Raw genomic sequence first — 143309 nt, 5'->3', positions numbered from 1 at the left:
CCACGGGCCGGGGGTCTAGAAAGGCGAGAAAGTCCTTCGTAAATTACACAGATTATACAAAACGGTATAAAATCCTTCTGCTGGATGTCAGCACCGGAGCAGGCAGGAGTCTCTCTCCTGCCCTCGCTACAGTTCCTGGGGAGCCGGGGTGGGCGTGGGGGGGGGGGGCTAAGGGGTGACTGCGAGGCCTCTGTCGTCCTTCCCCGAGGAGGACGGAGACATGCGCAAGTCCTCGTCGTCTTCTGAGCACTTGGTGGTGGAAAGGGACGAGCATTTGCAGCTGTGGCCGGCCCCCCCGCCGCGGTGGGAGCTGCTTTTGCCTTCTTTCTTGTGCTTGACCCGTCGGTTCTGGAACCAGATCTTCACCTGCTTCTCGGAGAGGTTCAGGTAGGTGGCGATCTCGATTCGTCGCAGCCGGGAGAGGTACATGTTGGCGGCGAACTCCCTCTCCAGCTCCAGGAGCTGCGTGCTGGTGAAGGCGGTGCGCATCCGCTTGCTGCTGGGCAGCTGGCTGGACGTGCTGTCTGCGGAGCGGAGCGCACCGTCAGGACCTGCCGGACCCGCCGCCGCCCGCCCCGCAGGGCCGAGCGCCCGCCAGTCCCCGCTGAGCGCCCCCCGCCCCCGAAGCCCCGCCACCCGCTCTGCGGGGCCGCAGCCCTCCCTCCTCCGGGGGCCGGCGACTCGGCAGGCGGCTGCCGGCCTGGAGCCCGAGCTGACGGGGTGCCGGGGCCGCCTCCCCCCGTTCCCACCGCCTGGGTCGGAGGCTCGGCGGGCAGCAGCGGGGCTTCCCCTGCGCGTCCTCTGGGGACGCCGGCAGAGAGAGGTGCCGGGACTTCCCGTCCAGCCTGCGGGCGCTGGGCAGTGACCCACCTCCCCATGTGCCGTCGGCAGGGTCCTGCCTCCCTTGGGATCCCCATCACCTCCCAGCAGCGAGCGCCGTTAGCATGCAGGCGTGCCCCCCCTGTCCCCCCTTCGTGGTGCCCCCTTACCCACGGAGATGCAGTGGAATTGCCGGGGGTCGGGCAGCGGGTAGGCTCCCTGGTAGAGCGCCGGTGCGTGCCCGACGCTGACGGCGGAGACGGAGTGCTGCTGGCGGGCCAGGGGCGAGTGGCAGTACTGGGAGCCGAAGGGGGGGAAGGAGGCCTTGATGAGGGGGATGGCGGGCGGCGGCGGGTGCAGCTGGGAGGCGGTGACACAGAGCGGGCAGACGCAGAGCAGCCCGGCCTTGCGAGCGTGGCAGGCGCCGGCCGGCAGCCCGGGCAGCGGGTGCGAGGGGTGCACGGCGTAGGGGAAGAGCGGCGGCGGCGGGCTGCCCTCCCCCTTCTTCTCGCCCGCCTCCCGCAGCACCAGCGAGTCCACGAGGAAGGAGCGCGGCATGGCCCCGCGCAGCGCCCGCGCAGCGCCCGCGCAGCACCCGCGCAGCACCCGCGCAGCGCCGCTGGCCAGCCCGAGTGGTGCTGAACGGCGCCCTCCCGCCCGCTTTAAATAGCGCCCGCGCCATGTGATGGCGGCGCCGGGGCGCTCAATAGGCTTTCTGTGCCTCTTCTCTTGGCATTCACGCCGCACGCTCCCTCATTATTTCCCTTGTTAACTAAATGAACTGCATAATGTACTCTATTCTTGTCGACCCCACCCACGCCGTAGCAGGCGGCCTCTCCCCTCCTCTCCCTTTGGCGGGGTTATTTTCTCATTCTCTCGCGATTTAATATTCTTTTCTTTCTCTTTATCGCTCTCCTTCGCTTTCAGACCAGCTTTCAGCCCGCTCCCCCTTGTTTATTTTGTCGGTGCAGCCGCGGTCTCCGCCGGCGCCAGCTTCCCCTGCCAGCCCCCCCGTGCCTTTCCCACCTGTGGCAGCAGGTCGGGCCCCCAGCCCCGCCGGCCCCTCTCTCGCCCGTCGCCGCTGGGCTGCTTCGTCCCCGTTACAGCGCCCGCCGCCGTCCGCAGCCCCGCGCCTTTGTTCCCAGCCCGGTGCTGGGACCCATCGCTTCTCGCCGTCGCCGCCGTCGGGCGAAACCCCCGGCCACTTGAGATGTGCCCGCCGGTGGCTCCACGGGCAGCCACGTCCGCCCGGCCCCTGCGTGGGCGTGGGCGCCCGGGCACGGATAACGGCCACGGAGCGCCCCGAGCAGCGCGATGTGCCGGTGCGGGCACAGAGACCCCGACGCGCAGATACCACTCCGTGCCGGAGGCACCCGCGGCGAGCGCTTGAGCGGAGGGACAAGAGACTCTCGGCAAGCTCCGCACCTCTTCATACCTGGTCCCCCTGCCCGCTTTTACCGGTAACACCGGCCACCGCACCGCCGTGCTCCACGCGTGGCCGCCCCGGTCCCGGCCCCGGTCCCGGCCCCGGCCCCGGCGCGCTGCGCAAAAGCGCGCCGGGGAGTCCCTGGGGCTGCGGGGACCGGCAGGGGACCCGTTTATTTCTCTCCTAGGATGAGATTTAGCTTAAACACAGCGGTGGCGTCTGAATTTTTTAGCACTGGCTGCTGAAACTTCCAACGCGAATTTCTGCGCGTTGGTCTGAGCTAATGCGCACCGGGCGCTCCCCCGCGCAACCGTGCGCGGACCGCGCAGGAGCTCCCGGAGCTGGGCTCCCCGGAGCGAGATGAGTTTGTAAGTGAATAAGGAATGCTAACAAATAGAGAAAAAAAATTTCCTTGGGATATGTCTTGTTCTCCGATCTTCCCGTTTAACATATGGGAAAACAAGGCAAAACACGCACCCGCCGAGTCCCGTCAAAACGGGGGGCGATTTCTGCCTGCAGTAACCTGCCCGCCTCAAAAACAAATGGATTTTTTTTAAAGGGAAGGGGAAAAGGGAGGAAGCGAAAGAAAAGCCTTGAAAGCAGTGTAACCCCGTGTCTCCGGCTTGCGCAGAGGCTGTTATTGCCTGCAGTCGCTTTTCTCACTGAAATCTATGGGAGTTTTGCCGTGATACTGTTGATACCCGAACCTAGAAATGTACGTATGTGCACAAATAAACGGCGAAAAATACAGAGCGAACAAAACGAATGCTGGTAAAAATTCCGTCCCGCAATGATTTAGAAAGGATTGCCAAGTGTCCTTCCCCTGAAAGCGTTAACGGGGTTTGGACTTTTTTTGTTTTGCTTTGCTTTTAAGGAACTGGCAATTTAAAACATTTTCCGCCGGAGCTGGCGCCCGGGAAGGGGCATCTCTCCCCGCTGAGAAGTGGCCAGCCACCGAGGGGGGGGGGGGGTTCAGCCTCAGCCCGAGGGATTCCCGCTGCCCAGGGGCTGAACCCCAGGGCTCCGAGCCGCAGGGAGGCAAAGGGTTAACAGCTCCTGAATGCACACCAAGCCCAAAGCTACTGGGAAAGAATATCCAAAAAAATAACCAGTTTTTTTTCCAGCCGCTGGACCTTATTGAATGTCATTGAAGAAAGTTTTGAATGCCAGATAAAGAGAGGCGAATTAAAGTGTGTGACAGCAGAGGATAAGCAAACACAAAGAGAACTCTGTCACACTTTGGGCAAAATCCGTGGGCTTTTTACCAAGCCTCTTCGCTATGATTGAATTAAGTAATAGGAAAACATTTTCTTTCAGTTTAGAGCCATTAGACAAAAACTTCAAAGCGAATAACACTTTTTAATGTGCAGTCCAACAATGGAATCTGTTTTGTGCTGAAATGTTTAAATGGTTTGTTGTGCAACTGTGGGCTGAAATAACCCAGACTGCAGCAAAATAGCATCCTCAGGCCGTTTTATGAGCGCTTGAAACTAGCACAGACCTTTAATCCCAGCGCTTTAAACTAGCCTCCCCAGCCTTTTTCGCCCCCTCCTTTTTTTTTTTTTTTTTTTTTTTTTTTTTTTTTTTTTTTAATAGGGGAAATTCGCCTCGTATGTTTGCTATCTCGCAACGATCGCCGCTAAACGAAAACGGCTCCGGGAGCGGGGGGAAGCGAGCGGCCGGCGGGGTGCGCGCTGCGGGCGGCGCGGGGGGCGCCCCTCCCTGGGCTGCGGGGCGGCCCCGCCGCGACCTGCCTCCGCCAGCGGCCGCACGCTGCCGGGCCACCCCGGCCTCGCGGGGGGTCGTGCCGGGACAGGGGTGCCCGGTGCTTGGGCTCCGGAAGGAGAGAAGTGCCGGGCCCCCGCGCTCCCCCCGCACTGGCTGTCACACCCCCCGGAGAAGGGGATGGGGAGGTGGTAGGGCGAGCATCACTTGGGGGGGACCCTCAGTGAAGGTGGGGTCCGGTGTCATTGCGGGGAAGGAAGGAGAGAGGGAGTAAAAGCGTTGGCACTGACTGAGGCGTGTCTTCCCCCTTGGGGGTTGGGGGGGTGTGTGTTCTGCCACCCTGCCTGTGAGGGGAGAAGGTGTCACACTGCCACTGCCTGGGGACAGCTGTATGGACATTGGCTTCAAAGAGGTCCCTCATCATTTTGAGGGGCACGCCGTTGCCTTTTCTGACGAGGCCCTCACTCTCCGGGTGGTTCCTGTTAATATCTGGGGGTGGGGGGTGACGTACGCCATCAGTTCCTGAGGAAAGCATGGAGAGGTGCGTTGGTCTGGGGGCAGGGGAGGTGAGGATGAGATCCTAATGGGGTGGAATGGAACGACTATTTCCAAGGAGACCATGTCCTTGGTAGCTGAGGAGGGCTGACAATTTGTGAGTGACTGTAATATTTCCCAGCCTAGCCTGAGAAACGATTTTCTAATGACAAATAAACCAATGTAAACCAAAGCCAAATCACAAGCCACACACCACAAGCCACACAGCGTGTGGTGGATTGTCCAAAGAATGTGCCTTTATACATTGGACAAACACACCCAGGAGCAAGCCTGTAAAGTACCTGTGCACCCTTTTAATTAACTTGACCACAGAATAAACTTAGGTTTACTGGAGTAACCAGAAATATATTTTTCTAAAAAATCACTGCTTTATCAGCAAAATTGATTTTTGTGGCTGCTGTACTTTCCTTGTTGGTCTCTTGCTTCATTGAACAGGTCTAACTGCATGAACAGATACCCAAAATACATTATTTTTGGCTCCTGATTAGAATTGTACTCTGTGTGGAATGAATGTTTCCTCATGGGCTTCTCCTTCACGTTGACACAACAGTGCCTCTTTATTTCCACAGCATCTCAGAGGAGAGGTGGAGCAAGCTCTGTTCTGCTGATAGACAACCAAGGTGAAATGATGAGGGCTAGTACCTATCCGGGACCAGCAGAAGATGATGCTCATGGAGTGTTTGTGTCACTATGTTTATGTGAAGCCCAGGGTCTGAAAAATGCAGCATATATTTTGTGCACTGACTTCAGTCAGGTGCTGGAAGTGTTTGGCACCCTCAGAGCCAGCGTTCGGGGAAGGGAAGCAGACTACAAGACAGTGAGAAGAACACAGGTATTGAGTATCTGCAGGGCAAAACCCTCCACTTTTCACCATGTGCTCAGTGATCTACTTTGCACTGTCTGTGAATACCATCAGAGAAGCAGAAATAACCCGCAGTCTGAACACAGGCTGCATTGCATCAGACCAGCAGCCCATCTACTGCTGTAACTTCTCTGCAGCAGTGGCTGTAGTGGAAATCTAAGGAAGCTGATGGGAAAAGCGCAAGTGTAAGAGTGATCTTTCTGTGGTTTACTCCTGACCTCCAGTGATCCACAATGCAAGGGATTCCAGAAACATAAGTTACATGTTTGTGTTTAATTCCAGTTCTTTAAAAAAGTAAAACCACAGCTTGCCTTGTCATGAAGTTTCCCTATGTTTTCCTTCAGCTCTTGTCTTACCTATCAATTTCTTCCAAATTTATCATTGTATACATTTGGTAGCCTGCCAGCAATAGCCTTCACCGTGCAGCCCTGCTACATTTCCATCATGGTTCATCCAGTTTCATCTAGTTTCCATCACAAGCTATCAAGACAATAATTAATCTATGTCAGTAAAACCTGTGCCACAGGAGGACCAAATCAAAGCTGCTTGTTTCCAAAGCTGCTTGTTTTTTTGTATTTTTTTCCTTTATTCTCTTTCAACAGCAGATATCTTGGGTAGAGGTTTGCCATTTAGCTTTTCTTCAAGCTCACTGCCTGCTAACAGGGTGGGTCTGCAAAAGAATCCTGTAATCTTCTTCTAAGATGACAGTTTGCTGCTCTGTTTCTCCTCTTTGATTTGACCTTTCACTCAGGAGGAGATGTCAAAAATGTAGTTGGAAAGAAATGGTGAAAAAGTAACAGGAAAAGTAAGAACAGGTAAAATATACAATTTAAAGCAGCCTTTTGCTTTTACAGAGAAAACACATTGCAAATTGCTGGTGACCTTGTAAGACAAAAGGACACACAGGATGGAGAAGCTCTTGAGGGTAATGAAAACAAGGAATTGCAAAAAGGAGCTGGGTATGAGTTCTGCAAATCTGGTTAAATTATTAAATCATTAGAGATACAGCCCTTCAGCTGCAGAATTCACCCTGTTTCCCAGCCATTTTTTATTGTCATCTTCTATTTTCTCCAAATTTCTCACCTGTACATATGTCAAGTCCTTTAAAAACTCTAAGTTTTTGACATTGTTAGCCTGCTCTTTGATAACATCCACAGGGAAATTTTTATGTCATATGGTAAGGGACGATGTCGTATCTGTTACTTGTATGAGCATTTGAACAGTCTTCTGCAGCCTGATGAACTTCTTTGCAGGTTTTAATTACATTCATGTGGCAAGTACTCAACAAACCATATTGATCTGTAGCTTGTGTACTTGGGACTGTGGATACACTGGTTTCAGTGTGGCTTATCATCCTCAGCCTGGCAGATAAGGAGGGTTCTGCAGTGACTGTGGTTATTGCTGAATGAGACATCTGGCTAGTGCATTCTGTGATGGAAGAGAGACAAATAAAGGTCTGTTAGAGTCACTGTTGAAGATCTTTCTTCAGCTTCTCCTAAGTGAAGTTGCACAGGAAACTGAAAGGAAAAAGCAGGATTTCCCCATATTTAAAAAAGAATACCAAAGAGCTGAAGATATTGGAGTCAATAGAGGCACTCAAGATCAAACTCTGCTAGGAAGACTATCAGGACTTAAACTTCCCAGACTTAGTTGCCCAACACAAAGAAGACATTTCCTAGATAGTTTTGCAATGCTGCATCCAGCTACATGCAGAAACACACCGTGAGTGTTGTCAAAGGATTAGGGCAGGGGTCCTCAAACTATGGCCCGTGGGCTGGATACGGCCCCCCAGGGTCCTCAATCCGCCCCCCCCGGTATCTACAGAACCCCCCTGCCCCCCCCCGGGGGTTGGGGGGGGAAACCAAGCAGCCGCAGATGGCTGCCTGCCACTGCATCCACATGCCAGCCCCCTGGTTAAAAAGTTTGAGGACCCCTGGATTAGGGCAAATGGGGCAGGGTGTTTCACTGTGGATCCATGGCTGGTAGGGTGTGCATGGGGAAAGGCAAGGGTTGGGAGTGAAGAAGGAGTCTTGCTTGCCTGCAGCAGGGTTTCCTGGCCACTGCCACTGGTGTAGTGACAGAGCCAGAAGGTTGCAGATCAGAACTGTGTAGCTCGGTTCTTTCTTTGATGTTGGCAAATGCATGTTCCTCAAGTGTTTATCACACATGAATGTGAAATTGTTATCTTAGATGCTTATTCAGCTTGTGTAAAGCAGACCTCACCAAGGTATGTTAATTCCTTTAACTTCCCAGTTCTGGCAGTATACTGAGAAAAAGAACACTCTGAACTGACAAAATAATTTTCTTCTTTTCATTACATTTTGAAGGCTTAAAACTCCCTTTTGAATACAGTAGAGTATCCAGAACAAATTAGGTTACACGTGTTTGTGTCTGCATATCTGGATATGAACTTGTGTATTATATTATTAAATATATCAATTGACATATCAAGTGTATAGGATGGGATTGTACAGCCATACACAACCATATTGTAGCAATGTAATAGAAATAATTTCCTGGAAGCTGAGCACAGTCATTTGTTGACTTCCTTACATTTGCATGGAAATCTTCCAGTACAAAGCAGAACATTTTTAGAGGAGCAAACAAGCATTAGTTAACAAAAACACCAACATGGATATCCAAGTCAGTACATGACAAACATATATGATGGCCCTGCATTTTTTGTGTATTTCAAATTCAGGTAAAGTCTGCCAACCTCATTCTTCCACTTCCTTGTTTTTTGTAAGTATAATGACCCAACACATAGAAAGTTTGGAGCTATTGCCAGGGATGTACATGAGCAAGGAGGCTCAAAGTTTATCTTGAAGGAGTTCACTGCTTGGCTTTAGTCTAATGGCCCAGTCTTTCCCGTCACAGGCTAGAGTGGTTGCACCCATTGTGCTTCAGCAATACTGTCCATCACACGATCCCAAGGAGAGCTGTTTTATGCTTTGGGAAGATAGCCCAAAGCTGTGCGTTTTGGTAGCTGTTTGAAAGAGATTATCTCAAGATATGGGCCTTATGTCAGTGAAGTTCAGTGGGAAGACGGCATAGTCCAAAATACAAGTTGGATGTCATGGAATTCTGGAATCCCACAGAGCTTGTGAGATCCTTGAACTTCAACTTTGGCAGTTTGTGTTAAACATTTACTTATGAAAGGCTAAATGTGCGGTACTATAAATGCTTACTGGCAGTCATTAAAAATATTCATTATCCTCTGTAAGAAACAAAATAATCTTAATCAAACTTTATTCTCCATGTAGTGCTACTGTGGGTACATAAACTCTTCTCAGTGTGTTACTTTGCACTGTACCTACTACAGACGTAAGGAAAGTGCTGTTTTAAGAGGAGGGAGGCTATGTAAGAGCTGGTCACCTTTGGCTGCCTTTGTAGTCAGTGGGGAGAAACAGATATCTGCAGGGAGGGATTCACTTATTTAAAAAATCCTTAGAATTAAAAAAATCCCACTAGAAATGCCTATCTGGTGCTACAAAGAATGCCTAAATGCCTAACCCAGGTGTACTTGTCCAGGCGAAGCTCACTCACGCTGTCTCTCTGTACTGCTCTGCCTCAGCTGTTGCTTTTTCTCATGGATGGATGCTGCAATTCTTTGGAGCATGAACTTTCCAGAAGCCATGGGGTGCACTGTGTGGTAGCCAGGAGCAGGCTGTGTAGAACCCCTCTACTCCATGGCTTCTCCCACTTTCGACTTCTATGTTTGAACCACTGCTCTTCTGATGCCTTTGGCAACTTGTATAGGTGAGGTCAGAGCCCTTCAACTCCACTCCTGTCCCCAATTATGGAAACTAAGTAGAACCCTGTGTGTTAAAAATGTGTCCCAGGAGACCAAAGTGATCCATTAGATTTCAGTCAGCCATTCCTCTTTACTCTGTATTTTCTAACTTTTCCCTCCAGTTTTCCAACTTTGTTCCTTCTTTGGAGGATGCTCTCCTTACTTTTCTTCCTCTTCTTCAGAGTGTCCGTAATTTTCTCCATCACCACCTTCACTCACTGTCTTTGTGTTCTTCTCTTCAGCCAGATCACTATCTGAGTAAATAGAGCAATTCTTCTAAAAGCTTTTAATTCAGAAGTGTGAGAGAAAAGGTCTGAGTCAGATGAATGAAGTCTTCCAGTTATCCTCACAAGAAGATCAAGGATCCTTGTCAAGGGAGGACAAGCAGGATCGATAGTATCTTCTGCAAATCTTTCACATTTCCCAGGCACAGGGCTAGGAAAAAAACCAAAAAGGATGCACCATAAAGGGACAGCATTTTTTCTGCCCCAGATTAGGAGACTACTGTCCTGGTGATGGGCACATATAATTAAGTGATATATTAATCTCACCATAAAGAACAGGCTGGTGGAAAAGCAATGCTGCAATTAAGCAAGATGAGGAGAGAAATTTCAGAATTATCTACAGCTGTCAGAAGACTAATTGTGCCCAGAGCAAATAAATACTTAGACCCAATCTTCAGCACTAATTGGAAAAACTCAGCAATTGCACAAACCATACCTTTTTCTTCCTAAGGAATGTTAGGTAAACTTTCACCTTTTTTTTTTTTTTTCCCCATGACCAAGCTTAGATCAAATATTGAAATTATTTCCTTCATGGTTAAAAACAGGTGGAAAAGGACTGGAAGTTGGGAGGATGTCAGAACCCTCCAGATCCAGGCTGGCTTTTGGTATGTTCATTGATATGCTTAATGTACACACAAGACCAGGGGTCCTCAAACTTTTTAACCAGGGGGCCGGCGCACGGATGCAGTGGCAGGCAGTCATCTGCGGCTGCTTGGTTTCCCCCCCAACCCCCGGGGGGGGGCGGGGCAGGGGGTTCTGTAAATACCAGGGGCTGGATTGAGGACCCTGGGGGGCCGTATCCGGCCCACAGGCTGTAGTTTGAGGACCCCTGCACAAGAGTAACTAGGAGATCTTCTTTGCTAAGTCGTATCCTGGCCACGTTGCTTAAGGAAAGGACAAGAGACTCTCTGCAAGTGGAAATCATTATTATGTCAATGTACGAAGGGTAAAACTATGGCCAATGCATGTCCTCCAGCTCTTTTGCCATTAAAACAGCTACAGATTTGGCTCGACCAAACAGAGAAGTCAGGGTCACATAAAGGAGCTTAAATATTCTGGCAATCCTGGTAGATTTAGATTAGATATTAGGAAGAAATTCCTCACAGTGAGGGTGAGGCACTGGTACAGGTTGCCCAGAGCAGCTGTGGCTGCCCCATCCCTGGCAGTGCTCAAGGCCAGGCTGGATGGGGCTGTGAGCAGCCTGGTCTAGTGGGAGGTGTCTCTGCCCATGGCAGGGTGAGTGGAACTAGATGATCTTTAAGGACCCTTCCAACTCAAACCATTCCATGATCTTCTGAAATGCTCACCAGTATTGTCATCACGTAGACATCTTTCCCCTGGCCACCTCTGGGCCTGGCAGGAGGCGGGCAGCACAGAGTCCTTTCTGTAGCCTTTCTGCTACCCGCAAAGACTCTTCAGTACTGGCAAAGGCAGAACAAGGAAAAGTGGCACAAAACCTCCTACTTGCATTTGCAGTTTTACCCGCTTTTACAGATGAGCTGTTCTACAGCAAGAAAAAACAGACTGGAGCATGTCTGCAACGAGTGTCCACCTCATTTGTCCTGTGGACATGCTCTGTGTTTTGTTTCACTAAATCCCTTCCTTTCCAGCAGCATAATCAACCTCACGTCAGGAAAGATCCTCCTTCCTTCAGAAGGGATGGGAGTATTTTTACCACTGATAGCCTCAAAACTACATCTTCCTTGTGGGAGCTGAGACCGTGAAAGAAGGATCCTGAGTCCAATTTGCTTTGCTGTTCCAAGCAGGACACTGCAGCATCTCTTGGTATAGTAAGCATCCTGCTCTTAAGTAAAAGCAGCAGCACTTTGTAGGAGGCTGTGACCGGCCTGGATATTGATGGGCTTCTCTCTCCAGTCCTGCAATCATTTTGGTAGCTGTAGCTCACAAGTCTTGGCCTTACCATCACCGTCTTCATGAAGCTGCAACACCCTCTCTTCCCTTTGCCTAGGGTATTTGCCTAGGCTGATCTGTTTTCAGGTACCACTTCTTCCATCAGCTGGTCCATCCATGCTTTGCAGTGCTGTTTTTGGCCTAGAGAAGCTCGCCTTCTCTCAGCAAAGTTAATAAGCAAATAATTTGCAACACGGAGTGCTTCCACAGGAAGAAAGTAATCCTACAGCTCTCCCTTATTTTACACATTTTGGGGCAGTTATTTGTAGGCTTGATTACTAATCATCCATTTGCACGTACATTTTGTCTTTACTATGGTACTTCATGTGCAAAATTACTTTAATATACAGGATTAGCAGAACTTCCATGAAGCACAACTGTTCATCATCCCATTAGATACAGTTCACAGCATTTATTGTTTTTTATACACACACATATGTACAGAGGCAGACAGCAAGTGCAAATACTCATCTCTCCCAGGGCAGCAAAGCTGCAGGATTTATATCTCACAGCCTTCAGGGTGTAGGCTCTGTTCCCCGGGTGCATCAGGACTAGAGAGGTACCTGCAGGTGAATCCAGCTGCAGCTGCAGGCTGTTACTGCCCTGGCCTGAAGACATGGCCTCCTGGGGCCCTGAACCCAGTGTTGTCCCTGCCCCAGGGCCACCAGACATGCTCCTGCATCGCCTGGGGTGGCTGCATTAACTACCTATTTGCAGGCTCATCAAAGTTGGATTTTGAAAGTATGAGGAAGTATATGACACGTTTACACAGATGTGTTTCTTGAAGGAAATGACACGAGTTAGGAAGGAGAAGAAAACATTATCATAAGGAGGTACAAGTGCAGGACTTCTGTTGTCTCATGCCATGCTGTTGTGTGTGGGGGTGTGTGTCTGTGTGTTGGCTGTTTGTTCCCCTGGTGTGGTGTCTGGCTCAGCAGAAACACATTTTTCTGAGGGATCTGACTGTCCCATTTTTGGAAACATGAGATTTCTTTAAGGGGCTCTGGCTGTGGCTGTGGGGGGAGCAGGCCCATGGCAGGGGCTGATTGTGGTCAGCAGGCAGCAGAAGGGCCCCGTCCCAGCCTGGGGTCCCCCGAGTGGAGCAGCCTCACAACCAGCCCTGCCTCCATTGGTCACCCTCCCGCATGGACAGCCAGGACTCCGCGCCCACGGTGGCTGGAGAGGCTCCCAGGAGTCCCTGCCGTGCTTTCCCAAGCCATCCCTGGGGAGATCAGCAGTCCCGGAGCCAAGGCTGGGGTCAGAGTAATTTGTTTCTCCCCAGCAAGTTTGCAAAGAACGAGCAGTGCCCAGGGCTCCCCCAGCCCCGCGCTTGGCCAGGGGGTGCAGCCCTCTCATTGCCCCCTGGCCTCTCCTGCTGACCTTTTCTCTGCTGCCACTTTGTCTCACACAGGGCATGTTTATGTGTGGCTGTGGAAGGAGGTCTCCTGTTCTGTGGCCGTGGTGGCCGTGCAGCACACACCACCAGGAGCTGCAGCAGGGTGAGGGCATTGCTCGGCGCTGGGGCACCCGGTGCCTTTGCAGTGCCAGCCGGCTGGGTGTCAGCAGCACCCCGGCCATCGCTGGGAGCCCTCAGGCTCAGTGTCCATGGTGGCAACAGCTCCACAACTTCTGTGCCTCTCTGCCTCTTCCTAAAGTAACATCATTTAGATCAACAGTAAAATCTCCCTTGGAAGGGATGAGACCTTCTGAGTGAATTATTGTATTGGTTGCATGTGATCAGAAAAAAGAGCACAAGAACGTGTGTGTTGTGCCTGTCTATTCGGGACTGTCCCAAGCTTGTCTGCAAATGGGACACTCCTTTGGGGCAGGTGTTTGGGATCTAAATTAGATGCCAAAAGTACTTTGCAGACAAGACAGCTAATTCAATGTAAAGCAAGCTCAGAAGTAGACTGAACGTCTGGCGAAGGCTGCTACAACAGAGTCAAAGTCATGACAAATGTTTCCCTCTCCCTGAAAAACAAAGACAAAGAAATATCAAAGATGCCAGTAAAACATTAAAAAAAAAAATCCAAAGCACAAACACACATACAAAGATGCAATACTTGAAGCTGAAAATCACCATTTTGAGCCCCATGAAGCCTACCAGCATGCAGAATATAATTCAGCTGTTTGTTATACTATCTCAGAGTGTTTGTCAGGGATGAATACAACACTAGTGCTTTTCTGAGACCAACTCATTCCACAGACCCCCTGGTCACTCCAGAAGCTGCTGTCAGTGGGCTCTTTGCCTGGCAAGCATCACAGGTCCTGTCCCATCTCTGTCACAGCTTGTCATTTATCACTCCTGGCTCCTTATATGTTACTGGGATCAGATGAAATGAATCTTCTGTGGTCTGCATCTGGGAACTGATCCTTATGTCCTGTGATTTGAATTTTTCAGATTTTTATTAGCACTGATGCATATTTAACAGGAGAGGTGCAGTGTTTTAGAAAGATGCTCAAATAGTAGCTGATACCTGTAGCAGCTGGCAAAGCTATTTTTTCAGAAAAATTAGTATGGAAAATTTGCTTAGGATTTTAAAAGTAGTTTCTTGTTTTCTGTGTTTCTTCTACATTTGGATCTTATTTCTCCTGGTTATATGGGCTTGTTCAACACAGGCAATGTGGGCAAAGCAGCATTATTTCAACAGCCCTTGCACATGTCCCTTTGCTGCCTTTCCAGCTATGCCCACAAGGGAGAAACAAGGGAGTGTTACCTTTGCTGCAGCTCCCCTAACAGGGGGGAAGGCAGCTAAGATGTAAATGTGCGTAAAGGGAAGAGCTCACCTCTGCCACTGCCATATCAAAGCATGTGTGGCACTGGATGGGGGAGGCAAAATAAGGAAGGACAAAGAATAATTACCTTCATCCCCTCAGTGCCCAAGTAAAGTTGTGCCTGCATAAGCTCCCACTAAACTGTGTGGGTGCGCACAGCTGTTGCCCCATCTGTCTCCCCTACACACACATTTCCCCCCACTGCCAGCTGCTTTCTACCAATTTCCTCAGCTCTGCATTTTCAGCAAGTAATTTTTGCAGGGCAATGCCCATCTCTGCTGAAAGGCGTCTCAGAATTGTGTTGAGTATCATGAGAAATAGTGGGGGGTACTCAAGTGGAGCAACTCCCTAGTTTAAAAGTGTAAAAATCTCAGCTGTCTGTTCCTTAACTAACATGTACCAGAAGGCTGAAGTGTCGAGCATTGCAGTGCTGGAGGAACCTGGTCCAGGGCAGCACAGCACAGTGGGGTTCAGACACGTACCAGCAGCAATAGCACACGGCAGACTATTTCTGTGCTGGTTTCACTTGGCCAAGTCACATACAGTCCTGCTTGGAATTAAAGGCCATGGAATAAACCCTCCTCAGGAAATGGTGGCGTTGAGTGCGTGGGTTTGAACAGATGTTTCTGATGTTTCACTGTTGACTTGGCCTTCTGGGAAGCCGTGTCTGCGTGCATGTCTGCACTTCCCTCCTGCACAACCAGAGCTCACTTGCTGTCGTTGCTGCAGCAGTAAACGAAAAGGAAGTGAAAGTCACCTTTGTGGTATTGCTGACTGGCTGGTGAGAAACATGTACATATAATTTCACCCAAATTACATGTGAAAACTGTTTACCAGTCCTTACTTGAAGCTTCACCTCTGCTCACACGGACAGAGCTTGCACACAGAAAAAGGTCAAAAAAACCACCAGCAAATGAGTGCTTGTGAGAAGGGCTTGGGACAGCTGAATGTGCATGTGTGTACCATCTGTGTGTGTTGCAGGTGTTTTGGTACTGTGACAATGTCAATTTACACTTTGTCATGAAGTCATGGAGTTATGAAAAATGGGTGTGAGATGTAAATGAAGCCCTCAGTATAAATCTTCTCTATTATTTCCTACTGTTTAAGTCCCTGAACCATGTGAACACAAAAGGTGCTAATAAAGTTTTGACTTTTCTCATACCACTGTGTTCTTTATGTGTTATTTCACTACCAGTAGCAGTCCAGTTTTGGCCAAAACAGAGAAAAGTGTAATGTCACAACATTTTTAAATGCAACCTGCCTGCATGCACACTGCCCTTGTGTCTGTCTTTCAACATCTCTCCTCTGGCTTTGCCCCAGGCTCCTTGGGGCAGAAACCTTCTGACTGGGTATTTGCACAGCACCAGGCTCCATCAAGGTCAGCCCTGAAAGCCTTCTATTTCCACAAGCTGACCCTGAACCAAGGGTGTGGGAGCACAGGCTGGCAGCGTGACACTTCATTACAGCATTTTGCAGCTCTTCTCTCAGGTTGGGTGATCCTGGAGCAGCTCAGACATCAAATGTAAATCAAACTAGAGACAATTTTACTCTTCTCCAGCCCAGAGGAGGGGAGGAATTACATCCTTTCTGAAATGGTGGTCAAAACCAGCAAGCAAGCATCCTTCTTCTGTGCAGATTGGAGAGGTGAGTCCAAGAAGAGGAGAAGGCAAAAACCTTGTGACATGTTTGCATTATTTTGTGTTCTTTCTCTTAATTCAGCATGCAGGTTGACATGAGGAGTTTTTAACACTGAATGCCCGTGGCAGCGTTTTAGATACTGAAGCAGATGATTTCTGCCACATGGGGAGCTTGTTTGGGGCAGCTTATCTGGTATGTTGTGATCTCTCACATATTTTAATACACACTTGCTTGGAAATATGGTAGAGATATAAAATCAGTAAATTAGGAAAAAGTGAAAGCCACAGAAAGGTGTTCTGGTTAGCACAGCATTAAAAAAATTGGTAAAATAATGAATAATTAAGAGGATGAAGAACTGTAAAACAGATAGGGTATTTCTTTTACCATGAGTATTTATGTGTGTTAAAAGACAAGGGAAAAATCAGGAGCTCAGTGGGTTAGAAGAGAAACCTGACTCCCTTTGGTTGCATTAGTCCCAAATCGACGAGTATACTCATGTAATCTGCCCCTGGGAGGATGGCAATGCAGCTTGCTCATCACAGCATCTCACTAAAAGCACAACAGCGTAAGAGTTAGAAGAACACGGTCCAAGCAAAGCATTAGGAAATTAGTCTAAATTACTGAGTTTTCACCTCAGCAAGGAGGATCTTCACCTCAGTGTCCCTCCAGACCAACACTGAAGCCAGTCTGCAGTGGAGGAGACCTAGGTGGGGCAGTCCCCTGTACATGTAATATTTCTGGTGGAAAGATACTTGAAATCATAGTAAACCTGTTGGAAGACTAGAAAGATAGCTGCAATAAAAGATACCAACTTTTAGTGTTTGCCAACATATCAGTGAACGTGTCCTTGCTAATGGGGACTGGACAGAAATGGTTGGTGGCTAAATGATTTGTGTATCAACAAGTATCTCACTGTTCTTCCTCTCCTGGCCAGAAAAGAGAAGGAAAAAGCAGCTCCACTGCCCCCCTGAGCGGGACAGGCACAGACACTGTCCAAAGGAGGGCGAGGGGAAGGGGTGAGCAGTTGTGGTGGGTTGACCCTGGCCGGACACCAGGCGCCCACCACAGCCGCTCTGCCACCCCCCTCCTCAGCCGGGCAGGGGAGGGAAAATACAGCAAAAGGCTCCTGGGCTGAGATGGGGGCAGGGAGATGGCTCAGCAGGTGCCGTCATGGGCAGAACAGGCTCGACTCGGGGAAATTAGTTTAATTTCTCGCCGATCAAATCTGAGTAACGAGAAATAAACCCGAATCTTAAACCACCTTCCCCCAGCCCTCCCTCCTTCCCAGGCTGAACTTCGCCCCTGACGCCTCTCCCTCCCCCCTGCCAGCGGCGCAGGGGAGCAGGGCCTGGGGGTTACGGTCGGTGCCGCCCCCGCCGTCCCGGCCGCTCCTGCCCCTCGGGGGAGGGTCCTCGCCCCCTGCCCGGCCCCGGCGCGGGGTCCCCCCCACGGGAGGCGGCTCCCCCCCACGGGAGGCGGCTCCCCCCCACGGGAGGCGGCTCCCCCCCACGGGAGGCGGCTCCCCACGGGCTGCTCCAGCGGGAGCCCTGCCCAGGGGCTGCAGTTCCTCACCCCCGGCCCCAGCCCCTCAGGCCCGGCCGGCCCCGGCGCGGCCCCCGCGGGGTCCCCGGCCCTGCCCGCAGCCCGGCCCCGGCCCGGGCTCCTCCCCGCGGGGCCACGGGCCCTGCCCGGAGCCGGCCCCGGCGCGGCCCCCGCGGGTCCCGGCCCCCTGCGGGCACCCCCTGCCCGGGCTGCGGGGGGGAGCTGCTCCCCCGCGGGCTCCGTGGGCTGGGGGCACAGCCTGCCCCGCCGGGGGCTGCCCCGCGGGCTGGGGGAGCCGCTGCTGCGGCGCCCGGAGCCCCCCGGCCCCTCCGCACCGCCCGGGGCTGCGGGGCTGCTGCGCTCGCTCTCTCGCTGCCGCAGGGGGGTTTTACCCCCTGCTCAATACGCAGCCCCTGAGGCGCTGCCGCTGTCGCTGGTGGGCTCGGCCTTGGCCAGCGGCGGGTCCCTCTGGGAGCCGGCTGGCACTGTGGGGGAAGCTTCTGGCAGCAACTCGCTGAAGCCGCCCCTGTGCCCCCCCCTACCAAAACCTGCCATGCAGACCCGTACAGCAATGCCACACTAACGGGTGTGTGGCCTGCCTACGCGTGTCTCCCTGCGGAGCTGCCTGCATGGTGAGCTGAGGTCCCAGGCAGTGGCTTTCTTTGCACTCTTCAGTAACAAAGAGCTTGAGGCTCCACCAAGTCACTTCACGGCAACATTCTGTGGAGTCAGTAGGTGAACCTGTAAAGGTTAAGGTCTTAACTCATAAAGATTTAGGTCTAGCAAAATCAAGGGATGAGTACTATTAATGAAAATGTAGCATGGAAGCCAAATACCATGTATTTCTGAGGCTTCCCTCATGATTTCTCAGTGCCTCAGGCTGGCAATGTTAGACAGCTTCACAACTAGATGGGAAAAGTGTCAAAGGTTATTTTCTAGTGTTTTCATGTCTTGTTAAAGTTTTGGGTTTTTTTCAGTATAGCTATACCTTTGCAAATACCCACCACAAAAAAGCTATACCCACCACAAAAAAATCTGAACTAACGCAAACCTCCCTTCTCAAGGCTGGCCATTGCTCACCACTGTTCTCCATGTGCCCATCATTACTGACAATTGACAACTGGCACTTCTGTAAATGGGACAAAGTGAGAGAAGAGCAGCGGTCAGTTTTCTTCAATTGGAATTTATGGATTATGCTTTCTTGCAGAATAAACCCGACCTTCTGAAGAGTTTAGTGGCATCTGAAAACACTAGATATTTAAATTATAATGCTCCCCAACAAAGTTTCAACAAATACTATTTTTACTATTTAAAATTTTATAGTAACAGTGGGGTATAATCAAGAGAAATTCTCTCTTAGTCATGGAAAAATGTCCCCAGTAGAGCCTCACAGAATAGTTCAGCAGAGAGAATCTTTCATTAGAATAAAAACTAACAAAGACCACAGTGAACACCCAAACATGAGAAACATCAAACCAAAAAATAACCCGTTCATTTGACTTTTTTAAAAAATGGTGAACCTGGGAAAAAAATATAGTAGAAGTGTTGCTGTTCACAATGAATATCTCATTTCCATTTATTTTCTCAGACCAGCATATCATACCTGCTGTGTCACTGCTCCTTTCTGTTGCTTCACATCAGTCTCTGGGAAGTTAGGTGTGGTGGATGGCTCCTGGCATGTGTCCCGCTCTCAGCCTCCAAACAGGACCAGTGCTGAGAGACTGTGGGTCCTTACAAGGGGAAAAACTACTACATCTGTGCTTCCTTGCCTCAAATTAAACTTCATTTCTTAAATATTATCACATCTTCAGATTCCAGGTCAAATGTGCTTTGAACCCAGTGGAAGAGCTGCCATTGCTTTCAACAGCTTTTGAATACCTACCACCTTGCAATGCTTTCCAGTGTTTAGTTGTTCAGTCTTCAATTGTTTTGTTTTGCATTGTTCTCTACACCAGCACAAGGAATAAGGTTCAGAAGTCTCTGATCCTACTTCCCCTTCACGGTTTATCTTCATAAAGCTTCATTTCCCATTCTGACATCAGGTGGTTCCCTGGAGCACAGCCCAGGCATCCTTCCCATGTCTTGAAAGTGCCAAGAGCAACAGCAGCAGCTGCTGAGCCCTTTAGGGAGACTCCAGACAAGGGGAAGTCTTGTGTGACTAAACGCAAGGAGCTCATGTCAGGTGATACATCTTGCTTAGGATGTGTTTACATCAGCATTTTTGTAGGAGCAATAGCATTATGTTGAAGCAACCCCCCAACTATCTCCTCATATCACCCTTGGTCTTGGTTGACAGAACAGTTTGAGTGTGTGCAAGCCAGGTGCCTTCTGGAGAACAGCAAAATGGGAAGCTGTGCCCAAGAGACACATCAAGTGGGCTACAACCCATACATGTGGACGCAAGGATCTGAACCAGTTACTGGCCCCTCACGAAGCAACAAAGCAAAGGTGCAGTGGAAACATTTGATCCAGGGGACCACCCCCAAACTCATTCAGAAGATAGACCCTCATTTGAAAATGAATGTAGAAGAAGGGGTTCACAGCACCAGAGGCTTCAGGCCTCCTGTCCCTACTATGCTGCATTACTTCTGGGGTGGGTGCAGCCCCGGAAGGTGAAGGGCACCCATCTATGGGGAAAAAAAGCTCATTGTCTCCATAACCAGGCCATGCAAATTCACCCTGCTGAGTCTGTGACTGTTTCCAAGTTATCGAATGGATGGAAACTGAGCTGCAATGGAAAACCAATACATCTAAAACCTAAATACTGTTTTTCCTACTCCTAATCAGTGTCCAGATTTTGATCATTTTGCTGAATAAGCAACATTCAGCAACCTTCATTCAACCTCTAAACAGATTTCTCTGTTAGGAAATCACTGACAATCATGAGTGTGACCTGCACAACACACACATCGGTCCTGGAGCAGAGGAAGCCACCATCAGCGCATAGCCTGACCCCCTCTACCTGCACAATTCCTGGAAGGTCACTCTTCTGAAGGTTCACATCCAATAGAAGAGCATAAAGCTGACTACGCTCACTGCTATGTGCCATGGCCTCTCCCAGAGGATAATTGCCCCACAAGCTGTGCACAATGCAGAGTGCCTTCCAACATAGGAGGCTAAATCCTGAAGAAAGAATTATGAGGTGCCTGAGTCATGTTTGCAACCTCCTCATCCATGAGAGAGCAGTGCACCCAGAAGTAGGAAAGCACTGAAGAACAAGGGTGTTAAAGCACAGAAACAACTGAAGTCCCATTTCCATGTTCAGTCCAGTGCAATGCATCCACCTTTACTACACAGACTTGGTAAAATCATGGTATTTTTACCTTTGATGACAGTAGGAGTAGGAGAAGGCTCTGAATTTACAGATTTTACATTGGTTGACATTTTACAGGTTTTGCTTATTAGTTCTATCATTAGAATAGAATGAACAGCTTTGTGAGAGATGACGACAGAAGTGCAATGCAATTAATGCAATTAATAAAAGGAAGGGCACTTGTCTTTCTACAGCACAAGAAGTAAAACAGACAGACACAAGCATATTCTTGAGATTTTTCCTGCATATGAAACTATTGCAAAGGTTCCTTTGTCCACTTTCTAGATTGCTCATAGAAATGCCTTTCACAAGTGGTGATTATTCATGGTTTCACAATGCACATGGGAGGTCACTATTAGAATCAAAAAATTAAAACCTCCAAATTTTTCTTTTACCATTAACTTCAAATATGGAACAAAAAAAGTCTTTATTTCCATCAATAATACATAAGGGTGAAAGGCCACACATTAAAATCCCCTCCATTAGGCACAGTCAATTGAATTTTTAAGTTTGGTTTTGTATACTGGAGTCTTGGTTGGGAACTAAATGTAAGAAGAAGTCACATTTCCTGGAAAAAAAAAAGTGCCTGAGGACAAAGGGACCTGCTGATGGGTGTTCACACGACTCTGGGCTATGGCAGCAATACGGACCAGGTTCTGACTCTTAGCTCTAAGGAGGCAGTGATGGATGATGTCCCAGTGTGAAGGCTGAACAGTGATAAATGAGGCAGCCACACTGAGCACACTCAGGGCAGCATGGTAGTTTTACAACACATCATAAAACAACACTGGCTGCTGCCTTGGTAGACAAAACTCATGGAGACTGGAGAGGAAATATCAGCCGTCTGTGCTAAGGCGTTGGGAAGGTCTGGCTGGCAACTGAGCGCAAACAAGAGCGCCTTTGCTGGTGCCTCTGCTGAGAAAGAAAGAAGAGCCATTCGGTAGGTGAGGATGGCTCATGTCTTTGCTCTGTGGATGGCCATTGAGGGACTGTGGATGAAGAATGCTGAGCAACACAGGAGAGAAAGCCTCTGAGGTATTTTGAGCCTTGGTCTTTGGAAAGAGACAGGTGCCAAAACTGGGTGGTAAAAAATTCAGAGAGTTTAAGTGAGTGTGGATTCGTGTTTGCATTGGTCCTTTGAATGGATTTTCCATGCTGAAGATACGGGCCCTCAAGCCTGGGTGAGAGGGCAGTGGCAAACAGGTACATGTCCAGTCACAGGGGACCCATCTCTGCAACCATGGCCAGAGCTGGGTCTGGCTGGGACAGGGAGGTGGTGCGGGCAGTGGGAGGTGGGAAGGAAAGAGGTGTTGGAGAGGACTGAGATGAAATCAAAGTAACATCCCTTTGCTAATGCCCATTCCGTTGTCTGGGCTGTTGGCTGTGGATGGCACAGAGTGGCGTGGTAAGTAAGGAGCCCTGATGAGGTGAAAGCACTTCGGTGAGTGGATGTTCAAGGCACTGAAGCATGGGCTTAGCAGAACAAACACTGACTAGGTTTGTGGTGGAATATAACAGCAAATGTACAATCTCCAACAGACAGAGGTTGAAAAGGAGAAGCGGGAGGAAGGGGAAGGCTAGCTGACCCTCACTGCCAAGTGGGAACCAGCAGTAGATATCCCCTGAAGTGGCCCCAGCCATTCCCTGGAAGTACAGTAGCGTCCCCCTCTGCCTGGCAGTTACCTGAACATACTAAACTAAAGGTACTAACCCCCCTTCACAGACCTCCAGAAACACCTGGAACACTCATTGACTATGTAAGGGTGGGAGTCATCACATCCACCCTTGGCTTCCCAGAATGTTGAAGTCAAGAGGAAGCGAGTCAGCTGGGCTCCTGCTGTAGCTCATGGCGGGAGGTGAGCATCTCCAGCTGGCAACTAATCCTCCAGCAGAGCAACCTCATTTCCCTTGGACTCCACTGCAAAGCTCAACCACATGTATCATCTGTCAGTTGCACTGGCTGTAACCGCACTGCAGTTACGTTGCCCAAGGCTGTAACCCTCCTGTGTATGCCCAGCTTTCCACATGTAAGTATGCGGTAACTGCCACGTGAAGTTAAGAACATGCATCAGTCATTGCATTATCGATGACTAAATTAGTGATCCTGAATCATTAATATGGGTCCTATAGAAAAACTACGAAAATAAATAGGTTCATACAATACTGAGGTCATATGCTGAGCACCGTAATGATCTTGAACTGATTACTTTTCATATTAACTTAAATTTTTTGTTAATTCTAATACACGTGACTATTTGCATACATTGCACAATCCAACAGGTATGCCATATACTGTCTTCAGATTGTGGTTGAATGTGTGGATCAGTGAAACCAACAAAATGAGCCAAGTTTGGGGGAGGAAAGAAAAATTTTTATTTGTTTAGAAATGTTTTTTTTTTTTGTTTTATTTGATCCAGAATTTTCAATTCAGCAGCAGTTCTCAAAGGGACTACTGAAGACAGAAAACCTTTAAGACAGCTTTCAGTTCCTTTTGCCCTCCACAAAGTCCTTTAAAAAGGACTCATCCTTTATTCAATTGAATGATTCAATTCTTATTTGATTAAATTTATCCTGTGTAATGGGCTAGATAGATGACCTAGAGTATCTTTAGAATATTGGCCTTTTTTTAAATCCCTAACTTCCTTGATTCTGTAAATGTATGTATCATTGGGGTCCAGGCCCAGACTGAAAACGGTATATAGCACAAAAAAAAAAAAAAAAAGGAAATCTTCACCAGAAGAAAAATGGAGATGAGGAGCAATGCAGCAGTGAACAGTGATCCAAGAGGATCAAATATGAGTGCTGAATTTAGGAACTGGGTTGTCCTCCAAGCTCCACAGGCTGTACTGAGTACATCTCCACTCACACTGAGCTCAGTGTGAGACCCCTGCACAGAAGTATCTGACCCTCCTGCCCAGTCCTACCCAGCCACCTACAGCAGTGTAGTCCTATGAAATATATGCAAAGATTCAAAAGTTAGATCTCAAAGGGGAAAAAACAGAGTGGTGGAATGTATAACAGAACCAACAAATTAAAAGAAGGTGCTGTCCTGTATGCAGCCTGCTGTGCCTGCTAACAGGGAAGTTCACCGACAGGCATGTCTGCATCGCAGGTTGCTTGGCACCTCTCCTTTGAAGAACCCTTGGTCCCGCCTCTTGTCAACCTGCTGTACTGTAACCCTGAAGTTTGGACTACCCAAACTTATGCGACGTGTGACTACACATCGTCAAATAATAGCAAGTTGGACATTCCTGAGAAAAATACGTTCTTCTGCCCGTGTCTGATGTGACATTTTTATGCACTGTAAAGCTGTACCATGTGATCTGGAGAAAGGACTGGGAATTTTCACCAGAGGAAGGCAAAGAAGGGGTGTTATGCCTTTGCTCTTTCTATTAGCTGTCACCTCATTTTGCCCCAGGGTCTTAAGGAACACATTTTGGACATACTCAGTAGACTTTGCAGGGTTGAACAACTCTTACTTACTGAACTTAAAACTCCATGTCAGGGCCAGACAGGGCCATCCTGGTGTGCAAGCTCAAAGGTACTTAGTCATGTCCATGGGCTCACTCTGCTGCATCCAGGGAGGACCAGGAATGGGTTGGGTAAGAGCTGGGCAGGAGGGCACGGCTGGGAGGAGTACACAGCCATCGGTGCTGCGGAGGCAGGACTGGATGCACAGTGGAGACGTGAGGATTGTAAGCTGGTACAAGGGATAGCCTGGGCAGCTACAGAGTCTGGATCAGAGAGTCCAGGACCTAGCCAGCAAGGCTGGAGAGGAGCCTGTGACAGAAACATTGTTACTGGCCCAATGACTGACAAGAGGCTTGAAAAGAGACAAAATGGGGGAAAATGGATGAAATATGAATTGGGGTTGTAAGGAGGAATGAGATGAGGAGGATCATCAGAAGGGGTCAGACAAGGGCAGAAGAGCCTTAACATCCTACCATAGAAGGGAATTTCTGCTCCTTCATTGTGCCTAAGGCGCACGTTGAAGGGTGAAACTGCCATGAACTCTTGAGCATGGCTTGGTACCCTGGGCTCTCATGTGTGGTACTGCAGAGCACTCTGTGCAAAGCAAGGGAAAAAGAAGCATGCTTCAGAGCCATGAATTGCTAAATGGCAGTTCATTGCAAACATTGCCCTATGGCTGCCAAAGTTGAATGCAGAGGAGTAAAAAACCTGGATCCAGTCCCAGGCAGGGTATGTTTGGTCTGATTTCAAACATGTTTGCATTGATCTGAATCTCAAAAACACAGCAAGAAATAAAACCAGTCCCCAAGCATGAGGGCATTAGCTCTCCTGATTCAAGACCAAGATTTAAGAAATGCCAACAGGGTGTTTGTAGCAGCAGCTTTGCAAGGGCCCAGGACCTCAGAGCTACTGCTGTTGGCTGTTGCCTGCACGCTGTTCTGCACCTGTCCTGCTGCAGATTTCCACCAAGTTGGGTATATTTCCCCAGAATACTCAACGACTGTCTTTGTAGATTTCCTTTCTTTTTCCCTTGTATTTTGAGAAGCATTAAGGTCTTCTGTGGTGTATTTCCTGTTGATCAGTGCCACTGCAATGAGGTGTACTTCCGCAAACTTCCTTTCTCGTATTCTGGGGAGTTAGTTCAAGTTTCCTGACAAGACAGTGTCTTTGCTGGTTCAAGACACTCTTTAGGTTCAGAATCAGGGTAGACATCACTGCTGCATCTCATCTCCAAGATAAGCAATATAGAGAGCTCCAGACATTAGTTAATAATAATATCAAGCTCCCAGAAATTACATCTGTAATAATAAATCTGAGTTTGGTTATTTTTTTTTTTTTGTTTCTGCTGTGTTTTAGCCAATAGTGGTCACCTTTTCAAACTCTTCTCTACGATTTGGATACCATGCAACATGTTACGGTTGTTTCTTAGCCCAAGCTGAGAACAACATAGAACTCAGAACTAGAGGAACTGGGACTGGGAAAAATAGAAATCACGAGACATTCATCAGGTTTGCCAAACCTGGCAAATGGTGAAGTTCGCTGTTTTTTTGCTGTTGCCATCAGATCAGCCTGTCCCATTTGCTATGCTGATCTGGCAGAAAGCAACCCAGATGAGGACATTCTCTCCCTTTGCAGACTCTTCACACAGGGCTCTTCCCCTGTCCCTATGTCCCCAGGTCTTTTTCCTCTCTGCTTCTTTTCACATGCCCCCTCCTTTCTGTTACCTTGGCCTCAAGGCTTGTGGGTGTAGCAGCTGTGCTCCTCCTGTGCAGGACAAGTCCAGCTCCAACCATCATTCAGCCCCTGAGTGAAGTTTACTTTTTTCTCCACTTTTCTTTCTTCACTCTACTTTTTTTTTTTTCCCTGCAGTGCTCTATAAAATAATAATTTGCTTTTGTTCCATAAAGAAATAAACTGACACATAACAGAAAAAATATCACTGCTTTCACTTTCCAAAGTGAAACAAGCCCCAACTCCCATATTCTGTCAAACGGATAACAGTGATAACTGAACCTGGATGAAACCTCCTAATGACAATTTTCTATCATAAAGACAGCTTTGTCAACATCAAAATGTGCCCAAGGAAGATACCAAGATTTAAAAATTTTCAGTTAGAAGGAGTGGCTGTGATTTATTATTCCATACTAATAATATTGTAAGATATTCCATTTTCATAAAGTCAAAATTCAATTGTTTGACACTTTTATTCCAGTACTGGTGTTATTGTAGGACATATATTTTATCATTACCTAACATTTTATTATAATGCTTTCACTTTATCAAAGTTGAATGAATTGTAAGATGAAAATTTGCTGAATTAACAAAGCAAAATCCTTCAAGGTTCCTAAATCACACTTTTAAAAATTCAAATGTGCATTTGGCAGGGAATTTAAAGTGCTGGCTTTGCATCTGTTTATAGTTCAATATGAAATGTCAACCAGTGAGGTATATCCACAGCATTTCTCCCCCTTCCTCCAGCCTCCTTGGAACACAGCAGTCAGCTCCTTGCTGCTCCGAGCGTGCTCCCACTTGTCATGGGACTCCTTATACAGGTAGCAGTTATCATAACTTGCTATTTAAAAGCACACTTCATAAGCTGCCGGTGATGTTATAGGCTGGCTTTAAAGCTGACATGGCTGACGACAAAATGCATCAAGCACAAACCACATTACAGCTAGTGACTGAAAAGTCACCCATTTGTTCTCAGGAGATTTTAACTGCTGAGAAAGCATATCAGTTCAAATGAAAATGCAGAAGCAAATAAAGTTCACATCAGTGCAGAGTGGATAAAAAGGTAGTTCTCTGCCTCTTTTCCAAATTCTTTCTACTTCTGAAAAGCAGAACTTCATTAAACTTGCCTAATAGAACACCAAAGTGTTTGGATCCATCTACTTGCACCAAGGCAGGGTGCACTCAAGACTCTCACTACAGTGGAAGCTTTTTTGGTTTCGATTTAATGACATTAATTCCTCATTAATTTTAGTTAAAATGGGATATACATTTAAATCAAACAAGGATGTTCACAAGGCCTTTCCACTTTTTTGACTAAACGAGCTTAAACTCCTGATTTCAGGCAAACCTTAGCCACGTTCTGTCAGCAGTGGGGCTGCACCAGTATATAGCAGGGAGATGTCTCTGAGAGCCTGCAAATCTGAAGGATGAGTGGTCAAAACACGTCATGCTCCCACTGCTCTGCCACATGTCCACCTTCTTGACTTTCAAGTAGAAGCCTTTATAGTCAAACCCTTGTTTACATGCCCCTAAACAAAGAAGCTGCTTGAACAACACAGTGAGAGTGACGATATATTTGAGTGGTTTTCATCTATTCTGCAAACACTAACCTGGAGAAACAGGAAAGCCAGGCGTTGAGATGTTTGATCAGTTGGTGTCTACCATGTCATGTGGAGTTGTGGCAACAATTAACTAAGCCAGACTAGCAAAGAATAGAATCAAACCCCTGTGGAAATGAACAGAACATCTCTGACTTTGGTAGGATTATGAGAAATGATCCAAGTGTTGTTTTAAAGTTCTTAATAGCTTGTGGCTCAGTGGGAAGACATTAGTGTACCATGAACTTTAAAAACTGCATTTTCCTGCCCAAGCACTGTGTGTTGCTTCTCAGATCAAGATAGCATTTGTCCAAGCCTGTCTGTATCAAGCGAAGTGGACTCATTAGTTGATGAGATGGAAAGTCTAGGGAGGAGCCATGGGCAAATTACTGTTGAATTTCTTCTTCATGGGATAACCAGAGATCACCTTCAATATTCTCTGCTCCATGTGACCTTTGAATGGAGTAGAGGTGATGCAATATTTTTCCTTTTCTCTTCTCACAGCCTGTGATGCCAGTCTGTGTTATGCACTGACTTCACCTTTTAGTCCTGCACAGGTACAAATCACTTTGATGAGATGCTTGCAGCCCTGTAGCCACTTGTGACCTCACCGAAAGAGTCATTCTCTGACTGACTCCCCTACATTTGCTCACCTATCTGCCTTGGCACAGTGGAAATGGAAAAAGCTGTTTTCCATAACAAAAGCCCCACATCCTTTCCTTCCCAATGACATAATAAAATATCTTGTGAGAGCCTTGGCAGTGGTCCAGTGAAAATTCTCCTGTCTTCTTTTTCCAGTCTAGCTACCATGAGCAGAAATAATTAAAACTGAGGCTTTGACTCCAGGGGTGCATTGGCATTGGGCTTGAACCCTCCCCGACTCTTCTTTGCAGTCTGGGATCCCCATAAGAGCGTGGTTGGTCTTTACTGTGTAGACCCAAATAGTAGGGAGAGCATGAGCATTTGGCTATTCCTTTCCAAAAACTGTGGTAGCTGCTATTCCTTTCCATGCCCGTCTGTTCCCACTTGGCCCTCAGACATTACAACAGAGAAAATACACGAGACCTGTCCACCCTAGAGCTTTAGCAGCAGTGTCTTAGCTACACAACTGCTGTCATCCAGCTAGGATGCTAGTTATGGTGCTCAAGAGAAAGGTGAAAGGATCATAGTCATTATTATGCCCATTTCCACCAGACTTTGGTTCCACAGTATTCCCCTTTCTTTAATGTTAAGTTGTGTCAAGACATGAAATACTGAGCAGCTGGAAGGTGTATTTCTCTCCATTGTCCAGCTGTGACTCTCAGAGCACTATAAATTGCTGAAGATGTTGCCTTCTTAAATCTTATATCCTTCTCCTTGCTGATGGATGCGAGGATAAATATAATGCCCCGTTGTCTGCCGTCGTACATGATACAGGCACTCACTCACTACTGTACTTTGGCTGGATTGTCTCCTCCTGTGTGAGTTTAATATACACACTGCCATCATCAGAATGAAACTTCTTTATACTCCTAACATTATAAACAACAAAGTTAAAATGTTTGAGTTTTAAGTTTTTTTTAAATGGCCCTTAAACTTGTGAATCTAACATTTTTGGAGAAAGCTCAGATTGTTAAGGAATCAGCAGGACACATCACCGAGCTACAATAGGTTCACTTTCATGTGGATGCTGTAGCAGGCAAGCCTTCATGGAAAAACTCTGAATGTGAATTTAGCTAGTTTTGGATAAAGACGCCTTTCAGCGTCAATAAACACCATGAATGCAGCCACGGTAGAGTTACAACTTAATGAGATGAGGGGAAGTGCACAGGGTCAGGCCTCATCTCCCGGCCTCTGTCATGCTAATCAGCTGGGCAGCCTGCAGCTGAAAAACTGCTGGAATTTTTATTTGCATTTCATTTAGTTGGAAGGAAATTGACCCAGATGGTCCACAAAGGCAATAGAAGGCTGGCAAGCAGTCTAGTGCTGCACACTTTTCCGAGGGGCTGCACTTGTCCGCCCGTCCCTCTTGGAGCCCAAAACATAAAAGATTAAAACAGCGTAAGGGAATTGATTTCATGATTTTTAGATAATTTCCCTAAGATTTCAGAAAAGACCTAAAAACCCTAATTTAATCAGCCAGGAGCTCAATAGTAATTAAAGGGAAGAAAAGCTGAGATAATGAAAGAGGTGGTGGGGATTTTTGCTGTTGCTGGTGGGAACCTTTCTTAATTAGAAAAAGTCTAAAATCTAAATGATGTTAATGATGACAAGCATGAACATTTATTGCAAAGACACTGTATCCTTGGTCAACTTAGATGATTGATTGCCAAATCTGATAAACTTCCTTAGAAAAAGCTAAAATGATTTGCTATGCATTTGTGCAAGCCAAATATTTCCATGTGTTTGCTCAGTTGAACAATATTGGTGTCACTGTTACTTGTTTGGCCAAAGGTTAGGTATTTGCACAAGTGAAGTATGATTCCACACCATCTGCTCATGGTTTCACCTATTTTGCTTTGAAAGCTTAGTTAAAACTCTAATAAAAATAAGGGCACTTCAGATTCCACCTACTTTTGCATCACAATCTTAGAGATGATAACATTTCAGAGCAAGTGCAGCAACCTCATGGAGGGCCAGCTGATGGCATATCTACTTAATTGGAAGATATAAACCATAACTGTAATCACATTATAAAAAGTATTTTGTGAGGCAAATTTTCAGCCATAAATTGTCATGACACCCCAGAAGTGCATGGAGCTGCAGTAAATGGGTGGGGATCCCTTATCTTCCAGCTGCACCAGTGAAGGTGCTGCCCTTTACCTCCACCCTGCCCTGAAAGCATGGAACCAACTGGTCTTTCGTTTCTACCAGCATTACTCTAGCCAGGGTGAAGTTTCATCTCCTTGTACAAGCTGTCTTTCTAGACAGCTGTGTTGCCTCAGACAGCAGTGTGTTAACCCCTCTGGTCTGCATAGCTGTTGAACATGTGCAAACAGGTCTTCCCAGTGCAAGTCCTGGGGAACTGAACCCAGCAACTTCAACTGAATTGCTTCCCATTTCCAGTTGTGTGGAAGTGTGTGTAAATCTGGACTAACCCCCTTGGATTACTGGGCTCACACAGGCTTTTGCTTTCATCACAGGAATTCTGTCTTTGAGGAAAAGTGATAGAAAGAGCCTGAGGTAGCCACAAAACCACATAACGGTGTGGGCACCCTGGCAGCTCGTGTAGGAACAGAAAGATCTGGGATTTTTCAGCTCCTTCTGATTCTCTGAGAACTTGCAGTTGGCTCAACTTGTGGCAGCTCAACTGCTAAGCAGCTGTGTGAGTACACCACTAAGGTATCAAAATACACCCCTCGGTTCCTGCTACAAGCCAGACAGAGACCTGGTCTTTGTCTTCCAAGGCATCAGTGACTCAGCCATGAGTTATCTCCAGGACTGTTTCTTCTGATGGATACGACAGTCACACTTGAGCTTTGTTTTTATAAAGCTTACATAAAGCATTTGCCCACAGTCCTCTATGCAAGCCAGATTGGGATAATTCTCATTTCCAGCACAGTCAGATGTCCCAAACCGCTCCTAATGTCCCTGTTAGCATTTCAGCAGCTAAGAAAGAAGAACGATAGGAGGTCATTAACTCCATTTCTTGATCTGGCAGTGGCCTCTAGGGCAATTTAGAGGACAAATATTTATGAGAGAGGCAAGATTTATGTGGTTCTGAAGACCAAATACTCAAGATATAATACCTAACAATCATACATGAGAACCATAAGGCAGCGTGCGTAGCCACTGTGTGCACTGGAGGTGGCTGAAGGAGCTTTTGGCGCTGCAAGTCCTTGAGTTATTGACTCGGAAAGGCAGGAAGAGATCAATACTTTCAATGTGCTTCCAGTACCCCTGCTTGCCCTCCACTGTAGAAGGGAAGGAATCTGACATAGGGTTATGTTTGTCTCACAGGAGCTGAGCACACTGTGTAGGAGCGGGCTTGGCTTGCTTGAATGAACAAGCTGGTTAAGAAATGCTTTTATTTGCATTCATCCTCCTATCCACTTCGGAGCCTCGAGGTGTGAGGGCTTGATAGAAAAAATGGAGGGCTGAAGCATTCAGGTGATGCACTGATTACATTAAACCCTAAAGCACATGAGAAGCCTGTAAGGAAGTTTAGAAGAGTTTTGCCCAGTGAGGGCAGCGATGGCTTCACTGCAGGATGCTCCCCTGGAAATAGCAGTGGGCTCAGCAATGGAGCAGAGTGAAGGACTTAAAAAATCTGGGTGGACATTCAATATCACTTGGATAAATGCAGATATAGGTGTTTCTGTCTCCTGTGGGGTCTTCCAAGTGTGGATACAATCCAGCTTGGCAGCAGAACAGGGGCTCCATGCTAGAACTGAATGTGGCAGGTCCTGGCACCAAGGCAGCGTTTAAGCTACATTTTGACTGGTGCCTGAAGTCCAGATGTAAAACCAAAATTGCCTCCTCTTCATAATGTCAAGGCAGAAAAAAAAATAGTCTGAGGTAAACTTGGAGCTTTTTAATTGTATCTGTACCATTGCTGATCCATTGCTGTTCCATCTGCAGCGTGGGCAAGATGCTTACCATCAAGTTGCCCGCTTCACATTTCAATGCTGCATGGAATCACCTTGTTGTCACTCTCTGTCTGGGGTAGCTGTGGTGTGTAGATGGACTGAATTCAATGTACCATATAGGAGGGCAGCAGCAGGCTGGGCCTCGTGAGTCCCGTTCATAAGTTCTGCAGGATGTCCACAGCCACATCAGAGCAGATGACAGAAAGAGCTTCTTTCTGGCCCATCACGCTCATGAAGTTCATGCTGGAGGAGTTTGGAAGAGCAGAATAGAAATGGAAGTTAAAATCTGAAAAAAATGAAAACACCTGTGAAAACCAGCAATTTCTTTAGAAATCACTCAGTATGTTTAAAGAGGCTTGCTATCCCCTCTGCACGCATTTCAGCAGCTATTACTAACAACGGTTACTACAGCACAAGCCATAGCTGCTGGAAGAAATGGGAAGACTCAGTTCAAAGTATGAAGTGTAGCCCTCAGAAGAACAGTTAGGACTAAAACTAAAAGCTGTCAGATAAACTAAATGCGGTTCTGGGACTGATGAGTCCAGTCAGCTCTTGCTGCAGGACCCTGAGCACTGCTGGTTTCTCAGATTTGTTTGTTTCAAAGCATTTTAGTGTCCTTACCACATTTTTCCTGAAGACTGCAAAAGCCAAAATTTGTTGTTCTTGCTGAAATCCCAAGAAGGTCTCAGGCGAAACAGGAAATGTTTATTCAAGCATTTGGCAAGGAGAACTACAGGCTGAACTGGACCCTGCTAACTCTCCCTCTCTGCTTAGCACTGGTCCACGCTGCTCTGGGGCTCAGCCTGGGACCTGCACATCTGGGTAGCTGCAGGGAAAATAGAGAGCGCAGAGGCAGACAAGGAGAATGACAGTAAGTCCAGAAAGTGAAATGAAAGAAATGGGGTTGCTCTAGTGTATGCCAGAGATTTCCTGATTGTATTTTTCAAATACTCAAAGAGCTGGTGCAAAGGAGCAAAATGCTCTTCGTGCCCATATAGGACAAGAAATAACATACTTAGGTGCAGCGTGTATGTTCCAGTAAGACACTTGAAACAATTAGCAATGGTGTAGACAGCGAAGGAGTGGAGCTGTTCTAAAGAGGTGTGTGCTGTCCATCATGGGAAATCTTTAAGAACAGCTTGGAGAACTCTCTGTCTGACAGGTAGGGGTGATCGTGTCTTGTGGCAATGGTCTCGACTAAAACACCTCTTGAAAACCCCTCCAGCCTTATTCTGACGCTTTGCTGTTTTGTAACCTTTCAGAGTGGATCTGCTTTGATGACTTTAGCTCCCTGAGTACTTTTGGTTTGATGACGTAGTCACCTTACACTACTTCTAGGGATATCTGCACTGTTTCATCCTTCTAAAAAACAAAATAGTGTCAAATATAGGGCTATAGTACATGGATACAACTCAGCTAAATAAAATAGATTTGCAAATTATTGTCCTAAGTCTAAATTAAATCTCTGTGAACCTGATAGAAAAAGTGTCATAGAATTAGCAGATTAAAGGGAAATAATTCCAAAAATGCTCAATGATTTTAACAGAAGAAAAATCCTGCTGCAGAACTCTGTAGTTAGATTAAAATTCAACAGAAAGTTAATTCATTAGTAAAGTCACTCAAGCTTGACTAATAACAGCCTGAGCCAGAAAATCTAGCAATTTAAAGTAAACCCTTAGTTGCAAGCATAACTTGATGCATATGATGCCAGCTGCAGAAACTGCCATTTCAAACCTCACTCTGGTTGGCACAATGGGAACAAATAGCTCTCAGCTGCAGGTGAAGCCTACCAGACCTTTCTCCTCAATCTTTGTATAGTGTCAGTTCTTCTTAAAAAACAGCCATTAAATTATCGCCATTGTCTTGGGGGAATGGTGATTGATGCCTCTTCTTTTATGCTAACTCAGCTTGTCTCTCTGCTCTAAATGGCCTTGTCTTTGGTGTGGATGTTGGTAGTACATCATTAGGTTTTGGTACGCTCCGTGCTGCTCGCTTGCTCGCAGCTTGGCAAACAAGGCAGTCAGGCAACGTGACCATTCAGCAGATTAATACAACTCTCCTGAACTCCTTAATACAAAAAGCTGTGGGCTCCCACCTGTTGGGGCTTGAGCAGGGCACTTTGTAGGGAGCGCCTTCCCCTTGTGAATGCTAAGGTGACAAGGTAAAATAAGGGCTTTGAGCTCCTGCAGTATCTGTTGGGCTTCATCCCAGCTGCTGCAGGCAGCCCGGGAGGATGCGCATGGGGCAGAGAGAGCTACAGGAACTCCCGTGATGGCAGCAGAGCCTGAAACAACCATTTCAGGGGTTTATGTTGGGATTCAAGCACTGTTGCTTTGCTGTTGCACTGAAAATGTGAGCTACTCCCTCATGAGTGTGTACGCTGCAGAGGATGGTCCTCTTCTGTACACAGCTGACTGGTGTTTGTAAAAGTACAAGCATACACTTTTGGAGAGGGACCAAAAAAGAAGCAAAATGAAAGAGAAAGATGTAAGAGCCTGTAAAGAGCTAAAAGTTTGTTCTGCTAACACCGGTACAAGCCCACGGCAAACCTAGGGACACTGGTGGTGCGGTTACCCCTGTGACCATGGCCACTATGGTCCCATGCACTGTTTGCCATGCCGGGTCCCCTGGGAAGTGCTGGCTGGTTTCAAAGGTGATGCTTGCCTTCACATCGGCAGAGCAGAGGGGCAGCTGCTGAGGCCAAGAGCTGCTTCCCAGCTGCACCATCACGCTGGCCTGCGCTGGGAAAGCGACTGACCCTGGGGAGCTGGGAACCAGGCAGGACAGTGCTGTGTTCTGCGATGAAGGGGGTTAGCAGTCTGAGCTACGGTTCCACTCGGAGTGAGTCGTTTCACTTGGTGTTTCTGCAAAGCAAGAATAACTGTGGGATACTCACCGGGTGACTCCTGAGAGCAAATGAGCATTTCTAAAGAGCTGTGAGATTCTTTGACAAGGAGATTGGGGGGGTCAGGGAGGAAAAAGGTAGGAATGTTTGAAGATACTTTTCTTATGTGAAAAATCTTTGTTCTTGGGACTACAAACCTGGAAAGAAAAGAGCCAGGTTTTACATCTCTCTGGTCCCCCATGTAAGCATCACCCTTCACCTCGATGGTCCTGTTCCCCTTCTTCCTCCCTTGCCCATTTTGGTTGCAAGTTCTTCAAGCAGGGAAAGTTTCCGGCCACATATTTCAATTAACATAACGTGCACCTAGTGCTAACTGTGGTTTGTCGGAGTAAAATGAGCCTTAAATGCTTTATTTTTTCCTTTCTGCCCCTCGAACAGCCATAGTTTGAATTAGCTGTAATCTTCACAGCTTGTAGACTTGAAACTTCCGAGTAAAGCCAGCAAGCACTAAAATAAATAGACACATCAAAACTGTTATCCTAAATGGATAAAAAAGCTTAGCCTATCAGCTGTACATCCTACCAGGGGAGTGCTTGAGACTTACTGTGTGTCTGTACTTCAGAGATGGGTGACCTGAGCTCAGACGTTGTTACTCAGCCTCATATTTTTAAGCAGCTTTTGCCTCAGGAGGCAGCCTGTGTGTGCTGTAACCTCCAGAGCACCTGGCAGGCTTCACACGGACAAATTCTCTCCCACTGGGAGCCTTGTTTGAACCGGGGCTACTCATAGGATTACTAAGGTGTTCGTGGTATAACATAACCCTCTATGGTGTTCATGGTATAACATAACCCTCTTTATTTAGTGCATAATGTGGCTTACATTTAACTGATTTTGTATTCTTTTTCATCTTGTTTTTAGAATTAAGAGAGGCCGAAATCCTTATTTCTCCCATACATTGACTACTGGGTGCAGTTTGGGTCTGTGCATCGCAAGAAGGATATAGTGAAGTCAGAAGTTATAGAAAAAAGCAGTGAAAATGACTGTGGGGTGAAGAAGCCACTTTATGTGGAAAGATTAAGACAACTCCTCAGTTTAGAGGAGAGAAGGCTGAGGGAATGTATACAGAGTTCATAAAACCATGAAGGTGATGGATAAGGCAAACGTGGAACTGCTGCTCACTACATCCCTTAATGCAAGCACCAGAAAGCACCCACTCAGGGAAATTCAGGGAGACAGCGTGGCTGGTAGCAAGCATCTGGAAATCACATCCATGGGAGGCTGCAAAGGTGAATGGTATCAGCAGGTTCACAAGGGGATTAGACACATCTGTGGCCATCAGGCTCATGAGGTGGTACTCAGGAGCCTACGGAGGTACTTCCTACTAACATCCCATGACCTCTGGGGCTGGGGGACCCCAGCAGTGTGAATGGACCACAAGCAGTAAAACTCCTGTGCTCTACCTCATAGCACCTCCTACCGCCACCGACGGAGACAGAGTAGAGCGATAGAGGTCTACTGCTCTGACCCACCAGGGTGTTTCTCAAGCTCACCTTCTGCAGTTTCTCCCCTAACAGCTTCCTGCTCTCCCCAGAGCCCAAAGAAAGCTCTTGCTGCAAAGGGACCACCATGGGCTGGCAGGAAGGGGGAGCATGCCGTGGAGTAGATGTTTACCACATCTCTGAATGTGGTCCTGGAGTTACTTTTATTCTGCTTTGGTGGCCGGGAACAATACCCCTTTAACAGAGACACTGTTTTAGAATGACTGTTTACAGCTAACTCCAAAGAGATTTTTGCGAATGTTTTCCAAAATACAAAATAATCAGTCTGCTTTGGTGGCATTCAACTCCTCCTTCATCTCATTCCTTTCCAGAGATGTAAGAGGAATATGGTTTGCTAGGATGCTCATGGATATAGAGCCTCTGGCAAACATGCTCCTCCATGAAGAGTCACAGTAGGAAAGGATCATCTGGTAAATCTTCAAAGCTCCAGGAATTGCCCAACTGGACATCAGAAAAAAAGTGTCTCAAAGTTACCAATTATGTCCCAGTCACAAAACATAAAAAGAAGAAAACATTTTAGGAATGCACAAAGCAATAGACAAGGAGTCTGCAGACAATTCCGAGACTGCCCAACTGCTGAGCAAATCGCTACAGGTGAGTAATAAATAAGACAAACAAAATCCTTTTACAAATAATTTTGCAAACAAGAAAATGTCAAGTAAAATAGCCTTGGTTAGGAGTCCTGTTCTGGCTTTTAGAATCTTGATTTTGTACAAAATCAGAATCATAGAAAATAACGGCTCAAAGGGCTGTTTTACTTCTGGGTTGGTTTTGGTGTTTTGTTTTTTTTTTTTTTTTTCCTTAAGTTTGCAATTGCTTCTTTTGAATGAACACTACACCCTTGGAAGATGTCAGACTGACCTTTCTGGGAACCACAGAATTCATCCAAAAGCTAAAGAAACCTTTATTCCTCCATTTTTCCAGCCAGCCTTTACAGAAAGGCTGGCTGGACATCCTGCCGCTACCCAACACCAAAGGCACCATGTGTTGTTTCTGCTGCTTCCTTTCCTCGACATCTTTTAGGTGGTGAGATTTGTAAAATCATAATTATGTGAACCTAGAAATAGAAGAAACTATTCTTTTACTAGAAATAGAAGAAACTATTCTTTTAGAGACCTACTGCTAGATGAAGAAGATTTTACTGCTAGATGAAGAGGATTTTACCTGTTCCTGGACTTTCTTTTGAACATTTAAACTCATCAGTGATCCCCGTGTGAGCTGCCAGGGTTACTGAGTTCATTTGTTTTATGGATTAAAGCACTTGGTTCACCCTGGTTGTGCATCAGCTCAGAGCTGGATGCAGTCTGCTGGCAGCACCTGAAAAAGCATTTTAACCACTTCAAAGCTCCTGAGAGCGTTGCTGCTCTGAGGGGGCCAAGAGCAGATAGCTGTGTTTGGGGAGGAAGAGGAGGAAGTGTGGGATGGCCAAACTTTTGCTGAGACGGAATCCAAGCAGAGCACTGACCCACATTTCTCTCCTCCGCTCATTCCCTCTGCTGTCTTCCCACCACGGTGTCTCTGGACTCTGCGCTGCCTTCACATCTCTTAGCCTCCTAGTTGCTCACGCCTGTAAACAGCTCTCAGGATTCGAGTGGGTGAGATGTGGAAAACGAATGGTCAGGTCTCTGCAACTGAAAATCAGTTTCTGCAGATCCTGTGGAGATACACTCCAAGAGCCATCCCTCCTCAGGCTCCAGCACATTTCTTCAGCAGTAAGGATCCCCCCTATTTCTGAAACGCTTTCAGCCCATACCCGTCCTGCCTGTAAGTCACTCCATGTGCAGGCTGATGTGCAAGCTGGAGGTGTGAGCCACCCCAGCTCCCGGGAGCAGAAATGTCAGTGAGCCACTTGACTGGCTGCAAGGAGGAGATTTGCATCCAGCATTTGGCTCAACGCTCGGACAGCTAAAAGCCTTTAACCAGGTGCCTGACTCGGGTATCTAGGGCTATCTGAGAGGCCACGATGGTTGCTGCCATATGGACATGTGTGGCTCACAGTCTGCTCTGGTTTCTGGTGCTCACACCTCCATGCACACCCAGGCACAGAGACCCCGTGTCCAGGGAAGCAGCTAGATAAGGAGTTTCATGAGAAGATGGGACAGGGTGCAGTGATCAGGCACACGGTCAGACCGGTGCCTTCGTTATACGCAGCCAGCCCTTTTCATTCTCTTTCCCTGTTTCCCCACGCGTATTTCCCTGAAGCACCTCCACTCCTCTCTGTCCCCACCTTTAGTCCTTTCTTACAGCAAGTTTTGTACAATCCTCAAATGTTTTTCCCCCTCTCCCCATACTGAGTCCCACACCCCTGTAGGCAATAACCCCTTCAGTCTGTAAGGTGAGCAGGGAGCCTCTCGGTTGGGGGCTGTTACCCCCAGACCATGAGGCTGATGCCTTCTCCATGACAGCCCTGGGAACGGCAGGTTTTCCCAGGTTTCTTGGTTTTCTCCAATCAGGTTATGGGGGTTCCTGCCCTGTCATCACTGTTCTTCCGTGCTTCTTCATGTTGACAGGGATGAGCCTTCGGTGGCATGACCTAACACCTCTAGGCAGCTGGCGCTCCTAATGCCAGTCATAAAAATAAGAATTTCTGGAAATCTGTGCCAAATACTTGGACCATGCATGATCTTTTTTATAGTGAAATTATAAACTTGCAGATCTTCTCAAGGCAAGCTGTTGTTTTTGAAGATCTGTGTGGCCTGTCATTTGGCTAAAGTGTACTTTCATATGGGTAATTTATTTTTTCTTTCACTTCACTCTTCATGTGTAAATAAGCCATGAACTCCAACCAGGCAAGACAAGGTGACCAGCCTGTTCCTGCCTTGCACAAGGGCATCGCAGAGGCAAGCCAGGGTCCTTGGCATCTGCTCTTGCTCACATCCCCACAGGGCAGGACCTGCCTCCCTGGTCAACCTGGACTGGTTTGCCAGTTTACAAGCAGCCTCTTCCTTCTCAGACCCACACCATCAGCTGGGTCAGCCACATGCAGAAACATCTCTCGGTCCAAGACCGTACCCTTTACTAGGGATAAATGAAACCCCCAGGTTTCAAGCTTTTTGATGTCTGAGTCCTAGTTGAAAACTAAATTAAGGCTTAAACTTATGCTTTTTCTCTAAAGGCTTTGGGTTTGGGTTTTATGCTCTATTCCAGAACATTAGTTCTGAAATTTGGTCTCCAAAAGCAGAAGAGGGTTTATTTCTTGACCTTTAAAAGCTGATTGCTTCTTTTTCCCCAATAGTGCAGTTGACCAGGAGCACATCAAGAGTCTAATGTAAAGCAACAAACCTCATCCCTGTCTGTTGTGTGCTAAAGAGGTTTAAATAATATTTATCTACCACTGAACTTTGCTATGCCCTGTTGAACAGATGACTCAGAGCAAGAAAAAATGGTCAGTGGGACTGTCTGCAAGCTTCAACTTTTTTGTCCTCATTTAAGAGAGGGAAAGCTCTGATGAATCCCTTCAATGGTCTTGAAAAAAATGGACAAAACTGCCACTCCAGCTATAGCCCACACTTCAAATGGCCGTGAGATGGCCTTTTCTGAATGTTACATAGTTCAAGGAGGCAGTGAAGTGCTCAGTGGAAGATTTTGTATGGGAACTTTAACTTCCCATTCCATTTGACTTTTGGTCTTTAAAATACAGGTCAAATCAATGAATTTAATGAAGGCCGTGGAACACAAAGGCTTTGCCTTGCATTTTGACCCAGATAAAGGAGAGTCAGTCCAGGTCAAAAGGCTTTAGCAGCACTTTAAGTGGTTAGTACACAAATGTGACAGAGTGTTTAGACTCTTGGAGACTTGCAAGACCCAGTGACAAGCCGTTAAAAGTATTTGAAATAGCTGCTTGAATGAACTTTGATAAGGTACCGCTATTGTCTTCTATTGTCTCTTTCTTTTCATACCAAAACACCCCCAAAAGAACAAGAGTCAATGAATGTATAATGCAGTCCCACTTTTACTGGATTTGGGGCTTCTTTTGGCCCTTTGGACTTTTTTTGTGAACTGTTTATGCCATTTTCATTCATTTCCCCACATTAAGGCTTTCTCAGACGCTAGTGATTAATGTGACTTGTCAGTAAGAGCTTTTAAAGTGCAATAATACTTTCAGAAGCTATAATGTGTCAATCGAACCTAGGATTAAGAACAAATTAAGAGTAAATTTACTCTTACTGAACCTTCTTGCGAGACGGAGCTACCATACATGGAGACGGTGGTGGCACTTTCCAGCTCCCACACCACAGATCCAGACATCTGAGACAAAAATTAGCTCAGAGCAGCAGACCTACGCATTAAATCCTGGATTCATACCTTTCCCCCGACTGGGATTAAATAGCTCAGTGAGACCATCAGGCTCTTAACATGCATTCACATACTCTACGCAGGCATCTAAATCAGGTGGTTGAAATCAGCTTGTTGGTAAAGATGAGTTTCTATTAACAATAAATATATTTTAATGGTGGAAAGCATACTGTCAGAAAGTGCACGATCGTAAGATCTGCCAGAAAGCGAGTCTCCATTTAAATACATAATTATTCTCCATTACCAGAAAGCATTTGTACAAGGAAAACTGGTAAAATCTGTAACAGTTCATTATGCAGGACCAAATTTGTCTAGAAAGACCAAAATCCTAGTTAATTTGTGCAAGGCAGAAACGTTCAGTTTTGTTTTGCTTTTCAATTTTGTTGTAAAAAGTCTGCTTCTTGAAAGCTTTCCAGGCCAGAGATCAGGTTCCCTCTTTATAATAGGAGCTATTAATGCCTGAAATGGGCCGCTCTAAAGAACCACATGTCTGTTTCACATGGTTTGATAGCTCCAAGATTTTGCTCACTGTGCTTTTGGGACTTTTCTCAGTATTCTCTATAGTGAGATTTTTATTGTATTTTACTCTTTTGTTTGGTTTTTGTGTTTGAAATTTTTCCCTTATTCATTGACCAGCAACTTTCTGTCACCCATCTTTGACTTTCCTTCTTACATCTGCATTAAAGCTGTCATTTACTTCTGCTTTTTCCCCTCTCTCCATATTTGACAGCAAAAGCCTTCATCAGCTTTTATCCCTTTTTGTTCACATTATGACATAACCTGCGCAAAGTGGCACAGCTCCCCAATTCTTGTATATAAAATTTGCAACATTTTTTGAGACGGGTCAATGCCCATTTTTGGGATCCTTTTCTTTATCTGAGTACCGTGTTAAAACTTTTTGCAGATGTGAGCTATTCAGGAGCAGCCTGCGGCTGCATGCAGAGATGGGGAAAAGAAGAAAAGGCCTTCCTATTTTGTGATTGCCATAGTAACTCAAACATTGCCAGGGTGTTTGTCGGTTTGGTAGGGCACAGCCAGGGAATTTTATTTCCTGTGCAATCAAGCCCTCTACTGGAGATCATGGCTTGTATGACACAGGGTTACAGAGAGGACAGTGGGCTTGTTAGGCCTGGGATTAGGCATTTCGCTTTAAAATAATACCCATTTGTACCCATTTTGTTCAACATAACAACAGCTGCTGGCCTTGGGATGACAGGCTTGCCTTTTTAACCGAAGTCTTGTATGACATTTATGAATGAGGCAGACTCCATTCATTTTCACTTTGAATTCACACTGGTTATTTTTGGTTGTTTTATTTTTATTTAAACACATGGTGATAGTCAATGTTGTTCCTGCAATTGTATTCACCGTTTATGACGGGGGAAAATCTAGCTTTATTTTCGGTGTCAAATTATCACTTTCATTTGGGGGCAAACAGGTTAAAAAAGAAAGGAGAAGGAAGCAAAGAAAGCATCTTACATTGGTGCAATGGAAACTTTTTATTAGACTAACAGAGATGGAGAATAAAACTTTCAGGCATAGGAGCTTTTCTTCAGACTTCAAACAGGAGCCACAGACTTCAGATTAAGAAGGTTTCTGTCTCCTTTCTGGGTCAGAAGAAGGAATTATTTCTCCAAGAGCTTCTTGTATTTCCAGGCTGTGGTAGGCACCCCTGCTCCTTGAAAACTGTTCTTTGCAGGCACCCACCCCAGGCCATTCTTTCACCACAGCTGCTGCTACTCCAAAGCACCCTAGCTTTCACCTGACTGTGGCTTAACTGGGTGGCAGTAGCCCCTGCAGACCTCAGCTCCTGGCCACCTTCTGTGATGGGTCCCAGCAGAGGGCTGGAGACAGATGCACTGATGCAGGCATGAGGAGGAAAATAGCAGCTTATGGGGAGGCTCTTTCAATCTGTCCATTTCAAAGGAAGGTCAATTTTCTGTTGCTTCATGGTGATGCTTTCTGCTAACTCAGGGGAGCAGTGAAAGGGCTGATCCCACCTGAGCAATGGTGATGAGGCTGCAAAACACCCTTCATTCCTCATTCTTCCATCCCCCCCGGAAAAGAGCTGGTTGTATCGATTTGCATTTTTAACCTGAAGTCAGTAAAAAAGTGAGGACCTTGTTGACCCTGGCAGCAAGTTTTCCACCTGGAGGATGCAGGGGAGCTCAGCAGCTGTGAGTCTTATGGTCTTTGGTCCTGGTGAGCCTTCACACTTGTGTCAGGTAAGCACAGGACATTCCCATCTGAGCCAGGCAGCAATTGCACTTCTGTCTGAGGTAAGGCAATGGAGCAAGGCCAGTGTGAATCATGCCCAGGCCTGCAGTTTGCTACCATAGCTTTGGATAAAGGAGAGTGTTAGCCGTCCTTCCCCATCTCCACCCTCACTACCAGCCCCAAGGCCAGGGCTGCCCTGTAGTCTCTGAGGAACTCAGGACACAGGCACAACTCCCATATTCCCACCAGCTTCTCTCCTGGCTTTCCTGGTCCTGCAGCAGGGCTCTGAGACTCCCAGACCTATCTTGATGCAGCTGTCCAACCTAGGACTCCGTATTTGCTGAAGACTTCCAGCCCCATTTAAATACCAGCCAAAGTACTTAAAAACTGGCATGTTGGGAAAGCTGTAAGGGAAGCCTCCCTTGTATAAAGCCAGAGGTGAAATTTGGCTTTTCTTATCCCTGAAATATTTGCGAGAAGAGGAGGTAGCCACCCTGGTCTTTCTCCCCCACTGAAGCTCATATTTATGAGCTTTCCTGACCCAGGACAACAGCATGAAGCAGTTTGGTGCAGGTGACCTTCAGCCTTGAAGCTGCCTGTGGGAAGATGGGGCGGGAAGAAGGAGAGTGCTCCTGGCAACAATGGCACAGCAAAGACCCGGAGCTCAGGACTGAATCCTGCTCAAAGAAGAGAAGCTGCTTCACACAATTCCAGATCATTGAAAAAGTTCCCTCCTTCCTCCTCATGAGGTCCAAACTTTTCATTCCTACATCATAAGAGAGGTTTCAAGTCAGAGAGGACCTGAAGGCTTCCCTCAGTGCTGGTGACTGAGGGAACAGAGAGGAGAACCGCTTTGATGACACCAGGAGGGCTCCAGTCTGACACGTGAACTACCGGGAAGTGTCTAATTCATCGTGCACCCACCGTGTAAACCTGCCGTTTGTGTAAACCAAACCTCCCTCAACCCTGGTGTCCTAATATTCTCAGGGTCCAATTCCGGGCTTGCCAGTGAGATGTAGGAAAAGCCGATGAAGACTGCCGCTATCTTTCTACCAACTTTGGAAACGAAATACAATTATTTACTTTCATATAGAGACTGAAGCAATGATGTAATACTCAAAACCATCACTAACCAAATCTGGTGGTTCAAAGAGGGATTTTTCCTGCAAGCGTATGTTGTTAATTGATTTGGAATCTGATTTGTTTTGCTTTTCCGTTTCAGAGCAGAATCACAGCTGGGAGACTGGTGGGCACGTCCCATATTGCCACATGGATTCAGCCTTAACCAGGATAGAGCGCAGCCACAGCCAGGACCCATTTGAGCTGTTTGAGCGTAGAAATGCCTGGACTGGGCTGTCAGCTCAGCTTCTGCAGTTACTTACCCAGCCAAGACGCAGGAAGGCAGCACCCCGTGCCAGGGGAGCTCACCAGCTCACACCATGCCCTGCCCTTCTCCTTGCAGGCACTTACAAGTCACACCACTAAGAACTGGAATGGGGAATGGGATCACTGGCCATGTAGAGTTCATAGATAAGACACTGGGAAAGTCTCCTTGGTTGCATTGTAGGATAGACCTTTTTCCCTTTCAGAAATAAATGAATTAAGCTGATGTAGAATGAAGAGAAAAGAAAATCATGTACATTAGGATGCTGGAGCGGCTGATCTTCTTAAGTCTCTATTTTCCACAAAGCACCTGCTTTCAGATTGAAAAGGCTAAAATTAATATTCAGCTATCTCCTGAAGTAAACAGGATTGTAGTCCGTGACTTCTTCTTTAAATATGCTTAAGGACCTGGATCCAGATGTCTCAGGCCACAATATCTTAGCAGAAGTGTGAATACATACGTGACATTAATCCCTGGGAGATCTTCCTCAAGGCCAGTTTTCCTCTGTACTGCCCCCTCACTTTGTGCACAGAGGTGGAAAAGCTAATGTGGGGACTTCTGAAGTGGTTGCCCAACACGGGCACCTCTTTTGTACGTGCTAGCCACGTGGTGGGTGGTGCTGCACAAAGCTGCCTTTGGGCTGGATTGCAGAAGCCCTGTATCCCTTGCCTGTCACACGGGCCTGCTTGCTGGAGACTCACATCATGCAAATGGATGTAGAAACTAAACACAATACAGAATATGCTTTGGATATGAATGACATCCTCCTGCTCCATGCAAGAGCAACTCTGCCGTGCATGGGAGCTGGCTTGGAGCAGGTATGCCTGGTCACTCTGCTCTGGGACTGGATGAGGCTGCAGTCCATGACCTGCCACCTTAGTGTTCAGAGCTGCGCAAACCACTTGTACCTAAGAGTATCATGCACAGTAAGGCAGGACCATCTGGAAATACCACTAAGTTCACCACTCTGACTGAGGGCAGGACCTGTCTATCCTAAAATCCCAATTCTGCCCTGAGATAAATCCAGTGATCTCAAAAAGTCTGATATGCAACCCAGAAGAAGACTTTCCTCATTAACACAAAGCTGTCTACGTTTTGCGTTCTTGTGACCTCTCTACTTTGCCAAGAAATCCATTTTCCCTTTTCATCTCTCCCTTCCCTTGCCCCAAACATACAACCCCACTGGGAGAGCCACCATTTAGAAAATAAACTTCATCGTTGCCATTACTTAAATATTTCCCTGTTTCTACTACCAGGAATCTTTCCTCTCCCCTTGCAGCAGGTAAAAAACTTTAGAGGGTTGGCATGCTTTTGTGGGGTCCATTGTCTACGTACAGTGAAATAGGTCCTATTGTTATCAATAGAAGTTGCACCTATAATAACTCATCACAATATGGTAATGTAACACCAGGATACTTGGAGATACTCGTAACTCCTTGGAGATATTCAGAAGCTGTGTGGACACGGCCCTGGGCAACCAGCTCTACATGGCCCTGCTTGAGCAGGAAGGTTGGACCAGGTGACCTGTGGAGGTGCCTTCCAACATCAACCCCTCTGTGATGCTAAGTTGAAAGCTGGATGTTATATTGCTAAAAACTCATTATGACATTGGTACACTACTGTAAGCAGTCTTCAGAAAGTACAGATAGCAAGAATCGACAAAGAATGCTGAACTTTAAGGGTAAGAGAGACTACAAAACAGCTTCATTTCTAATTTTCACCAGCATGAATTCACAATAACTCTTCTGATGTTTATGGATTTGCACAGCTGTGAGATGGGAATCCTGCTCAGGTCCCATGTTTCTGAAATAAGATGATGTTTTAAAGATCAGTCTAATACAGCGATGCATGAAAACCCATTGTTGCAGAGGACTTCACTTGCAAACCATAGCATATCTTGCCTACTTGTATTATTTACAGAAGAATTTAAGTTTTCCTTTTTCCATATGGCACTTAATTTGTAAGTTTTACAAGCCCAAGCAATTCAAAATGTTCTATCTGAATGCAGCTGTTTTCATCATGGTCACAGCTATAAACACAGCCCAGGTTTGGTAGGATCATCGCCTTTTCTGTGAGTCGTGATTCCCCAGGAAGCAATGGATGCTGAGCCCTGGCCTCACCCCTCTTACAGCATAGGAATTAGGGTGGTAGGGGTATACGATTGCCTTTAGGTTAGAAATACTCAAATCCAGAGAGTGGTGACCTTTGAAACAGGGAGGTAATATGTCTTTTATATAAATTCCAAAATCCACTGTGGAATTTTATAAAAATTCCTAAATTTACTCTCCCAAATAAACTCCAAAATTCACTTATACTGAATAGCTACTTAGTTGCCAGAACCAATCAATAGGAAAAACTTACTAAAGTAGTGCACCACATGCTGTAATATGCTTCTAGGGAGAGCACTTGGCTTAGAGCTTGTCTTTGGGGTGGGCATCTCTGAAATGCTGGTGGAATCGTCATCTTCTTCACTACAGTTGTCATGTGAAGGTTATTATGTGACAGGTAAAACACACAGCTGTACAGGGAAAATCAGTAGATTGCTACTTCATTTCATAGATTTTGAGCTTAGCAGAGCTTAAAAGCTACTTCAATCATTTTATTGCAGAGAGAAGGCTACAGTGGGACTTACATAAACCTCAGTAAAATTCTTCACTGTGTTATTGATTCACCAGGTACTTATAACGTGATATAAGCACGAGGAAAGCCAAATAAAACCTGCAGCCAGCTCCTCCTCAGTAAGGTACGTAGCGTACATCTTCGTTGCCACTGCTGATGAAGAAAGATGCTCAGACCAGATGCCTAACGGTACAGAAGAGAGGAAAAAAAAGCCTGCACTAGCCATGGCATGTCTGCAGCTGGCTCTGGCCCGGGAAGGGTTAAACGCTTCATAGTGAGGTGGGACAAACTTCACTTAAACTCAATTCTGTGGCCAGCCCGATTGTTTTGACACCTGCACTATGTGAGGGATGGCATGGTCTCCTTTGTGGCGCATAATGGCACATCTTCATTATTGTTCTAATACTCTGCAAAAAAAAAAAAAAATCCCTAATCTTTCTGTGGTGCCAGTGACTGTAACAATGCCGGGATGTTTTATTTTCCTCCTTGCTCTCCCTTTCCCTTAACCCGCTATTGTTGCCATAGCCACGATGGTGCAGTACTGCTGGTTCGGGGAAGTTTCTGTACTGTACCGCCCTGAGCTTATTGTTTAAATCTTTATTATTCAACTGTTCTGAAGATTTACATTTTTAATGGCTCATTTATGTAATCCCATAAATAAAGTAGCAGAAAAGCATCCCACACAAATGAGTGAATTGAGGTTTGAAAAAAGCTGCTGAAGCAGGTCACTCAGGGTCTCAGCTGCGGGGCCTTGATTGGTATCAGCGATATAGCCACTGTAGCAATGGACTTAAGACCACCCAGTCAGCCCCAAAATGGTGCATTACCAGGGAATAGTGGAATGGTGCTATAGTTCAATCTCCCCTATTTAGCAGGGAGCAGAGTTCTGCTGCAAAAACCATTTCAGCCTCAGACTCATTTACCTTATTGCTTTGACAGCTGCACCTCTCCCGCCGTAAAGTTTAGATGATTAGCTTTTCCCTCCTAGCAGCTGATGGCAATAGTTGGTTGTTTTTTTTTTTTTCTTAACCAATATATTCCTGGGGCTGATAAATTCCCTCTAAAGAGGCTGTGAATTCAAGCACCTGCCTGAAGAATTTGTTTTACAAACTGAACGCTGAGTTGGAGATATGTTCTAACAATTCACTTCTAAGCTTCTCCCCAGTGCTCCCCTTGCTGGCTCCCTCCCCACACACAAATCCTTCATGAACTGTAAATCCTTTGAGCAGGGCGAGTGCGTTCATAGCCACAGCCATGCTAGTGAAAAACGGGGAAGATATTTTGTTTCTGGTCAGTTCTCACCCTTCAAAATTGATTTTTAGTTGTTAACTCAAGAGCAGCCATGCAGCCGCCGCACATCTCGGGGACTCTGTCTTGGGGCATCCATCGCATCTCCCAAAGCATCCTGCTCTTGAGGACAGGTACCAGTGGCCAGCTGCATGCCCCACACTTCGCACACTTACACTACTCCACTGAGTCAGTGGGAGAAACCCACCTAACCCCAATCTTTTCTCTTCGACTGCCTGCCTTCAGTCAGTGCCACCCTGGCATGGCTTTAGCTCTACCAGCTAGCATCACCCCAGAGCATGCCCAGGCTCAGCGTGGGCAGCTTGCCTGGGGCTGCCCGGCTTGAGCAACTGCAGCCAGACAGATGTGACCTGGCAGCCCCAGGGCTGGAGGACTGCACAGATGTAACTGTGGCGAGCTGGTCCTCAGCAGGAGCCCTCATCACCTGAACAGCTCCATGGGCACTCAGGTCACAGCAAGACAGGGTATCTGGGACAGGGGGATGAGCTGGTGCTGCCTGAGAAAGGGACATAGGACTGGCTGCTCCTCCTCCTCACCCTCCAGAGCTCTTCTGGGGATCCCAGTTGGTGCACATTTAGAGAACAGTTTGCCCTCCTATAAAATGGGAGGTGGATGCCCCTGCAGCTGCAGAGAGGGAGCTCGGCAGCGGCAGGAGTTGAGACCCTGCTGTGGTGAGCACCTACCCTGGGAGCTGGCAGTGGCTCATCCCTGACAGTTCCCACCTCCCAGATTGTGCTGACGGGTAACAAGCACCAGCCTCCCACCACCACAGGACAGCCTGGCCAGGTCCTCACAGCAGTGCTCCCATGCATCTTCCGTCATCCCAGAGAGCAGCAGGAGCGCATGGCTGCAGAGGCTGCCCCATCCATCCTCCCTGACTCTTCCAAAGGCTGCCAGGACAAGCACCAGCCAAGGCACAACCACACAGTCAGAGTCCACACAATGCGACCCGCGCCCTGCACCCAAACTGTGATACATCACCCGCTGTTACAGACACACCAACGCTGCCTTCCCCATGCACAAGTATTTTAAGTGCAAAGGAACAACGCATTTTCCCCTCATTAAAAAGCAAAGCAGCCCTTTATGCCCAAAGTACGCCCGCATGAAGCTCCACCAGCAGATAAACCGCAGTGGTCCGCAGGCAAAGGGTGGCTGGACAATAGCCCTTCCTCAGTTTACCTGCTGGATCTCGTTCTGCCCGGCTGCGTGGAGCGGAGTCAAAGGAAGCTGCTCAGAGGCAGGGAGCAGGCAGCGAAACAAAGGCAGGGAGAATACCAGCCAGCCCAAAGGAACAGTGGGGAAGCTGGTAATTGGGCCGTGTGTGTTTGGCTTTCACCAGGCTAGCAGGTTTGTTTTTCCCAGGCTGGAGCCTAGGCCGAAAGAGACACAAAATTATTAAAGACCTCAACCTAGAAAGGAGAGAAAAAAGGAAAAATTTGGCAGGGATGGCTGGAGGTGAATCTTGAGCAATGAGAGTGTGGTGGGGGCTCTCTGCTCCCTTCTGAGGGTGGAGGTGCCTGGGAAATTATTTACAATGAGCAAAGAAAAATGAAGCTTAGGTAAAATCCATTTCTTTGGGTTTTTATTACTAGTTTAACTGATTTCTTAGACAGCAGGGAGCCTACAGGACAGGATGCAATAGGTCCTGCTATGAAAAAGTAGAGCTGTACCTTCCTGCTCCCTTCTTTGTTGGAATAAGATTCCCACAGGGATCCAAGTCCAAATGGGACCCGTTGGTGAGGCAGACCCCGAGCCACCCCCAGGAAGGGATTCCCCTGCCGTGGGGCTGATCTTCGGTTCTTTCCCCCGGCAGGTGTTGCAAGGAGCTGTATGCCTACCTGTGCATCTACAGTGCTTCTGGCAGGCAGGATGTGTGGGGGGGCAGACCAGAAGCCACGCTAGTGCAGCTTCACCCTCCTCTGGCCTAACACCCTGCTAATGCCAGGTCTTAGCATGGAAGACAGCGATTCCTTATATGTATTTGCAAAGCACACTCCGGATACAACATTTTCAATAAAGTAACCAACCACCCTAAATATAAGCCTGGTGATAGGGAAGGAAAATAAGATTTGCGGTCTCTTTCCCTTGCAGTTCAGGGAAAACCTGCCTTGAGCCTCACGGTCTTCATCCACAGGAAAAGGTGGTGCAAAATCCCGCTGCTGGACAAGCATTTGTGAGGGCTGGGGAAAGCAGTTCCCAAATAATGAGCCCCAGGGGGAAAATGAGACTGGTAGGAGCTGCTGGTGATCCCACACTACTCCTCTGGCTTCCCTCTGCCTTCATCCTACATGCCAGTGCCTCAATGGAGGCAGAGCAAGGTGCTTAGCTGGTGCAAACCAGCTCGGCTCTGCTGACGGCAGCACAACCTCACTGATTCACACCAGATGACGATTTACTCATTGACACGGTACCATCTGCTTTCCTGGGAGCCTATACTTTCTCCCACAGATTTATTTAACCAGAATGGTCTCAGGTGTTTGACATGAAGGAGGTCTTTGCAGCAGCTATGTCCAACACAGCATCTTGCTGGGCTCCTCAGGGAGGGAGGCACAGGGCCAGATCACGGGAAACTTCACTAACCTCTCCCTGAGGCATCCCTCAGCTTAATAAATTGAGACCAGGAGAGAAAGAAGGAGGTAACACTCAGAGTTAGATTATTTTCTAGACAAAATGCATTCCATCCTCCAAGGACTTTGCAAGTGCCTTCTTTGCATGGATGGGTTCAGAGAGGCACTAACCACCCAGCACTGGCTGGAGGAGTGTTAGAAACTGAACCAGCAACGCCATGAAATCCAGCCACACCACCTCTCCGGTGCTTTAGCAACACACTGGATTATGCTGAAGTGTGATGTTTTAATTTAAGGGTCTGCTCTGGGCAGAGTTGTCCAAGTTTAGACATCCAGATGTCAACTATTTTGCTTTCCTTCCTTTTGGCTTTTACTGTTACTCTGGTGTCTATTAATACGATAGGGAGAGAAAAACTGTATTTGAATATAATACACAGGATTAAGCTAAAGCGATAGCTCACGCAGGGTTTACTTTCCTTTGCGTGTTATACTGCTTTCTTAATATTCTTATTATTGAACTTAAACAACAGCTCATTACCAGGAACTGTCTGTCGTTGCTGTTGCTGATGGATTAACTGCTTCCTAGCATATTTTCTCTCAGATGTTTTGAATGACTAGTGCTGGGCAAACTTTCATCCCTCATAGGATGTTTTAAAAGACACAGGCAGCTCCCTTCCAGGAAAAGCTGGAGAATTCAGAGGACACAAAGCCTCAAGCAGAATGCCCACCCACGCTTCCCAAACACAGACTTTGGCTGTATTTACACAACTGATATTAAGCTGTGTGTAATATTGCTCCTGTAGCAATTTCTGCACTTTCTCCATTCCTGTCTGTGTGCCCCAGGAAAGCACAGGCAGCTTGGCTGGGCCATGGGTTTCATGGCGAGCAGAGGACCAGGGACATGCCTGGCTGGAGGTGAATGTGTGTGCTCCTGCTCGGCCGGAGGGAGAAGCGAGACCATGCCAACTGCCCAAGGAAACACCAGGCCACATCCCTGCATTCTCCCTTTCATACCATGGTCCTGTGTTCATGTTCCTCTTCCAGATCTTCCATGACGGAATTGAATGCCCCCAAGCTGGAGCCTCGTGGTAGTCAACCTGCTGGAGCTGCAACCACGCAGGCACAAAGCAAGGAAGGACCTCCACTAGGTGAGCTTTACTGAAACTGCTAAACGTACAGTGTAAAAGGATCAATGATTAAGTAGCTACAGTACTATGTGTTACTTTTTATTATGTTAATTACTGTATGCTTGTGACACGTCAGAGTCAACTCCACCAAGTTCCAGGACTTGTGCCTTTAGCCTTAAAGCTGACAAATATTAAGAATTTTTGCCATCTCAGCACAGACTTGAGATGGGTCAGGATCGGTGGGAGGCCAAGGAAGACCCTCACTGTGCTGCATCTGCCACCCAAGGGAACATGCACTGGGCGTGATGGGGTGGCCACGGCTCCCCCCACAAAAAGCTGAACCAGTGTGGGTGGAAGGGTGGCCCAGAGCAGCAGGGTGTCCTTTCTGCTCGCTAGCAAGAGTCTCTGTTGGCTCTCTGGGTTCTACTTTCAGACTTAAAAGAGTCCAATTAACTCCTCAGTTACACTGGTTTTCTACTGTGGTCTAGACAGCCTTTTCTCACCCACCGCGTTAAAGATGCCATTGCCTTCAATTTCTGACAGTTTTGATTTTTGCCTTTGTGACTGTAGTGTCATATCCTTGTAATGCTCTTTCTGTGACCATGTTCCAGCTTGCAATGACAGTGAGAGGGCAGAACATGAGTCTGTCATGCCATTCTCCAGAGCACAACGGTGCTTCACAGGCGATACACGGTGCCTGAGGTTTTATCAACGCGAGGCTGTGATGTGATTTTCTCAAAGTATCCCTATGTATCGATCTTCTGTGTATTCCTACATCGCAAATCTCTATTTATAGAGAAGCAAGTAAGCCCAGATTCTGCCCCGTTCACTGCCAAAGCCGTGGTGGCCATGGCTTGCCCACATCCACAGTCAAGGCTCGCGACAGCAGTGCCCCCAGGGTCTGGAGGCCACAGGGCTGCACAAGCCCACAGGCCCTCGTCAAATGCAGCCACCCTGAGAAGCTGACGGCCACCTGCAGAGTAGCCAAGAGGACAAAAGGTGGGTGAGAAACAGCCTTACAGTGCTTATGACCACACAAAACCTACTCTTTATGGTACAGATGTATCCAATGCAATGAGAAAACCTGCCAAAGATCCTACAGGGAAGTTGTAGATGTGGAACTGAACTCCAGAGACCTACCCCAAGATGGCAGGGGACTATACCCCGCCCCAGGGCACCACGCCACTTCCCACACATCTGTGCAGTTAGCCCTGTGCGACTGCAATATAACAGACAGGGGATGCTCTCAGGAGAACTGTGCAGAACTCACACTGTTCCTTAGCCTAAACCATTCGGCTCAATGCCGTGGTTTAACCCCAGCCAGTAACCAAGCACCACGCAGCCGCTTGCTCACTCCCCCCCACCCCGAGGGATGGGAAGAAGGATCGGAAAGGAATGTAAAACTCAGGGGTTGAGATAAGAACAATTTAATAGGTAAAGCAGAAGCCGCGCACGCAAGCAAAGCAAAGCAAGGAATCCATTCCCCACTTCCCACGGGCAGGCAGGTGTCCGGCCATCTCCAGGATGCATAATGGTTACTTGGGAAGACAAACACCATAATGCCAGATGTCCCCACCTTCCTCCTTCTTCCCCCAGCTTATATACTCAGCATGACATCCCATGGTATGGAATATCCCTTTGGCCAGTTCAGGTCACCTGTCCTGGCTGTGTCCCCTCTGGTTTCCCGTGCCCCTCCAGACCTCTCGCTGGCAGGACCCAAGGAACTGAAAAGTCCTTGACTTAGTACAAACATCACCCAGCAACAACTACAAACATCAGTGTCCTATCAACTTTGTTCTCACATCAGAGCCAAAACACAGCACTGTACTAGCTACTAAGAATAAAATTAACTCTCCCAGCTGAAACCAAGACACTCAACAATCCAGCCATAACGCAAGGCTCATTGTTTTGTGTAGCAGTGACTATTGTATGAACAGCAGTTTTGTGTAAAAATACCGTATGCTTCTTGCTTTCCTTTAAAAAAAAGGTTTATTTTTGTCATGTACAGATAGAGATTCAACGTTTTGAGATTCACTGCAGATGCAGGCTTTTACAACCATTTTATAAGGTGGGGGCTAATGGCCTGAGAGTTCCTAAAACGGTATTTGGTAAATTTAGAGTCTAAGCAATACTGAACCAATGTAAAATAAATAAGGAAGATACATCCAGAGTGTTCATTTCAGACTTTGAGAGGCTGCTAAATTTTTGGCATAAAAGTATTTGAGGTTTTTTCTGTCTTAAGACTATTGCACCTGGAAATAAGTTTGTGAATGTATATATAGTTTGCAAAATTTTTATTTTATTTTTTTTTTAAATTGGAGCTATGCCCCTTTTTAACATTTACTCTTGATTATTTCCTATTGACAGTCACTGAAACAAAGAGTGTATATTAATGCAGACAAGAGTTTCATTCATAGATAGTGAGCTACAACAGGATTATTTGCAAGTGCAAAGATCACTCACATGAATAAAGATTTGGTGGATCAGTGACTCCACTGATAAGAATGAATAAAATCCTTCTCCAAACACAATTGAAATATGTTTTCTTGCTACTTATCCAAGCAAGTCCACTTTTGTGTTGTTCCAGTTTAATTAACTGAAAACACATAATTATTAATGAGAGCTCCAATAGGGCAGGAGAGGAAACAGGCTTCTTGGTGATCAACTTGCAGCCACAAGACAAAAACCAGTTCTGTTTGTGCAGGAAAAGCAACCCCCTCCTGCTACATTATTCCATTGATCTACAAACATTTACATCTCCTTTGTTAACTAGTTTTCTGTAGAAATTTCATAATCACTAAGGAACGCTCTTACAACTGCACCTCAAGAAACTTCTGTTTTAGACTGGATCAGTCTAAAAAACAGGATTTATTTTTGCCTTTAAGTCACGTTATAAGTGAAATCTGTTGTGCTTTTCTTAGATGTCCATGATTCATTGTAAATAATTCAAACTGGATTTACAATAGAGAAGAGGCCATACAATGAATGTAAGAACTGCACATTACTATCTCCCTGACAGGCAAAATTAATAGAAGTATTTCATAAAGCCGATTCATAAAATGTTTTCTCCTCTTCTTTCACATTGTTTTATGACCTACATTCAGTCTCAGGTTGATGAAAATGAACATTTTGGAGGCTTCTGTTCAACATAATAATAAAATTTAATTAAGAAGTTCTTCTGGCTATGGCAAGAGAATAGCCTGAATAAACTTTGTTATCTGCACAACATGCACTGAATCTAAACAAAGACAACATTAGTAGCTCAGATACACAATGAACACCTTCAAAGTTCTCACTGCAGCAACATTAAACATAAGGTGCACTCCCCTCTCCTTTGAGTAACTAGGCTGCAATGCACGACTACAGGAAGCTGAGACCAAGGACACACTACTTATTTCGTTATGTATTTATTTATTTTAAGGACTAGGCACTTTCACGAGTAGCAAGTGTTTGGAGTTACAGCAGTTAATACCACATTTTGAACAGTCATGTTCAAGCTTTAAGGTTCAGGGACACCTTACAGACATGATGCTGGTGCTGCACAATACAAGCAACTGCAGACACAATACAAACCTGGCCTTATGCACCCCATTATTTATTTAATCATTACTTACTAAAAAAGTGATCAGCAGGTGAAAATTTGCCTTAAGAACAGTTAACAAGCAGCAGCGATTTTTATTATGTACACTTATGAAAGACAGCACTAAAACATGGAATGAACCAATGAAAGATTAGTAATTCCCGTATGTGCTTTAGTAAGTAAAAAGTGGAATTAGACCTGAACCTATCACCACTGATGAAGACAGGCTTTCTTCAGCTATCTGGTTTAGGCCATATCAGATCCTCTAGCTGAGCAATTCTAGTACAGAAGCACTCCCCATCAACAATCCAAGTCAATTTTGAAAGCACACTCTAATCACTTTCCCCACCTGAAAGCCTGGCTTAAATTAACGTAGAACCAACAACAGCACTCATCCTAAAGGGGTGTTTGAAGGCCTGCGTGTGGCAAACTCTCAGGACACCGTATTATCACCACAAGCCAGACCAGCAATAATTCATGGAGATTTGTTCTGTGGAACATCTCTGGTCCCAAACCTGACCAACAGTGAGATGAATTCTCTGCTGCAAAGCCACATCCTTTCAGCACTGTTGCTGCAGTAGAGCCCAGCTGGTATTAGAAGAGCTGTCCTTCTGAAAAGGATTATTAGAACACAACCAATGTCCAGCAAAATAGACTGCAAATAGCATATGTTTACTTAAACCAAAGATAGCCCTACGTTCTCCAAAAGATACTACTTTTCAACTGATGCCACTTAAATTGTTGGAAATTTTCTGAAAGGCTGGGAGTTCTAGTGTTACGGTTCCTGATAGGAAATAGAGAAACTGGCCACAGCTCCTCAGTGGTAACGTGGAAGTATCCTACTTTGTTTGATACACTGACCCTGGCAGCCACCGCTGGACTCAACACCAGTTTAACTACCCATTACTCAGAAGAGTAATTCCCAGCTCACGCATCACAATTCAGCCACAGCAGATCTCCACTTTGGTCTCCCCATCCCCTAGCTAACACGCTCTTTCCAAGACAGACAGGTAAGTACAGCAAGACAAGGTATAGATTAGCCTATAGGTGGCACTCTTGCCCTGACACAACACCGAAGGACCACGGGGCCCTGATGCTCCTTTCCCTTAGAGGCCCGTTTCAGTTAAAAAACCCATTAAAAGCATTAATTCCACAAAGCGCTTCGAATGAGCATTTTTGATTTATTGTCAACACACTTAAAAACGGAAACCTATGTTCAAAACAACTAGTTTTTGAGAATACCGACGTACAAAATATTTCACACAGAAGTTTGTTACCGTAACGCAAACACAAGTGAGATGTTGAACATGACTACGTGCATCTCGTGTGCCCCAAGTCACATGTTTAAGAACTGTACCACTACAGAACTGTCACACAGGCTTGGAGAGTGAGCATTTGGCTGTATTTACTGTACTGAAGCATCACCTCTGTATTTCTAGTATTACACACTTACTTGGTAACTTTCTAGCAGTGGACAGGTAATTTTGTCTTCAAGGTTTGTTTTGAAAGCACCATGACAACAGACTGTTCAAACTACTTCCTTCCAGAGGGAAGTCTAAACAGAGACAATTATTGCAGTTATGGCTTTTTAGGGGTAACGTTTATTATTATCTATGACAGGTTTGTGAATATACAATAACAAGCAAAATCAGTCTTTCCTGGTAGTCCCTCCTGGAAAGCAAAACCAGCACTGCCCATTTTAAATTTGTTCTTTTTATACTAAAGAAAGCAAATTCTTATACCCTATACGAAATGCATGTGCTTGGTCAGGCACTGACCAGCTTTCCCTTCTTCTAGATTCTGTAACTAAACTAACTCAAACACGCAAAACTTCTTTATCAGTTAGCAGCAAAGAAGTTCTTCCAACTTTACACAATAAATAGATTTCTGCAATTTAAATTTATTTCCAAAGGAGTGACATGACTAAATGAGTTGTATCGGACAGTGACACGTGTATCACACTCCATCACTAAGACCCTAAGCTTAGTCAAAAGGGGAGAGAGGAATGAAGCAAAGGGAAAGGAACGTCTGTTCTAAAACAGCTGAAAGACTTATGCTGCACTTTGCTTTTCTCTTAAAGATCCCAAAGAACAGTTTTCTAAAGCTACCTCAAGGTTACTTTTCACACACGCAACTGTTCAAAATTCAGTTTTGAACAGCACCTTTTCCTGAAAAAGCGAGACAATCCCTGCAGTCCGATTCGTAATGACATTCCCAGCTTGTAACACCATGTATTCGGCACTCTCCTCTCCCCATCGTTTGCTTGATCACTTTTCATGCTTATCCTTTGTGTGCTGGTTCCTGTTTCGGTGCCTTGGAGGAGAGTAGCTGACTCTACGTCTGGACTGAAAGCTGGGTGTATATGGGTGAATTCTGTGTTTCTTTGGTTTTTCTTCTTTCCTGCTTTTGTTTGGCTCAGGCTCCTTATTGTCCTCCTTTTCCTCACATTCTTGGTCTTGTTCTTTTTGAGACGGTAACGTGTTTTTGATGGTATTAAGAAGAAATCTTTTATTTGTACCAGCAAGAGGACATTTCAACCTGTAAAGACATTTAAAAGTGATCAAAAGACAAGATAAAAACATCCTGAAACAAGTCTGCTGTTTTAACTTCAATAATTTTAAGACAGGTTTGTGCTTTTGGCTTTCCTTGCATGCCACCTAGTGTAAACTCTCAGTACAGAAAGATATGCTCAAGGTTGTCTCTATTCTCCTTTTATATTACTCTTGATAGGATGAAAATTATTCTACTTCAACACAGTGAAAATCCACATGATTTTCACAAGGTAGTGCGTGCAGGCAGAAGCAGAGGATGACTGTATTTTAAGGCTGGCAGTTCTTAACTTCAGTATTCAGGAATCAAATATTTAGTAACATATTCTAGGTCAAATCAGAATGTTTTATAAGATAATAATCTACTAAAGTCAGCATTACCCAACAAACTGAGATAGTCAGAAAGTAGAAAATAGATTTGCATGAAGAACCCAAACAGCTGTAGTGATAAAACACATACACGAGCATACCAATTTTAACTTGTATCTGGCAACCACCAAACAAAACATTTTATTTCTTTTTTTTGAACAGAAAGCATACTTATTCAACTCTTTTGCATTGTTTCCGACTTTCTCCTCTTGCAGCTTAACATTTCTGCACATAACTTATGAGCTAGTTTTAGTAAACAAGTACTGTACATTTCATTGATCTCATTGATATCAGCTATAGTCTACTTATTCCCTATTTATCATCTCAAAGAATGGAAGGAGAAAAAACAAATTTAAGTATATTTCTGCAGAAATCACTCTGAAGACTTTGTTTATAGTGAGAGCCATCCTGGTGTTTGCCTTCACAACATTTTTCAGTTTGCATGATAATGGAGAAGTTATGGAATTACTCTGAAAAAAAGCAGAGCTGTTAAAGAGATCACAGTGCCACTTAACTGAATCAACTATGGAGTCAATGAATCCTAACAACACAACGTTAAGGTATCTATTTTACTTGAATATTTTGTGTAAGTGTAGAAACTATACCCTGAGCATTTAAAAACCTTTGACACCTCTGAATAATCAGATGTATCAGAACAAGAAGGAAATTGCAATGAAGACCCTATGTCTGATTATTTATCATACTTCAGGACTTTTAACTGGACATGGCATTTACCATTGTCTTACAAAAAGTTGCAAAGATGATGAAGGGACTGGAGCATCTCTCTGATGAGGACAGGCTGAGAGAGCTGGGCAGCCTGTTTACCCTGGAGAAGTGAAGACTGAGAGGGGACCTTATCAATGTCTGCCAATATCTTGAGGGCGAGTGTCAGGAGGATGGGGCCAGGCTCTTTTCAGTGGTGCCCAGTGACAGGGCAAGGGGCAACGGGCACAAACTGGAACACGGGAAGTTCTACCTGTATATGAGGAAGAACTTTGCTTTAAGGGTGACAGAGCACTGGAAGAGGCTGCCCAGAGAGGCTGTGGACTCTCCTTCTCTGGAGACATTAAAACTCACCTAGATGTGACTCTGTGCAACCTGCTTTAGGAGAACCTGCTTTAGCAGGGGGTTGGACTAGATGATCTCCAGAGGTCCCTTCCAAGCTTGACCATTCTGTGATACTCTGATTCTGTGTTTTACTTTAGGTCTGCCTGCTAAACATCACTGGAAATTGTTCTTAACCTAAATCCTCAAAGAACTTATGATAGCAATTTTTGACATATACATTAAACAGCCACACTGTTTTATTTCTGCTAGGTATTTCTTGACACATTTCTACACCATAGCTAGTTTTAGAGTTATTAGGGAGACAGTATTTATCCATTACTTGTATTACCAAGTAAAAATACAAAACTAACATATGTCACTAGAATAGGGTTTCTACTTCAAGCTACATCACTTATGAACATGGTGCTGAACACGCCATAGCACAGGTTACAGTCAAGACATAGTACAGAACAGCCAACATTCAAGTCCTCTGTTTATCTTATGCCAGCATGAAACTGTGAAACCTCAACATTTCATACCAAGGAGGGCAGCTTTCTCTAGGCCGCAATCCAGGCAAAAACTATTTCTCATTTGTCTCTTTCCTCTTGCTTTTTCTTACGAGGTAATGCATTGGATTAAGCACTAATATATACGACACAAGAATGAGACAATTTGCCCTAAATAAATTTACCCTGATGAAGTTTTTATTTCTTTTTGGCACTATAAGTGCTGCCTGAGCTATACTAAGAATGAAAACTTATGAGAAATGCAGGGCTTCAGAGTCAGCTAAGAGACACCTTTAGTTCACCATTATACACTGATAAAAACGAGCCACTGGCCTCTCACAGAGCAGCAGTAAGTTACATCACTGAAGAGAAACAGTACTCCTTAGTTTCATTGACCTCAGACTTCAACAAAACAAATTCTACCTTTAAGTCTTAAAGAAAATTAGATGTATGGCACGTGCTACGTTACACACGCATACACACAAGCCCATAATGTTTAAATATATCCATGGTATATGTGGAACTGTGAAGATTACAAGTGATCTGTATTAATCCACTGATACCTTTGAAAGCATTTCTAGTGGTGAGAAAATCGACCTCCCCAAAGACAACTCTTGGGCTCGCTGTACATCTGATCCTGCAACGCTCAGTTCAATGACTGCTTTGCCCTCAATTTAAGTTCGGAAGGGCTGGGAGGCAAGCTCAGCCTAGGCAAGGTGGAATGCAATACCGCTGACTAGTAAACAGTGCCACAGAACAGATTTTAAATGTTCTTCTTTAAAAACAAACAGACAAAAATGTTAAAAGAACATTACAGTTCCAAACTGAAGCATGCCTGAAGCACGGCTGCTGTCATGACCAAAGCAAGCAAGCAACCTGCAATTCTAGAGCAGTCTTGTCTACAAAATGGACTCCACTTCTGCAGCAATGTATTCATTCAATGTAAGAGTTTGCTTTTTGCTTTGCGTGCTCCAGTAAGCTAAACCAAGCTATTCTTACCCACAGAACCTTGTCTCCCACCACAGATAAGTCCCCCACCCCCCAAAATCTCTCCACTATGCAATGACGAAGAGTCAACAGCACATGTTGAGCAAGTAAAAAAAGATGAAATCCATTATTGTGAACACAGGTAGTATCTTAACTCTACTTTTGACATTTTAAGCCAGTATCTGTGCAATAACAGAATTTCCAGTCAATACCTGTCATCATGTGTAGCAGTGCGGTTCAGCACAGAAGTGTACCATACAAGTTCTTAACAGCTAAACATGCTGACACCATTTAAGACACAAGAATACAGTGCCATGCACCACAGTCTTTTCTCCTCTGCTGAGTAACTGGACATACCAAACAAGCTTGGCACAGTAAGCCTCAGTATACAGAGTAAATCACATCTTTCCAGGAAATAAAATTCATTACGGATGAACTTACAAGTACATTCCTACCACTTCCAAAATGCCATGGAAAATACAGTATTTAACAGAAGAGTGACTGAAGGGGGAGGGGGGGAGGAAAAAGGCAGCTAGAGGTTGTTTTGCCAAACCAACTAATCTAAGCCGTTATCCTTTCACAAGGGAACTCACAAAAGGGGACACCTGGGAGGACTATGGTCTTGGCAGCTAGATACAGCTGGCAGGATGCCGGGATGCCGGATGGGAACCTGTGCTCCTATTACAAGATTTTAACGTATTTACTTTGCAATCTCTCTTTGTACCCTGTTTCTCCTCCTCTTCCCATTCAAATGGAAGAGGTGTAGGGGAATCACACTGCAGTGTTTCTGCACAGTCATGCAACACCCATTCATTCAGAGACAAGATGCAATACAGCATTTCGCAGTTCAGTGCCCTCAAACGCTTCAGTTTCATCTTCATTATTTTATATTCTGCAATACTCTCAACAGATTTGGTATTGAACAGAAAGCTATCTATAGGAATGAAAGCAATTTTAGGATTGCTTTACAAGAAATAGGATTAAAAATAATTTCATGCTTTCAAAATGTATCTTCTTTTTGCAATTTCATCTACTCTTATGAGGCAGTGCTGAAAAAACTATCCCAAAAAATCCCAGTTTCCATATCATATTTTAGGTAAGCTTTTCAAGTAAGCAGGGAAGATTACAATCAGTTCAGCCTTAGCGCACTTGCTACCATCGTCTTTGAAGATCAGACCTATATGCCAGTGAAAACAAAGTCAGTCTCTAGAACTTTTCCACACAGTAGCTTGTATGGCATTGTAACTGCCTTTCTCAATTAAAGCACAACAACCCCTTAAAACAGGACATAACTCCAGTGCTATAAGGAAGCTTATGAATTATGTACATAGGACCAAAAAAACCACTTCAGGAAAGCCGAGCTTATAGGTTGATTTTATCTAAACACACGATGGAAAACCCCAAATATTCTACAACATTAATCCATCTGTATCCAATACTCTCTGATGAATCTAGGATAAATTTATCTAACCATTTCAAGTGTTTGTACACTATTTGTCCACAACTTACCATCCTGAATCCAGCTGGCCCTTCAAATATTAACTTCTAGACAGCTGTTCTGATATCCTATCTCAAAAGTTTGAGCATCACAGCAGCATGACTGTGATTCAGCCAGAGATTCTGCTCTTTTGCTCAACATTTCCAGGATTAAGACACCTTCAGAAGAAGATCCTCTCTTCCCCTTCCCTCACACATTTTCTTACTTCTGATTAGCTCTACTAATGCTTAAACCAGATACATGGTCAGCAGGATCTACATCATGTGGTATCATAATGATGTTGGAGACTCCCAACAAGAATCACTATAGAGTACATACAAAAGGAGCACTGCAGGAACTAGAAATACTGCAGTGCTGAGAACAAGAATCTTGAGGACATCCAAGGCACAAGTCAATACTCAAGCCAATAATGAGAGATCTACAAATACGAATATCCAGTATTTCTTGGATTAATTTGCCCTGGACCTAGATAGTGTCAATCTGCGCAGTCCTGAGTGTGGAGGCCAGCAAGCTGACTCTTAACCAACTAATGGCTCATGCAGCCCCACTGGCAACACTGACAGTTGCTCCATGTCTAGAGTCTCAGGTAATTTCTCTTCCTGCATAAACTCTTGCCTGATACCACCACCAGCCTCCCTGTCTGGGACAGGCCTTTCTCCTACTAGCATCTAACCCCTACAGGTTGCAGCACCCACCCATGCCATCCACAGCAAGCTTGTAAGACAATGTAACACTGGCAAAACATTCCAAAACCGGAAGAAATACCTACTAGTGACACTGTCCCGTATTTCAAGGCTAAGTCTTTGTATCAGACGGTAGGCTAAAGGATGACTGCTTTCTACATTTTTTCTGTAGCTGTCATCGATGCTAGCTTGGATGCTTGCAATTTAGGCTCAAACAGCAGCTGATTATCCATCTCATACAAGGAGACAGCAAAAATTTAGGCAGGGGTGCTTGGGGAACTTCTTCAAACAGTGTACTTGAGCTATGGAGAACTAATCACTCCGGAGAGCAACACAGCAGTGGCTTGAACCTGAAAGCAGTCGAAAACAAGTGTTCAGAGGCTTGCTGGCTAAAGCTTTGCTGCCATCAACACCCACCAGGAGACACTACTCCTTTGTAAAGGTATGCACAATAGTTCCCCCCCTCTGGGAATGCCACCTCCCCCACACACCTCCCTTTAACCAATTCCTGTCAAATGCCACTGACTCCAGAAATGTATTTCCCAGAATTTAACAGCTGCTGGAGAGCAACATAAACTGTAATCAGAGAAGTACAAGCAGCAGCAGCCTCTGCTTCTCCTTACCCAAAGACAGATGGCAGAACAAATCTTTTCTTCATAGGCCGAGTTGCTTCAACTATGCAGTGCCCATGCAGGATTGATGGCCTTACACTAGATGTCTCCAGGGTTTGTGCATCTCTTCTCCAGGACTCCTCTGACAAAGGGCTGAGTCCTCATGAAACAAACCTGTAAGCATTTTGAGTTTGGCAAGGAAGGAAGGTTTTGCGTTTTACCTGTTAAGACTGTGCTTTTAGACAAGTTGGTGATGACCTTGTCTCTTTGCTTCTACCAGTTATGCTCTCCTGGATTTGGTCTATTAACATACATTTTCACGAACTAACTCTTCTGCTCATTTCAATTGCTGTCCACAGAGCTCAGAGCAGCAGTAACCTTCCTCTCAAGTAGTTTAGAGTTGCAAGGTTACATGTCAGTCCTGGATCTAATCTCTAAAGCCCTTCAGGATTTACTGAAACATCAGTTACATCTGGTGGCATTTTGCTGAAGTGTGATACTCAGCTGAGCACAGTTAAGTTTCCTTCCAAATATCTTACTGGTTATCTCATCTCCCATGCATATATGCAATACCTAGTTGCTGGGCCAGTTCAAAAGGACCAGAACAGCACAATGGGGCATGAAAAATATTAAAAGGAAAAGAGCAGTGGCAGCTTCCAGCTGGTGCTCTGTTTCTTGCACTTGCAGAACTAAACACCGAGGCCTTACTGGGAGTCTGCCTATGGGGGGCTTTACACCTTCCTTACAGCCACTTACATCAGCTATACACTAGCCTATGCCAAACTCTAAGGCAGCAGATTTGTGACAAATGGGATTACTACCAGTCTCTCTAAGGATAAATTCAGAGAGGGAAAAATCCCTGGAGAAGCATCATATAAAAAAAAAATAAAATCTTCTGAGTGCAGGATATCCTGAGCTGCAGACTGCCCGAAGCTGGGATAGTACCTTGAGGAAGTACTGCTACTTTCTTGTACTTTTCTTGCTCCATTTCCTAAGCACTGGGTACCGGCCGCTGATGGAGACAGGGCACTGCAGAGACGGATCCTCTGTCTGACCCAGTATTGCTATTCTCATGTTCCTCTGCAGCTGAAAGCATCCTTACTTCAACAGTCTCAATTCAGGATATCGCCATGCCAATCCCTATGTCAACAAGTCTTCCTCTTCCTGAAGCCTTCTTGACAATCCTCTCCTCCTACACCTTTAACACAGAGGTTAAAGTGTCTGCCTAGCCAGACACTATTTCACTTTAATGGAATCTGTAGCTGTTCTGAAGAACAGGTCACCCTTGGGTATCCCTTGCTTTGGCAGGTCTTGGGCATGCTTTAGCAAACTGCATGTTACCCTGAGCCATCATCACAGCCAGCCGAGCAGGACCACTACTCTTTTACAGAAAGGAATAAGTAGCCAGGGCCAGGAGTAGAAAAGCATACACATTCCTGGCAGGTATTCCAGACTGCACAAGCAGCAGCAAAGTTGCACAGGGACCCTCGGTTATCTCCCAACTGAAATATTTAGTCTCCATACCTGGAATTAACTTGCAAATTCACAGTAACTGGATGCATGCAACACTTCACGGTACTAATTATCTGCACTGGTTTACCTGGCCATTTGGGACACTGACAAGGCAAAAGCATGCTCTATTAGTATAGTTATAACCACTCTAGGGGATTAAACCAATTTAACTATTTTAACATAAAGGGTATAAAGTGCATCCCTAGCAGAAATACTGGGTAAAATATTCAAAAAACCCAAAATTTGTTTCAAAACCATAAATAATTAAAACACCATCTTGCTGAAAACAGTTAATCTCTTCAGAGATACAAAAACACAGCCCAAAAATCAGCTGAGGACTTCATTAACAGTGCAGGCTTATCTTTCACTACTGTTGGTGGAGGAAGCCAAACCTTATCTACAAATGAGTTTAATGCAGTCAACTGGTGCGCTATTAGGGTGAATATCCCTAGATCCAATAGCTTCTTATCAAAGTCATATATGCTGTTTTAGATGAATGACTCTTCTCAGCACGTTATTACTTCTTTAATTACAATTACATGCATTACATTCCATGATAATCCAGCTGTAAAAACTGAAATACTGCTTTGAAGAATTAATATTGTATTTCACTTAAGATTTAAATACAGTGATTCTTTTCCCACTTGCTATACAAATTAGCCCCTGGGTTTTAACAGGTTTTTTAGTATTTAAAAATACCTCCTTCCAAAATGGGATTATACTCCGAGTTCATTTTTGGCTGCAGTTTACACATGGATTCTCTACTAGATCATTGATTATTTTTATTGTTTTAAGGGTTTAGGTTGCTTTTTCAGGCTATGAATTCTTTTTACTTAAACAGATTCTAACCCAGTAACACATGGCCTGTATGTAACTACATGCACACTGAAGCTACCCTGTATTTTAAAGACTCATGAGGTTCCAATTCAAACTTAGCAATTCCATCTATTATAAGGCAATACTACTACAGAAGCTACTCCCAGTGTTCCAATTGCTTTGATTTCAAATGCATTCAGTCAAGAAATTTCATGCAGGCAGAATTTACTTGAACTTCTTTCTTATCTGGACTCAATTTTTTTCCCAGACAAATTCATACCTAGATGAAGACAAATTATTTAAACATGAAGCAAATTAAAAGGTAGAGACTTCCGTCACACATTAAATGTAAAATTTATGTAGGCATCAGTCATAGCATTCATTTCCTCTTGGCACAACTTACCAACCCATGGCTCCCATTGTTTCAGCTCTGGTTCTCCCACGTTTTGCCTCTTTAAGTAACTCTTCCACAGCCTTCCTAAATATGAGGAAAAGTAAAAAGTTACTGCTTGCAGAACACAAGAACTGGTCACCTTATGCACTTATGTGTATTAAGCGGAAAGCTTCCTCACTGTAATGAATTAAGCAATAAAGAGGCTACCAAAATCACCTTGACTTTCTTAATAAGATAGTTCAGATCCCTATGCACCAAGCTTTAAAGAAACATTTTGACATATTAAAAACAATCAAAGCTGTTACAAATGCAATATTTGTACAACTACAAATACAAAAATTGCAACACTAATTGAACACTAGAAATAAAGTGTGTGAAACTGGTGTACTACACTGAAAAAGCACAGCCCCTGTTATTTCACCTTAGGAATGCTCTTCCCTGCTGTCACTTCACTTAGGTTCTTCCTAAAGTCTCTCAACCACAGCAGACCTATTTTGAGCACAGTTAACTGCCACCAGTAAAATAGCAAGCAGTCAGATGACAGTAAAATCACTGCAACTACCAGTTGTCAAACTGTACTAGCTTTGTGTGAACGGTGGAAGAGCTCATCTTTGTGACTATGATCTGCTGCCATCCAAAATGACCAACTTCTACATTATCAGCATCTTCTAGAACAAACTGGCCAGACTAACACTAAAGCAATTAAATAACTGCCCACATAAGACACCACTGGAGAGTGTTAATTATGCTAATTATAGGTAACTCCTGCAATGTCGGTCTTTCAGTTCTCTTTACAATTTAATTTTCATCTCAAATAACACTTAAGTAATTTCTCTACAGTTCCTGGTCGAAATTAATGTGAAAACAAATGAATGGATAATGTAAGCCATTTATTATATAAATTGAACGCATAAACTAACAATTTGGTTAGTTAACTGTAAGCAACTACAGAAGTCAACCATGAATAACTGCAAGACAGAAAAGTAAAGCTACACCTGACCATAATATCCAGTAAACGAAGCTAAGTGTTAACAACACTGACACGGGTAAGACTGAAGGTAAGAGGTAATACAAAGGGTATTTATTGTTTAGCTCTCCCAGCTACAATGTGCCAGAATGGCTGCTGGTTGTTTGGACTACATCAGAAACACGATCATCACCTTGACAGTACAAGTGTGTGTTAGACTGTGCAAAAAAGGTAACTGTCAACAGACTTCAACTCAAACTTCAAGGAAGCCATGTCCCAACACATTGTTATGGTATTATCAGCACAGCAGGATTTTGCTGCTTTGCCACAGATTAAAAAATGCCCGAGTATTAGTTTTGTTAAGTCAAATTTGAGTCTAGAGAAGTCCTGAGTCATCACCTAATAGAGAAGCAGGTCTGAGAAGAAAAGTGGTTTACATGGCGGGTCCATCTGAAGATCTAACAAGTTAATGCTGGGCTCTAAACACCTAACAGAGTGGTTTATTACCATTTAGGTTATTAAAAGTCTACATAGAAAACACCAGAAGCCTTAGGTTTAAACACATACACTGCATGTGCATAACAGGGAACAAAAATAAGCAGCTCAGAATTTCCTTCAGTGGCTAATGAGAAAATGTTATGCAGTCACACAGCAACCTACATCTGTCAGTCCAGATCTAACTTTCAGTTTGTTATGGTCTTAACATATGCCTTTACTGGCTCCCCTTCACGTTTGTGATTGTGGACTCGTTCATTCATTAGTATAGGCTGGTCACATTTTATAAACACAGACGTTTTTTGTTCTGTCTGTATTGCTTTTGGGAATGCTTTGGCTTACCCTGGCAATAGAAAATGAATTGGTGCTAAATGAATGCGAGTGTAATGTACACCAAGGTGCAGCTACTCTTTCTACAGTTACTCTGCAGTTCTGCTTATATATAGTTTTCATATTTTATACTTACTAATCAGCTCCCATGGAACTACTTCCCCACTTTATAGTAATTTCCAGCAATTAGCTAAAGATTGCTAAATGAGCCTCCAGAATTAGTCACGAGTTCTCAAACTTACAAATAATCCTTGATCAACTTTTATATATATATTCCTTTGTTCCAAGGGGAAACCATTCCACGCAGCAAAAGCTGAGATCTGTGCCAGACAAACATGCAAATACCCACAGGTCATAACTTTTTCATTTGAGAGTTTGCATTCGAAGGGCTTTGCAAAGGAAAGCGTCCAAGACTTCCACAGAAACAACAATCGAGAAACGCATCAAAAAATTGTAGCACTGCTTCTCTGTGCAGTAGTTTATTAATGGCAATATTGGTTTACAGTTCCTCACAAAATCTCTCTCTCATATAAGGTTATAGGTATGATCTCAGTAGCAGCTGGGCTTAGGGTAATTCAAATCCTTTTTTAAGCACACATCTGACTGTGAGGATATGTTGCATATCCAGTCATACCACAGACATTCATGGAAATGGAATGGGAGATGTTCCATACACAGGTCTCCAGACATTAGAGGGTTTTTTTATTATTTTAATTAAGAAGATATTTTTTTCTCCAGACCCAGAATTTGCTATCTGAGCAGCCTGAGCTAGTTTATAGTGAGGACAGCAGAAACATGTGGCCTTTATAAAAGCCTGTCCTGAGCCTTCAAACAGCAGTGTCAGATGAGAGGGAAGAAAGAATAAAGAAGAGTAGTCTGATTTTACTTACCACAGTTACCAAACTCAGTGATTCTGTTTTGAGAAACCCGACCAGGAGGCAGACTAAAAGCCTGTCATTATTATTATATTATAAAAATCTGCCATTATTTTATAATTAAAATCATAAACAAAAGTGTCTGAGCTACAATGCACTAATAAAGCACACACACGTATTTTAAACAGCTACAACTCAGTTTTAGGGGAAACATCAGAATAAATATGGTGACACAAATTCTATTAACTTAGGTACGAACTATAAACCCTGAGGTAGTTAAGACTTTTTTTTTTTTTTTTTTTTTTGCTTTAGTTGTATCAAAGATCAGACTAACATGGTGCCCATCTTAGTAGCCTTATAAGTTCACACCTTCCTTTCTTACCAAACACCACTTCCTAATACTGGTCTTTCAACATCACTCTTAATAACTGCACCTTAGCAAAACTCTTTCGATTCACACAGGCAAATTAAAAAAAATGCTCAGATCCCCTTTGAAATAATGCGTTTCCACTCACTGAACTTATATCCTCTACACAAGTAAGCCAAAGGCTTAAAAGCTATGCAAACAAGGTTTTTACTTTTGCTTTTAGAGGCCTCTTGGGACTCCGCATTGCTCATTCTCTTCATTTTTATGTCTTGGTTACAATACAAACAGCCCTGTGGCTGCCAGCTTCAGCTCCAAGAACAGCAGCACGAGCAAAGGGAACACGGTATGCAACTTTCACATGAGAACCACCCAAACATCAGGGGACTGACAGGAGGGAGAATTAGGGATGGGCACATTTAAGACGACTGTCATCGTTCTGGCACCTTTTACAGGAAACACCACTTAGAACTTGCTGTGCCAGTCTTTTTTGAACAATCAAGCTTAGCTGCAGAATTACAGTAACATGAAGGTATAAGCAGTGATACTTTTATCTTCAAGAGTATGGTCCAAGACCTATTTACATTTCTGGGGGTTAGACTTTATATTCCAAGGTTACAGGCAAAGCTCCCGTTGCATAAATCCTAACAACTTGCATCACAAATGCATGGGCCCAAAGAGGGAGAACGTTAAAGGCTTCCAAGTCAGGCAAACTCAGAAATATTTTCTATTCCTCACTCAGGGCAAGAGCTTCATCATTTTTTCCAAAAGGTCAAACAGACAGACTGAAAAATGACTAATTGGTAATAAAGAGGTATGTCTGATACAGTTACAGACAACCAAAGCACCACGTCATTACAGAGACCACCCAATGTTTGTAATTATAGACCACTCTGTTAGGAGAAAACATATCATGCTGGATCTGACAGCCGAGAAGCCAGGCAGCCACAGCCCCATGCACAGGTCCAACCAGTAGCAAGGCTGAAAATCTACTCCCAGCAGACACACACACACACCCCCACCACTGGCCACACTGATCACTGACACACAGAGCACTCACACCAACAGCTTCATCCCACTCTTCTCTCTGGCCAGGTGCAGAAGCCTCTGAGATTCCAGCCCAATTCCATTGCTGGTACAGATCGTCACACAGAGCTGGCTGGGACTCCCAGGTCCCCCAGCACCCAACCCCACTGTAGTCTTGCCTGTAGAAACCCACAGGCGCACATGGTCACACATGTCTCGCCCTTGGAGACCCCTGACCCTGCAGTCTCTCCAGCCAGGACTCCTCAGTGCCTCCAAAGGCTAGCTCCTCTCGTGGGCTCACTCTCAGAGATACAGGCTCACCTCCCAGCTCCCACCTCATTCACCCACTCACCAGCTGATTCAGCTGGATATTCACTAGCAGCCACACATTCCCCAACATGCCCACACTTGCTCCACTACCGCAGCACAAATAAATAGGTCCCCACTCCCACTCCAGTGTCTGACACTTGGTTTTTACTCACTCCATGAAGTGTCCCTGGCTGCTGGCACCCAGCCCTCCAGCCCAGGGTCCCAGCTCTGGCTGGGATCCAGACCTACACTTGTTCCAGTTGCTGGCACCATGGACACATGGTCCCTCGACCCCATGGTTTGACTCTAGTCACTAGCACTGATGTACACCCTCTCCCCTCACACCGAGTCCCTCACCCAAGAAAGAGTTAGAAAGGAATTTAACAGGAAGACAGGACAGACTGCACTGAACAGGTGCAGGGCATGGTCAGACAAGTGTACTAACCAGCAGCCTTCTCACACACGACCAGACCTTTTTATCCCCTTATTCTTCCATTTTCCCCACTCTTGCTTCTCCCCAAGTCACCTGAATCTATTCCTTTCCCTACCTTTTGTTCCTCCCTTACACATCCCATAGTAAGCCTTATGCAATCTCACAATGCTTTTCTCCTGCATCCCACATGAGTAGGCAGCAACACCTACAATAAGTCTCAAAGGCACTCCTCAGCATTGACTCATCCTGATGGGTGTCACACCTGCAGGCTGAGCCTGTCTCCTGGGACCACCCCTAGGAGGGGCCCAGAGAACATGTTCATTCCTCTGAGTCCTTGCTGTGGGTTGCCACCTGCACCTCTGGGTTTGCAGAGATGGACCTCTGATGGGTTGGTGTCTCCTGGGACTGGCCTGGAAAAAGCCAGGGCTAGGCACTACTTGTGCTCCCCCATCCACCTTGGTCTCTCTTTAATCCACTGCGGGCATGCCTGGGAGCTTTCGGCACATAACCTAATAAAGTCTGCCATCTACACCCACCCCATCATCTCATTAAAGATCCTGGTGGGAGCTCCAATGAAAATATATCTACTTCATTGCTTCATAGCATGCAATCAGCTACTGAAGTGTACAGACCTGGAGTAGGAGGTCAGCGTTCATATTCAACACCTCCCAGAGTCAGCAAAGGGGTTCCTTTACCAAACATCTTTGTGAAAGACCTTCATAGCATCAGTAACTCCTTGCAGTCTATACCACTACCATTCAAGCTCAAAGGTCAGGCTGCTTGGCTACTGTGATCCCCAAAATCACGCTTAAACCTACCTCCTGAGGGACTCTAGTTCCTGACAGCAAGCTGCAAGCCCAGGAAAAAAATTAGCAAGTTTTTAAATCAATTTTCTTGAAGTAGTTTTATGCAGACTATACAACTTATTTTTAACTACGCATGGGACTGGAAATAGAATGGATGTTGGTATTCTGATTACATCTGAATAATTAATATCAAGACCTTCAGTCAAGTAAAGGACTGAAGATACTGCCTTCTACAATAAAGGAATAATAATGAAGGCCACTGTTATTTACAATTGGCTCCTGCAAGCTGGTTTGTCTGATCTGCTCACACTTGCTAAGAAAACTGATGAAAAGGAACATTGAGAACAAAGCCTAAGCCACAATATTTAAGAGCAAAGAAAAAAAAAAAAGGCACAAACATGCCACAAATTTCTTAACATTTGTTCAAAGGCAAAGATGCTCCACACTGGGTATGTGAACGCTCTCATTCTTTGTTGATCAGGTTTCGTAGTTATTTAAATATTCTATTTGTCAGTCCCATGAGTGCTATTTGCAGCACATTTCTGTGCTGATATTCTCACCAGCCTGAGTAGTGAACATACCACTCCATTTCAAATACCAATTTTAGTTTGCAGACCACTTTTTTTTTTTTTTCCCCCTCCATGAATATGGGAAAGAATGGCATACTGAATCCTGGCACTTCAATTATAACTATTAAAAACAACAGTAAGAATATTAATTAATTTCTCCATGGCCCAAAGCTCACTTGTTAAAAAGTGTCATGTGGATGCCTGTGCAACAAAATTAGAGTATTGATTCTCAACTCAACTACAGGCCTCTTATTACAGAATTACAGCATTCCTTGTGATTCAGAGCAGCATCTCCTCAGGAAACACTTAATCCCAAGTAAATGATGCTCCAAACAAGCTTGGTAGGCACTTCTAATAAGGTATGGTATCCAAGGTCATATATTATGAAATATTTATAGCTGTTGAAAGACAAATTATGGAAGGATTTTGACATATAATACACAGTATAACAAAGCCACATCCTTTATATTCGCAGAGAAATGACATCTTTTCTGTGCTTCAAACACAGAGAACCATGATGACGATTTAGGAAGGAGAGGGGGAAGAAAGATTTTTTTTTTAGATAGGGATGAAAATGGTGACCTCTGTAGATGAAAATGGTGACCTCTGTAATATCCCAGTGGATATTTAGTTGAAATAAACTAGGAAAAGCACATACACATGCTTGTGGGGAAATAGACTAAACAGTTCCTAGCAGATGACCTGTAACATTATTTTTGTTCCCTCTCATTCTTGGGTCACATCTTCGCAATACCATTAATTATATATATTAACAGAATTTAGCCTAGAATTTTCTTAGAATCACACTGTATCTCAAGACTCTGAGTCTTCACTGATGTACCAGCAAGTTCACAGGAAAAAACGTCAGTTCTTATTTCCAGCAAAGGTTACTGGGTGAGATGGAGAAGAGGAAAGAGTTCAGTAGAATGTAGCAAATACTACTATTTTACATACCTGTGGTATTTACAGTTTTTAGAGTTTTAAAATCCAGATTACTAAACAGCATGGTAACTTGTGAGTTGGTATTCAGCTTTCTAGGAAGCATTCACTTCCTATTAAAAGTGAGGAAAACAAATACAATGTCAAGCAAGAATCAGACACAGTAAAACTGAAAAATAATAGCAGGAAAATGTGGCAGTAAGGATGAAATAGAACAAGGAAAAATAATAGCAGGAAAATGTGGCAGTAAGGATGAAATAGAACAAGCCAGATTAAGAGACCCCTCCTTACACTCCTTTTTCCTCCGTGGTAAGTTAAATAAAAAACACGCATACAAAAATCTCAAGCTGTTATTGTAGCTACAAAACATAAATGCTGTTATTTGTATGCTAAAGCCATATTATACAGCCTAAAAATTAGAAACCTTCACTACCACTGCTGTACTATTCACAGAAAAGTATGATCAACAGGTCATTGAATACAAAACTAAGAAGTAATGTCTGTAAAACAAAGAATACAGGTCTGTATTATATTCTTGAAGACTGTATGGGGAAGTGTATTTAGAGTAAGAAACACACAAGTATGACATCTAAATGCATGCAGCATGAACTGAATTCAGGGTGCTTCTAGCGAACCCAGCTGTTATTACAGCTAAAGGTATGAAAAAGTAACTAATAATAGGTGGATCCAGGGCAGAAAGCAATGATCATTAAGTATACTATATGGTACTTAAAATGTGTTCAGAGCCAATTAAACACGTGTGGAGATGAGATGAACAGTAGCATGGACTGAAGACATCGGACAGCTAAACACTACCGTGTACCACTCGATAAATAATTAAGCTTCATCCTCATTATCTACCATGCTGCCACACAAAAGGAATAGCAAATCCTAACTCAGATTGAAGCCATGAGGCAGGATAAAACTTTGAATCTGGTTCTTGTTAAGGAGAACATCAGAAGGTGACGGTGGAGCAGGCAGCTATAGCCAAAGAGTGAGTGGCCATGCCCTGAACCACACAGAGGACCCCAAGTCCCCAGCACAGCAAGAGCAGCCAGAAGACAGCATGGCAGAACAGTAACATGGCTTTGACTTGCTACAAACAAAAAAGGTTTAAGTTTGGAATGGCACCAGCAAAAATAACATTCATGCATATACAGAAAGAAGCTTTAATTATTAAACTGATGATCCGAGCGCAGAAGTAGCTTACCAAGAATTAAAGGCCTCTTAGAAAGCATTATGCTCTCTAGCCCTTCTACCACCCCAGTGCTAACGCTCTTAGCCCATTTAAAACACTTGCCGGATACAAGCAGAAACAAGTTATTTTCTACAAGCACTCTCACAAATGGTTTCTTAAAAGTTAAGGGAGAGAACCATGAGGAGAACAACAGTTCAGAAAGCTCCTGGCCATCACTTCATTGCAACAGGTTTTTAAACAGCCCTAAGAAAAGTGCAGTTACTCACAAATATGCTCAAAAAATTTAAAAACTAAAAATCCCAGTAACTACAAGTAGGATTATTACCAGGAAAAAACGCAATATAAACACTCAAGTCTATTCTTAATGCAAAAGTAAGAGAGGTCTACTGTGATTGAGTATCCAATTATAGACATCTGCATTTTAATCCTCAGTGTTTGCTTGGGAACACTCAGTACGTACAGTGAGATGAATCCTCTCATACCAATGAAATACCATGTAGAAAGCAGTTTTCTTTTTTTACAAAATAGCTGCCAAGCATTTTGTATTATTCCATACAAGGAACAGGGCATTTTTAACAATTAGACAACTGGCACATCTCCAACATTGAAAACTGGAATTTGTAGGAATTGATTTTTTACAAAATTTTACCAAGTACATCTAATCACCAAATGGTAACTGATGAAAGATGAACCGCCTACGACTTCTGAGCCTTGTTTCTAAATGGTACCAACATGCACCACAAGAGTAGTTGATTTTTTTTTTATTATTATTTGTAACAATGGAGTATTCCCATCACGGGGGGAAGATTTTCTGTTGCAACTGCCTCCGCAAGGGCTTCAAAGTTCTGTCCCGAAGCGACCGTGCACGCCAGCTGCAGGCTGCACACCGCTGGGGCCGCACGCTCACCGCGCCCGGCGCTGCTGCGGCGGAGGCCGGGCCCGGCCCAGGGGCCTCCGCTCCACCCAGGACCCCGCCGCCTCCTGCCCCGGCGAGCCCGAGGGCTGAGGCCCGGCGCCGGGAGCGGACGCCCCGCAGCCGCAGCCAGCTCCGGAGCGCACGGCCGCGCTAGCGCTGGGCCCCGGCGCCGCGCAGGGCCCTGCAGAGCCAGGGGGCCCGTTCCTGGCGGCCCCAGGCCGACGCTGCCCGGGCCTCGCGGGGCAGGAGGCGATGCCGGGGCCCCGTTCGGCGGAGAGGCCCCGCCGAGGCCGTGAGCTCTCGGGGTCACTCAGCCACACACCCCCCGCCACCGCTCGCCCGTCACCTCTCCAGCTCCCGGTCCTCCTCCATGGCGGCGCGACGAAGACGAGCGACCGGCGCCCGCTCTCCTCCCGCTAGGGCCCGGCTCCTCAGGCGAAGGCCGTCACCATACCCCGCTGGCGGCCCGGCGGCGAGGCGGGGCGGAGCAGTGGGGCAGGCGCAACGGACGGCGAGGACCCCGGCGGGGAGGAGCCGGGGCGGTGCGAAGCGGGCTGCCGCCACACCCCCCGGGGCACCGGCGGGCAGCGGCGGCCGCGGCCGGACCCCCCCCCCCCCCCCCGAGGGCAGAACGGGGGCGACAGCCGGCCCGGTGGGCCCCCGCCCACCCTGCTGCATGCCGGCGGGACCCACCGCAAACCTCCGCCCCGGCGGCAGGAGCGCTGCAGGCTCTGCGCCGGGGGAAGGAGGCGCAGGGCGGCCGCCGCCCGCTCGCTCGCTCGCCCGCGGCTGAGCGGCGGCGGGCGGGAGCGGGCTCGGTGGTGGCACCGGAGAGGCGAGAGCGGCGCTTCCGCCTCCCGCCAGCGGCGGAGCCCTCCGGGGTTTGCGCCTCAGCGGGGCCGCAGGGATCGGGCGGGCGGGGACAGGTCTCCGGGCAGGGCTGGGCCGGGCCGGGCTCCGCTCGCCGGCCGGCCCCTCCTCCGTCTCGGCCCCGCCCGCACCCCCCCGCGCCGCCCCCGCTGCCGGCGGCGAGCTGCGATCAGGCGAGTGGCGGGGACACCCCGGCCCGGGGCTCCGCCGCGGCCCGCCCCGGCCCCGCTCCCATAGGCTGCGGCGCGCCCCGCCGCCCGGCCCCGCGCTGCCGCCGGAGTGGCGGAGCGCGACTGTCACTTGGGCCGCGCCGCTGCCGGGGGCGGAGGCGGGAGCACCGGCCCGGCGGAGACGCGCTCCGCCGAGTGCCGCCCGGAGTTTGCCTCCCGCCGGGCGGAGCGGGCGGGCGGGCGCAGCCGGGCCGGCCGAGGGGCGCGGCGGCGGTTGAGGAGAGTGCGGCGCGGAGCCGGCGGCGGTGAGTAACTTCCCTGCCCCGCCGCGGCGCCGGGCGGCTCAGCCTCCCCTCCGCCGGCGGGAGGGCCGCTGGGCAGGGCGGCGGCCGCGCCCCCACTCCTCCTCTCGGCCGCGGCGGCACCGGGGGGCTGCCCGCCGGGGCGGCGGGGCCGGGCCTGCCGCGGGCACCGGGTTGGGCCGTCCTGCGTGGGCAACAAGTACGGGAGAGGGGCCGGTGCCCGCGAAGTGACGCCCGGGGCTGAGGTGTGCGCGCCTGCGAGCGCGGCCCCCGGCCCTGCCCCCGCCCGGGAGGAGCGGGGCTTCCCCCCGGCCTCCGCCGGAGGGCGGCTGCCGCCGGGCGCCGGGGCTGTGCCCGCCGGGGCTGGGCGGGGGCTGCGCCGGGCCCCGCAGCGCGGCTCTGCGAAGCTGGGCGGTGGGCTGGGGCGCTGCCCCCCAGGCGCCTGGTTCTGGGGTCCCCGAACCCACCGGTGCTGCTGCCCGCCGAGGGGTCGGATTACTGCGTGCGGGGGAGGCGGGGAACAGCTGCGAGCGAACCCCTGCTGCAGGGCTGGTTTCAGGTTGTGTGTTTTACAGCTGCGCCAGAGGAACTCGTGGCGGTGCGTAAAATGTCCCTGAAGCCTGGGTACCCGGCAGCTATTTCAACACGTTAGCTCTAGTTCTCGGTGCTCAGACCCAGACTTTCCGTGTCGTGCCCCCCCCCCCCCCCCCCCCATTTGTTAGCTCTTGCGGCGGAAAACGTGGTTTAAAAACTTAATACCTCGTGTCTTTTAAACTTTTAACAAGGCATGCTTTTAAAATTATCATTGCTCATGACAGAATATTTGTGCTCGGTCAACTAATTGAGAAAAGAATTGCTGGGGCTGTGGTGGTGAAAAATCTGACAGTCCCTTGTGACTTTTCTTGCAGTGTTCCTAATGCATAGTGCTGATTGTTTACTTCTGTAGAAATCCACTATTAAGTACTTCTGAGCTTCATTTAATTCCTTTTTTAATTACATGATATTGTGGGTTTATTTTTGTCTCTGTGTGCAAAGTAAGAAATGTCTGTTAGGGATTAGCTTTGGGGTATGTTTGATAGTCTCTGGAAATAAATTTCAAATAAATGCTTTTGAGCCTTTGTTCAATAGAGAAACTGTTCTGAGCTAGGCTCTCATTAAATAAACGCTTTGAATTACTGTTGGTTTTTTGTTTTTTTTATTCCCCTACCCAATTCCTTTCGGCTTCACAGTGTTTCATTCTAAGCTGCAGTCCAGCAGCAGATCAAGGAGGCTTAGGAAGAAACATCAGATGGTTTCGGTTAGTACTCTCTACTACTTGGAAAATAAGCATGTTAGTACCATATGCTGCCTGGACTTTATTAAAACAAATTTCCTCAAAATGGAAACAAGGTGTATTGGCGTACTTGCTAGAACCATAAGACTTAATAGGGTCCTTTATAATTTACTTTTTTTTTCTAAATGATCAGCTCACTGAGGGAGGAATCCTCTTTCCTGAACGCAATGCAACATAAAATGATTAACTCCAAAATCAGCAGGCTGCAAAGAACACCATTGTGCCCCAGTAGATTTTTTTTAATAATAAAAAAAATAGTAGTATGTAATGTTATGTTTTAAAATGCTTGTGTTATTACAATTCTAAAATCTGGGCATATTGGGAAGGGGGAAAGGCATAATTTTGCCATGAGAGTTCAGTATTGAATTTCTAACCGTACTGGCCCTTTCCTCTGCCTGGTGACTTCAGCAAGAGAGAAGCCAGGGCCTTGGACTCGGTCTGAGATTTGTAAACACAGCGTGATTTCCTAATACAGGACTCTAATCTTTTATTTAAAAAAAAAAAGTTAAAATTAAGCTACAATTTAGGGATAAAAGTATGCAAGAGGAATGTAAGCAGGCAATTGGGTGGAAAAGTACTGTTCTTCATGACAGGTTAAAAAATAAGCTTACTAAAACCTGTCATGCATAATTGCAAAAATGTTGGCTTTGACATTGCAAGCTTTGGCATTTTTTGGTGTCAGCTCTCATGCAAGTGCTAATGACCTCGGTGAACCTTTGTTTTTTCCTAAGGCTTTACCTGTGCTGAACAGCCTGTCAGTCTCAATCTTGGTATGTATTTATGGGCCTGTATCACTAAAAACCAGCAGAAGTTTGTTAGCTACTAGTTAAAACTGTCTACTTGAAAATACTTCAAAATATCCCCCTCTTTTTTTTTTTTATCCTGTTTTTCTGTACTCTTAAGAAATGTCTTGATATAGTTGAAAGCAACTGTGAAGAAATGATGGCAGTATCAAAGTGAAATGTGTAAAGATATGATGTGTACTAGACAGTGGATTAATATAAATTACTGTTTCAGATCAGCAAGATGCTGCTTGTTTTAAGAGCTATTAGATATTAAGAGCTGTAACTAAGAAGAAAACAGCATTCATTCAGTATTAAAATGCCCCTGGTTTAGAAGGCACCAAACTGGTTGCCTGTTTGATACAGCAGTGGCTCATCTCTGATATTTGAAAACTCTTTGTTAATTTGGTTTGCAGAAGCAATTTTAATGTGACACTATTGAATTGCATGCTGCTTAATTGCTTTATTAGGTCAGTGGAATTTGTTTAGAAAGTGTAGTGCCTTTCGAAGATGAAAAATCTTTAAAATACCAGCATTAATTGCTGGGTCATGATGTCTATGGAGCAATAAAAAATAATAATAAAGTGGTGTGTGCTTCTCTGGGTTTTTTTGAACCCAATTCTGTAGGTGTCCGTGCTTACATATGCTTGATTTTAAACACCCAAGTATTTCTTTTGGATTTAGTGGGTCTGTTCTCAGGCTTAATGTTAAGCCTGCATGTAAATGTTCTCAGGGTCAGGATTTATGTTTGCAAAGTTCATGGGATAAACCTGTGATGTGTTTTTATACTGACTGTTCTGTATTCGGCATGAGATAGCGTAGGTAGCTGACTTCTGCTTGGGAACTGGGGATTGGTTTATCTACAGACACGTACGGAGGTGCTCCCGGCCCTGCTGCTGCGTTACAGGGGGTAGCAGTGCTGTACCTGAGCTGACTTCATCATTGCAACGTGCTTTGCAATACTACAGGAGTGTCTTTTATTTCTACAGTGGTTATGGTGATATAAATTTGCAAATACGTCAATCCTTTACATCTTCTTAGATGCTTATTTCAATTTTTGTTATTACAAGTAATTTCGGGGCTGGAAGAGAAGGGAAATTTCTTGCTGTCTCTCACACCGAGCTGTGCATTAGACGGTGAAAACAGCTCAAGTATGCAGTTGTTTGATATAAAATCACAAGGTAACTTGTGAACATGCAAGATTCTGATTTGCTTTATGTTTCTACAATTTTTCTACCCAATTAGTGGGAACTATTTTTATTTAAAAAATGGAAGCTTGGGGTAATGTAGCTCAATATTTGCAACCTCATTTTTGTTTTAAGCAAGCAACTTGTGATGTTACTTTGAGGTTGTGGCATTTTGTTAATAATGTCTAGAATTTTCTTGCTGTCATCACAGCAAAAGAGACCAAGTTGTGTAAGAAAGTAATGTGAGGTTGTAACTGTGTCAGATCAATTTTGTGTATAGAAGTTAATTTTTGCCCAGACAGAGCTGGTTTACTTTGAGATGGAGTGATAGATGTTGTTTTTGCCTGGCTGTTTTTCCTTCATTCCACAGAGGAAAATCATAGAATCCTCATAGAATGGTCTGGGTTGGAAGGGAACTTAAAGATCACCTAGTCCCACCCCCCTGCCATGGGCAGGGACACCTCCCACCAGACCAGGCTGCTCACAGCCCCATCCAGCCTGGCCTTGAGCACTGCCAGGGATGGGGCAGCCACAGCTGCTCTGGGCAACCTGTGCCAGGGCCTCACCGCCCTCACAGGGAAGAATTTCTTCCTAATGTCTAACCTAAATCTGCCCTCTTTCAGTTTAAAGCCATTCCCCCTTGTCCTGTCACTACATGCTCTTGTAAAAAGTCCCTCTCCAGCTTTCCTGTAGGCTCCTTTAGGTGCTGGAAGGCTGCTCTAAGGTGTCCCTGGAGCCTTCTCTTCTCCAGGCTGAACCACCCCAACTCTCTCAGCCTGTCTTCACAGGAGAGGTGCTCCAGCCCTCTGAGCATCTTCATGGCCCTGCTCTGGAGCCACTCCAACAGGTCCATGTCTGTCTTCTGTTGGGGGCCCCAGAGCTGAACACAGCGCTCCAGCTGGGTCTCATGAGAGCGGAGCAGTGGGGGAGTATCCCCTCGCTCGACCTGCTGGCCACGCTGCTTTTGACGCAGCCCAGGGTGCGGTTGGCTTTCTGGGCTGTGAGTGCACATTGATGGCTCATGTTGACCTTCTTGTCCACCAACACTCCCAAGCCTTTCTCCTCAGGGCTGCCGTCAGTCCATTCCCCACTCAGCCTGTACTGGTGATTGGGATCGCCCTGACCCATGTGCAGGACCTCGCACCTGGCCTTGTTGAACTTCATGAGGTTCACACTGGCCCACCCCTCAGGCCTGTCAAGGTCGCTCTGGATGGCATCCCTTCCTTCCAGCGTGTTGGCTGCACCACACAGCTTGGTGTCGCTGGCAAAGTTGCTGAGGGTGCGCTCAGTCGCACTGTCCGTGTTGTCAGCAAAGATGTTAAACAGTGCGGGTCCCAATGCCGTCCCCTGAGGAGCGCCACTCATCATCACTGGTCTCCACTCGGACATCGAGCTGTCGGCTGCAACTCTTTGAGCACAACCATCCAGCCAATTCCTTATCCATGGGGTGGTCCATCCAGAAAATCCACATCTCTTCAATTTAGAGAGAAGGATGTCAGGCAAGACACTGTCAGATGCTTTGCACAAGTCTGAGTAGATGATGTCACTTGCTTTTCCCTTACCCACCAATGCTGTAACCCTGTCTTAAAAAGCCACCAGATTTGTCAGGCATGATTTGTCCGTGGTGAAGCCATGTTGGCTGTCACCAATCACCTCCTTATTTTCCATGTGCCTTTCCAGGAGGACCTATTCCATGCTGGGCACCAAGGTGGGACTGGCGTGTAGTTCCCTGGGTCGTCTTTTTTCCCTTTTTAAAAATTGGAGTGATGTTTCCTCCTTTCCAGTCTGTGGGAACTTCAGCAGACTGCCACGACTTCTCAGATGTGAGGGATAGTGTTTTAGCTGCTTTGTCCGACACTTCCTTTGGGACCTGTGGATGCATCTTATCAGTTCCCTTGGACTTGTGTACCTTCAGATTCCTTAAATGGTCTTGAACCTGATCTGCAGGGTGGTTCTTCATTGTCTCAGTCCCAGTCCCTGCCTTTGCCTTCTGTGACTTGGGCAGTGTGGCTGGAGTACTTGCTGCTGAAGACTGAGGCAAAAATGTTGTTGATTACCTCAGCCTTCTCCATGTCCTGGGTATCCAGGTCTCCTGTTTCCTCCTGGAGAGGGTCCACATTTTCCCCGGTCTTCCTTTTATTGCTGATCTACCTATAGAAGCGTTTCTTGTTGCTAGTAATTCTATCAGGGCTTTAGATTTTTTAGTCTGATCCCTGGCTGCTCGGACAATTTCTCAGTATTCCTCCCAGGCTATCTGTCCTTGCTTACACCCTCTGTAGGCCTCGTTTTTGTGTTTGAGTTTGGCCAGGAGCTCCTTGTTCATCCATGCAGGCCTCCTGGCATTTTTGCCTGACTTCTTCTTTGCTAGGATGCCTCACTTCTGGGCTTGGAGGAGGTGATCCTTGAATATTAACCAGCTTTCTTGGGCATCTCTTCCCTTCAGGGCTTTATCCCATGCTACTCTACGAAGCAGATCCCCAAAGAGCCCAAAGCCTGCTGTCCTGAAATCCAGGGTGGTAACCTCGCTGTGTGCCCTCCTTGCTGCCTTAAGGATCTTGAACCCCACCATGTTATGGTCACTGCAGCCAAGGCTGTCCTTGAGCTTCACGTTCCCCACCAGCCCCTCCTTGTGGGCTAGAACAAAGTCCAGCATAGCACCTCTCCTTGTTGGCTGCTCTATCACTTGGAGAAGGAAGTGGTTTTGTATTTCATTGAAGAGATTTGTCACACTTAACCGCTGTTTGATAGGGTGTATGGAATTTTTATGAAGAACACTTGTTTGTAGAGCAAAATGCAATTTGATCAAGGAGCATATCCAATATATGAACTGATCCGGTTTTTAAATGTTGTATATGGTAGTAATAAGTAGTTGTAGATAGTGAAGAAAAAGGAATTATGACTTAATTGTCTTTTTTCTAGCAATAGAGCACAACGGAAAGTGGCGCACATTACAGGAGAACTCGTATGTGTCTGGGCAGAGGGAGGAGCCCAGTAGTTGCAGAAAGGCAAAGCAGCACTTTTGGATCAGGTTGCCTGGAGTGATGTAGTGCTGTCAGGTCTTATTCAGCACAGTAGGGAGGAACGAGAAGCAAGCTACCTACTTCGGCATTGGTACGTTCTTTGCAGTGGGAGAGACTTTGAAGTGTGCTGTACGCTGTGCTCCCCACCCCAACCCCTGAGATTGCATTGCCACCATGTGTTTCCATGACCCTCTCCAAAGAGGTTGCGCAAGCACTGGAACAGGCTGCCCGAGAAGGTGGTGGAATCACCATCCCTGGAGGTGTTTAAAAAACGTGGAGATGCAGTGCTTAGAGACATGGTTTAGTGATGAACTTGGCAGTGCTGCGTTAACGGTTGGACTCGATCATCTCAAAGGTTTTTTCCAACATAAATGGTTCTATGATTCTGTAAGTGGAAGGTGTCAGGATGCTGGCGTTGTGCATTCTGGGGGTCTGGCAGGTTAGGAAACAGTTGGGAATAAGCACAGTTGGGGTTCGAGTCAGTGTTCCTGTATGTTGACGCTTTTATCAACTTCTGCGGTTGTAATCATCATGTAGGTAGAACTTTTACTTGAATCCAAGCTTTCCTCCACAGACAGCCCTCACTTTACGCAGTGTCATTTTCAAAATGTTGGCCCTGGAAGGCCGAAGAATGCTAGTAATGGAGGATTTTAAGCTCTTACCTTCCTGTGGCTTTCTTTGTTCTTCAGATCGGTGCTAATCCTCGTTTTGAGTTCATACGTAGGAAAAAGACAGCTGGTGCAGCAGAGTTTTTTGGCACAAGAGAAGCAAATGGAAATTCAAGCAAAGCTGATGGAGGTAAAATGTCGCTTACTTGTGTACTGAGCCCAATTCATGGAAAGCAGTTTTCAGTAGTTGCTATATTGTGCTCAGATAAACTGTCTTGTTCTGCCACAGGAATGTTATGTTTGCTTTGAACGGAACAACCCATGGCTGGTGGTTGTTTTTTTTTTTCTTCCTGACACAAAGCAACATTTCAGAATCTAGGCGTGTTGTGAATTTTCTGGCCATCAGGTTTTGGGTGACATTCCTGAACAAAGTCTTCATTTAAAAAAAAAGGCTTAGCTGGTGTCAAGAGCCTTCTTTGTTGATACCTTTTACTTTGTCACAACATGAGTGTGCTTTTGTCTGTGTACCTTGTATTAGTCCCCAGATGAAACGAGCTGTATCAGCAACATACTCTTACGGCAGTAGAATAGAGCCTATACTGGGGTTTTCTGTGAGTGTGGTGATGTCGTCCATTCCCCTAATTGACATCGCTACCTGCTACACCAGCAAAAACACAACAGCAACAAGAAAACCCACAACCCCACAAGGCTCTTTTGACTTCAGCACAGTTCTTTCACTGCCTTCAGTAACAGTCGGTGCAAAACAGTACTTTTGAAGTCCATCTTATGGCTGGGTAGCCTACACCTAGACCCAGTCACATTTCAAGGAGGACACTGGAGATGTTAATATCTGTATGTGTCTCATGGATAGTGCTCTGAATATCTGCAGTTGATTAAATACTTAAACGTGGACCATATTAAGTTGCTTCTACATGTTTGGAGGTTAAAAGTTATAGAAAAAAGATTAGTAACAGCTGTATTGCCACTTCATGCAGAGAAGGATGCCTGTTGTTACTGCCACGTTCATGCATTTATTTACCAGTAGTCCACCCTTCCTTGTGTTCTTGCCTCTTTTCATTAGATCTGTTCCCCTGTCCCATATCGTTGTTTTCTTCTATATATTTTTTTATTCAAGTTGTTCAAAATTTGTTTGTAACCAGACAAATAACTGTCAGTGAAAGTTGATCGATACATCACACACACCATGGATCCCGATGTGTTGTATAAACTTTCTGGTCACGTTCAAAGAGTTTGCTATAAACCCCATTCCGTTCATACAGGTGTAACTATACCCTTGATAACAGTATGGATGCACTGTGGCTATCATCAAAACCCCTACTGCTCTGTGGGGCTGCCCCAACTGTTAATTGAAGTAACTTGGGTTTTAAACTTTTGAAAAAAACTTTTTCAGTCAAGCTTCTTCCAGAGCAGGTTGATGGGGATTTCCTTCTACCCAGCCTCTTTTTCTTGGCTTTATGTCTTGTTTGCTCTAGAGGAGTTTTCTCAGCCGTTTGTTGTTACTGACAGAAGCTAATGAATGCTCACTCAGTGAATTAGTAAAATAGTTCTGTGTCTGTGTTAGATCTTGCATTTATGTTAATTAAAAATTAGTACAAGTCAATTCCTGGGCTGTTTTTACAAATAGTCCGTTACTAAGCTGTCGTTGCTGCTTTAATGAAGACTGAAGCTTTAAAAATCACAGGGTTTCCTGCCTTATACTAAACCAGTATAAAATGCTATTCATTCAGTATTGAATGCCTTCAGAATTTAGGTTCGCTTCTTAACTATTTTAATTCCTTTTAAATGGTAAAGCTAATCTCATCCAGGTTATAATAGGCTAAAAATACAGGTAAGTTTGTATACTTGTGGGTCTGTCATGCATTTCATCCAAATGTCTTAAAAAGGTATGTAAGTTAGATCTTGACATACACATTGCAAAGCTTCGTAAGAATTCAGCGACAACCACCAAATGTGTTTCTTTTTTGAATCATCAGTAAAAAAAGGGTATCTGCCTACCCTGTCTAGTGAAATAACCGCTCTTCATTCCTGTTACCTGGGGGATAGCTCAGCATGTCTGTTCAGCGCTGATAGTTTTATACTCTATAGCTGCTGATACGTGTGTGTCTATAGCTGGAAGTGACACAAGCTGAATTAGGCTTCACTGCATGTACAGCAGCAAATATACCTGTCGTGGTGTATTTATACAGTGTGGGCATGATCTTGCATAAATAATACTTGTAGTTTTAGTTTTTGGAAGGTTTTTTTCCCGCTTGGAAATCCATTTTGACTGATAGCTGCTGACTTATCTATTGACTGTGGTTCTCCTGCTTTCTGCAGGGAAAATAACTTTCTGGTGAAGCAAAAGTGAAGGTGATTTTGTGGTGGTAAAAAGGAGAATCAGCAGCACAGCTTGTCTGTGCACTTGACCTGAGCTGTCTTGCCATGTAAGCAGAAAAAGAGAATCTATGGGAAAATTAACACTAAAGTGAGCGGTAATGCAGAATTTTGGGTTACTGGAGTGTGAAATGAAACTGTTACAGTTCTTTCTTCTGCAGTAAGGGATGTGTGCCATTGACTTGAGAAATGCTGTGGAAGTGTAATGCTTTCCTAAGAAATACTTTGAAAAGTTTGAAAAGCTGTGGAGCTGGGAAGTTGTAATGCTATTATGAAGCAGAAGATATTTGATGAAGAACTTTTGGGTACAGCTTGATGTGTTACCTCCTACAAATAATCAGAACCATACGGGTTTCAGAACAGGTATCGTTTGTCTTTAAGTTAAAGTCTCAAGTTTAGTGAAGGCAACTTACTTCATATAGTAATGTCAGCATTTGCTGCAATTTTTTTCAGGCTTGGAGGATAAAGATGGTTTGTTCTAAAGTGTTGATGTAGGTGAAGCCATGTATACCTGAAAGCCTGTTAAGCAGGTTTTCAGTTGAAAGGCAGGAGAGAAGGGGCTTCGCTGCAATATACCGTATGCATTAGGAGCAGTTGCTACCCTGTATATACTATTTTTCAGATGATGTATCACATGCTGAGGCCTACTTAGCCATCCCTACAGCTTGACTGTTCAATTGAGTCTGCAATGGTGACCCCACAGGGTCCTTTGTGGGCATGAGAGACCTGCCTGCTTCTGCTCCTGAGGAAATTGCTGAATTCACCACAGCTATGATGATGTGGTTACAGCAAGGCATCCCTTATGGGATTGCTTTGCAAGGGCTCAGTTCCTGCTGATACAAATCTGGTTAGCATTCTACTTGTCGTTGAACTTATTTTACATATATGTGTATATATATATAAAATTAATTTCTATATATAAATAAAGTGGTATAAAAAGGAAAAAACCAAACCCTGTACTTATTCTTTTCTCTCAACACATTTTTTTTTCTCTTTTCTTTCTTTCTTTCCAGATCTTAACTTATAATTCCTTCTAGATTTAATTCTAACGTTAAGCATATTTTATGGAAGAACAAAGCTGAAATACAGTAGGTAAAGACATTATAGAAACCAGACCCAGTATGTTTTTACCAACTTAATTATTGTTCAGTTCTGTAGTTTTTGCTTTTACTTCTTAATTGTGGAGTAACTTTATTTTTCTGGTACAGTCAGCAGTTAGAGCAGTGAGGAGCTTCAACAGTGCATTTTTTAAATACAAGATCTGTCTAAATATTATTGATTATAGAAAATGTCATGAACAATTTGAGTTGTATTGGGAGGATTTTCATGTAAATTGTCACAACTAAAATTTGGAAAACATGTTATTATTTTTCCATCACTCATTTACTAAGATAGAAGGAGTTGTTATTCTTAATTTTCCAGCTGATGAGTAGGTACATACAAAAAGACAGACATGAGATTGCTTTTGCAATCCAGAGTGATCCAGAGGGTAAGTTCTAACCTTGTTTAATAATAAACTTACTCAGTTTTCTGACGTAAAATTAGCCTGCTTCTCAAATATGAAATAAAATGGAAGCAATAAAAAAGATGGAATAACCAATCATTAATCAGATATTAAAACTGGTTTAAAATCTATTGACATATTTAATTGTGTATAAAATTGCATTTAAATAGATTGATAAAACTCTTTATTGGAAAAAATGCTCTGCTTTAACATGAATTGAAGAGGATTAGGATTTAATAAAGTGAATTACTGTTCTCTGTTTGAGGGGGGAAAATATTTTCCCCCAAGGTTTTGCTTTTAAAACTACCACCTTTCTTCCCAGATATTCTTGAATACATTCTGCATTGTTTTAAAACAGCTCTAATCTTTAATACAATTATCTGTAAAATTCCTTTGTTTACTGAGGGTTTTTTTCAGATTATCAAATCATTTTATTTACAAATCCTCCTTTTCTTGGTACGTACTGTAAGTCTCCATTGCATGCCTGAGGCAGTGCCCCAGGTGAAGTTGACCGAAATCAATTATTGATAATTATTCTCTGCATGCTGCGAAGTGAAATCGAGTCTCTGGTCTCGATTCTTGGCTGTTTCAAACATAGGGTAATGGGAGCAGGTGCAGGGAGACACTGGAGCGCGGGCATTGATTTGCAGCATAAGCATGGAAAAGTTACTTAAGAGTATATGGGACTGGAAAGAGAAAATGGTTGGAGCTGAAGTTGTCGTGTGCTTTTAAAGAACTTGGTCAATATGTTTTCTTGGTACCCATACGCCAAAATGAGAGGAGCAATTTTGTCTCATCACCGTGTTGACGTTTCATTACACTGGGGTATGGGATAGCACTTAACAGGACGAAAGAGCCCCTCCATCCCAATTCTCCATCCCATCTAAGTGTGGTCTGATCTGATTTGTTCTGACTCTGTCAGACTTCACAAGCTAAAATTGTACTCTGTATTTCTCATGCACCAATAACTTTATTTCAGTGGGGTTTGTAAAGTGTAAAATCAAGCAACCTAATGTTGGAAATACTTACGCATCCCTTATGTTGTACTCCCCTTTGTGTCCATCCTTTGCTTGGGATTGGGCTGCTAGGGAAAAAAGTTCTGAACAGAGAAACAAACTGGGCTACAGCACAGGTTCAGGAGGAGTGGGGAAACCTGAAAGGTAGTGGGTAAGCTAAGAAGTGGCATTTCTTAATTTTGTAAATTATCTTGCAACCTGAATCATGGTGTTTTAATGTTGCTACATGTAATTTTTGACATTGTCTTTTTAAATGACTGCAACAGTTGCAGCAACTGCATCATTAGTAAAATGCTTACTGCTTATGAGGTTTAGAAGGAGCTGGCAGTACTGCCTGAGCTGCAAGACTGCTTAGAGACAGGATAAGACTTTATAGGGGAAAGGTAGTGGCTTGGTTTTTTTTTTTTTTCTGGAGTCAAAAATGATCAGTGAGGATTTGGGTCCAGCCAGGTTTCCCCCACCGCAAGTTCTTTCCAATGCTGGCAGCCTCTCGTGGGTCCAGCTGCCTGGATTTCCTTGCAGAGTGTTCGCTCCTGGGTGTTGTTTGGGCAAGCTGTCTTCAAGCTTTCTGAAGAACAGACAAAAGTAGTGAAATACAATTTTTTTTCAAAACCCAACGTGGAATTTCTTGGGACAGGGCAAGCTGTGCAGGCACATGAGGATGTTTCATGTTGGAAGTTGTCAGAATCAGTTGTAGGGAAAAAAGTCAGATGTGAATACAGGAGCCTGATGTTCCCCCATCAGGACTGCCCATCCATCCTCTGGATGCAGGAGCTCGGACACCAAATGTAAGAGCGGGAAGTAAGAAGTAATAGAGGATGTGTCTTCAAAGGACAAATCAGTGCGGTGAGAGCTTCCCTTGCTGGCAAAAGCCTGAGTAAGCAGGTGGGGCTGGCAGTGTGCCCTGAAGGTTAATGCAGTCGGGTTGCCAAGCTGGAGGGGGGGTGTGAAGCCCTCCCTTCTGCTGGGGTTCTCAAGAAAGATGCTTTGAGAAGGCTTCTGGCTGCTGCCTCTCATGTCACCTTGGGTGCTGGGAGAAAGAAATTGTAGCTAGGACTGAGACACTGCAAGGCTAAAAAGTAAGAAACAATGTATATAGTATCGGTGGCATTTAGCACTGTGTTGGTTTCTTTGGTGGGCTCCAAGCAGCAGCAGGGCCAGTGTTTTTCTTCTGCAGCTCAGCTTCCCCGGTGGGCTCGGAGGCTGCCGTCCCCCTCCCAACCACCTGAGCTGCCCGCTGCACTAGCTGAGGTTTTATGGTGCTTCTGATGCTATTCCTGGATGTCAGCTCTACATTGGAGAAATACTGCCAAATTTTTTTAGCACTAATGCAGGAGAGGTCTAGCTGAGCACAGAGACAGTGATATTGTTAATTTTCCAGGCTGTTGCTATCTTACTTTCAGCTGTCCCTAGACATCCTCACCATTTTATGTTTCCTCTCTAATGGCATGAGCCAGGATGTCATAATATCCAAAATCAAATGTACCAGAAAATATAATAAATTAGAGCCGGCTAGCAGAGTAATTGAAGAATAAACTGAATTTTAAACAACACAAGATCGTGTTACGAACTGATTGCTATGCACAAAATGTACCAGAGGAGTACGACTTCATGTAGATTTACTATTGATGGCAGGATTTCCTAGATTGCTACTGGTAATAAAGAAATGAAAATGGTTTGAACTTTTGAGTTAGTACCACAACATAATATTGCAGTGAAGGAGAAGTATCATTCTAGTTAGACTGCAAAGCAATTCTGGAAGAAAAATTTTCTCGGTGCTTTATTATTTATTTATATGAGGCTTGCGTGTATTTAGCAATTCTGGAGTTTATAAAGCCACAAAGCGAATGTGGGCCCTGGCGTGGAAAGAACTAAATTTATTCTCAACTCCTAATATGTAATTCTTCTACAAGAAATTATGTAGCAGTAGAGTGGATTCCTCTCAATTCAGAGAATTTAGCTTAAGGACATTTGGTGCCCTTAGGGAATTCTAAGGTTGTTTGCCAGGTTAGTTTTACAGCAGGTAATCTGCATATTTTGTTTGAATACTTTTCTCATATTTTTTATTTCATTAAAACAGGTAACACACATACATAGGACAATTTAAAAATAACCCTCTAGCTGCGATGCTCGTAGACATATAGGGAGATGGCATAAGAAGTTCTGGTTTTGTGAGCTAGAAGTTACCTCAGCTGAGCCTGGAAAACTGAGCATCTGTCTTCTCCTGGTCTGTTGAAATGTGAAATGAGATAGTGCTAGTGGAAGCCACCCTGAAGGTTGCTCTTACAACCAGAAGCTATGGGAAAGCCTGTGAAATGCAAATAGCAGTAGGTATTTGCTAAAAGATAACAAATGTCCTTTGAGCTGCTAAGTTAAGAGTCTGAGTGGGCTGTATGAAAGCAAGTCCTGTGCAGAAACATCATCAGTGTTGAGGTAGTTAGCTGCTAATGTGCAGAGAAACCTGAAAATCACTTTTGACTGTACTTTATTTTCTATTGATCCTAATTTTTAGAATGCAAAGGAAATTTTGTAAGGAGGAGATTTTTGGTGGCAGTAACTCCAGCTCCAGGCAAGGCTCTGCCACTTCCAAAATTATGTTCTGCGGTGAAATACCAGTGAATGGAAAGGAAATCAAACATAAGCCTTCTTTGGTGGCAGTGAGGGCAGGAAGGCAAAAAAGCAGTATTACTGCACTGAAAGAATCTAATTTTCCTAGTGATAAGCAGTATAATTTGCTTAAATAAATACTTCTAAGTTTAAAGTTTTAAGTTGTATTTAAACATGAAATGGTATTAGTTATTTCCATTATTCTCATAAAATTTAAATACAGTTCTCTACCAGGAATGGTAACAAAATACATCTGATTTTAAACTAATTTTATAAAACAGTGAAAAAGGTAGCTCTTGTGAGGTAAATACTTGAATATATCCAGTAAGCTTTAGCATTATTAAACTAATTCAAAGTGCTATTAAATCCTTTGATTTAAATCACTTCACTGTGCCACGACCTAATGGAAGCAGAAATTAATCTAGAAGATGCAATTAATAAACTAATTACATCCCTGTGAAATATTTAAAGTGAATTACTTCTCTGTATGTATTTTGATCACTTAATAACCTATCTGCTTGCATCCATCTTGCATCTCCGTAGAAGAAGGAGGGAGGGTGTCCAGCTGCTGCCTGCCCCTCCAGGATGCACGGGGGGACAGTAAGGGCCGGTTTCATAAACAAGCTGCAGACCACCACATCTCTGGCTCTTCAGACTTGTGTAGCAGAAAACTTGGGAGAATGGTGTTATAAAGGAAAAAAATAACCGGGCTAGCAGTAGGGGAAAATAGGCAGCATTTAACTCACTCGAAAAGAAACAAACTTGAGGAGCACAGGAGTTCCTACAGGCAGGTTTTGAGGAAGGCACCTTCAAGATTGGTATTTCCACTCTCTTCAATGGCAAGGTCTGATATTTTGTGAAAAAATCAGAGCTCTCCTGCACTGCTGAGGACTCTCTGTTCCTTTCCCCTGTTCCGCATCCCAGATGATTTCTGGTGGGTTACACAAACACCGTTTATCTTTGAGAGCTTTCAGCAGCGGGATGTGAAACTTGTGACAAATAATTTGTATGATTAAGCCTTTCTCTAGCAGTGGTCAGCCTCTTTTCTAATCCTTGTACCTAGTTAACCTAGCACATGAAATCTGTGTTCTATGGGTGTGCTCTTACTGCAGGTAAGAACACATGAGAAACCTTGAGTGCAGTTGTTAGGGAGGAGTATGGTGGGTAAACGGAGCTCTTTCAAAAAGGCAGTATCATTTACTTTCAAAATACCTTAGTGGCATGGAAGAGGGCGAGCATCTGGAATGCTGTGTCCATTTCTGGGTCCCCTAATTCAAGAGAGACAGGGAACTCCTGGAGAGGGCCCATTGGAGGGCTACAGAGATGATGAAGGGACTGGAGCATCTGCCTGATGGGGAAAGACTGGGAAAGCTGGGTCTGTGTAGCCTGGAGAAGAGAAGACTGAGAGGGGACCTTATCAGTATTTACCAATATCTTGAGGGTGCAAGTGTCAGGAGGATGGGGCCAGGCTCTTTTCAGTGGTGCCCAGTGACAGGACAAGGAGCAACGGGCACAAACTGCAACGCAGGAGGTTCCATTTGAATACGAGGAAGAACTTCTTTACTTTAAGGGTGACAGAGCACTGGAAGAGGCTGCCCAGAGAGGCTGTGGACTCTCCTTCTCTGGAGACATTGAAAACTCACCTAGATGTGACTCCGTGCAACCTACTTTAGGAGAACCTGCTTTAGCAGGGGGGTTGGACTAGATGATCTCCAGAGGTCCCTTCCAACCCTGATGGTTCTGTGATTCTGGGAGTGTTTCTGATAGTTTATTGCAATAGTAACTGTTAGAAACAAATCAGCAATATTGAGCAGTCCAGATTGTTTTGGAAGCTTCGGGCAGTTGACTGATACATTACAATTTAAGCAATATATTTTCTATAACATTTAGAAGCAGAAAATCTAAACCATTTTCACAGCTGAGTGGATCCCGGAAACATGCGGCAGTCATCATGATTAACCATTGGAAAACAGCTCAGTGTTCGGTCCTGCAGTGAGAGTCGCCTGCATAAGAGTCCTCTGAGGAAGGATACCTGAGGGCGTGCTAACAAGGAGCCCGGAGGCGGTGTTCACAGGTGGTACCTGGGACCTGCCGATGTCCAATGTGAGTGCTCTTAAAGAGTTAACACATGATACGGGGAAAGATTTAAAACAAAAGTTACAAAAATTATTAGAGGGTGCTTTATGGTATTTATTCAAGAACCCTTCTTTCCTCATCTAGTTGGTAAATAAACCATGGTGCATAAAATAATTGGAGTTTTCATCAGTTTAGAGAGATGTTTACATATCTGGTGGCATCACTGACAGGCGGCTAATACAGCTAGGTAGGCCTAGTAATGGTTTGCTACAGACTGAGTAAATATCATAAACATTTATGGATGGGAAACCCTCAGGAACAGTAAACATGACTAGCTAATACCAATAAATAAAGATTTCACTGTTGGATGCAAAATTGCAGGAATGTGTATCTAATGTGTACACGCAAGCTAATTGCTTTAACTAGATAACATTACACAGTGATGCTGTTGGGATCAGCATTTAATGGCACCATTTCTATTGAATGTTTTTCTTGTAGCAGGTAGGGGGAAGGCAATGCTACGTAAAGTCATGGATGTCATCCCAGGGCTGCTGATAGGGGGGACAAGTGGGACTAGAGATACTGAGACCGATGTATGAGGCAGCTGCATCTATGCTTGCATGCTGCTGCTGCTGCAGTGTCGAACTACTGATTTTACGATATGTTGTTGAATGCTGTAGGGAAAGTCTTGGAGTCTGGCGATCAAGTTTCCGGTGGAGACTGCTATGCCTGAAGAATCTCCTCAGTCTGTTACTTTAAATTATGTATGTCCCAAAGCAGGTATAAGTGAATGTTCCTCGTGTGTCCATTGGATAAGGAGATGGACAGCTCATAAATTCAGATGTTGCTCTGTTTCGTGTTCAGTCAAATAGACTTTGATGGTTGTAATGTGGCAGCACAAAGGCATTTTCAGTTTTGTGAAAGCAAGAAGGAATATTAATTCAGTTGAGCTTTATCTCTGAAAAGTCCAATGGAAATGATGAGGAAGAGCCTTTCACATATTTTGTTACCTTGTTTTCCTACCTTAGTAAAAGCTGCTTCTCTTCAGTTTTAATAAAGGATGTAGTAGCTGAAAGGAAGCTTTTTCCCAGCTGAAGGAAAAGTGTGAGAAATTGCAAAATGAGTTTACAAAGTTGTCAACAGATATATTTCATGGAGCTTACAGAGGATCCCTTTGTATGAAAAGTGGGAAAACCACAGATATAAACTAAGGCCCTACATGAGGTGGTAGTTAGTTTGAAGTGGGATACCAATAAAATCGGGTTCTTTCCTCCCAGCTCATCTGCATTTTTGAAAAGGGCATGGAAAAAGCCCATCAAGAGTTCATAAAGGTTAAGACCTTTATGGTTGTCAGTGACTTTCAGGTTCTTAGGTAAAAGCACTGAATTAATGGAGTATACGGTGACTGTATCACGGGCAGTATGTTGTTCTGTCAGACCTTACAAAGTTAAAAATGTCATGAGTTCAAAATGCATTTCCTCATATTAATGCATGACATAGAACAGTACAATTGCTCAGCTAAATAAACAGGACATTTTCAATTATAAGGTGCCATTACCTTTGTGTGTTCTTGTCATTTATGAAATCAGCAGGTGGTTAATTAAATTGCTCCTTTGGACTCTTCTGAAGACTCTGTATTAATTATATTTTAGTGGTGGTGTGCATATTTCTCAACTTCTTAATGAGGGTAAAAGTTGTTTACCACTTTCTTCAGAAATATGTGTGGTTTTTTTCTTGAGGTTAGTATATTATGGGGTTTTGTGGTGGGTTTTTCTTTCTTTCCAATAAAATGTTATTATTCAGCTGCTCATTGCAGTTCTGTGGCACACTTAGTTGAAATCGTCTTAAAATCTTGATTTTCCTGCTGCAAAGTACAGCTAAAAGTGCGGAGTCTGTGCATTAAACTTCAGTTCCATGGAGGGAATAGGTTCATCACTCAGGAGGAGAACATGCTTCCTGAAGACAGTTTTGGGGCTCAGACTCAGAATTTTGGTTCAGCCTGTTGTTGGCAGCTCCTGGCTGTCCTCTGCCTTCATCGGTAGTGACAGCAGTGCTAGTGTTTTGGGATTCAAATTCAGAGGGAACCTTGCAGCAGCAGGGGTGGGCTGCGGGGCTGCTTTTGTGGGGCAAGGTGAGGGGCTCTGTTTTTCACAGAATTACAGAATGGTCAGGGTTGGAAGGGACCTCTGGAGATCATGCAGTCCAACCACCTACTAAAGCAGGTTCTCCTAGAGCAGTTTGCACAGAGTCACATCTAGGTGAGTTTTAATGTCTCCAGAGAAGGAGACTCCACAGCCTGTTCCAGTGCTCTGTCACCCTCAAAGTAAAGAATTCTTCCTCGTATTCACATGGAACTTTCCGTTTTGCAGTTTGTGCCCGTTGCCCCTTGTCTTGTCACTGGGCACTACCGAAAAGAGCCTGGCCCCATCCTCCTGACACTCACCTTCAAGATATTGGTAAATACTGATAAGGTCCTCTCTCAGTCTTCTCTTCTCCAGGCTACACAGGCTGCCCAGCTCGCTCAGCCTTTCCCCCTTCCTTTGCTCTGTGGTGTTTCACCATGCTGTTTCACAGTACAGCTAAGATCCCCATGTTAAAAATCTTGTTACCTTAGCAAGTGCCATTTCCAGCCATGACTTTATTTTAATTAATGACACTTGGGTGCTAAAGGAAGCCCGTGTAGGTGTTGTACTGGTGTGTTAACACTGTAGCCAGGATTGGTTTATATTGATTCTCCTGATGAAATGGTGTATTACAGGCAAATGCTCAAACCCAAAGAAAATGGCTCTCACCTAGCATAAATGTAATTGGCATTGGCATTGTAGTGCCATTGGAAATGTCTACAGCAGACGTCAAAAGTATCCATAGCGCAATCTAGGTCTTTGAAATAGCATTGCAGCTTTTTCCTCACAGGAAGGAACAGCACAGGCCTTGCTCCTGATCAGAGAATTTATTTAACTGCTCTGGTGGCCCCACCAGGGGTGATGTCTCCTCTAGGCCATGCAGCTCTCCTGTGAACCAGAAGGGTATCAGTCCTCTTCATTGCGCTGTTTATCCAAGCCTATTTGTTTAAGACCATGGCAAGCCAAGAGGAGTGAAAAAAACCTACCAGGTTTGGTACTTTTTCAGATGGGTAATTTACTTTGCAGTCGTGTTTTCGCAAGTGGAGGGTGGTATAAAGACCACCCTGAAGTCTTCTGAAGCTTTCCCTGGGACTTCAAGCTGAGCCCTTCGATGCTGGAGAATACTTGTCAGTGCTGATTTGTGGTGATGGTTGTAGGTTTAGGGTTTTTTTATAGAATGGTTTGGGTTGGAAGGGACCTTAAAGATCATCTAGTCCTAACCCCCCTGCCATGGGCAGGTACATTTGCCACTAGGCCAGGTTGCTTAAAGCCCCATCCAGCCTGGCCAGCCTTTCATCCACTTCATGGATGTGAAGGGAGAGGATGGTGGCTTGAGGGATACGATGGCTGTCACATTTAGCTGGCTGTAGACTCTCCAGCGTGTCATTTGTATTATGTCCAGTATAATGGAAAAGTAATACTTAAATATTCCACATGAAAGTGGAGTTATTGAAGTCCAGTCTGTATCTAGTATTCAAAAAACCAGGAAGTCAATTAATTTGAAAGAAAAACAGAATATTTTTTTTTCTTCTTTTTTTATGTTTACAAAAGCAGAGTAATTTCAGGATGTAAAACTGACTTTCTGCGCTGAATACCTCTAGTAGTGAGGTACTGAATTATAAAACTATACAGAAATTGAGACTCTTAGAAAGTATGTACAGTTTTGAGAACAGTTTCAACATTTCATTTTAATTTTTTTTTAAAGCAGAATTTTCTTAAATAGAGGAGAGGAGGAAAGAAAAATAATGTTGTATAATCAAGTTTGTTGCTTTTCTTGCAAACATGGTGTTGCTTTACATAATACTTATAGCACGTGTAGAGCATGACGGAGACTTGAAATGTCCTGTATGTGTTGTAAAGCCACTGTATACATGGAGCTATTTTAAGTTTTCCTGTGCGTGTGATACCTGCACATGCTCGCCGGGTGTGCTTACAAAACTGTGATTCACTAGATGTAGTAGCACCGTTTCATTATGCATACATGAGAAATAGCTGGCGACATTTTAGCCTGTGGTTAATTTTAATGTTAGGTTTAGGATGTGAAAAGGACACAGTGTAAGAGAGCGCCTGCAGATCTTTTACGCTGGCTTCTGCTCTGGTTAGTATTTACTGAGTCACAGCTATCAGGGCTTCACTCGTATTCGTGTGAGATTAGGTGATTAGATGAATTTACTGCTTTAAGTAAATCAAACCCCGAGAGCTGCTTAGTGGTTATAGGAGGGGCTGGTCCTGTTTTAATTACCCACCGGTGAATTAATTTGTGTTTACCAGCATGCCGACAACCTTTTCCCTTGAAGTTCCCTCTTGTCATGTGATACCCCCTCCTCCAGGAGAACAACAGTATATTCTTCTTTTCCTTTATGTTGGGCAGGTATGCTGTGCTCCCTCCTCGCCTCCACTGGGATGGAAGGGTAAGAAATGTAGACTAAAAAGGTGATGAAGGGAAGGCACTGTCATGCTCTGTGTTGGAGGTTTTGTAACAGATTCTCAGTGCCAGCTGCTGAGGAATCGTACCTGGGTGTTTCTGGGGCTCCACTCGGCATTTTAAAGATGCTCTTTTTCAGAAGCTGGGTGCCGAGCGCTTAATTGCAGGTTAGACCCTGTGACAAGAATTACAAACAAGAAATGAGGGGAATGCTTTTGATTTGGCTTGTTCCAAATGTATAGGCTATTCTAACCTGAAGTATAAAGTGAGTCTCTCTTGAATTAGCTGGTTTGTGATTTTTGTTTAATTTGGTTTTTTGCATTTCTCTTTCTGAGGCTTCTTCCTAAATTATATTGTTCTCTGATACGTTGTATTTAACAGGTTGATGCTTTGCAAAATGTGGTCAGGAATCTAAATTTTCACCTGCATGAATACAAAGGCTCTTTCTGGTGATATGCATGCATGTATGTATATGAATTTTTAAAGATTAAAAAACTTTAGCTTTGCTCCATTGTAAAATTCAAGTTTAAAAACACATTTAATGAATCATGTGAGATTTCTGACATCTTTATAGTCTGAAGGTGAGAAAGAAGGAGAAGTGAAATAAAATGAAACATTTATGCTGATGTAAGCAGAGGTCAGTGTACGTTCTGGCTGAAGTTAAACCAATGTCCTCCTTTCTCCTGGCTATTTGTATTATTTATAAATGCATGAGATGTGTATCGAGAGTGTGGCTGGGAAATAAGCTCTTAAATGTGAAAGCTCTTTGGTCTCCTAGGATACGTATGTAGTAATAGTTGTACAGTTATGCATAAGGTTTTCCAACAGGCATCCTAGAAACCCTGGTAAACTTCCAGGTAGACGTTATAACTACCTTGCAAAAAAGGTGTCTCATTTCATTGGGCATTGTGCCGTGCATGCAGACTTTAAGTAACACAAGTCCTCTGGTTAAGACTTTTTTAAAACCAAAAAGGGATGATAGACTTCTGAAAAGCAGAACGTGAAACAGGTCATTCATGTGTTTGTTCCTTCTTTTTACTAAATCTATTTGCTTTCAGGACTTCTTGTTAGAAAAATAAAAATTAAGAGCTCTAGTGTGTAGGTATTTTGAAATAACTGTATGTAAGGTTTTCAGGTAGAATTTTTTGTCCCAGAAGAATAATTTGTTCCACTGTTTTTCCAGGATTTGGGGAGGGGAAGGAGGGAGAGAGAAAAACAGGAGAGCAAGTGAGATGTCGGGTCTGGCTGTTGGAAGATCTTTGAAGATTTGAAATGGCTGGTGAGGTTCAGTGGTTTTATTTGTGTATTTTCTTATTCTAAGCATGCTGTGTATCAGTGTTTACTGTGTAATATTTGGGACAAGGTTTTATGGATAGTTCATTGCATGCTTTGACCTCCAGTTGGCAGCTAAATAGGAATCTCTGAGCCAAAGCATCCGCTTGGTTACATTGATGAGTTTGAAGGGAGCCAGGAGGGCAGTGGAGAACATGGGTCTCCAGCAAGCTGGAGTCCCACAGATGTGGTGTTCTCCAAATCCAGCATACAAAGAAAAAAAAAAAAATCCATCTTTTATGGCATATGGGAAAAGTCCAGTGATTTATTTTCATTTAGTTAGTGAAAAAAACTCAAGACACTTTGTAAACTCCTCTGGCTTTATATTTATTTCCACTTAGAAGTAGGGATTGGCTGAAGCTAAAGCAACACAGCATGCTTTAACAAAGTAAGTATCAGTTCAGAATTTAACCTTATTGAAACTTCATGTTCAGTTAAACTGGTCTGTATAGACAAACAGTAAATTCGAGTTCATATATTTCCAGTTCTGAAGTTTATAAAGGGAAATGTATGCAAATTACTCCTTTTAGCCAAAGTATGCTATAATACTGCAGCAGCTTTCTAGTGTAACTTCTTGGCTCTGTGAAAGATTTTACCTTTTACATCTTAAAATTGTCCAGCTAGGATGGCCTTTTCAGGACTCTTTCCTTTCCCCTGTATGTTTTGTTTACGTTCACTCAATCCATGGAGGCAGACTAGTTGCCTGAGATTTTATTTGTTGTTTCTGTGTTCTCATCCCATATGACTGATAGTAAGAGACAGTGTTGCTTGTAGTTGAGTCTGCTGCTGTTAAAGTAAGATGTCTCCTTTGAAAATCTCATCATGTTCTTGACTGCACCTCTGGTTTTCAGATTGCACACAGAAAGGACAGGATGAAGGCTTTTAATTACCCTGTTTGCCCACCTCTTGGTTCATTAAATTGGAATTACTAGCTTTTTAACTCTCAAAACCAGTGAAAATCAAGATTGTTTTTTATTGCAATATTGAACAGGTCCTTACAGAATTTTGAAACATTGATTTTCTGACTCAAATGTCTGTGTCTAGCTAGAAGCTGACAGCTGTAGAGCTGACTTTTTTTTGGGGGGATGGGGGTGGGGAGGGGGTGGGCTGTTCCGTCTGACTTCTCTGTATTACAAGCTTGATGCAGAAGAGACCCTTTTCAGGATAAACTGTGCATTCGTTTTCTGGGTATTCCTTAGCTTTTTAGTGATGCTGCCAGGTGAAGATGACTTGTTGCATAGTTTCTTTGACCCATTAGACCCTGTTCCTGTCAGCTGCTGGGCTGCTCTGAACGTGATAGTAAGTTTGAGTAATTTCTTACAAGATCTGGTTTTTATGAACTGGCAGTTTGTAAGTGAATTTCTGACTTAATTCCTTGAATCCCAGTTGTTGCTGATAGGGGCAGAGAAACTTGGAAGTACGTTATTTCCAAATAATCCATTGCATGCTAGTGCATTGCATTTAGCTCACCTGGCCTTAACAACACAGCTGCTGCTGCTGTTATTCTGTACGAGAGGTAGGCAGGTGTCTACAGCAGCACTGGACCTTGCGTAGCACTTCTGGGGTCTCATCGTCTTGGTGTGCAGCACTGCTCCCTATTTATGAAAAAGAGGCCTATCTCATAGGAATGTGAGTCTTTATCTCAGAGACAGCATAATCTTTTGGGCTCATTTGCACAGCTCCCAGTGCAGTAGGAGCATTGTCTGTGATGGTTTCTGGCTCTTGGACAATATAGCAATAATAAAAAAGTTTATAAACTTTAAAAATAAGTATCTGGCATAAAACATGTGAAAGCATTTAGCATGGGTTGGGAGTAAAAAAAAACAGGTATGGAAATAAATGAGAGTTTCAATTTTTTATCTCTGTGAACCTAACCTAACTTGTTGAGAAGTGCTTGGTTTGGGAAAATGAGCATTGTGGTTAGGGAGTGCAAAGAAGACGGATACTCTGGAGGCTGAATCGTCTGCCTCTTAAAGACCTTTTTCCAAAAGCACTGCTAAATGAAGTAGTAGCCTTCAAAGCAAGACTGATATTTTAAGAGGTAGCTCTTAAGGGTTGAATACATAGAATAAATGAGGAAATGAAAATTGTATCATCCCCCACAGAATCTCAAATGCAAAATTTCAGCATGCTGAGAAGAGATTGGACAGGGAGGGGGAGGAGGAGGAGGAGGAGGAGAAGTTTGGCTCCTTCCCAATGTAGCATGCTTCTGTCAGCCTCTACTGCTGGAACCATTTTGACCACGGATACAGAAAAGTGGTGCCTGAAGTTAGGAATCTGGATGTCCTACCTGGCGGGGCTCTTCAGCGCATCGCTCCTTTCCCACTCTCTTCCCAAAATGTGGTGAACCAGAATTCCCTACTGATGTGAGTAAATGTCTTCTATATGTTTTGCAAATTCATTATTAAGTATCTGAGAACTGAACTGCATTTTTCTTTCATAATTCTAGGCCTTTGGTTTTTTAACGACTCAGCTTTTGTTCACTAGACGAGTGTAGCAGTTGGAGCCCTGATGCCTCCCCACTGCAGCAAACGTCTCCTGACCCTTCCTCCTGTTTGCTTGTAGGACTAGTAGCCTTCTCTGAGCACTTAACCCTCTTGTACTTTTATGGGATAATTTTATTCTAGTTTATTTCTTTATAGTTAATATATCTGTTACGTATGATTTCTGCATATGGCTACCAGTTTGGTGTTTTACATAGGTGCTACCACTTACGTGTCTTTAGTGTCTTTTTTTTTATTCTTTGATTTTATTTTAATTTGTACTGCTCACTTAAAGGTGATGATTTTCATTTGTGTGCTGTTGTTTACAACTCTATTTTTTTAAACAAAGAGAATGAGACTACCGAGGAAAGTGGCCAGAAGTGCTGTAACAGCAGTTTGGCGCTCACTCCTCCACATTATTCATTCTGCAAGGGGGAGGCAGAAGATTGCTGCTTAATATTTAGCTCCTGTCGCTCATTTAAGATTACATACCAGGACCTGTTGGCTTACCGTGTGTTACTATGTGTCTTTGCTAACATTTTCACTTGAATCTTAAAGGACTGTTTTTGAACAGTGCTCCTACTGAAGGAGTTTCTGAGAGCTCTAACAGGGTTCAGGGGACACTACTGTAGCAGCCAAATTTTGCACCTCAGGCAGATAGATAACTGCACTGTAAAAGCCTCCCTATCCAATAGGTGCTCATATTCTATTTTTTTAATATATATATATGTGTGTGTGTGTGTGTATGTATTTGCATATATATTTAACATGCAGTCAGCCAGGCTAATAGGAAAGGTAATTAAAATAAACAGCTGGCAAACATGGTTAGGGGATAGATAAATGTTTTAGGAAAAATGTTTGGGTTTTTTAATTGTTTATTTTTATTCAAAAAATGTTCTCTCCACTCTTTCTTGATGGCTGTAGAATTACAAGGGCTGAAGTGGAAAATATATGGTTCCTATAGTTGGACTAAAAACAAATGCAGTGCTCTCTTTGTATTTTTTTCTCTCTGTCAAATTTGTATAACCAGACTTGACTTTACATAGTCAACTCAACGTCCACTTCCCTCTCTGATTCCTGTCTGGAAGGCCCCAGATCAAGTACTTAGTCTACTGTGTATGTAAAGACCTGTTTACATACAAAATATTCAAATGGTTTTATTTAAGATATTTGTATGTTTAAGACTACAGCTTCTAGATCTAACATGTTCTTGTTATGTAAATTCTGATGATGCATGGAACCATTTATTTTCAGTATCTGTGTAGTATGCAGGGTATGTCTGTCTGAGGTGTGGTATATGTACATATAGAGAGCATAAGCAGAAGATCTCAACGTAATATTCTTATTTTCTGACAAGCGTCCTACAAAATAATATGAAGGTAATAAATATAAAAGAGCATGAGGACAGGTCATGCTCTAGCATTCCTGTGTGCTCAAAGCTGGATCAGGCAGCTGGCTCTGAAAATAGCCTTTTTACACATATCAGAAGGAAAGCTCTCCCTAGAAAATAGGTGGAAACTAAGTTACGTACAGCAGCAAAGTGAAATATCTTCAGCAGAGTTAATAGGGAGAGGCACAAGCATCAATCTGAAGCATTAAGAATCAAAGAACTTGCTTCTGTCGTGGAGTTAATTCAAGTGACAGCTCGTGGACTGCATCCTAACATCATTCCTAGCACAGGTAGGGACTGCTCAGGCATGGCAGTGCATTCAGGACGAGTCACCTGTTTGCCAAGGGGTGGCCGGAGCCAGCACAGCTTTCCCTGCTGCCTGGTCATACTGGGCTGCAGGCCGAGTGGGGTAGTTCTGCAGGTGAACCAGTCCCTCTGTGAGCAGTATCCCTGCTCATGGCCACGTCAGGTCTCCTGGCTGGTTTGGCCTGCGTGTAGGTAGCCCAAGTTAAACACTCTTTTGACTGTGGCATTAAGAAGACTTTTAGTTTCTTCTTTTTTTTGAGAGTCCTGATGTGGTGATATTTGTTTTCTTTCATTAAGGAGAAAACGAGCAGCTTGAAGAGCTAAGGCAGTTTAGGGGATTGCCTTAGCTCTTCAAGTGATGCACCTGAGCTGCCAGGGTGCTGTTTGGCAGGCTGAGGCTGGAGGCTGAAGCCGCCACAGACCTTCTGTCTAGACCATCCTCTGCACTCTTTTCTCCCATACTTTCAGGTTTCTTCCTCCGGCCATGGGTTGTCATGGGTTCCTCACAGCTGATGGGCACTTGCTCCCACAGAGGGCTCTGCCTGCTTTCCTGCAGAGCACAGACAGTGTGTGGCTTATCGATTATCTGAGCCATCTCTGAAGTGTGTCCTTTTGGCTCCATTTTACACAGATCTTAGAAATGCTTGTTTAGAGAGAGATTGTTCTTTTTTGTTAGCTTGGTAGGGGGTAGCTTTGTTTTTTTTCATGATGTGGCTGAGCTAAAGTACTGCTTAGTAACAGCATAGTTTACCTTTCAAAATAGCTTTCCGCCATCACTTGGTTTGTGGTTGATGGATGAAACCAGCTGTAACATGTTAAGAAAGGTGGCACATGCCTGAAGGAAGAGACGGGGCTGGTGTTTCTCCCTGAAAATAGTTAGTCCTGCAGTTTGACTACCCAGAAAGTTCTTTTATCCTTCTTTCTACCCCTCCACCCCCAGCTTCTGTCTGTCATCAAAGCCATTTTGTGATTAATCCAAGTGTTGTCTCCCTGAATTTTCTCCATGCACACCCGTAGGGATGGGGGCTGGTTATACAGAAGAGCAGAAAAAGGGAACACAGCTCACCACTTCCTTCTTTTAATTTCTTTGAATCGCTTCAACTCCTTAAAATTTGAATTAATCAAGTCAAATTCTCTCTGTGCATATCCAGGAACGAGCTACGTTTAATCTAGTTAAGTGTTTTCTGTTCATCCATGAAAGACACGTTTCAGGGCAAAGTGCGCAGGGGAGGGCTTTCCAGAAGGTTTAGCATCTTGATGGACAGCTTTCTGCTGCCTTCATCTCTTCAAACAGGAAAGGGTGGCACATATGGCAAGGGCTGGTGGACAGATTGCACTGCAGAAAATAACCATGGTGGATAAACAAATGTTTTACTCTTTCTTGCCTTTCTCCTCTGCTCCGTCAGTAATAAGAAAGCCTTGCTAATTGTCTCTTTGTCGTGGGTTTTTGACTGTTGGGGTACTTTTTTTTTGTTTGTTCCCACTGGATATAAAACTCTACCTGTTACAACAGCATTAATGACATACTGCTTTCATTATTCTCTGCACTAAGAAGGAAGTTTGTCTTCGGGTCTACTGGCAGGTGAGTGTGGGTTATTTTCACTTTCATTCCATTTTGCTGCTTTTATAATTTATTTTTTTTACTGCTACAGAAATCCCAGAAGGGATTTGGGAGCTTGATGGAGGTTTTGTGCAGGTTTTTTTTGCATGCTTAAGACTAAAAGTTGCAAACATGCTAGGTTATTGAAAGACTTGTGAGCATGTTGATCCCCCAGGCACTCATCCTGTGTTTGCGGTTCCTGTGGTGGGGTGGCCTCTTGACACCAAGCAAGGTTAGCCCACAGAAACAGGCCCTTCTCTTTCCACTTAGCAGAAAATCGAATGTACCCACAGAAAATGGATCTTATTGAAAACTGGAAAGGTGGCCCCTGCCTCTCTTGTGAAACAGGATGGCAGAGAAGGGCAAATAACTGTGAACGAGGCTTCAGGTAGGGTGGGCAGCAGTGGCTGCTGTGCGTGCAGCGGAGGGGGTGCAAGTTCAAGTTCTTTCTCCTCCAGTAGGGTTCAGGCTTTGTGCAGGCCACATCTGAACCTGGGTGGCTCACATCTAGCTTGGCTTGTGTGTCTTGCTGCCTTCTTTCTCAGTGCCCCTCGTTCAGTGTGAATATGCCAAGTTTAATCTGTAGATGTGTAGATGTACCTTCAGTAAGGATTCATACTCTTGTCTCCTTTTCTTTTATTCTGGGATGGTCTTTCAGATGTAGCTCTGTATTTTCTATAAAGAATGGGTATTTTGTTGCAGAGACCTCGGTAGGGTCGCAATCCTCATCTTCCCTGTCTCATTCAAGACTGATTTGACTAAAGTATAAAGCTATTTTAATCTCCTGGTCCCAAAATAGAAGTCATTCCATTTGTGTCGTAGAAAATGGCTGCAGGATGATCTTTGCATGTTTCAGCAAAACCTTCTGGCCACTTATCTCTGGGCACTGTGTCCTTATTTTTTCTTCTGTCATCCTATGATGTTGAGCATCCCAAGTTTGAGGCACTGGTTTTGGGAGGCGGGCACCATCCATCACCACTCCTAAGGTTGGTTGGTCTTCTGCTTCCTTGGTTTCCCCTTTCTTTAAATCTCTTTGTTCCCTTGTGCAATGGTTGCTCAGACCCCCCAGACCTCTGCAGGCAGCCACGGAGCAGGGGGCAGCGCAGGCATTGCTCCTGCCGGCTCCCCCCGCCTGGCAGCGTGTCTCGCACATGCCGTGCAGCGGGGGCCCTTAATGTCATGTCAGTAATTAAAGCCTGTAGCCCCCCGTTGCCATGGAAACACGACACTCCACAAATATCGAACGCAGCTTAGGGTCCTGTTCATTTTCCCAAACACTCCTTGTTCGCCAGATTTAGGGAGGGATTTTTCAGCCTGGAAAAATGCCATACTCCAGAACTACCCAGCAAGGGAAGCACGTGTGCATATCTTTTTTACGATACTGCATGTAAAAACCCACACTCCTGAGGTGGGGAAAACCATCACCTGCAACCCCATTGCATTTGCAGCAATGATGCCACATCAGCACCTGGTGTAGGGCTGCCACCTTCGCTCTGCGGGCATTGCTTTGATGGAGCAAAAAGGCAAGCACAGAGGCAAAAAAATTAATCTGCAGAGAGATGGTGTTACTGCAAGCCCAGCGTTGCCTGGTTGTGTTTCAGCAGAACAAAGTCACTGTTCAGGCACGGTATTATTTTGTTTGAACGTAAAAATTCCAATCATTCTGCTCAACAACTTAAAAAAACATGGAAAAAAATGTTGTTCCTTGGCACAAAAATAGGTGTACTGGATAATTGGCATCCGGTGACAGTGTGGCTGCAGCATTAGCAGAAATCTGTCCCAGTCTAATTGCTGTGCTCTGCCCATTTCTCATAGGTTTTTTTTCCTGACTTTGAGCTGTCAGATTCCATTTTTTGACAACACTTTCAGTTGTTTGTGCTTTCAAAAGAGGAAGAGTCTATCAAGATTACTGTCTCATAAACTTGAACTAGAGTCGAATTGGGGTTTGTGTTTGAAGACAGTGCAGCCCTCAGATACCGGTATAATTAATATGGATGTTGTATGGTCAATAGAAGTTTCTAGTTCTGCTTCACTTGTTTGCTGTATGGCTTTAATATTAAAACAGAGATAGTATCTAATGAGCTAGGTCACTCTTACTGGAAGATGTGGAATAACTTTTCCCTTCTTGTGCTGTGCGCCAGCTATTTATTCTCAAAATGTTTTTTATTACAGTTTTTGCTATCTTTTATTCTTCCACTCGAGCTAAAGTCTGCTTTGAAAACAGTTGTGAATCATCAGCCTGATGCTCTAATTCCTGTGAAGGATACTGGACTGGGAACTAAGAACTAATGTTTGATCAGTTATGATGTGGTTTTAAGCAACGGATGTAACACTCTCATTTCCCTCTCCTGGGGCTTGTGTTGATCCACCCCTGGCTGCCAAGAGATCCTGTTCATAGCCCTGATGTTTGAAGCGGAATTTGGGTATTCTGAGATCCTTCCTAGCTAGCTTTGGCACTTAGGTGCCATGGCCATGGAGAACAGACTTCAGAAATCCTGTGGCATTTTAAAATTAAGCCAACCATTCCTGAAATCCAGGGTGATGACCATACTGTTGTTTGGAGTTATTGATCGATACATGTTACGTATTGCCTTGCAAGTACAAATCTGACTGACCAGGAAAGGACTGCCTGAGTTTAGGGTCATGTGAAACCTTCACTGTAGCTGTTACAACTTCTTTCCATATCCTCCCTTTCCCCACTGTGGAGGGATAAGGAAGGGATATGCTGAGGCATTCTTGTGCTGCCAGGAGGAAGCAATTTTGAGCCCTCTGGGATGAGAAGCAGCAGCCAGCAGTCGGTGGCCGTGGATCAAGTGGAAATACAGGTGGATGTTTCTCCCCTGCAGTTTGTTTAAGCTACACAGTAGAAATTAAGCATCGATTCAGTGGTTAAATACATCTCAGTGAGATGGTGTCCATTCTGGTGTAAAGAGTTGTTAGCCACAGAACTGAGAGATGTGCATCCCAGCTGTTTTAGAATACAGGGACATCCGAGTCCAGCAAAGGAACAGGGGTGTCATTCATCAAAGGGTGCTTTTTTGACCTTTGCTTTTGGTTGAGGGAATTGCATAGGGTAGTAGAGAAAATTGGAAATTGTAGTATCTTAAAGGTAATTTTGGAAGAGATCAGTTGGTAAAACGAGTATTTTCTTTAGTTGTTTGCTTCTGGGGTATAGTCAGATTGTTTTGTAAAATTTTGAACAGTCAGTTAATGGGCTCTAAATCTCCAGGATTTTGATAAGAGAATTTAGAAATAGATTACTTAAATCTGTGAGGGCATTCATTGCAAAATACATATTTCCATTAACTTCAAACTTAAACTAGTGTTAATTATTTGTGACATGTAAAAAAAGACAACCATAGTAAAAAGGCTAAGTTATTGCTGCAATTCCAGTTTGCTTGTGGTTTGTTTGGTTTTTTTTACAGTGCCTATTCAGACAAAAGGAATAAACATCGTGAAACCTGATGTAGGTATAAAGCCTGACACCTTACGATTTTGTAAAAATGTGTCAAGCTTCTCCAGAGAATGTTAGTTGAATCAGTAAGTCAGAACTAGAGAAGGCCTGAGGATAAGGCTGTATAAAGTCACTCGCATGCTCACTCCATGTAAAAAAATAAAATAAAAATTTGCACAGTTGGATGTCCAGTCTTGCCCAGTTCCCAAGCAGAATCTGATTGAAAACTGAAAGCAGGGCACCACCTGCACTGTTTGGCTGTTGTAATGAAGTCCCAGGAGAATTATTTCCTAGGGAATTATATGACTTGAATAACAGGCCTGGCTGGCTCTTTTACCTTCTTCATGTTTTGTATAATTCTGATTATTTTTCCTGTTTGCAGCTTTCCCGAGCTGATACCATCCTGTGGACCTGGTGATCTGCAGTGATAAGAGATACAGCAAATAAGGGATGCATAACGAGGGTTGAAGTAGGGTATTAGAAATGGCAGTGCTCCAGCATTGTGGATTTCAGGGATATAGTGCTTTTACATCAGTGAAATTTAGACCTTGCCTGCCGTCTCAGTTGTTGCTCAGACCACAAATACTGCGTTTGTGGACTTTGTAAATCAGTTAATATTTTGCACTGGGATCAGCCTGTAAAAAGTCTTGGAATTGATGATTAGGCAGCTGTGGTATATAATCAATACAAATCCTGGTGATTGATTCCTTAGTCATGGAACAGGCTTGCCCCAAATGCAGCACAGAAGTGAAGGAAGCAGACAGCAGTGTGAAAGTGAAGAAACCTCACCGTTTTCTTTTTTGTTGTTGTTGCTGTTTGGGGGTGGGTGGTGTGGGTGGTGGTAGTGGGTTGGGTTTGGGTTTTTTTTGAATCTTCATCTTGCAATCCACTATCTGTTTCTCTCGCAGCTCTGCTGGCAGCTGTGGAAGAGGTGGTGGGGCTAGTTTATATGGTATTTATTGATGATCTAAGCTAACGGGGCACTGGCAGCGCTGAGAAGCAGCTAGAGGCAATGGCAACGGTCAGCAAAACAGCCTGCCCCTGGCCTGAAGTGCCACCTCTGCAGCAAAGCACAGCCCAGGGCACTTGGCCCTGCACCAGCAGTGTTAAGACACTGGGATGGGGCTGTCCTGGGAACAGGTCTGCCTGCTCACCTCCTTCAGTGGTGGGCAACAGAGAGCAGCTGCCTGTGCTTCACTGAGGACAAACTCTTGTGGTTTAAGCAAACAAAGCTTGCCCCTGGATGTACCTTTCCGAAGAAGGAATGCTTGTCGTGATAATTGAAAACATGGCAGTGAAAGCCTGATTGCTCAATAACTTTTCTTATTTTACTTTTTGTTCAAAATTTATAGTAAGCTATTTTAAAAAGTTTTTAACACACAAAGGATTTAATTACAACCTTCTAAAAGGGGGGTGCAGGTATCTGACTGTAGCAAGTACGTGTTCAGAGTATTTCATGGGTACATTTACTGCCTGATGCTGCCTGGTGCTCTGTAGCTGACTGCCATGTGAGTCACACAGACTTCAAAGGACAGAAATGCTAGAAGCCTTCGGGAAGGTGAATGCTCACTGTCAGGGGTCCACAACCAGAGCTTCATACCGGCAGGGCACAGAATGGTCCCTGGGTTTTCCTGTAGCCTTGCTGATGTAGGACTTGCTCCCTTCTTGGGACCTTGGTTACTTGGAGAAGGAGGAAGAGAACTAGTATAGGAGTGTGTCTAGTGTTTGGGCAACACACAAATGTCTTTCTCTGCCTGTTTTGCATGTTCCTTCCCTCTGCCATACCTGTTGGTGTTGCAGGTACCCCCAAGTACAATATGGCATGTGCCACGTGTTCCACTCCTGGTGCCCTAAGCAGCAAAATAATTTGGTAAAGTCACAAATCACTGCAGTGTTTTTCTAGAACATTTATCTGGTTTATTTTGCATTACATAAAGAACAGCCATTAGATGGGTCTCATCCCTACTGCGTTAATCCAGTAGCATGAACACAGAGTGAGAGTGCTGCGGTTTGAGCACGAGGGCCCCGTGCTCTGCTATCCAATCTTTGAGCTCTTACATAATACATTTAAGGCTGTTTTTTTGAGTAATCTCTTTTGGGTTCTTATTTATTTTGCATTCTTAGTCTGCAGTAACAAAGAACCACTATGCTGTTCCGTTGTGAAATCCTTTCCAGAAGGTGCACATTATCTACTACGAGTCAGGGCAATGATGAGCATCAATTTCCACGGCAGAATAGAAGCCTGGATTACAAATTACTATTTAATCCTTTTTGCGTCAAAGGATATAATAATCCTTGTAAAATGTGCTCTAAGTCTTGTGCTTGGCTGTGTGAGGTTAAGGGGCAAAAACCAAAGCAGGGATTCTCTTAAAAGTGAGACATGGTGAAATGCATGTGTTTCACAGGAATTTCAGAATATATTTATGACTACATTTCAGCAGCTAAAAATAAAGATGATGGGCTGGTACCTAGACTAGCAGTTTTCATTTCTCTGTATGCTTGCTGCTACTCTGCTAGAATACAGTAAGTGTCTGTCATGAGTGTTGCTTGCTGAATTGCAATGAAGAATTTAGTCACAAAGTAAGCATTGCCCAAATTTGATTTCCCCCCACCACCACCAATGAGAACATTTACCAAAATTAATGAATGAATGAGGAGATCTAGTTAAGAATGTGAGAACATTTGTTTTGTTTTCTAGATCATCCTGTTACGGGTGTCAAGCAGTGTGGTTTTCTAAGGGAGAGAAGGGTAAATAAGGTTGGGAGGAGTAAGGATTTAGTGTTTGAAAGTGCAGAATGATGGCTGCACAGTTTCCTGACCATGCAGCTATTTTAAGAGGGGCAAAGTTGAATAGCTTATAAGGTTCAGAAAGTAAATCCTACAGTGACAGACCTACAGTCCTTTGACTGACACTATTATCACCACATTGAGTATGCTGTGATTTTGTTAGATAAAAAGCAAAACAGATAGTTGTTTGGAACCAATAGCTTCATATGATTAGTTTATTGCATATTTTTATTACTGGCCTCTGTACTACATCAAATGTGGTGTACTGGATAGAATCAGTCCCCCCTACTGTGTAGAAACCCACAGAGAAAACCTGAAGGTAAGTGGTGACACATATGCAATATTACTAATGGAAAGAACAGAGTAAGCGGTTTGTTGCTGTTACTTTTAATGCAGTGTATTTAGAACTTTAATGTGTTATATTCTACATTAATAGTCAAAATCCTAAAAAAAGAGTAGGACCAGATTAAAATCATAATCTCATATTAAAGAACACATTTAATTACTTGGTCATATAACCATTATTCCACAATAGGGTATTTTTGTGCTAGATGCTAATTGCACGCTTCTGCTGTGACATTGCATAATGCGGCGTCCTTGCTGTCACAAACTGGTCATCTTGCAGGTGAAAACTGTGCAGTGCAGCAGCTGTTATGAAGCCATAACACGTTTATGTTGCAAAAGGAATTGTACTTCCAGATTTTTTTGTTGCTGTCTTCTATGACAAATTTACAGAAAACAGGAGTATTTTCTTAATCTATCTAGCTGTTATATTCTGGTAAACCCCGAAGAAGTCTAAAGTTCTGACAAGAACCGTCATAATTCATGCAAAATGAATGATTTTTATTTCTTTATTTGTTGCAGAAAATGACACTTGGCTGAAGAGCCTAAGTCACCCTGAAAGAAGTTGCTTCCCTCTGAGCATTATGTGAGCAACCCCATCATATGAGGAGGAGGAGGATCCGTCAGCCTTCTTAGCTGTACAATGGGGACTACAGGTGATGACATGGCTTCGGTGGAGCAGAATGCCTCCTTGAACCCTCTGTGCTTCGAGTGTGGCCAGCAGCACTGGACAAGGGAAAACCACCTCTACAACTACCAGAATGAAGTGGACGATGACTTGGTCTGCCACATTTGCCTTCAGCCCTTGTTGCAGCCATTGGACACTCCCTGTGGACACACTTTCTGCTACAAGTGCCTAAGGAACTTTCTGCAAGAGAAGGATTTCTGTCCGCTGGATCGAAAACGACTCCATTTTAAACTCTGCAAAAAATCCAGCATTCTTGTTCATAAACTGTTAGACAAACTGTTTGTTTTGTGCCCGTTCTCTGCCGTGTGTCAAGAAGTCATGCAACGCTGTGACCTGGCGGCACATCTCAAAAACAGGTGAGCAGTACTGGTGCTTGCATTGCATGTTCCTTACACACTTGATAGGCCAGTTTCTGTAGCAGTAGAAACTGGGGGCAGGAGTGGAGAGAGGATTGGTGGTGGTTTTTAAATTTACAGTAGAAGACTGTGGGAAATGGTCTGTCTGTAACTGTGCACAGCTACAGCACTGGATCCCATATTGGATGTTGCACCAGTAATAGCATGATGACTCTTGGAGAGAGCTGTGGTGAGAACGAAATTATTCATTAGAGGTCTCAAAAAATGATTTAGCAGAAAAAGTTAAAACGGAGGTTGTTTATGGTAGGGGAAAAAAGTCTGAAGGAGGGGAAAAATGAGAGATGCGCAAACTCTGTAGAGAGGAGGGAAGTGGTGCAATAGGAACAAAGGAGATTAGTTCAGATTAGAGGAAAAAATGCTTTATAATGGTCTGGCAGTGGCATAGATTGCTTGGGTGGTGATTGTGAATTCCCCACTTTCAGAAGTGTTTATGAACATGTTAAACCAACCTTTTTCAGGAACAGTTACAGCAGAATTGATTCTGCTTTGAGATAGGCGGATGGACAGGGTATCCCTGGAGACTCCTGCAAGACCTATTTTTCCCTGTTAAAAAAGAAAATAAAACTGTTTACTGAACAGGTTGATGGTATGTCATGCAAACATGATGTAGTTTCTAGGATTTTTTGGTTGTTTGTTTTGATTGCTTATAGTACACTTCCAACACCCTGTTAATTAGGTAGAAACTCATCACTTAACACCAGTGGGAAGTTTTGGTGCAGCTTTTATGAGTGATTTTGTGTCAGAGAGATACATTTCAATATTACCTGCACCTAAATGTTTAGGACCTTATTTTGCATTGTTAATATTTTTATAATTCTGCTTTATGTTGTCCTGCCCTAAATATTTAAACATTGAAAGGAGGTCATGATAGAGAGGGATAAGGTTATAAGGTTGGAGCAGATGATCCTTGTGGTCCCTTCCAACCTGGTGTTCTATGATTATCAAATTCAGATAGAATGATACTTCATATTTTGCAGACTAGTGCATTTGGTTCTTCCAGCAAAGGAGTTGCCTCCATACCATGTGTGTGGTACCCTGCTATATGAAGATGTTTCATTCTTCTCTGTAAGGCAATGCCACTTTTCTAATGGAAAATGTTAAACTTGTTTTGAGAAGTGCATTTTTCATCTTTTGTTGCCTCTATAAATTGGAGAATATTTTCAGTAAATAAACAGATAGAGCTTTTTTAATCATGAGCTGTTCAGTTACATGAGTCATTAACAAAAACTTGGACATACTATGTATGTTAAATCTAAAATACGGTGGAATTAATGAGTCGGGGCTTAAAAAATATTATGCATATCTATACCAACTAATTTTAAACTGTTTAGAGATTTATGAAATTGTAAGAGGAGTATGGTGAAGAATTGCAAAAAGAAGGAAATAATGTATTCAAAGGCAATGTGTCTGACTTCAAAGGATCCAGTTCACGTAAATAGCGTCGGCTACCAGAAAATATTCCCTGTGTACAACTTGATGCTATTTGGAAGCCTATGTTTGTTTTGCAGAGGGAAGTTTCAGAAAAATATCTAATTGTCCTTGCAAAAAAGCATCCAGCCCAGAAGAATAAGCATTGAGCATATCCATTGTACATAGGCAAAAGGCACTAGGGAAATGCAGTTCAACACGCGAGTGTTTTTGTCAGCTACGTTTGTAAAAACAAGCATTTTGTGTGGCAGCTCTTCATGAAGAGGACTCCTATCGGAGTCCTAATTCTTCTGGTCTCCTTGGTCAGTGGCTGAGATGAGATCTTTTCATTTCCATGACTTCATCATGGGCTTTGTTCTTACCTGCTTTGCTTTCATTCAATTTGATACTGTTCCCCCCACCCCTTTTCTTTACATTTTTTTTAAACCAGCCTCCATAAACTTCAGTGGTTGCCCATTCCATGGGGGTGTTTCATGGTTTGCTAGTCTTATCTGTGCCAGCTCTTTAGGCAAAGACCCCTCCACGTTGGGACTCAAAACCCCAGGCCCAGAGGAAGGGACAGTGGTGGCTGTGGTGGAATGGGGAGCAGTTTCCTTTCCTGTCCCGCTCCCCCAAAGGAGGGCAGTGATAGCTGTGTGCCCCCTCCGCCAGCCCTCAGTCCAGTCCAGCAACGCTGCTGGCCACCCAGGTGGAAAAGCTCATTTGAGAGCTGCACGGATCTACGCGCTGAGCTTCTTTCCAAGTCTCAGTCTTTGTCCATCTGGAGACTCTTGGAGACTGTCCTCAGGTGAAGGGTGACATTGCGGAGGAGTTTGTTTGGGAGTCAGGTGCGGTATGGGTAGGCATGCAGGCAGGTGCTCTGCAGAGAAAGGGAAGAGAGCAGCTGCCACCTGCCTTGGGAGCAGTTTGTTTACACGCGTACTTCCAGCGTGCCCTCTTCTTCCTTACATCCTGAAGGCTTCCAGGGATTCATAGCCTGGGAGGACCTTGGGCGTGCAGGATGTGGTGAGCCTGGGGTTGCTGGGGTTTTGTTGGTTGTTGTACCCACAGCATGAATGTACACATGTTCAGTGTCCACATCAGAGAGGTGTGGGGACTAAGGAGGAGTGGAGGAGCCTTTTTTTTTTTTTTTTTTTTCCTCCACATGTTTTCTATGTTAGCTTAGGCTCTTGCTTGTTTCATCCAGGCAAGTAATTTTTGATATGTATGATGATATGAGGGTGGTGAGGAAGCCTAACTGTTCTATTTATAATCATACTGTTAAACTAGTTTGATTTTAATAAAAGGCAAAATGCTAGCAAGACACCTGCTACATATTTGGTTCATCTTCTGGTTTCCCACTGTCATATCCCTCACCTCTTCAGTGCATTTGCCTTCGTTGGCATCTCTTTGAATGATATTAGGGCTGTTTACAACAGGGCTACGTAATTTATTTCTACATGGAACACTTATCTATGCTCTCTTTGGGTATATATGAAATACTCATTTACATGATGCACAAAGTTATTACAAAGTCCAAGTGAGCTGAGTCACTAGCTTTTGTTTGTCAGCTGCAAAAAAGCTTTCAGTTGCAGAGGGCTGCTCATTTTCTATTCCTTCTGTTGCCTTGGGATGTCGATACGCATTTTAAGTATATGATGATTTACGTTTTCAATTAATTTTATTTGCAAACATCTGAACACCTGTAAATTATCATTGCTGACATAAACAATGGCAGCAACTGTGTAATTCGGATTTGTTTTTATATGGATTAGTGAATCCAGTAAAATTCTACTACTGATCATTAAACGTGGGAAAGAAATATAAAATCCAGTTTTATTATAATTTTCAGCGTAGATTAATATAAACCAGTCTCAACAAGCCCTTACATGAACTAGTTTGTATTTTTAAGAAATACAATACAGTTGGTTAGTTCTCACTGTCTAAAAACATTCACACTCAGGTTTTCCAGTGTTCTTTTAATCATCTCCATTTGAACATAAAAGCTGGAAGAAAATGTCATCGCATGCACCAGGCATCTCAGAGTGTAGAGTTACTGCAAGCTGCTCCAGCAAGGAGATGAGAGGCATGAGACACAAACTTGATTACTTCATGGTCACTAATTTCACTCCATGATACCTCATTGCATAAAGAACATATTCATCACATTTGCTTGGGAACTGTGGTTTTCAAAGTTAAACACAATGCACATAATTAGATTTGAAGGACAAAAATATATGAGTAATGCTGAGTTGTACAAATTTTCCCAGTCACTTGGTACAGAAAATTTGTTTAATGTTTGGTAAAGTAGGTGCCAATTCCACTTCTAAATATCAAAGGTGTATTTATCAGAAGGAAATCTGACAGAAGGATTATTGAGTTTGTGTATGATTTTAATTCAGTTCATTCTTACAGATTATTCAGACCTGAAGAAACTCCATTGTACAAAAACATACTCTGAAATTTGTACAACTTTTTAGTGAGATGGTTAGGTATTGTGTTTTATGTATTGCTTTCGAGTTGGGCTTCAGTTGTTCCCTCCTATATTCTCCTGTGGTAGTTTAAGTTACCATTTTGGATGGAGCCATTCATTTTCCCAAATGCTTTAATGTTGAGGCCAACCTTATAGCAAATTTTATGTCAAATTAAGTTCACACTTTATATAGGATTGTATTTTCTGGAATTGAAGAAAGTATTGAGCTATTCACAGTGTGTCAGTCACCATGCTTAATATATGGATTTAGATTAACAAGATCCATCAGAAAATCAGTTGTATAGACAAAGAATTTTGTCATTCAAAATCTTGGCAGTCCCAGTTATTTTGGTGTTTATGGTAGTGCTGCCAAGTCCTGTTCTTCCCACCTGGTCCCATGTTAGCTGCAAGCGCTATCCCTGCCCTGCTCTTTGTTAGCACCAGGAGAAGTGAAGAGGATCTGTAGGATTTAACCCTCTTCTGGCAGGTCTTTTCTTACACCTAGTAAGTGGATAGGCAACAGATTCGGAGTTTCTGCATGCCCTGTGGACTCTTTCCATTCCTGGAAAGGTACAGGATCTTTATGTGGTTTACTCTGTTCTGAAGCCACCTGGCTTCTTGTAGGCTGCTGAGATCATTGGATGTGAGAAAGAAATGTGCAACAAAACCACTCTTTTTTTTGTTTTTCTTGAGTCTTCTCTGATGCCCAAACCAAGATGACTCTTATTTGCCTCCTTTTTGTGGTCCCCTCCCTCCCCCCCCCCCCCCCCCCTTTTATTTTTTTTGTTCTGGCAAAAGAAAAACCAAGACCCAAATACTTAACCTTCCAAAGCAGCACTGTGTTTTACTCTGAATTGCGGCTGTAAATCTTGCCAGAATTAGTGCTTAAGGTCACTTTGCTGGCAAAGTTTTATGAGCAATAGCAAAGGCATTTAGGTTGCTTCTCTGCAGTCTTTGCTGAAATTCAGCTCCTGCTTGGAAAACAATTTAGTGTGACTGGTTTGAGGCTATTTGGTGTGTTTGCTTTTATCAGACCTCTAGACTGGGCAGAAGCTGACAGCATAAGTTACAATGAAATCTTTCTTTTCAGTAGTCAGTGAGCAAATGTGGTTTTTGAACCCCTACTGTTATTCCACAGAATACACTGTAAACTACATCTTAATTTTGTGTGAAAGCTCTTTTTATCTTCAGAGAGGGATTGCTGCTAGTGTTCCAAGAACTCAGCTTTTAAATGAGAATCACAGTGGACTTGGCTGTAAAAAAACCCTCAAACAAAAACAACAACAAAAAAACCCCAAACAAAAAAACCTGCTCTGTCTGATGTGGATTGAGAGGACTTGAAGGTAAAAGCTACACTTTATCACCATGCAGAATTCAGCAAAATCTGGTGCTGAAGGGAGGAGACAAGGGAGTCAATGAACATAAGCAGAAGCTGATTTTACAACCCAAGAACAATTGCCCTGCAAGTTTCCCAAGAAATAATATCACTCAGTTGCTGTAGCTGGTTGCTTCAGTATCTCTACTCTTGAGCATCTTGATTCATGAAAGAAATGAAATAATTTCTGGAAATTCTAGAAAAATCTTCCTGCCTTTCTTCTCATTCCTAACCAAGATATTCTGGCTTTGTAGGGAGATATGAAATGCTGTTCCTGTAAGACACATTTCGGTCTCATTTCAGCCCTTATTTATGCAATTTATTGTATAAGAATGGATTCCTGTACCTATAAAAACAAGCTTCAATGTTTGTTTTGATCCCAAGATGCCCATCTGTGTACATAACTTGTTACAAGATTTGGTCCAAAATGCTCTTTATCCCAGATATTTGACAAAAACAGTATTAGTGAAGGTGTGCACCTTTAGAGATTTATCGGCACTGGTTAAGTGTTACGACTGCTGTATGGTTTTGCTGTTTGTGAATGATACATTCCCACTGCCAATAAAATCTTTTTATATTGCAAGTGGAAATGAAAAATCTCCTTGTAGATGTGCTTGAATACCAGTCCTGGGTTTTGCTGCTTGGTAGGTGGTATATCGTGTTTAAAGACCTAGGAACTGGTACCCCATGCATTAATGTCTCCACCAGACAACTACTTTCCTGGCAACGTAGCTGCGCTATACCAGGCTGAAAATCATAGTCTGTTACAATTACTGATTAGTTTGGGGAAGAATCTAGGTTTTTTCCTTTTTTGCCGTGTAGAAAGCTACACAAAAGGGATTCCACTGAGCTGAGTAGGTGTGCTCAGAAGGCTGTTTACATTTCTTGATATTAGCCTTTGAAATGATAATTAAATATCATTGGCCAAAATAAACCTCAAATCTATTTTTATTTTGTGCAACGTCTTTCATCAGCTGCCAGGTAAGGGTGGGGGAATGTGCTCTCTGAAGGAGGGTGGAGGAGGACCTCACTGTGGTTTGGAAGGCTTTGACAGAAATAGGGCACTTCCAGGGATGATTTTTGTTCCATCCTGGTTTGATACAGTTTAAAAAAAATAATAAATCCAAGCTCTGCTTTGTCATCTACACCAGGTCCTTTGGGATCCACAGGCCTTGTGAGCTGGCTGAGTAAGAGTCAACAGCACAGTGTTTTGGTAGAAGATACCTAAGGAAGTATCTGGTTGGCAGAATTAGTCCACTCATTCTGGACTGTACTGGCTAAACTCAGTGGGATGGGAGCATGGTCCTCTGACAGTGTCAGTTTTGAGCTATTCATTCACCTTTTTGCTGAAAAATCACAACTCCTATAGCAGAGCAGTTCAGGGACAGCAAGGACATGCAGCTTGGAGTGGCTTTGTCCTAAACTCTTGCAGATCAGTGTGGGCGAGCGCATCTGTCAGAGCTCCCAATAGATAAGAGGTTTCTTCTACGAGAGCATTTACCCTTTGCCATGTTGCTGCAGGAGTGAGTGATATTGGAGATTGGTCTTTTTTTCTCCAGCTGTCAGTGCTAAGATTTGGGGGAGTGTGAGCCTAACCCATCAAGTTAAAGTATTTTAGAAATTCTGATGGAAGGGATTGCATTTCTCAGTTTCTTGGCCTTTCGGGATTCTTGTTTTGAGGTTTTACGTTGTGAAGTGGTCAATGATAAAAAACTTCCTGCCGAGTTTCACCTGTAACTGTGTTGTCTCTGGCCACCAGAACAGACAGAGACTGGCCAGATTTCTTAGCTGATGAGTCCCACTATGCCAGTGATTTCGTGTAGTGACTAGTACCTTGGCAAAACCAAGCAGTAGGGTTGTGTTCCATCATTACAATCAGATAAACTTTTTCACAAAGCAAAATCTTTCAAGTAATTTTCATGTTTTGTGCTTGCATTTTATTAACTGTGAAGAATAAGATGACTAGCCTTGGGGAAAGCCCCAAGAAAAGATCTCTTACGTGTGTCATTTCATCATGTGAACTGTCTCTAATTTATGTATTTATGCATATTTCACAGCACATTTGGGTTACCCTATGCTATTCTTCTAAACATGTATATAATTACTTTTATATATATATATAATGATTAAGATATACACACATGCACATATATATATATATCACCTTATGTATGTATAACACTGGTGAGGGTCACAAAAGCTATACAGATGTCTTTACCAACATTCTTCAGAGCTGAATAACTTTGTTAACATTTCTTCAAAATCCCTCATGCTGTGAAACAGTCTAACCATACAATTACCAAATCCTGTTCACAGAATGTCAGAACAGAGCTGTGATTCTCAAAACATTCTGGTTTAACAAGTTAGCACACCGTTAGACTTCTGCCGTCTTTTACTCTGTTAACACATTTCTTCTCCTGTTGCAACAATAAATCATTTCTTCTTTTGTTAGCACAATCTGTCAAGTTCCAAAACAGGGAGTCCTTTCAAGAACATGGTTCCTTTTTTCTGACACTGCTACAATACAAGCATCTTTAGGTGGTCAGCAGCTCCAGAAGCAGGAACTTGAAGGAGGACATCAAATACTGTAAGAAGTGACATATCAGACACTGGCAAAACTGTCACACAGACAGATGTAAGATTGATGTCCACATCCAATTATCTACATATAAATGTAAGACCATAAATGAAGGCGTTCTGTGAATTTGCAACATTGCAGCCCTTTTTTTGCAATAACTGTTGTAGGATTTTAAACATAAGCATAAAAAATTACTGCATTAAGAATAACGGGAACTCACAGAAATGAGTTTAGAGTGAAAAGCACCAAATGCTGATGGAGCATTGTTGCAAGAGGGAAAGTAACAAATTACATCTCCTGTGTGAAGTCAGGAAGAGAAAAGGAGAGGCAGGAGGAGGATGAAACACCTTCTACTGTTTCAAGGGGAGGTGATGAGCAGAGCTGTTACTTCTGCTTAACTTTTCATATGAACTCCTAGACAAGCGTGATTGTTTTCAGTATTTTAACAATTAGACTGCAATATAGGTAAATTTTCATATCTCTCCTCCCCCAAATGACTCCAGGAAAACATGATGCTTCCTTCTATTGGCTTACTAAGGTAAGGTAAAAGGATATTGCTTCAGTGGGTCTCCAAATGTGTCTTTGAACGGGGCTTCTCTTCTGTGGAATTTTATGCCAGTCCTGTTTAATCTTCTCAGCAAGATGATCTTCCAGAAACTGGAATGTAAATAACAGAGTGAGTCCACATTCAGAAGGTTTTACAGTCCATTTAGTTTATGGACAAAGAGCTATGTAGTAGTTTTGAGAAGGCGGCAGTATTGTTTTGGGGTTCTGTCCACTAAAACCATATTTTGGGCTTAAAATCCAAAGTGTTTAATATTTTTTATAGTTAGTTTAAAGCTGTGCCTTTGAAGAAGACTGATTTCATTTGATGGAGTACTTGGGCATTTTGTGCTACAAACATTGCTGCAGGCTTGAAGCATGGTATAAACGTTGTCTTCACAGGTGTCCTGGGGCTTCTAATCGAAGAGTTGCTCTGGAGAGAAGGAAAACAAGCAAGCTGCAAGCAGAAGCAGAGGGCGAGAGTGGTTCTGGTGGGATGGAGCAACCTAGCAGTTTATCTCCGGATTCAGATCAGGGAGTAGTGCCAGCCGAACAGAGCTTCACCTCGCCTGCCCTTCCCACATGGACAGACGAGCCCAGCATCGACAATCCACCGTTTGAGGAGAACACAGTAGCAGACAGTATGTCATCACCTATCTTCTTAAGTCTCTTTTATCAGATGTGTCAGAGCTTGTCTCTTACCAGCCATGAGTGTGCATCATCATCTTCTGCTCTTTTCTTTTGCAGTTCCTGGAGAAATACTAGTGGGTTTCAGTTATGTGCAAGTGTGCAGCTGGGATAAGGTCACAATTAGGAAGGAAAGAAATATCTCAGAGCACGTGCCAGATATCATGCTGCTGTATCATCATTAAACATGCCATGGTGCAATAGTTCATATTAATCTATTAGTAGCACTGGCCTCGCAGCAAAATGGAAAGAGTATAATTTCTGTAAAATTACAAAAGTTGATTTCTAAGATGAGATTTCTTTTCCCCTCTTCCCCCTTTCCCCATGCCTGGATCAGCAGCCTTCCCACACACGGAGTGCTGTCCTGCTCGAGCAAAAAGGCAGCTGAGTAACTCCTGCATCCATCTGCACCGAATGAGCAGTAACACCTCTAGCATCTGGGATTTTAGAGAGGAAGTGCTGAGCCTTACCACAGAGGAAGGTGGTCCTGTCCCCTTCCTTCTCCTCTGTATTTGCCATCCTTTAGCATCCCCCTTTTTCCTCTTTAGTTGTCTCCATGTTTGCTTCAGAAATGGGCTCCTTCTCTTGACCCAGTAACTTAACAGCAGCTCCTAATGCAGCTGTGAGACCAGCTGATGAAGAGACATGACCAAGTCATGTGCTGTAGGGTAACCCCTAAACCACATTTTTATCATCATCACCAAATGTGACATCACAAGTGACCCAATTGGAAATTAAGTATATGAAATTTATTATGAAGGACAGGATCCAAAGGGTTCAAGAATATTCTTTTCCAGTCCAAGTGATCCCATTTCAGGAAGCATGGATGCTACTAAGTTGTTAGAGAGTTGTTTCTAACGAGCTAGGTGTTCCAACAAGTAGTGGAACTAATCCAGTTGTGCTTATTTAGTTTGTTGTTAAACTGTTGTCCTGTGGCCTGTCTACATTGTCCTTTGGTGATTTGCTTTATTGAAAGTGAATGAGGTATAAAGGATATTAATCATCTGTCTTTTTAAAAATAAATGGCAGCAAATCAACAGCCACCTACCTTGCCTGAAGGAGAGATCACTACTATTGAAATCCATCGGTCCAATCCTTATATCGAATTAGGAATTAGCATAGTGGGTGGCAATGAAACGCCTTTGATCAACATTGTCATTCAAGAGGTTTATCGAGATGGGATCATTGCCAGAGATGGAAGACTTCTTGCTGGAGACCAAATACTTCAAGTATGGAACCTAATTATATATTCTGTCTGCCTGTTTTCCATTCACTTCTTGCAGAACCACCTGTTAAATGAGACAGGAGGTTTTCCTTGTCAGACTGTGTTGTATAAATGTTAGCTTTGCAATTATCAGTTGGAAGGCAAATTAATATTCAGAGTACAGCCTGTTGTTCTAGCACTTTTGGCTGTCATGTTTTACATTATTGCTTGGACCAGTCCCTGGAATTATTTTCCCTTCTTAGCATCTCTTATCAACGTTTAAAATATGGGTTTATTTTTCTGGTTTTAAATACTGTAGAACTTGGGCTTTATTTCAACTTAATGCATGCTTTCCGACGGAACCCAAGGTTACTTCTTGCTAACAAGTTGGCATAATTTGTCCTGTGTAAAAAGCAAGTTGTGGATTGTAAGGCTGACTTCATCTAAACTGTTATTTTAATCTGGTCACTATTACCTTCCAGTAGCCTAGGCAGTTGACCTGCATCTTTCAGTGTGTGTAAAAGAGTGGGTGATATTCTTCTTCACTGTCATAACTCAAAGCAAGGTGCTCTAAATATTTTTCCAGAAATTAAACTTTTAAGTTGGTTATGATTAAGTGCATAATTTTGTTACGGTTTTAAGTGTTCATGCACAGGCAGTGTAAAAAGGTCAAATTCTACTAATTTTGGATTTTTAATTTTGTATTAGGGGAAGGGTCTGTTTATAGGACTCTTAAGAATGGCACTGAGTTCTACATACACAGGACTGTCATCCAGCTTTTTTCTGGTTTTAATCATTCCACCTGAAATAAATATATTACCATCACTTCAAAATTACTTCAGTAACAATGTTTGCTTTTGATCTAAACCTAAGATCAGTCCAAAAGTAGTGTCAGCCTTTTAATTTCACTTTTTTTGAAATCAAGCCAATAGAAGTAGCTTAAATACTGTAGTTAACCATGGAATGAAATTAGTTTGCACTTCAAAAAATAAAGTCCTTTTTGAGAAACATGCCTTTTTCTTCTCTTGGGAGTGTTAGCTTAGTGCCTGGCCAAGAAAGCAACCCAGAGGTTTCCAAGATGTTGCCTTTTTAACAAGAAGTTGCAGACACTGGTTGGATGCTGCCTAATTTATTTCAATACTCAGAGGCTCTCCTTCATTGCCAGAATAGGGAGCTTGAGCTCCAGTGAAGCTTTGTAAACTCTTGCTGTTTGGGCAGGTGTCAATTATAGTTTCCAAAGCCATAAGTGGCAGTAAATTGATTATAAATAGCATTTATAAGCTGTAGTGAGCCTTCCCTATCAGTGTGCTGGCACTGAGGCTGTCATATGCTAGGGGAGCATCCATGAGAGTCCTTCTGCCATGCTGAGGGAGAGGTACAGGAGGTAAAAGCCAAACTTTTTGGAAGATACAGTAGCTTTATTGCTTTGAATTTACCTTTGCAGGTGCTGAGCTGTAATATTAAAATGGCTCAGTCTCTGCCAGCTGTAGCTAAGTGCAGAGTTAGATGCAGCTCAGCGTGCACGCTTCGGTCGGCTCTTTCTGAAAACGTCTTCAAAGGCTTTTATGAGCATTAAAGTACTAAAAGAAAGCCAGGAAGGACTGTGAGGTGAAACTCAGCATTTCTTGCCCAGTCAAACAAGAAGTATTATCTTTTTAAGATCTGAGGGAACAGCATTTAGTAACAGCTACATAAAAGCATATGTTGTCTGCAAGGTATAGATAGGTGCCTAACATTTTCAAAGTGCTGTACAAACTGTCCCTTTAATGTGCTGGACTGTGACTGTAATTCATGTAAAACATGTTCTAATGAGAATCCCTTTCCCTAAGAAACGCTAAGGCTGGTTTATTCTGAAATTGTGAACTGCCTTGCAGAAAGAAGATTTGCTTTTTATTGCATATATTCTTCTGTGCCCTTTGGATGCTTCCATATTTTATGTATTTACTTAGCTAGCGACAGCTAAAAATAAAACTAGATTTAATTTAAGGGCTCTGACGGATGAGCCCTAGTGGGTTTTGCGGGTGGCAGCTCTAAATGTTATTTCTCCTAGCTATGCCTGTTTTTCCCTCTGCTCAAGGTTACAGCCTGTCTCTGAGCAGCAGCAGACCAGGACACGATTGTGGTTTGGTGTCTGAGCTTGCGGTGCTGCCAGGAGCAGTGGCTTTATGCTGGGCATCGGGCTGGAGGTGGTGGTGGCTCAAGAGGGTATGGCTACCCCTTCACCGTGCTAACACCACCAGGGCCAAAGGGTTTGGCACTGACCTCTCAGAGCCCCTCAACTCAGATGCATATGATGTAAATGGGGCAGCTGCTGTACATAGATTTCTGGGTCCTTCTCTTCCTATTTTTTTTTAAAGTGTTAATATTGCTATTAGATGGTGGGAAGCTGCAAGTCTGTATTTTTACTTACTTGCCATGGGGAGCCTGAAAACGCTTAGGTAAGGCAGGTCAGTGTAGTCCATTTTGTGTTAGTTTCTGTCTGCTGAAATTATGGAGCAGGGGTTCCTCCATCCGGGCACAATAGTACGTGCTAAAGGATGACGTTTTAGTGTTAAATTTGAACCCCTTCTTACAAACAAGGCAAATACAGCTTTTGTGCTGGTTTTTGTGGTGATCATGTTTTCTGCTAAATCTCATTGCACTGTCAACTTTTATCCTAACTTTGTAGTGTAAGAAGTGACTGAAGAGGACTGATCTTTGTATCAGTGGGCCACACAACAAACACAGTTCTTGTTTATATGGAGAGAAAGTTTAATCTGGTTTTCATTTACAACTGATCTTTTGAGTAATACAGATTATAAGTCTGAAACTCTGACCTAGTTGAAATTGGTGGAAAATCTTCTAAGTTCATGCTAAGAACTGAGAACTAGTACAACAACCTTTTTCTACTGTCTTAATGAACAGTTTCATTATTCTGGATTTCAAGGGTTTTTTTAATTTTCCACATCGTGGAAGTACTGCGTGTTGTTGTTATACGTAAGCTTTCTTCAGAGATTTGGATGTATTCTTTTTATAACTTTTTTTATAGTTTTAAGTGATGCTGGGCTTGACACCGAAAGCACATGCAAAGTTCTTGTCCTGGAGAATGAACAATGTAAAGGTCTAAGGAAGACAAGTGTACGAGACCAGGAGAGCAAAAGCCCTGGGCTATGATGACAGAGGATGCTCACTGTTAGAGAGATGTTTTCACCTTTGTGGGAAAAGGCCTCAAGTTGTGCCAGGGAAGGTTTAGATTGGAGATTGGGAAAAAAATTCTTCACCAAAAGGCTTATCAAGCAGTGGACCAGGCTGCCCAGGGAAGTGGTTGAGTCACCATCCCGGAGGTGATTGAAAAGACATGTAGATGTGGTGCCTGGGGACATGGTTTAGTGGTGGACTTGGCAGTGTTAGGTTAATGGTTGCACTCGATGATCTTAAGGGTCTTTTCCAACTTAAAAATAGGTTTGTATATTGAGCAGACAAAGTGGCTTGGCAGGAGAGTATCGAAGGGTGAGAGAGGAAGCCTGGTAGGGTCAGATATATATGTTGCTCCAAGTCTGGTTTGAAAGTGAGGTCTGAATTTAGTTTGGAAGGGACTTTATTTCCGTAACCAAGAACAATTAAATACTTGAAAATATTGTTCTCATTTTTGTTGTTGGTGGTGTTTTGCAGGTCAATAGCTTTGACATAAGCAACGTGTCTCACAACCACGCTCGAGCTGTGCTTTCCCAGCCTTGCTCGGTGCTGCACCTCACCGTGCTGAGGGAGAGGCGGTTCGGCAGCCGCACACACAACCACATGGACACCACCAGCTCCTTGCGGGAAGACAGCTTTCAAGTGACACTGCATAAACGTGACTCCAGTGAGCAGCTTGGCATTAAACTTGTACGCAGAACAGATGAGCCGGGAGTTTTTATTCTCGACCTTTTAGAAGGGGGGTTGGCTGCTCAAGATGGCAGGCTCTGCAGCAATGACCGTGTACTTGCAATTAATGGACATGACTTGAAGCATGGGACACCTGAGCTTGCTGCTCAGGTTATACAGGTAATTTGCATTCCCTACCTGAGTTCTTAGTTCAGCTTTATTTCTTTTGCAAAACCTGGGGTAGAGTCTGTCCCAGACAGAACAGCTTGTGTACTGCTTAAAAGCCTGCAGCGATGCAATTGCTGTGATTTATGTTCTGGAAATACGAGTGCAAAACAGGGTGTGCTTTGACACCTAGCAGGTGAACTTCACCTCCTCAGAAGTGAAAAGTGCATTAAGTCTTCCCTGGCATACAGCCTGAACGTTAGAAGACTGCTCATGTGAGCAAGGACAGTACCATGTAGCCTATTGCTCGGAAAAAAAAGAAAGGATTATTATTATATTTATGTATGTACAATAGTTGTAATCTTTCAGTAAGCTCTATGAAAGTGGGCTTTGTTTTGTATTGATCTGCCGGTGTTTGAGTGGGGTTAAAACAGCAAAGTGCTTTGTCAGACTTTGTATAAGCAATAGGTAGGAGCTGGGAAGGGAAAAAAATAGGTATTCCATGAGTCCTGCACAGTAAAACTTGTTTTCTGAGTGTTGAAGAAAGGGCTGCTCCCAATGTCTGGCTGTGCTCTGGACACAAATATTACCCGGAGCTTGATGCAGTGTGATGCGTGACCCTTCCCTGTTCCCACAGGAAAACCTTTACTCCATGTCTTTCTCCCAGTCTGTAAGGAAACAGCTGTAGCACATTGCTGCTTCTTGCTGATGGGATGTTGGTGAAAATGGCTGGTTTTAGGAAAGCTGGAACAGGCCAGTAGTAGGTTCTTGCAGTCTAGTGCAGTCATCTTTGCTTAACTCAGCACCACAGAGAGAACTCTGATGCAAATGAGTAGTAAATATTTGTTTCAGGAATCATTTCAAGAGCTTCCCTTGCAGTTAAAAGAAAATAACAACAATCTCGGGAATTGTAGTTTCCCAGTTTTTGGATACAGTGAAGTGGTCAGAATTTTACACTGGGTAACTTGTATCTACTGAGGTGTGGTTTTGTGGTGGTAGAAAGAGTTGATGTTCTATTTAACATCTGGTAACTAAGTCTTACGATACTCCCCAAAATCCATAATTTGATGGTCTGCTCATATATAACAATCTTTCTTGGAAGTCTCCTTGGAAAGTACCAGAGGTGCTCAGAGCTTTTGACCAAGATCTGCAGACCCTGGAGCCATCATGTGGGCATTTCTTTCTTTTATTGCTACATGTTGCAGAAGTTTGCAGAGACTGCAGATGGAATTGGGTGATTTTTAATGTTTGAAGCTTGATAACACAAAGTGAGAAATAGTTCTTTTGGCAAAGGATTTCCAGCTGATGTAAATCTAACATCAGAGGCGAAGGAGGAGTGTTAATATCCCCTCCATTCTGAGAATTGCAGCAAAAGCAAGTAAGGGACTGCGCAGTCTAAGCAGTTTGTGGCACACTCGGGAACTGGAAAACAAGTTCTGCTATTGTGTTATTTCATATTTCATCATCAGTTCTCCTCCTTCTCTGCTAATAGTCAATATTCTACCAACTTCATTACTTTGTTTTATATATTCAACAGGCTAGTGGGGAGAGAGTGAATTTGATCATCTCTAGACCCCTGAAGTCACAGACAGTCAATATTATCCGAGACACTGGGACTCACAACAGCAACCCACACCAACACCAGTCCCACCAGCTTTTTCACAGCAGACCAAACTCACATAAGGTTGGTGTTTCTCCTTCTAAGAGGTATCAATACCATTTTACTCATGTGACGGTCTAAGTGTGTAGCAAGGCAAGACTGGAAGAAAGGGTTATACCTTGGTTTTTACCTACTTAAAAAAAAAAAACAAAAAACAAAAAAAAACAACCAAAAAAACCCCAAAAAAACCCCCATGACAACTTCCAAGTGCTCAAGTCCCGCATCATGTCTACAGTGGTAACAAAAGATATGCAACAGGTTTGGGTTTTTTATTTGCTGACTGTAGTGAGAGAAGCAAGTGCCGTGAGCTCATATGGCTGTATGTTGTTAGACCTTGTCTTAAGACGGTGGCTCATGTATTACTGTGGCATGGGAGAGCTGTCATTCAAGATCATTATTTTTTTGTTGCCTCTGTGCTGGCTGCAACCAGCAAGGCCATAAAGTGTGGTGCGCACCATCCAGTATATAAAATGCACGTTGGAGGGATGTGTCATCTCCTCCCTGAGCCACCAGTGCTGACCGCAAGACTGCTGAGTTCTGCATGATCAAGCAGAGCGAGGAAGGCACAGTGAAGAGGTTTTCATGAAGCTCGTGGCAAATTACTTGAAAGACCTGCAGAAATAAAGCTTGTGCCTGAGGTGTTCTTGTAGTTAGAAAAATACGAGTTCTCACTGTTGAGAAGTTTAATTTTGTGAAATAATTGTCATGTTGACCATGTCAACCAAGCCACCTTTCCTCCTCCACTCTGTTGGCATCACTGTTTAACATCATACTTCTGTTGGGAGGATTTATGTGTTGATAGTGTTTCCTTTTAGAAGTTCGTGTAATTTCAGAGAAGAACAAGTGAGGCTCTAGGAAGCTTGTTTTCCTCCTGAGGGACAGAGGTGAGGCTTCTGAATACAGTTATTGGCCATTTGTACTTGCCACAATATTAGGCCATTATCAACACAATGATTAGAGCTCATCTGTATCAGAGAACTTGAACTGATTTTTCCATCTGCCAGCATGGGTTGTGTCCATATTGCAGTTCCAAAGTTGATGCATTGGCTGAGCTGATTTCTCTCACGTATCAATACTATCCATGGGCTCTTCCAAAGTGGGAAGTCCCACATAACCACAAGTGGAGATTTCCCATGTGTCATACTATTTATCTTTGCCTCTCTCTCATTAACCTACAGTTGGCTTAGAAGTCTTGTGGCTTAAAAGATGTTTATATAATTGCATGGCACCAGCCAGTTAGTCCTAAAGCCTGAAGACTTAAGAAGGAGCTGTCTTTATAAGCTGTGATATGTTTATTTACAGCTACGTACGTGATTAACATGTATACGCAAGCAGCAATCAGTCAGAGGAGTGTGGGGCACTGGAAGTCGCAGAAAGCAGTGTTGCCATTTTCCAAGAGAAGGCAGGAGAGTAAATAAGTATTTGTAGTTGGAAGAATCTCCCAGCTTATTTCTTCTGTTATTTTGGATTCCTTGCAAGTATTCTGATAAATTTAAGGTGCTACTACAGTTGCGTGTGCAGTGGTTTGAATGTATCATTAAATATCCTGAAGAGGAAAGGCTTCAGCAAATAAAATGTACTTTGATTCACATTTAGATCCTTTTGATGGAGTGAAACTGGTACAGGCCAAACTTTATAATTCAGGTGTTAGAAAATGAAATATAGGATCTCTTCTCGCTTCAAGTTTGGGTCTTTGTTGTCATCATTAGGGAGTCTGTACAAGGCACCCATTACTAGCCAATACTTTGATTGGCCTTAATTACTTTGTGCTCTGGGAGATTCTACATACCAGCTGCTAAAGACAACATGATGTATATGGGCTTTAAATGGTCTTCCTTTGTCATCATGAAAACACGTTTTTCATTTCTTAGGAACTTCTTTGTAGTTCTGGGCCATACTCTACTGACAAATGAGATAATGCTGGTGTTCACCAAAACATCAAAAGATAACTTTTTTCATTTGTGTCCAGTCTTTTGACCATACGGTTTTGTAGTGTAGCCCTAAAATTTAGCCCATTCCAGTGTAGGATGCTAAGAAAAACTGGAGTGAGGTTTTCAAGATGGGCCTTTATAAACTTTCTGTCTCTATTTAAGAATCTACATGAGTGGCTTTTTTTGGTTTTTTTCTTCTGACCTGGAAGAAATCCAGCCAAAGCCGATTTCCACTACTTAGTCCTTTTATACCATTCTGTTAAAGTGCCAAAGTATAGCTTTGGGGTGTATTTAATTGTGTGCGCTTGGGTTTTGGGTTTTTGTTTGGTTGGGTTTTTTTAACAATGTTATTTATCCTTGTCAAACAGGATCTCTCCCAGTGTGTTACATGCCAAGAAAAGCACATTACTGTGAAAAAAGAGCCACATGAATCTCTGGGAATGACAGTGGCAGGAGGCAGAGGCAGCAAAAGTGGCGAACTGCCCATCTTCGTGACAAGTGTACAGCCTCATGGGTGTTTGGCAAGAGACGGCAGGATTAAACGAGGTGGGGCTTGGCTTCCCTGGTGGCATGGGTGGCCTCTGATTGCTTTTTGATGACTGTGTTCTCTGGAGTCAGGTGGTGTCAAAAAGTCTTTTCACGGGCATAGGGAAGTGCTGATGGATGGTTTTCCTCACGATTCAATAATGGAAATCCACTGTTTAGTATTGCACTTCTACCTTTTCTAGGAAGGGATGTTTAGAGAACGATAGCAGGGGAAGCAGATAAGACCAGGAAATGTCTGGTTAAATTCTTTAAAGCTGACGGTAATCCCCTGAGCTGAGGGTCTGGTGTGGTGCTTTGTACTGTAGTGCAGTTTTTGTGTTTAACTTGGTGGGCTGAGCCCCATCTCTGTTGGAGGAATAGTATAAATCCTCAGTATAGTGTCTGAACAGCAGAGATGGTCTGATGACAGTCCACGGCTCACTCGTGCTAAGTTTACCCCCAAAGCTACATCAGTGTTGATCCTGGCCTCTGAATGCTTTCTTATTCTCTAGGACGGCTCGGGTTTGCCAGTCTTCAGGGGTGCTACAGCCCCCATCCTTGTTCCTCAGCTTTGCAGAAGGGAGCCAGGAGGCTTAGGTGGTTGTGGGTGATCAGTCCTGCCTGATAATAGCAAAGCATTTGATGGTTTAAATATATTGTGTCGTATGTGAAACAAAGACTGCCTGTGGGATCTCTGCGATTCAGAGTACGCAGAATTACAGATTGTTTTAGGCACGAAATTTAGGAAAATTCACAGATTGCAAATTTAAAAAGAACAGTGTGGGAGCATCCTTATATGCTTCTAAGAGAGGGAGATTTACACCCACATACCAACGCGTATGCTTTCTTTTTCTGTACTACTACGAAAACACGCTCGCTAGAGGAATCGCAATTGCTTTTTCATTGTGTAACATTAACGTAGCCACAGCAGCAACTAAAGTGATTTCAAGTGAGGCTGCACCTCAACTTCAGCTTTCTCTGGGAGGAAAAAAGTTTTTAATATATTAGTCTTGTTCCAAATGTGACCTGAGTGTTTGCACTTTTGCTTTGTTTTTTCTGGCTTTCATTGGTGAGTGAGACACTGTGTGAAGAGGAAACTGTCACTGCTTGGGCAGTAAATAACATTCTTGTTTTCATTCTGAGATCTCTTAAAAATACTCTGAAATATAATAAAAATTGTGGCAAATCTTTTAGTGGCTTTGACTTTTTCCAGAATACCTTTGTAGAGATGCTCAGTCTTTCTTTTAATGGACTGGTTTTTCTACCAATCTTTCCAGTAATTTTTTAATTCCATTTTGTTCTCCTGAGCAACAAGTTAGAAAAAGCAGAAGACCTAAAACACTCCGTGGAGCCTCACTTATCTACAAGAGTTGGTTACTTTGTGGTGCCTGTATTGTTCCTTACATCATTCTTCCTTCCCTTTTAAAGTTAGTGCGGATCTAAAATCCACCACTGGAAGCAGTTATGTAGTGTCTTCTGCAGCAGCAGTTGCAGCTGAGATGGTGAGGTGCTTAGGTAATTTCTGTCTCAAATTTTGAGGGTGATATACTGTAGAAGCTACAGTATTTGATGCATTATGTGGAAATAAATTATACTGATCCAGCTTAATGGTTCAATACATTAATGTTTCAAACTGACAGTGTAAGTCTTTGGAGCTATTCACATTCCCAGGCTGTTAGTTCAGACTGTCTCAGCTCCAAAAAATACAGGATTAAATGAAACCTTGGTGCAGGAGGTGCTTTCGGTAGGAACGATTGACAGACTGATGTGTTCTCACTTGTACCTTTGAACAGGTGATGTGCTGCTGAACATCAACGGCATTGATTTGACTAACCTAAGTCACAGCGAGGCGGTGGCCATGCTGAAAGCTAGTGCTGCCTCTTCTGTAGTTGCCCTGAAAGCCCTGGAAGTCCAGGTAGAAGAACAGCCCCAGGCTAATGAAGAACAATTGAGTACCATCAGTGAAAATGAGTACGATGCCAGCTGGTCACCATCGTGGGTCATGTGGTTGGGACTTCCAAGGTACGGAATTAATCGATAAAATAATTAGTTGCCTGTTTCAAGCTAAGTCCAAGAGAGATACAAAAGCAGAGACCTTATTAGTTGCAGCACATCTGCCCTTATTTCTGCCTGCCTATCTCCGCTATATTGGATTGGTAGGTTCTGACAGGACTCTTGGCATGGGTCTCCTGCACATGTATGAACCTGTAGTTACAAATCCTTATGTTGTTCTGTTTGGTTGGGTTTGGGTTTTTTCCCAAGAACCCATTACCATCTCTGCCAAGCACAAAAAAAATCTTGGAAGATTTGCAGCAGGCTCCCTCCTCTTGACTAATCTGCAGTGTGCTGAACATCAGTTGTTTCATTTTTACTCTTCTGTTTTTCACTCTCTTGTGATTACAGCTATGAGGCCATTTTGGCATTGCTTACTGTCAAGACAAGCTCCTGCTACAGCGAATGGTGTTGTTAACTTCAGTCAGGGCGTACAGGTTAATTCCTCTCCCTCTGGTAGAGTTACCAGGCTCAGGTCTGTAGTTTAAGCATAAAGCCACAACAAGAACCGGGCATATTGGTAGCAGAATGCAGCTGAAGATAACAGAACCATGCATTGGCCCTCCAAAGATTTCACATAATTTCTGAATTTTACTATCAATTACTTTCTCTTCCATTCAAGTATTAAAGAGTTACCTAATCTCAATAAACAGCTTCCAGTTTTGGTAAATGTACTTCCTTTCCATGCTTCAGCAGTGGTTTATTGCATATATACTACAGATGCCCATGCATGGCTCCTAAAGTTATGCTATGCATTGTGCTGCTATTTCTTAAATGGGTATTGTACATCAGTAAAGAACTTGGCATCTTTTTTACCCAGAAGTTGATTTCTATGTTGTGTGGGGTTTTTTTTATTACAGTCATTGCCAACTTCATTGGCAAGAATTAATTTTCCCTGGGGGACATAACATCTACCAGTACAGTTAGTGAAGTGTGATCTGAATTACTTACATTCTGTGTAATAAAATGGTTAATCATTTATATTTTCATTACTGGTGATGCATCAGTTCAGAGGTAGTGAAGATGATGCATGGATTTTTAGGTCTTTACTTAAAGTAGAAAAAGCCTAAACTGACTGGGGGTGGAAGTAAAACGCACTTCATTTTTGACTTGCAAACTGAACACATCAGGTATCCATTTTCCACCCACATTCTTGCCACCTGTGAAATCCCTGAAATGCCGTTCTATTACTGTCAGTTTACAGAGTTAACTGTGTTCAAGTAATTATTCTAGCACTGCATTATATCTTTTAAAATCCTTTTCTGTCTCAAGATTGCAGGGTTTTTTGGTAATCGGTTTGAATATTGCAAAATTACTCTGGGAACAGAAGTCTAAGTGCCGTCCCTCCCCGTCTCTTCCACGCTTAGCACAGTGGTAATGATGAGACAGCAGGTGCTGTGCCTACTATAAAAATATCTGTTTGTGGTATACATGGCTTTTTCTCTTGCTATCCTGTGCTTCCATTCCACAGCTGCCTCCATAGCTGCCATGACGTTGTACTGCGGCGGAGCAATTTAGGGAGCTGGGGTTTCAGCATCGTTGGTGGCTATGAGGAGAACCACACAAACCAGCCTTTCTTCATTAAAACGATTGTTCTTGGAACTCCTGCGTACTTTGATGGAAGATTAAAGTAAGCTAAAATACTAGTAATAATAATAAACAATTTTATATAGTTGTGTGGTGGTGCAAATAGTTGCTGAAGGAAATACACTGTAGCATTTTGTGCTGGGGGGATCATGTAACCCAGCAGTGCTTTGCCTGCCTGATGAGTGTGATGCAGGGAAGTGCGAGGTGTTTCTGCTGGGGAAAGGGTGTCTGTCAGAGCTGGTGCTTGTGCTGGCACCTCTGCCATCTCCTGTGCTTCTCCCCATCTGCAGTGCCGACGTCACCTGCTGTCTCCATCTCTCTGTTGAACTCTCCATTAGGCCAAGAGACATTGTGAAATGTGTATGTACAGAGCTATCTGGTTTGTAACATTTTTGTCTTCCTAGAGAACAGCTAAAAAATTAGAACTTAATTCTTTAAAGTGGGGAAAAATGCTTTATCCTTTCATATAGCCTTCTGAAGCCCCTGCTGGAAACTCTGGTACGGAGGATGGGTGCTGCTGCTTTAACAGAAGGGCAAGAAAGCAGATGAAAAAGATCTCGGAGAAGACTGTTAAGGAACCCCAGTGCCCTGAGAGTCATTAGTTGGTGTGAAAGACACTGATAAAATGAGGCAAGTTCAGCAGAGGCCCCTGAGATGGTGGGAGCTGGAGTGCTTGCACCGCAAGGAGAGGGCTTCAGGGACAGCTAACAGCCCCTTCCAGTACCTACAAGGAGGTTATCACGGAGACACAGCCTGGGCTTTTCACAGTGGTGCAGGGCAAGAGGACAAGAGACAGTAGGCACAAGCTGAACAAAAGAGGTTGAGACTGGTTATAAACAGAAATTATTTCCCCATGACGACGGTCAGGCAGTGGCATGAGTTGCGTGGTCTCTGCCCTTGGAAGTTGCTGAGACCCAGCTGGATAAAGCCCTAAGAGACCTGATCAGTTCTCACAGCTGACCTTGCTTTGAACGGATGGTGGGACTATAAACCTCCTGAGGTCCCTTCTGACCTTAAAGATTATATGATTTTACTTACATGTTATGTTTGGATGCAACCCCCAGGTCTAGCATCCATATGCATCTTAGCCTTGTGTAGGATTAGTTCAGAACTAGGACTTACAATTCGTATTAAAGGTTCTCTTGTTCATAAACTGACTTTTTGTGAAGGTGGCAGTAAAGAATATGCAACTTGAAGTTTTATGGCGTGATTTTTACATGTAGATTTACTTACAAAGTAACTTAAGAAAAAAATGTACTTATGCCTAGAGCCTTGACGGTAATTTATTTTTCAGTTCAATGATGTCATGGTTTAACCCCAGCCGGCAATTAAGTGCCACTGAGCTGCTCGCTCACTCCCCCCTCACACAGGGGGCTGGGGAGGAGAATTGGAAAGAAATGCAAAACTCGAGGGTTGAGATAAGAACAGTTTAACAATTGAGATAAAACCAAAAGAACATTAATAATAATGATAATCACGGTTATAAGGAAAAGGAGGGAGAAGTGGAGAGGAATGAAATCCAAAGGTAAAGGAGGGAAGAAAACCAGTGATGCACAGTACAACTGCTCACCACCCACTGACCGATGCCCAGCCAGTCCCTGAGCAATGATCAAAAGCCCTGGCCAACCTCCCCAGTTTATATACCAAGCATGACGTCCCATAGCATGGAATACCCCTTTGGCTAATTCGGGTCACCTGTCCTGTCTGTGTCCCCTTCCAGTTTCCTGCGCCCCTCCAGCCCTCCCGACAGCAAGGCCTGAGAAACTAAAAGGTCCCTGACCACACTGTTCCCACATTAAATCCAAAACACAACCCTGCAGTAGCCACCAAGAAGAAAATTAACTCTATCTCAGCTGAAACCAGGACAAATGACTAAACAAATAAATTAAAAAATAGCTTGGCCAAACACAAAATAACATCTTTTTTTACTAACTATGGAACAGTTTGGATTAAATGAAAGATCCCAGTTCAACACAAAGTAAATAATTTCAGACTGGGGACTTAATGTCTAGAATCATAGAATGGTCTGGGTTGGAAGGGACCTTCAAGATCACCTAGTCCCACCCCCCTGCCATGGGCAGGGACACCTCCCACCAGACCAGGCTGCTCACAGCCCCATCCAGCCTGGCCTTGAGCACTGCCAGGGATGGGGCAGCCACAGCTGCTCTGGGCAACCTGTGCCAGGGCCTCACCGCCCTCACAGGGAAGAATTTCTTCCTAATGTCTAACCTAAATCTGCCCTCTTTCAGTTTAAAGCCAGTCCCCCTTGTCCTGTCACTACATGCTCTTGTAAAAAGTCCCTCTCCAGCTTTCCTGTAGGCTCCTTTAGGTGCTGGAAGGCTGCTCTAAGGTGTCCCTGGAGCCTTCTCTTCTCCAGGCTGAACCACCCCAACTCTCTCAGCCTGTCTTCACAGGAGAGGTGCTCCAGCCCTCTGAGCATCTTCATGGCCCTGCTCTGGAGCCACTCCAACAGGTCCATGTCTGTCTTCTGTTGGGGGCCCCAGAGCTGAACACAGCGCTCCAGCTGGGTCTCATGAGAGCGGAGCAGTGGGGGAGAATCCCCTCGCTCGACCTGCTGGCCACGCTGCTTTTGACGCAGCCCAGGGTGCGGTTGGCTTTCTGGGCTGTGAGTGCACATTGATGGCTCATGTTGACCTTCTTGTCCACCAACACTCCCAAGCCTTTCTCCTCAGGGCTGCCGTCAGTCCATTCCCCACTCAGCCTGTACTGGTGATTGGGATCGCCCTGACCCATGTGCAGGACCTCACACCTGGCCTTGCTGAAGTTTGCAGAAGCCCACATCTCAAGCCTGTCAAGGTCCCTCTTCGATCCAAGTGTCGACATTGCCAATAAAGATGTTAAACAATGCCGGACATCTTCCCACCAATGGAAATTCAAGCATCATTCCTAAGAGGAGTGGAAGACTAGTTGTGGTCACACTTACTCCCTTGTAAGGAATGAAAAAGATGTTCTTGTGTAATATTGTGATACAGTACCCTCTGTCTGAATCTACCGTCTCACTGAGAACACGGACTTAAAAATGGGCCGTAAACCAGGGTGCGCTCCTTAGAACCTGCACCATGAGTTATCATGGGGCAGGTCTTTTTGAAGCTGTTGTTTTGTTTATATTATCTAGATGTTTTGTTAGGCTAGAGAGGAAAAGAATAAATAACTTTACAGTTCAATAGTTAAGACAGTTTTCTGTCTACACGATCTGTCTAGTGTGATTTTATAGAAGGTGAAATGACTTCAGCAGAAAGGCTGGGTGAGTGAGACCCCACTCAGTGAATTGTAGCATTGTGGTTTGGGTGATGGGGTACCTTGGTTCAGGCAGAGAGGGACTTGAATGCACATTTGACTGGTGTTGGGTCATGCTGCCTCTTCTGCTGCTGCTCTGCCCTGGTGGAGGACACCAGAAGAGCTCAGGAGAGCATCTTTTTGCCTCCGATAGTTGGGAGGATCAGTTTCAGGAAAAGCCCTGTTGAATCTCCAGAGTCATGTTCCACTGCTCTGGAGGATGCCAAACACACACTCAAGTTGCAGAGAAGAGATGCCTGGAGATGGAGCGTGCTCAGCGGAGGAAGAACTTAGATGCTTTTCGAAGTTTCTCTTGAGCTTGTAAAAACTGAAACCTAACCCTTCAAGGTCAACTTTCTCAAGGCAGGCAAACATCACCCTCCCAAATTTCTGTTCCCTGCTTCAAAGCACAGAGATGCTACAGCTTCTCAGTTGAACCATCTGCTGAGGGAGATTTCAAGCCAAGTGGTTACATTTGACAAAATTGTAAGCCATTGAAAACAAGGTTCTCGGTTGGAATGCAGTTGGTAACCATAAGTATCTTTACTTACACCTCCTACGGTAAAGGCGTGTTTGGGGTAAATGTGTTATAATCCACACAAACAAACAGAAATGCTTCTGTCATGCACGTGCTATCTCATTATCTCCTCCTGTCTCTTAGATCTTTCCAAATCTCTCTTTGCATGTTTTCCTACAGGTCAGCTCTTAATGCAGAACTATCTTGGTGTTAGAATTGAAATCTAGTGATTTGGGAATTTCCCAGATGAGTTTCAGCAGTAAAACAGACTTAGAATTGAACCCCTTTGCGTTTTTTAGCTACGCTTTTCAACCTGATGCAAACCTGTCACCTCAGCAATGAAGTTCTGTTTGTTGGTGTATAGTAGTTACTGCAGAGCAGTAGTCATCATTTGGTTTTTTTTTTCTTCTTGTGTTTTTTAGGTGTGGTGATATGATTGTTGCTGTAAATGGACTGTCCACAGTTGGAATGAGCCATTCTGCACTGGTTCCCATGCTGAAGGAGCAGAGAAACAAAGTAACTTTAACCGTGATTTGCTGGCCTGGAAGCCTCATATAGATTTGTGAATCACTTCGGTTCAAGCAGTGTCTTTTTCTAGATAGCTGGCACAAAAATCTCCTCTATCTTTTTTCCCCTATTGATACAGCTGGTTATAAGCAGGGCCAAAACTGCTGTATTTTCTGGTTTTTACGGGCCTCTCAGACTTACTGTATATATCTTTCCATCCTGAAATAGCCATTTCTGTTTGCTATATCTGTTGCTGACGCAAATGCAAATATATGCGAGCTCACAGAGAAACTCCCACTCTGATATGGCTGTCGTTGAGCTTCCCCCGTCAGGCTTGTAGAGTCAGCAGAAGAACTTAGTGGTTCTTTGGGTTTCTCTGCACAGTCCTCAAATTATATGTGATATATATAAACGTAATAGCCATGTGCCCGTTCTTCCTCGCAAAGAGAATGTGTGTCAGTACTGGAGTGACACATCTATTTGCTGCTATGAATCAAAATCCGTTTCCAAAGGTACATCTCCTCATTTCGTAAGCCTTTCCATTTTTGATTCAGTATTCCAGACTGATTCAAGTAATCCATCTTACTCATCAGAAATTTCTTGGTCCCCCAGAGTTTTCTTGCAGGGCATCAGTGTTCATAGAAAAGTAGGACAAAAGCCTGATATTACTGGAATTTTTATAAAGTGCAATAATTGGACTCTTTGTTAGGAAACTTTAATATATTACAGAGTTTATATCCTATAATGACAAGAAAGTGGAAGTAATTCCTGTTGCAATGCTGGCAAGAGTACACGTGCCCGAGGTCACCTTTGAGTGAATGGCTTGCAGTATTAGACTTTACTTTAAAAACAAATGTTTTGCTATGTCAGAGAATTTTGATGAACATTTTTACAAAGGTCATTTTTACTGTTTCTATTGTAGTTGTCAGCTCTCTTTGTTCATGTGTGGAAACAATACTTTGAGTTGTACTTTCTAAATGAGAGAATTAGTTCCAGGAAAAAAGCAAGCTATTGAGAACCCATATGTTATGGTTTACAGGTGGGCAGGCTAGAAGGAAGGCTCTTTGAATTCAAGTCCAACTGCAAAGTACGCTGCAAAGTTCACTTTTACTCTGTCACCTCCTGACAAATGCGCAAATGCCTTGATATCAAATGCTGAAACGATCTCTCTTGCATTTCAGGATTATTTTTTTCCTTTAGAGAGCACCTGCTATTAAGTTGTCAGTAAGAGTAATACTGTTTATCTTGGATTGTATTTAGTATTTTTACAAACCAACCTGTAACTTCTAGACTTTGCCTTTCCATGGTATTTGCAGGCTAAGCACCCGTTTTGTTTAAGAAAAGAGGGGTGGAGTGCAGAAAGAAATGTGCTGACCTGGCGCTAACCCTGTGTGTTGTCAGTGTTCTGCATATTTGAAAAAGAACTTAATTTATAAACCAGGTTCCCAACCTGAACTGATTTTATGAATGACCTCTGTATTGTATTATTAATTACCAGAGAATGTATTTGAGAATCACAGCGTATTTCAATTGTGAAGCATGAACTTTATTTTCAAACTTAGCTGGTGTAATATCTGGGCATATTATCGCATGTCATTAATTCCAGTAGCTTTGTTTTCAAAAGAAATAAAGTTACTGTTTTGCAAAAAATTTGTAAAAATCTCATATGAATGAAGTGGTTTTATTCCTCTCTGTAATGTATCCAATCAGTTTAATTTCATAATACTAAAATACAGAAGAATGTCCTCTACAGTATATTACTGTACTGAGAATCTTTCTTCCTGAAGCAAACGCCAAACTGATTTGATACTTTTAAATGATTCGAGATCAAGTTTCCTCCTGTCGCCAGATGCTGTTGAACTGTATGCTTTGCTCTCACTGCAGATTTTTTTGTAAAGTACATCTTAGTGTAGATGTTAGGGACGACTTTGACACATGTACTAGACTTAATGTTTTTTATTTTTAAAATTATACTTTTCATCCAAAACCTTAGATTTCTTTTTTTTTTTTCTTTTATATGTATACGTAACAAAAGCATGGGTTAGCTTAAACTGTGCGGTTTTGTTTCTGTGTGCTGTAGCTTTTGATCAGAATGTCTAGCGATAAAACCCTTCTGAATTAATTCCCTTCCTGAATCATTTTCCCCCTTTCTCTTGTAGCTGCATAGTTGGGTTTGGTTTTCTGTGCCTTCTGGTTTAAATTATTTCACGATATTTTTTTTTCTCCAGATATTGCTATCTAATTGTATGGTATTAATGAAGAATGAATGAAAATAAAAGTTCATTCTACTCATTGTAATAATTCAAAGTATTGTCTCACTCTTTGCAAAAGCTATGGGTAGCTCAATGCAGGCTCAGTTTAAAGATATTTATTTTTTTTTCCTGCTGTGGTTTATCATAAATTACAGTTAGTGAATGTACCAAAAGAGTCTGAGGGCATCCTCATCCCACCAGAGTAACATACCAGCTGTTTAACTGGTAGTTCCAGCACTGAGAAGTGTTTCTAAAGTGGAGGTAAGATCTGTGCCTTACGGTACTTAGCCACAAACAGTGTTTCCTCTTTCCCCCTCGACGCCAGCTGGTACCAGTCAGCTGGAGGATGTTTTCACAGCAGAGATTTGATGCAAGGAGACAGTCTTGCTGGAAACATCATTTTTACAGCTGAAACTTGAGCCTCCTGGTAATCAGTTCCCATCTCCATCTCCTGCAGGCAAGTAGGCTCTATCTTTAGACATCTGTAAAGCTGGAATGAGTCTAAAAGCAATTTCTTAATGATTTGCAGTAAAGTTGCCCAGAACCTGGACTCTTACTCCTTGCAGCAGTTAGCGTGTTACAATTAGATGAGTTCCTTTAAAACAAAACCATGCGTATGTACAGAAACACAGAAGAAACCAGCCACGTCTGCCAGTAGGTAATTAGCTCTTGTATGTCTTGTAAGTTAAGAGCCAGACCATCAGTTCTGATTTACAAATTAATGAATTCTTTATTGCAGCTGAAGGTGCACAGAGCTGTTGAGTGAGGTGGTGGTCCACACACATCTGTGTGCTGGAGCTTTGTGGGAGGAACACCTTTCCCAACCAACCCTGGGGGTCTCCAGTGAAAAATGTGCAACAGTTTTTTCTGCTTCACAGCATGTCAATGAAGTTAAATCTGAAGATATTTTGTTTGTCACTTTACACTTCCTATTTAGAGTCAAGAACAACTGAGGGGTAAATTCAAGATCACAAAAGATTTAAGAATTAATTTATTTGCAGATGCCCTAATAGATCTGGGGTGGGTATAATGAAAATGTAAGCCTGGTTCTCAGCTGTAGCATGAGTCAGATAATATCAGAAGTTCCTTTTAGTTAAGAAACTTGACCATTTACTTCCAATGGATCATAAAAATTTGTTAAGGAGCCAAGGTAGGAGATTCTGATGAGTTAAAAGAATGACTATGCCAGGCAGGGCAGCAGTGATGGCAAACATAGAGTTAAGGCCATGTGTCTGATGCCACACAGCCCAAGAAGATGGTGCAACACCAAGGAAGGTCAGTGAACACAGACATCCCAGTTGTCTCAGACAACTTCTAGGCAAGCTTACTTACCTAAAAAGTGGATCTCATCCAACACATACAAAAAGGAGAGACGGAAAATGATTTGCAGCGACCTCATCGCACCTGATGTAAATCTGTCCAGCTACTGAAGAACAGTTCATAGATTACTTATCGCCCAGAGGATGGAGAAGGCTTTAGACTTTATGCTTCTGGGACAAGTCAAATAATGTTATATAGGTAAGAAGGCTTAATCCTGGCTAAATGTTGGTGTTGTCCTTCTGTTCGTTGCCATATTGGATGGATGGGTCCCCCGAATATTAGCAGTGCAAGACGGGTGCAATGCCCGTGTCGGTGATGCATTGCAATTGATACGATGGTGGTGAACTCCCTTCTGCAGAGTGATGCAGGAAACTTCAGACAACTCAGAAACCGGGGGCCTGAGAGTCCCATCAGAGGCCATGGCATTCACTGTGCCTGAAGCTGTTTGAGAAGGAATGT

At 44.0% G+C, this 143309-nt stretch overlaps 3 protein-coding genes across 8 annotated transcripts; 1 reads left to right on the top strand and 2 right to left on the bottom strand.

The window, feature by feature from the left end:
- Positions 1-168: 168 nt before the first annotated feature.
- Positions 169-1377, bottom strand: GSX1 (GS homeobox 1). The gene is made up of 2 exons (XM_056329737.1): positions 990-1377; positions 169-524 (listed from the first exon to the last, which is right to left on the bottom strand). The coding sequence occupies exons 1-2, from the start codon at positions 1375-1377 to the stop codon at positions 169-171; spliced, it is 744 nt and encodes a 247-aa protein (XP_056185712.1).
- A 55297-nt stretch (positions 1378-56674) lies between these two features.
- On the bottom strand, positions 56675-76239 carry POLR1D (RNA polymerase I and III subunit D). Of its 2 annotated transcripts, none has more exons than XM_056327426.1 (3): positions 76059-76239; positions 66495-66569; positions 56675-58051 (listed from the first exon to the last, which is right to left on the bottom strand). In XM_056327426.1, exons 1-3 carry the CDS (start codon positions 76082-76084, stop codon positions 57781-57783), a joined length of 372 nt encoding a protein of 123 aa, XP_056183401.1. In that variant the 5' UTR covers positions 76085-76239; the 3' UTR covers positions 56675-57780. The 2 variants fall into 2 exon arrangements, with proteins under 2 accessions (XP_056183401.1, XP_056183402.1); XM_056327427.1 differs by having other exon boundaries at positions 66495-66565; positions 76059-76192.
- A 101-nt stretch (positions 76240-76340) lies between these two features.
- LNX2 (ligand of numb-protein X 2) lies at positions 76341-141570 on the top strand. Of its 5 annotated transcripts, XM_056327421.1 has the most exons (11): positions 76341-77057; positions 84066-84174; positions 112346-112867; positions 121706-121944; positions 123020-123219; positions 126846-127217; positions 128740-128886; positions 131162-131339; positions 133112-133340; positions 134842-135000; positions 139194-141570. In XM_056327421.1, exons 3-11 carry the CDS (start codon positions 112467-112469, stop codon positions 139327-139329), a joined length of 2061 nt encoding a protein of 686 aa, XP_056183396.1. In that variant the 5' UTR covers positions 76341-77057; positions 84066-84174; positions 112346-112466; the 3' UTR covers positions 139330-141570. The 5 variants fall into 5 exon arrangements, with proteins under 5 accessions (XP_056183396.1, XP_056183395.1, XP_056183400.1 ...); XM_056327420.1 differs by lacking the exon at positions 84066-84174; XM_056327425.1 differs by lacking the exons at positions 76341-77057; positions 84066-84174 and adding an exon at positions 99319-99408.
- The last annotated feature ends 1739 nt before the right edge of the window (positions 141571-143309 follow it).

The sequence above is a fragment of the Falco biarmicus genome, chromosome 2 (assembly GCF_023638135.1).
Source record: "Falco biarmicus isolate bFalBia1 chromosome 2, bFalBia1.pri, whole genome shotgun sequence".
NCBI lineage: Eukaryota > Metazoa > Chordata > Aves > Falconiformes > Falconidae > Falco > Falco biarmicus.
Note: the sequence above shows the minus strand (reverse complement) of the source record. Positions and strands in the feature narration are given on the sequence as shown.

What these genes read in the sequence shown, in the direction of transcription:
- GSX1 (XM_056329737.1), bottom strand. Translation starts at nt 1,377, where the DNA reads ATGCCGCGCTCCTTCCTCGTGGACTCGCTGGTGCTGCGGGAGGCGGGC. An exon ending in ATTCCACTGCATCTCCGTGG is followed by an intron (nt 525 to 989) that starts GTAAGGGGGCAC and finishes TCCGCTCCGCAG; the next exon opens with ACAGCACGTCCAGCCAGCTG.
- POLR1D (XM_056327426.1), bottom strand. Translation starts at nt 76,084, where the DNA reads ATGGAGGAGGACCGGGAGCTGGAGAG. An exon ending in GAGGACCGGGAGCTGGAGAG is followed by an intron (nt 66,570 to 76,058) that starts GTGACGGGCGAG and finishes CCTCATATTTAG; the next exon opens with GAAGGCTGTGGAAGAGTTAC. An exon ending in ACAATGGGAGCCATGGGTTG is followed by an intron (nt 58,052 to 66,494) that starts GTAAGTTGTGCC and finishes ATGTCTTTACAG; the next exon opens with GTTGAAATGTCCTCTTGCTG.
- LNX2 (XM_056327420.1), top strand. Translation starts at nt 112,467, where the DNA reads ATGGGGACTACAGGTGATGACATGGCTTCGGTGGAGCAGAATGCCTCC. An exon ending in GCGGCACATCTCAAAAACAG is followed by an intron (nt 112,868 to 121,705) that starts GTGAGCAGTACT and finishes TTGTCTTCACAG; the next exon opens with GTGTCCTGGGGCTTCTAATC. An exon ending in TTGCTGCTCAGGTTATACAG is followed by an intron (nt 127,218 to 128,739) that starts GTAATTTGCATT and finishes TATATTCAACAG; the next exon opens with GCTAGTGGGGAGAGAGTGAA.